This window comes from Martes martes, assembly GCF_963455335.1.
Source record: "Martes martes genome assembly, chromosome: 9".
NCBI classification, from domain to species: domain Eukaryota; kingdom Metazoa; phylum Chordata; class Mammalia; order Carnivora; family Mustelidae; genus Martes; species Martes martes.
This window is the reverse complement of record NC_137896.1, coordinates 3,117,933-3,261,679: the sequence shown is the minus strand read 5'-3', so window position 1 is coordinate 3,261,679 and position 143,747 is coordinate 3,117,933. Positions and strand designations below refer to the sequence as shown.

The window sequence follows — 143,747 nt, the reverse complement described above, 5'->3', positions numbered from 1 at the left end:
CGGTCAGAAAACACACATTTATTAAGTTCGCCGTCCCATCTGGGTGCGGTCATAGTGCCTCGAAACAATTACGATAATAACATCAAAGAACACTGATTACAGGTTACTAATATAACAATAATGAAAAACTTTGAAATATTATGAAAATTACGAAAATGTGGCAGAGACGTAAAGTCAGCAAATGCTGGTAGAAAAAGAGCACCGATCCACTTGCCCAACACAGGGCTGCCAAAAACCGTCAATTCATAAAAAATGCAGTATCTGGGGCACCTGGGTGGCTCAGTGGGTTAAAGCCTCCGCCTTCAGCCTAGGTCATGATTCCAGGGTCCTGGGATCGAGCCCTGAGTCAGGCTCTCTGCTCGGCAGCAAGCCTGCTTCCCTTCCTCTCTCTCTGCCTGCCTCTCTGCCTACTTGTGATCTCTGTCTGTCAAATAAATAAATAAAATCTTAAAAAAAAATGCAGTATCTGTGAAGGGCAATAAAGCATGGCATGCCTGTATCTAAATTAGACAAAGAACTGTTAATATTCAACAATAACAAAGAACCCAGTTAAAAAGTGAGCAAAAGATCTGAAGAGACAACTCACCAAAGAAGACATACAGATGGTAAATAAAAACATAGAAGGCTGCTCAAATGTGTATGTCATTAGGGAGCTGCAAATTAAAATGAGATACCACCAAGCACATATAACAGTAGCTAAGCTCCAAGACACTGACAACACCCAGTATTGGCAAGGATTAGATCAACAGGAATTTTCTCATCTGTTGCTCAGAATGCAAAAATGGTACAGACATTTTTTCCACTTTCAGAAGACAGGCGGTTTCTTATGAAACTAAACGCAGTCTGACCATATGATCCAGCAATCATGCTCCTTTCTATTTTCCCAAATGAGCTGGAAGCTTATGTCCACGTGAAACCTGCACAATGAACATTCACAGAAGTTTTATTCATAACTGTCAAACCATAGAAACCAGCTAAGACGTCCTTCCACAGGTGAACACCTAACCAATCCTGGTACATGCATATAAGAGAATATTATTCAGCAGTAAAAAGAAATGAGCTGTTAAGCCATGAAAACACATGGAGAAAACGTCATTGCTATTACTAAGTGAAAGAAGGCAGTCTGAAGACTATATACTATATGGTTCCAACTCTGACATTCTGGAAAAGGCAAAACTACGGAGACAGAAGATCAGTGACTGCCAGTACTATGAGGGAGTAGGGAGCACAAGGGAATTTTAGGGCACTAAACTATTATGTATGATAATACGTGTTGCTACACACCTGTCAAAACATATAGAATATACAACACAAAGGCTGTATTCTAACCTAAACTATAGGCTTTAGTTAATAGTAATGTATTGATACTGGTTCATAATTCGTAATCCATGTACCTACTGATGTAAGATGTTAATGATGGGGAAACTAGGGTGAGGGTAAAGGGGAAATGGGAAGTCTCGGTGTACTTGTACACCTGAAACTGCCTTAAGAAATACCATTGTTTTAAGGGCACCTGCCGGCTCAGTCAGTAGAGTATGCAACTCTTGATCTCGGGGGCATAAGTTTGAGCCCCATGTTGGGTGTACAGATTACTTTAAAAAAAGGTAAAAAATACTATAACTTTAAAAATGGAAGGACTACAATTATCATCTGCATAATTTTAGGTAATCTGGCTAAAATTCCCTATAATACTCAAAGATACGAGTTCTCCTGACTCTAATCACTAGTTTTATCTTTTTTTGGGAATCAGGCATTTTTTTTAAAAAGTATGGTAAAATATAATAGAAACAAAAATTTTATTTTTTTTTTTTTGCAGGCGAGCCAGAGTGAGAGGGGATTTCAGGCAGAGGGAGTGGGAGACAGAAAATCTCAAGCAGGCTCCACGCCCATCACAGAGCCCAGTGCCAGGCTTGATCTCACAACCCTGAGATCACGACCTGATTGGAAATCAAGAGTCGGATGCTTAACTGAGCCAACCAGGAAGTCTATTTCAATGATTTTTCAGTTTATGTTTTTATATGTAATATAGATCATAAGTTACTATTTACTATCTCTTCTTGAGATTACTGTACTTGGTTTGATAAAAATGTAGCAAAAATGAACCTCCCCCAGAATAGTGAGTGTATGGTTTAGGAACTTCCAGCATGACCGGAGCTGCCTTGGGAAACCTGGACCACCGAGCTGCAGAAGTTCTGTTTCTCTAGGTTAGTCCAGTGAACAGGAAGCGGGACCAGGTGACTACCTTAGAGGAGAGTCATCATGCCTGCGAGTGGCAGAAAGTCCTCTATCATAACACAGGGAGTAACATTATGAAAGACTGAAGAGAACTTCTGGAAACAGGAAGTTGGTTTTAAAAAATGAACGCACAGTTTTGATGATCAGTTTCTGTGGTCCCAGAAAACAAACAATGACTAACTCAGGGAAATTCTGTGGAATAATTCTAAACTCCAAGGGAAACATTTTAAAATAAAAACTGAGAACATTCAGCATTGAGACAAAAAGTACCTACTTCCCTTGCATCTGAAGAACTAAACAGCAGCTACAGACTAGAAAGAAGAATAGCATACTAAGAAACAAAAGAAAGTGACCCAAAAGGATTTTGTTAAAGAAGAAAGTAGCCAAATAAGGCACAGAAAGTGAATTGCAGATTAAAAACAAAATAAAAAGCCTGGTCCAGACAAATGAAATGATGTCTAATTATAAATAACAATAGCAAATTATCTATTAAGTATTTCATTTGCATATTGAGATGCTCCAATACATGGACATTTTATATCAACTCTAGAAATTTGGCTCTCCAGGCATTAATACCACTCTGGAAAATAAATGAAAATAGAAGCCTATAAAACCTGGCTCTTCTAGAGCTAAATGTGACAGGAATCTATCAAAATCCTTGAGGAGAACACAGGCAGCAACCTTTTGACCTCAGCTGCAGCAGCTTCTTTCTAGAAACATCGCCAAAGGCAAGGGAAGCAAGGGCAAAAATGAACTATTGGGACTTAATCAAGATAAAAAGCTTTTGCACAGCAAACGAAACAGTCAACAAAACTAAAAGACAACTGACAGAATGGGAGAAGATGTTTATAAATGACATATCTGATAAAGGGCTAGTATCCAAACTCTATAAAGAACTTATCAAACTCAACACCCAAAGAACAAATAATCCAGTCATGAAATGGGCAGAAAACATGAACAGACATTTCTCCAAAGAAAACATACAAATGGCCAAAAGACACATGAAAAAGTGCTCAACACCACTTGGCATCAGGGAAATCCAAATCAAAACTGCAGTGAGATACCACCTGACACCAGTCAGAATAGCTAAAATTAGCAAGTCAGGAAACAACAGGTATTGGCAAGGATGTGGAGAAAGGGGAACTTTCCTACACTGTTGGTGGGAATGCGAGCTGATGCAGCCACTCTGGAAAACAGAATGGAGATTCCTCAAAAAGCTGAAAATAGAGCTACCCTATGACCCAGCAATTGCACTACTGGGTATTTACTCCAAAGATACAAATGTAGTGATCCGAAGGGGCACGTGCACCCCAATGTTCATAGCAGCAATGTCCACAGTAGCCAAAGTATGGAAAGAGCCCAATGCCCATATGCCCATCAACAGATGAATGGATAAAGAAGATGTGGTACACACACACACACACACACACACACACACACACACACTGGAATATTATGCAGCCATCAAAAAAAAACCAAATGGAGTATTGTGCAGCCATCAAAACCCCCTTATATTTATATATGTGTTTATAATGGAATACTATGCAGCCATCAAAAACCCCCTGAAATCTTGCCATTTGCAACAATGTAGATAGAACTAGAGGGTATTATGTTAAGTGAAATAAGTCAATCAGAGAGGGACAGTTATTGTATGACCTCACTGACTTAGGAATTTGAGAGACAAGACAGAGGAACATAGGGGAAGGGAGGGGGAAAATGAAACTAGAAAAACCAGAGAATGAGACAAACCTTAAGAGACTTTTGGTCTCAGGAAACAAACTGAGGGTTGCTGGAATGGAGGGGGGGTGGGAGGGATGGGGTGGTGGGGTGATGGACACTGGGGAGTGCTATGAATTGTATAAGCCTGATGAATCACTGACCTGTATCCCTGAAACAAATAATACATTATATGTTAAAAACAAAAACAAAAAAAAAAACCCTGAATCTTCTAAAGAAGAGTGAAAAACAGATTCTATCCCTGGCGGTGGAATGTATTCTAATTAAAAAGTTTTCTGGGGCACCTGGGTGGCTCAGTCGGTTAAGTGTCCACCTTCGGCTCAGGTCATGATCCTGGAGTCCTGGGATTGAGCCCTGCATCCGGCTCCCTGCTCGGGAGGGAGTCTGCTTCTCTCTCTGGCCCTCACCCCACTCGTGCTCTATTACTCTCTCTCGCAAATAAATAAATAAAAAAAATCTTTAAAAAATTAAAAAAATACTTTTCTTTAAAAAAAAGTTCTTAATCTGCATCTTGATAGCAATGACAAAAGATATTTATGGTAACTACTACAAAAAGTAAACTTTTGATCTGAAGTATGGTGAAGATGCGCTTCAACTGTCCTAGAGCATCCCACAGATGATTAATCTGAAGGAGAAAGTAAAGACTCCAGTGGGGATGAGCAGCCGGACAGTGGAAGACAGTCTCCTACACTCCGCCGACATTTTTTCTTCTCATTTGACAAAACCTGTCAAACTCTAATGCAATAATCCAAGAAACGGTTTCAGATGCTACTATGTGCAACACTGAACGAGGCCATGCAAGAAAATAAATGACGAATAAAACATAGTCTTTACACTCTAATAGGTTAAAACAAGGAGAAAAATAGACACAAATAACCACTTATTAAAAGAAAGGTAAGCACCACAAGAGAGACATAGACAGTTCTATATACTCAAAGCATCTGCAGGACAGAGAGGAAGAAAACCATCAGGACGACACAAGGAGCTGCAGGGTGCCTTCATGCCACACCTATTTACACACCTGCCCTGTACCTGTGGGCACACCGGTTGGGAGGGGGGCCAGGGACACGGATGAGGAGAGGGAGTTCAGGAGGCGCTCACTCTTAGACTGGAGACTTAAAGATCACGGTCTTACAAATGTTAAATCTGCAGCAACCCATCAAGCTTCCTTCACCGTCTTATGTTATTAGCTAGGCATATTATAGGTGTACAGAAACCAAACACACTGAAAACTCACCATTTTTTTTGGTCTCAGATCCCAGGAATTAAGTTCCGACGTTAATCTTTTCCCTGATTTTCTATGACTTTTCACATTTTTTCTAGGAGAAGGGCTCTTATCACAAACAGCAGGATTCACATCTTTTGACAGTATGTATTTCTTCCTATAGATCAGAGATTCTTCGACTGTCTTATTTAGGAGAACGGACTTAAAAGTAGTTTCAGATTCAATATGCCAATCACTTTGCTTGGTATTTTCAGTATTTTTCTGCTCTGAATGTTTAGGATGATTTAGTCGTTGCTGAGTGTCTCTTTTGCAAACTCCTACTTCTGCTTTCTCCATTTTGTTATGCTGCATTGTTTTTTTCTTATATCGCACCTTTTCTGTTTCTTCAGAATTATCCTCAGATACGGAAGATGATGCTTTTTGTTTCCTAAGTTTTTTGTTGACAGTAACATCTAGTGGAAAAATAAAAAAAAACCCTTATTAAATTAATAAACTGGTAATACATAAATTTGTTAAAATAAAAGATATTAGACATTCCAAGAAATGAGTATTTCCCTGAGCTACTATTGTATACAGAGAAAATGCTGTTTCACCTTGACTGAATGTGTCTCCTGATGAAGTGCCTGGTCTTTGGTTGTTACACAGATTAATATTTGTTACAGGAGTCCAGCACGACCATTTGGAGGGCATTTTATTTCCACAGACGTTGCCCGAAACACCAGGTAACCTGGAAAATAAAATAACTTGCTTAATGTATTACAAAACATTAGCCTATGACTCTGACATGAGACTGCGATTTTTTGTTTAGTGAGTGTTTACTCACTAATAGCAATTAGTGATAGCAATTTATTAGTCAAGTATGAAAACATTTTGCTAAGTCATTACAAAATTTGAAACTTACTATGTAATTGATCAGATTAAAAACTATTAAAAAGTTCCATTATTGCTATTATTTGATATCTACTTAAAGATATCTCAAATATATCTCACATATCTTACATGTTCTACTGTGTATTTAAACTAGGTTAAATTTCTTCACATTCATACTTAATTATTTAAAAAATCTCATTCATTTTAAGTCTCTCAATTTGAGAAAGAGTTATGTTGGTGGCTATGAAAAAACACAGACTATTCACCATTGTGCAATCATAGTAACACTTGAGCTGATTAGGGCTAGAGCCAATACTACATTCTAAGAACATAAATGCCTTTTCTTTTAAATTTATTACATTTATGTAAAAACAACATTAATATATACTAATTTATTTCATGGTTTTCTTCATACTTACATAGGCTTATCTATTTTCTCCACTGCCTGGGAATCTGGACCAACATCCTGCAGGTCATCTAAATTTAACAAAACAAAAATTACGGCATTTTCAATTTTTTGTGCAGTTGGCAGGGTAAAATGGGAGTTGGTATAGAAGTTGATCAAAATTCACATATTAGGATACAGAGATCGATTTTCTTAGAAATAGAGACTGTATTATATTTCCTTGTAACCTCTAAGCTCCTTTCAAAAAGCCAAATGCATTCATTATAAATCTTCTTCAAATCAATGAAGCCAGTGGAGTTAAAGGGAAATATGAAATGATTACATTTTTTAAAAGAGAAAGTGAAGTTAAACCAAGAAAGTACTTACTAATATTTTGGTTTGGGAATTCAATGTTCTTATTTTCTGTCTTCCCTACAACTTTAGCAGTTTCGATGTGCTATAACACATAGAAGACACAGTAATGTAAATTTAAATCCAGGGATTACATGAAAACAACTCTTAAAAGTCAGAGTATCAAAGTTTAAAACATTTAAAATAATTTGTCTTGTTACTAAAAGTTGGATAGTATTTCTATGGTTTCATGAAGGTTATGCCCATTCCAGAATACTGTTTACCCTAAAACACAAGAAAATAATTTTCATTACAGACAAGGCAGAAGAGCCTACAAACTTTCTGATCTCATCCACAGCTAGTACAGTAATTCCATTCTCATCTGTAACTGACAATTTCTAGAATCACCATGGCACATCTACTGCAGGTGATCTCACAACCCGCATCTACTGTCTTTTCACTAACATACACACAAGGTTTGGCAATTCTAGAATATTAAAGGATTCTGTAAAGTTGTGGCCACTGAACAGGTAACTTCTTGTCTCCACCAAGCTTCCCTCTTTTCATAGCCACAGACCTGATAATAATCTGCCATCACAATCAGAAATACATGCCCTCCAGGCTAAGATGTGGTGCCTCATGCTGGCTGTCTTCCCTACTTGGTCTAGCGGGCACTTCTCCATCCCAGGACAGGAGCAGTAGGAGAGCATGCAGGTATGTGTCGGCTGTTCCAATGACAGAAGGGCTCCCCTGACTGGTACAAGCAAGCACAGGCCTTGGATGCCCACCATCCTACCACACTCAGGACCACGCCACAGCACTGAACAACAGCACCCTAATAATGGAACATTTAGCCAATTAATTTGAACAATTACTTCTGACTTTTTTCCCCGAGTATCTTCAACTCTTGCACCATTCATCCTTTGGGCACAGACCTTTTTTTTTTTTTAATCCACTACCTATTCTTTTTTACGGTGCTCCGTTGGAGAAAATGACACATATTTCTGGTCTGATGCCATGGTAAAATTCAGTCTTAAACTGAAAGGGCCTTCAACCTAACACCTTTACTTGTTCTTCATCATCCTTTACTCACCCTCCCCATTATCTCTTAGGAATGGCTTCAAGTCTTTACATGTCCCTGAGCCCACTACTTCAGCATACTGCCAAGACAAATCCACCGTGTTCATCTCACACTTCAGAGGAAATAAAACTATTAGGCATTTCTCAGCTACAAACTTACTTATCTGTATCTCCGACTACCTCCTTTATCTCTCCAAGAAATAACTTTCTGTTAGCTATTCTCTGTTTTGTCCTTTCCACTACCCGGAATGAATGCCCTTCTCCTTCATGTCCGCTTCACTAACCTTTATTGACCGTTCAAAAAGCAACTCACTCTCCATCTCCTTAAAGAGCATCTCCTGATCTTCCCCCTCCCCTCCAGCTCTGGAGTTAGGTGACTGCCCCTCCACTAGGTTCCTACCGCATCCTATGTGTACAACATGAGAACATTTACACAATATTATAATTATCTTATAAATTTGTCTGATTTCCACACTAGACTTTGAGATACTTAAGGACAGAGTCCACTTGTATCTTGTATTTCTAGCAGCCACTAACTTGTACAATAAACTAAAGAATGATGCCAAGTTCATTTCTCCTACTGAATACATTAATCAGAGTTATACTGAATGGATATTCCTCAATTTTACTGTTAGCCTAATAAGTAGATCCTGTCAGAAGGAACTGACTTTCAAGAACAATAAATCTCACACACACACACACACACACACACACACACATATACATGTATATACATATATCTGTATGTGTGTGTGCATATATATACACACAACGTGATGATGCTTTAAACAAAGTGAGGCACTCTCTGCTTGCAAAAGAAATTAGCTCAATATGTATTTCTACAATGACTTGATACATTTTTTAAAATGTTTTCAAAGTAAAATTACTTTGTCTGTATTAGCTCCAGTACTTCTTCCTTCAGGTGGTGTAGATACAAGAGATACAGCATTGTCCACGCCACTTTGTGAGGTTTTAGGTACATCGGGTTTTTCTGCAGAATCCATCACTTGCAGTGGTGGTTTAATTCTTCCTCTTCGAGGTGTTGCTAAAAAGGGGGACAAAGGACGGCTATATTTATAGGGCTTCTAAAATTACATATTGCTATTACTGAGGTACTTTTGGATGAGGAAGGTAAAAAAGGAAGGTGCTAGGATAGGTCCCAGGTTTCTGGTTTAGATGAGTGAATGGATACAGATGCCCTTTAACAAGGTAAGAAATAGACAAAAAACTTGGCAGGGAGGGTGGAAAGATGAATTATTGTGGAGCCTACTGGATATCAGATACCAGCCCAGTAGACAACTGGATTTTGGGAACAGAGGTCACTATTAAATTGTCATATAGATTAAAGAAGACTGTGATTTATAGAAGCTAGTATATAGTATTATTTTTTGATTTGTATTTAGTCCTTAACATGTAGCAGGCACTGTCTAAATGTTTCACAATATTTCTCGTTGAGTGAATGATTTTTATTTAGTCTTCTAAACAACCTGATAAGATAGACACTTTAGTTCCATTTTATAAAGAGAAAACTGGTTCTAAACTTACCTGGCGGACAATCTGTACAAAGCACACAACTGGGGGAAGGGAAATAAGCACAAGCATCCTGATTAATTCAATGTTTTGTCCACTATGTTCCAGCTGACTCCCACTTAAATAACAATAAATTATTAATGCTGGCTATTAATACATTAAATAATGTTTACATGATAATAATCAATATGCCTTTCCTAGAAATTTGAAATTTCTTGACAATTAGAAGACATTTGTGGTTCGTAATTTAACAATTTCTATATCCCCAACTTATCCTCTATGTAAATTACGCCCAGAATATCTCTGAATTTTAAAATGCCTGTTTTAAAAATATATTTATTAGAAGTCTTTTAAGACTATACAACTTACATGTGTTGATTAAAAGTACTGGACTTCTCACAGTGTATCTGTCCGCACCAGGAACAATCATTGATGCTTCAGACATTTTTCTTTTGCTAGGAGTAGTTATCTGAAATCACGAGAAGCAGCCACAGTAAAAACACCTTCTCTTTTGAAATTACTCTATGATTTTATCTGTAACATTTTTACCTTGACTACACACAAAAGATATATGGTACTTTTTTTTTTAAAGCTTTTATTTAACTTGACACACAGAGATCACAGGTAGGCAGAGAGGCAGGCAGAAAGAGAGGAAGGGAAGCAGGCTCCCTGCCGAGCAGAGAGCCCGACGCGGGACTCGATCCCAGGACCTGGGATCATGACCTGAGCTGAAGGCAGAGGTTTTAAGCCACTGAGCCACCCAGGCGCCCAGTATTTTTTTTTTCTTTCTAAGATTGTATTTACTTGTTTATTTGACAGAGAGAGAGAGAGCAATCACAAGTAGGCAGAGAGGCAGGCAGAGAGAGAGAGAAGGAAACAGGCTCCCTGCCGAGCAGAGAGCCCGATGTGGGACTTGATCCCAGGACCCTGAGATCATGACCTGAGCCAAAGGCAGAGGCTTTAACCCACTGAGCCACCCAGGCGCCCTATATGGTACTTTTAAAAAAGATTTTATTTATTCACTTCAGAGATAGATGGAGAGAGCCAGAGAGAAAGCAAGCAGGGGGAAGAGCAGAGAGGGAAGAATAAGGAGATTCTGTGCTGAGCACATGACCGAAACCAAGAGCTGGACACTTAACCGACTGCACCACCCAGGTTCCCCGATCTATGGTATTTTATAAACAACATGATATCCTTAAGTGTCTGTGTTTTAGGCTGACTTAGAAGGTTTTACCCTAATATTTGGTATTGAATAGGTAGCCAAAACAAGGAATGTTGTTTTAACAAGTATTTATAGAATATCCAGACATATGAAATTCGGCACCTTTATATGCTAGCTGAAAATATTTTATTGATACTGAATATATCTATAACCAATGGCTCAGTTTCTTATGCTATTTCAGTGTATGCTTGGATATGTATTTATGTAAATTTATGAAAATTTGCAAATGCTTTCATAATATTTAGCATTTTTCAAAACTTTTCACACGTTTTTAAAAACTGTATTAACATTCTGTGAGGACTAAAGTGACTTTGGAGTAAAAAGTTGCTATAAGAATTCAGAGACTCAGCAGCACAGTAGCTGGCGGTTCCAGTAAAGATGTTCATTTTCTAACTTCATCCTAGAGTCAATGAATGGAAGTGGAGAGGAGTCTCAGAGGACGCCATGGCAGGGAATAAACAGACAAACTATAAAGATGCAGAGGAGAGCTGTTTTTCAAAAGGCACCTGCCCCTAAGACTAAGAAAAAATATACTGCAGGAGTTTTTAACAGGTCTGTAAATGGGGTGTGGGGGAGCGGTAGAAAGGAGAGGAAAAGGGGGAATTCTATGATTAATCAGAAAACAAACTACTGAAACAATGCATTCCTCAAGAAAAGACAGTTCCTAGCGGCATAGTGAATGGGACCCGGGAAGTTACCTATTCATATAAATCCTTCAAACAGTCTCTGTTCAGGAAGCTGAGTCGAGCTTTCAGAGCAAATCTACACTTATGATGCAGGGAGAAAAAGTATCTCTGATGTAGTCACAGAAGCAGGAAGAAAACTAAAAGGCTAACAGAAATCAAAGAAGGAAAGGACATTAAGAAGGCGCTGTTCGCAATGTCAAGTGTCACAACGAGACAAGAAGGCTGAGAACTGGTTCGGCTGAATGTGGCCTAGAGGAGAGCCTCCACCAGCAGCAGGAGGAGGAAAAATAACTTAATACTTAGTTTTCTTTCCTTGTGCAAATAAAAAGACCATTACTTACAGATTTGTATTCTATGTAACAGCCAAAAGCAAATACAGACAGGATAAACGTAACAAGGGGTACTCTCTTACACATTTCTAACTTGGAATTTCCAAGTGTATAGTATACCTTGTCTTGACCCTCTTACCCTGCACATAAACACAATTGCTAAAACACTATCTTTTGTTTGCATGTGTAAAAGGCAAAGGAAATATTCTGAATGTTACTGATGAAGGCCATTAAGGTGGATTCTAGATGCTTCTTTCTATATTGTAGGTCACAATGATTTGACCTGTGCTGTTTTACAAGCAGCTATTTGAGACTATATTTACCTCAAGCTGACTATTCTTTCTGTCCCCTTGATTACTGTTTTTGATGTATTTTGAAGGTTTAGCAAATTCCTTTTGGGAGTTAGGTTTTTCTTTCAAAGCAATGAGTTCCTCTTCGATGGGCGAGGTTTGACTTTCTGGCACTAGAATCTGTTGGAGAATGTGGAGAGAAGTATTTCAAACTGCAAACCACAGGAAGTTCTCAAAAATCACTGGGTATCTTAATAAAGCATCCATTCGCCCCACACTTAGAAAAGTCAATTCTTCCTCTTTTCTATGTACTTAGTCCTACATAGTGTCCCAACAACAAGCACCCACATTTTCGAATGTCAACATACATAAAATAAGCTTTGGCATTAGTGGCAGGACATATATACCTAATTTTTAAAGTTACCAAAATAACTATCTTCTATTCTAAAATAAATGATCTTTAATAACATGTTTAAAAAATCATATACCTTATTGGGGCTCTATATGTTGAAACAATTTGTTTTTTAGATATTCACCCTCCAACGTCATACTGTGCAATTATTTAGGATTCAACGTAGCCCAATGGTAAGAACCAAGTAAGTCAGACACATACCTGTGATCCACTTGCATCGAAAAGTATATGCACAGATGTTTTGGCAATGGAAATACCTTGTTTTCTGGTAAATTCCTAAAATTAAATTAATTCACTGTGATGTTATTTTCTCCCAGTTCCTTCCACGTTAATATAATTGTTTCCTGTTTCCTTTCAAAACTCCCAAATCCTCTCAAATCTTTATTTTGTATGCATAAATACCCGTCTCCACACAGTCTCTTTTTCTCTTCACCATAATTCTTCTGCACTGCTATGAACTGAATGTGTCCCCCTAAATTCATATATTGAAACCTAATCCCCAAGGTGATGGTATTAGGAAGTGGGGCCTCTGGCGGGTGACTAGATCATCAGGGCAGCGCCCTTGTGAATGGGATCAATGTCCCTATAAAATGAGACCCCAAGAACTCCCTCACCCTTTCTGCCACATGAAGACACAGTGAACAGACAGCTACTGTGAACCAAGCAGTGGGCCCTCACCAGAAAATAAGTCTGCTGGTACCTTGATCTTGGACTTCTAGACTCTAGAACTATGAGAAATAAATGGAAATAAATGGGAAGGAAGGAAGGAGGGGGGAAAGAAAGGAAGGAAGGGGAGAAGAAAGGAAAGAAAGAAAAAAAAGGAAAGAAAAGAAAGTAGGTCCGTCATTTTAAGCCACCCAGTCTACAGTATTTTTGTTATAGCAGCCTGAACAGACTAAGCTTGTCAACAGAGTAGCTCCCTGAAACATAACATCAATTGTCACCTTACTGATTCATGATGTCTTCCACAGTCCTAGAACGCATCTTCTCTAAATTTCACCCATCAATTTCCAAGGCCATTTCAAGCCCTATCTGAATGAATAGCCTTTCCTTCAAATCTGAATCTTAATGAGCAATCTCTTTTCTCAACTTCTATACCCGCCCCTTATTTACTTCTTCTGAGGTAGATTCTGTAATTCTCGCAAAAAAAATGTTTAATATCTTAGAAATATGGTCTTGCCTCAATTCACTTTGTGAAACACCTAGCAGGAATTCATTAACTATTTTGAATACTGCAGCTTATTTTGTCTTCTGAGATTCTAACAGCTGTCTCAAGGATATGGCTAACAATCTGATGGCTATTCCACAATAAAAATTCAAAGAACTAAAAATCAGTATGTCATTTTAAGAATTCTAAGGGGAAAAAAATCAATGAAATTTATAGCCCCACATAACTGCAACTTTCCAGAGTCATGAAAATATTAAAAAGAATTTTATGAAAATAGATATTAAAAGGAATTTAAACACTTACCCTATATTTATTTGCACCAAAAATTTTTTGTGTCACATTAGTGATTTCTAATGATGCGTCAAAATACAAAAGCAATTCTTTTCCTTCTCTTTTACTAATTTTTACTATGTTTTTCAGAATTATGGTCAGCAGCTTCTTCGATTCTCTCACTGTGTACAAACAGATCACACTGATTAGTTTATATTCATTTCTATGATACCACTCTCTAGGTATACTATAAATAAGAAAGTCACATAGCGTATTAATTAAATTGAAGTGAAATAACATTAACTTTTAGAATTTAACAATCAATTCCAGTGCTAACTACTTGTGCAAACAAATCAATTTATTTTTCAGAATCTCAGTTTCCTGACCTATAAATTATAAGCTAATACAATAATTAATGAGCTAAAGCCCAAATATGTTCTGGACACTAACAGGTTCTTAATAAATATTCCTAGAACACATCTAAGAAAACTATTTGCTAAATTTAAAAGAGGCAAACAAAGAAAATAACTTTAGTTCCGTACATAACTATATTTCTAGGCATAAGCATCTATTCGAGCATTTCTCTTAAATCCAGCTGTTACAGACAAGTTGACAGTAAACAACTGTCAAAAACCTTGAGGGCCAGGAAACTGAAGAAGAGTCAGTGCAACTCCTCCATTAATTCGACTGATGCACTGAAAATACTGTAAGTGCCAGTTTTTAAGAGGTATTCACCACCCTTCCTCCCAGTATTCACCAAAGAATCACTTCGCATCCAATTAGCATGCCTGTATTGTGGACTAAAGGCCACTTGTGGCTCTGTCCTACTTCTGATGGTGTGTCTGTTGATGACTGTCAAGTCGCCACACCTGCCCCCAATGTGTGTTTTGGGGCAGGAGGAAAACATCCTGATGGAGATGGAGCATGCCAAGTAGAAAAGTTTGTCTCTACTTCAAGAAAAGTTCTACTGGCTACTTCAGGACCTAACCTACAGGACAAACGTCCCCACTGGCTATAAAATTCTGATTCCGGTGGCACCTGGGTGGCTCAGTGGGTTAAGCCTCTGCCTTCAGCTCAGGTCATGATCTCAGGGTCCTGGGATCGAGCCCCACATCGGGCTCTCTGCTCAGCAGGGAGCCTGCTTCCCCCTCTCTCTCTCTGCCTACTTGTGATCTCCCTCTCTCTGTCAAATAAATAAATAAAATATATTTTGAGGCTTACTCAAGCAGAATATGTGTTATATGTTTTTGCAACTATGTGGTCATGAAAAACTTCCGCAGTAATGTCCTTTGATGGCTTTCAGAATTACTAATTGCTTGAAGACAGTGGTGACAGTTTCTAACTCAAAGAGTGCTGGTGGTTTCATTTTGGAAAAAAAAAAAAGTCATGTGTTTCAACAGTAACAAGTTTTCAGGCTTTAGAGATGAAAGTTTGGGTGGCTTTGAAGACAATAATGTTTTGAATTCTGATGAATATTAGAAAACTTATAATCTTTATGGACATTTTGATTATTATTTTGTTCAGAAGATTTTTTTTCTGCAGCTTGCCATGAACTTGTAGGAAATACAATATTTGTTTCACTGCTTACCTAAACATGGTATTAGAATTACTTCAAATATTGCTGAATGTTTTGTACTATTTTGTACAAAGTATTCTCCACATGTACTGTGACAATCTATAAAGAATCTATTGATATTTGTTATATTTTATTGTGGGCTTTGTTGAAATTTTTGGTATCTCCTGTAAGTGCCTGGACTATACCATGGCTTGCTTTTAATTAGCAATATTACTGAGATACCAACCAATTTATTTTGCTGCTTGCTAAATAGCCAAGTATTTGGGGGCACCTGGGAGGCACACAGTCAATTGAGCATCTGACTCTTGGTTTTGGCTCAGGTCATGATCTCAGGGTTGTGAGATCGAGCCCTGTAATGGGTTCTGAGCTCAGCTCAGAGTCTGCTTGTGACTCTCTCTCCCTCTGCCTCTCCCCCCACTGCACATGGGCATGCACACGTGTGCTCTCACTCTCTCTCAAATAAATAAATCTTTAAATAAGTCTAAGTATTTATAGGTAAACATATTTATATGAGATTCAAATGCACTATACGAATATAATATTTTCTCCTACGAAGGCATTTAAAAAATTTTTAAGATTGCCCGTGGAGCCTTTATTTTATAAATTCTTAATTTTATGTATGAAAGGGTCTAACTGCCTGCAATCCATCATCGCTACTGCTTCCCCATCCCCTCAGTCTGCAGCTAATGAAATTCTTTTTCACTGTAAATATTGAGTTCCAGATTCTACTTTTTTTTTCTTACTTCCATGTGTGCCCTTCATGTAAAAATTCACATATTGTCCATTCCATATAGGTTACACCAGACTACCACTTTGCTACAAAGGACACTAAAGGATACACATGAACAGCTGGGTGAAGAGATACACAGTGTGAGGTCTGGAAGGGTCTGGAGCACAGGAGCACCTGTCCCCGAGAAGCTTAGGGCGCCCCGCCCTCCAGGCATGAAGCTTCATTCTTATTCACCAACCAGGAAGCTCCAAAAAACCCCTTTTAATCTATACATAAAGAACTTAATTTTTTATAAACATGTCCTCATAATTAGGAAGAGTTATATGTTGGAAAATGAATCTTAAAAATCAAGTTTTGCTATTAAAACAATGAAAATAACTTTTTTTTTGGCCCAATTATGTGCAACTATGTCTGGCAAGATGCAAAAGACAGAACTTTATTAGGAAGTGGTGGCAGTGATTAGCATGATAATAAAGGGGAGAAAAGAAATTCAAAAAATGTTAAGAGAAATAAATGAACATGAAAAATGATTAGTTGAGGGAGAAGAAACAATCAAGAATGCCTTCTTCTGGGGGACCTGGAAGGTTATCATACCTTTTGTCACAATAGGAAATAAAGGAGAAGTATATAGAGCTTAGCTGGGAAATTAGGAAAAAAGATTCAAAAATAAAAGTGTATTCAACAGTGTCAAATGTGGGGGAAGGGTCATTTTAAGGACTTAAAGTGTGCATACTGATATTAATAATAAAATTGGGGTGCATGGATGGCTCAGTGGGTTAAAGCCTCGCCTTCGGCTCAGGTCATGGTCCCAGGGTCCTGGGATCGAGCCCTGGATCGGACTCTCTGCTCCTCGGGGAGCCTGCTTCCCCTCCTCCCCCGCCTCTCTGCCTACTTGTGAGCTCTGTCAAATAAATAAATAAAATCTTTAAGAAAAAATTAACTATTATGTTGACATGTAAAATTTCAGTAGAGTGGGATGGAAAATAATGTAGTAACAGCAGGACTGAAAAGCAGGAGAAAAGAAGATTTGGTAAAAGCGATCTCTCAAAACTGACTATGAATGGAAAAAGAGTGAGCCAACTAGAGGAAGATGAAGATCCAAGTAGGTTTTTTTGTTTTAAAATGCAATAATGTAGGTACCACAAATAGAGAAGATGTTAAAGAAAAAAAAAAGATGTAAAAGTTAAAAAATAAGGGGCACCTGGCTTGGTCAATGGATCTTGATCTAGGAGTTTTGGGTTCAAGTCCCAAGGTGGGTGTAGAGATTAAATAAAAATCTTAAAAAAAAAAAGTATGGGAGAAAACATTATGCTAAATGAAAAATGTCAGTCATGAAAAGATATATACTGTATGATTCCACTTAAAATAGTCAAATTCACAGAAGAAAAATGTAGAATGGTGGTTACCAGAGGCTGAGAGGATGGGGGGGGGGAGGAAGTTATTTAACAGGTGTAGAGTTATAATTTGGCAAGATGACAAAAGTTCTGGAGATCTGTTGCACAACAATGTGAATATACTTAACACTACTGAACTATACACTTAAAAATAGTTAGGGTAGTAAATTTTATGTTGTGTTCTTTTTTTAAACCACAATTTAAAAAAATTGGAGAAACTGGGTGAGTGGGTACATGGAAACTTATTTATATTACATATACTAACATAAATATGCATATACATAGGTATTGTTGAAAGGAAGTACCCAGAAAAAAACTGCTAAATGCTGTAAGACTCTATTTAAAGGAATTGCAGAAAATGTAAACTTGTCCATGGTAGAGAAAACATCAGTGACCTCCTGGGGCTAGATCTTCCTGAATATAGATCAAAAAGAGCATAAAGAACACTTAGGGGTACTGGATATATTTATTACCTTGAATTGCGTAAGAGTTTCACATGTGTTTATACACATGAAGACTCACCAGCTTCCTGAATCTGATGGAAGGTCATCGACAAAAAACCTTCAGCTAACATCATGTTCGAGGCTCAAATACTCCATGTTCTTCCCAAAGCAAAGATCACGAAGAAGGCAAAGATGACCTCTTTTACCACTTCTATTCAATACTGTACTAGAAGTTCTGGCTATTGCAGTAAGGCAAAGGTAGGAATAAAGGAGTGGGGGAGAAAAAAGGGAGGGAAAAATGGAGGGAGGGAGGAGGGGTAGGGGACAGGGATAAAGGAAGGAAGTTCATTAAGGAAGGGCATACGGATCAGAAAGGAAGAAGTGAAACCATATCTCTTTGCAGATACCATGACGGACTGCCAAGAATATCCCCAGGAATCCACGCTACAACTACTAGAACATCCCCAGGAATCCACGCTACAACTACTAGAACTAGATAGTGACTTGGCAAGTTTGGAGGATATAAGGTAAGTATTTAGAAATCAATTGTATTTTTACATACCAGCAGAAAATATCTGGAAAATGAAATTAAAGATCAATTCTATTTATAATCATATAAGATTAAGATTAAAGATGTGGGAGTAAGTTCATCAAAGGATGTGTACGATTTCTACACTGAAAACTACAAGGCACTGTTAAGAGAAATTAAAGACCTGAATAAATATAAAGCTACACCATGCTTGTGGACTCAAATACTTAGCTATTGTCACAAGGTTGTTTCTTCCTGTATCAAACTACAGTTGCAATCATAAATCTAGCAGGTTTTTTATAGCAACTGATAAGTCAACTCTAAATGATATATGGAAATACAGAAGGTCTAGAATTTCTAAAATAGCCTGGAAAAAAACCACAATGTTGGAAGACTTACACTATCTGATTTTAAGACTAACTATAAATCTACAAAAATTAAAACAGTGTGATACTTCTGCATAAGGAACGGCAAGCAGATCCATGGGGTGGAGTCGAGCTTCAAGAAACAAGATGTGCACTTCCATCAGTCATTTGATTTTCAAATAGGGAACCAATGAAATCCAGTGGGGAAAGGAAAGCCTTTTCATCAAACAGTTCTGTAATAATTGCATGTCCATATGAAAAAATGAACCTCAACTCCTGTATCATACCATAACCAAATGTTAATTTGAGATGGATCAAAATCCCAAACATAAAAGCTAAAACCACAAAGTTTTTTATAGACAAACAAAAGAACATCTTTGTGACTTGGTAGTAGGCAAAAATGACTTAAGGCACACAAAGCAGTAAGTACCATGGGAAAACGTGATCAAGTGAACTTGAAACTTAAAGACTTCTGCTCATGAAAGATATCCCTAAGAAAATAAATAAGTAAGATGCAGATGGGGATAAAATACTATTACACAGAACATCTATCTATCAGAAGACTGGTACCTGCATATGTAACAACTCAAAAACTTAATTAAAAAAAGACAGCCCAGTATAAAAAGATGAAATATTTAAATGTATATATATCAATGGATATATATCAATGGATAAATATCAAATATTTATCAAATATTATCAAATATTTAAATGGATATATCAAATATTTGATATATCAAATATATCAAATATATTCAAATATTTAAATGGATATATATCAATGGTCACCAAGCGAATGTAAAATGACTAAAATATATCTTGATATCTGAACATGTAGTGGTACCACTGTGCAAGTTGTAGGACTTGGCCAGCAGTGTTATACAATTCCAGTTATATTCTTGTAGCAACTAGATGTTTGGATCCAATCAAACTAATAGGATGAAAGGCAAGAGCCTTGAACATATTGACAAGAAAGTGGTCATAGGTTTTAGACTAGATACAGAAAACAAGTTCAGGAAGGAGTTGAAAAATTGGGGTGGAGGAAATACAGGTTCAGGTAATACTGGTATCAAATTTATGAACGTGAATGTATGAAAATTTTGGCTTTGTCTTCATTAGTCTTTTTTTTTTCTGCAGAGAGCATGCAGCTGCTACCCCACGTGATCAGAGTCAAGAGCAGAGTTAGAGAAAACAAGTTTAATACCTTCAATGCTGTATATTTGTACTTTATCCTCGGGGACAGTCACTGCTTCCCACTGATGATCCTTAAATAAAAACAGGTTTGATTATAAATAAATAACTTACTTCTGCTTTAAATCTTCTTTAAATACCAATTTAAAAACACAGAAGTTATTCAAACAATAAAGTTATTTTTTATTAAGTATCACTAAGTAACACATTTCTTGCTACATCAATTGATTGTGTAATACATTATAAAGCATCACATTTAATCTATTTGCTCACTTTTAAAAGGAAATACTGGTATGATTTCATAGTACAATGGTATAATTTCTTGTTTTTGACCAAAAAAGCAATCATTACTATTAATATTTATTAGAGGATATCCTTTTTTTAAAATGTTACCAAATCCTGTCATTTATGCCTTTGAAAAGAATGTGAAATCCTATGCATTCCTCAATTCCCACTCACTGACTGATCAACCTTAGATTCAAACACCGAATGCACATGAATAATCACCATATTTGCCCCTCCTCCCCTTCCATACGCTTTCACTGAAAATTTGTATAACTTAATAAAATAATACTGAATTCACAAAAAAAGCTACAGGAAAAATTAGATATCATTCCTAAAAGATGATATCCTAAAACCTTCCACTAATCTTGTAAGGAAACTATATTCCCTTCTTTTGTTACTTAAGGACATTTTATAGAAATTCACCCTTTACCTTCAATCTCTTCACTAACTCCCTCCACTTCTTTTCCTTAATTGAAACGTGGCCATATGCTGAGGGCACCACCACCGTCATGGCATCTCCAGGTAAGGTGCTAATTCTCCCATACCTCAAAGCCTCAGGGTCGGGAGGAAAGTGTTGCTACCCTCTTCTCTGCCCCAAAGTTTTGAGCAACTGCTTATTTTCTATGTGTAAAAACACTTGCTCCTTTGAGGCACATGCCAGATGGTTGTTAACTTCAAAGTGATGCTTCCTGGTTTACTACCTCCCCTTCTAAGAAATTTTTATATTATGGAAATGTTCATGATTTTTATTTATTTTTATTTTTTAACTTAAATGCAATTAACAGTGTATCATTACTTTCAGAGGTAGAGTTCAGTGATTCATCAGTCTTACATAACACCCAGTGCTTGTTACATCACATGCCTTCCTTAATGCCCATCACCCTGGTACCCCGTCCCTCCATGCACCTCCCCTCTAGCAACCCTCAGTGTGTTTCCTATCATTGAGAGTCTCTTATGGTTTGTCTCCCTCTCTGATTTCATCTTGTTTTATTTTTCCCTCTCTTCCCCTATGATTGTCTGTTTTGTTTCTTAAATTCCACATATGTGTGGAGATCATATGATAGTTGTCCTCCTCGGATTGACTTATTTCGCTTAGCATAATACCCTCTAGTTCTATCTGCGTCCTTGTCAATGGCGAGATTTCATTTTTTGATGGTTGAGCAGTATTCCATTGTGTGTGTGTGTATATATATATACACACACGCAATGTGTGTATATATGTGTGTGTGTGTGTATACATATATATGTATATATACCTACATATATATACATGTGTATATATACATACATACATATATATGTATGCATATATATACATATATATGTATATACACACACACACATACATACACACACCCCACATATACCATGTGGGGTATATATATACATATATACGTACATACACACACACAACCCCAATGGAATATATACAATGGCATTGTATTTATACACATGTAATACAATTCCATTGTGTGTGTGTGTGTAATACAATTCCATTGTGTGTATATATAGATATAAATATTATATATCTATATATACATACCACATCTTCTTTATCCATTCATCTGTCGATGGATATCTGGGCTCTTTCCATAGTTTGGCTATTGTGGACATTGCTGCTATGAACATCGGGGTGCAGGGGCCCCCAAGAATCACTACCTTTCTATCTTTGGGGTATGTACCCAGTAGTGCAATTGCTGGGTCACAGGGTAGCTCTATTTTTAACTTTTTGAGGAACCTCCACACTGTTTTCCAGAGTGGCTGCACCAGCTTGCATTCCCACCCATAGTGTAAGAGGGTTCCCCTTTCTCCGCATCCTTGCCGGCATCAGTGGTTTCCTGACTTGTTAATTTTAGCTATTCTGACTAGTGTGAGGTGGTACCTCATTGTGGTTTTGATTTGTATTTCCCTGATGCCAAATGATGTGGAGCATTTTTTTTTTTCATGTGTCTGTTGGCCATTTGTAAGTTTTCTTTGGAGAAATGTCTGTTCATACCTTCTGCCCATTTCATGACTGGATTATCTGTTCTTTGGGTGTTCAATTTGATTAAGTCCTTTATAGATTTTGGATTCTAGCCCTTTTTCAGATAAGACATTTACAAAAATCTTCTCCCATTCCATAAGTTGTCTTTTGGTTCTGTCAACTTTTCCTTTGCTGTGCAAAAGCTTTTTATCCTTATGAAGTCCTAATAATTCATTTTTGCCTGTCTCCCTTGCCTTTGGAGACGTGTCTAGCAAGAAGTTGCTGTGGCCAAGGTCAAAGAGGTTGCTGCCTATGTTCTCCTCTAGGATTTTGATGGATTCCTGTCTCACATTGAGATCTTTCATCCATTTAAAGTTTATTTTTGTGTATGGTGTAGGAAATGATCCAGTTTCATTCTTTTGCATGTGGCTTTTCAATTTTCCCAACATCATTTGTTGAAGAGACTTTCTTTCCATTGGATATTTCTTTCCTGTTTTGTTGAAGATCAGTTGGCCATAGAGTTGAGGGTTCATTTCTGGGCTCTCTATTCTGTTCCACTGATCTATTTGTCTGTTTTTGTGCCAGTACCATACTGTCTTGATGATTACAGCTTTGTAATAGAGCTTAAAGTCCGGAATTGTGATGTCACCAGCTTTAGTTTTCTTTTTTCAAAATTCTTTTGGTTATTCAGGGTCTTTTCTGGTTCCATACAAATTTTAGGATTATTTGTTCCAGTTCTGTGAAAAGTGTTGATGGTATTTTCATAGGGATTGCATTGACTGTACAAACTGCTCCAGGTAGCAAAGACATTTTAACAATATTTGTTCTTCTAATCCATGAGCATGGAGTGTTTTCCATTTCTTTGTGTCTTCCTCAATTTATTTTATGAGTGTTCTATAGTTTTCAGAGTATAGATCCTTCCCCTCTTTGGTTAGGCTTATTCCTAGTATCCTACGGTTTTGGGTGCAATTGTAAATGGGATTGATTCCTTAATTTCTGTTTCTTCTGTTTCAGTATATAAAAATGCAACTGATATCTGTACATTGATTTTATATTCTGCCACTTTGCTGAATTCCTATATGAGTTCTAGCAATTCTGGGGTGGAGTCTTTTGGGTTTTCCACATAAAATATCATGTCATCTGTGAAGACTGAGAGTTTGACTTCTTTGCCAATTCAGATGCCTTTTATTTCCTTTTTTTGTCTGCTGAGGTGAGGACTTCTAGTACTACGTTGAATAACAGTGGTAAGAGTGGACATCCCTGTCCTGTTCCTTACCTTAGGGGGAAAGCTCTCCAGTTTCCCCCATGGGGAATGATATTCACAGTGGGCTTTTTGTAAATGGCTTTTATGATATCGAGGTATGTTCCCTCTATCCCTACACTGTGGAGACTTTTAATCAAGAAAGGATATTGTATTTTGTTAAATATTTTTTTCTGCATCTATTGAGGGGATCATATGGGTGGGAGGCAACTTTAAACATTAGACTGAGTTACCAGAGAGTATCTCTATAAAGAAGCAACACTTATACTGAAATCTAAATGGGAAGAAACTGAGATGCAAAGATCTGGAAGTTTCTGGGCAGAAGAACAAACAAGTAGAAAGATCTGAAATGGGCGCGATCTTTGTTAAAGAAAGAAAAAAAAATGAACGTGGCTGGAACGTAGTAAGCATAGAGAATGGTCTGAGATGTCAGAGAAATAGCCAAGGACCAGATCACAATGACCCTCATACACAATGTTAAAGAGACAGAAGGAGGATTTTAAGCAGCCACTACACGGAGAATGGCTTTTAGGAAAGTCAGAGAGAATACAGGGTGAATGTACTACTGCTAGAGAAATCCAAGAAAGAGAGAATTCTAAATATGCATTTTGGAGGACTCTCCCTGCCTTTCTAGGTTCGTTTCTGGCACATGGCAGGCATTTAACATTTATAAATGCATTTTATACTCTACCTACCGGATATCATACTATAATTGCTTATTTTCTTGTTGGAATCATCCATTAGACCACACTGAGTGCAGGCAGGGACTACATCGATCCTATTCCACCCTCTTCTCCCAAAACTGAAGTTCATTTCTAAAGATAAACTAGTTAAAAAATATTCCTACAAACCCTACTGGAATAAATACACCAATTAAAACTGTGAGTGGCCCTGAGAAGCTGTGCTAATATTTGGAACTCAATTTTAATTAAGTATTCTATGAAGATGCTCTAAAATAAAAAGAAATAACAGTATGTGGATAACCTCAGGGGCATTTGCTTAATGTCTATCTATAGTTTACCTGGAACAAAACGCAGGATTTTATAAGAGACAGAGTAAAAAGACTAATGCCTCATTAAAATTTAGCAACTGCAATTAGATTAGTAAATGCAGATCAACTCTTAGTTGGATTTTTATAAAGCAACTATATAGTCCAGACTAGAAGTATGCCCCTGGACTAAATATTAAGTGGTAGATATTTGTAAACAATGGCTCGAGAATTCTCTTCAGGTTAAAAAGAAGTCAGAAAATATAACATCTGGAAGGTTTAAATATAGCTACAATACAGCACGTAAAGAACTAAAGCATTTCCAAACACTACCATAAGAATCAATACCTTACTATTTTCAAATAGAAGATTTTATGAATGGATAAGATCACTTACCAGTATTTGTTAAAGTATTTTTAAGTGAGTGCCTCTACATTTGAGTAACTGGTATCTTTTCTAGATTCCAGTTCATATGTTCATACGAGTGTTAAATGTTAGATAATTAACATGTAATTTATTTCTGAAAAATCTTAGGTTAAAATACTAGTATTAAAATCTAGCATTAATTTTTCTGTTGCAATTAGACATCAGAAATAATCTTCATTACTAATTAATGGAATGGGCTACCATGCTAATCAGAACTATAGGGTTAATACTGAAATCTATTAAAATAGCCAGAAAAACAAATAAACAAAAATCCACATTCTTAAATTAAAACATTTTATAACATATATATACACACACACACACACACACACACACACACAAAGATAAAATGGTAGATGGAATAAAGCTTACATCATTATCTCCAGCAATGTAGAATGATAGAGTCTGGCTCCCAAGATTAAAATCTATCCAAAATTCCTCAAGTTTTTCATCTGAAGGTATTTGCAACTAATAAAAAAATAAACAATTATTATATACAATGATTTTAAAAATGACAGTAGAAAATGATGACTATGTTATATTCTTGGTTGAGGTTTTGTTTTTTTTTTTTTTTAAAGAAAAGAGGAAGGGCACCTGGGTGGCTCAGTGGGTTAAAGCCTCTGCCTTCGGCTCAGGTCATGATCCCAGGGTCCTGGGATCAAGCCCCGCTTTGGGCTCTCTGCTCAGCAAGGAGACTGCTTCCTCTCCTCTCTCTGCCTGCCTCTCTGCCCACTTGTGATCTCTGTCTGTCAAATAAATAAAATCTTTAAATAAAAATAAAGAGAGGACAGCCAGAAGGTGAGGTAAGAGAAAGAGCAGCCAAGCACAACATTTAATCAGAAACAATAAAAAGAAATGCTGCTTTAGTACCTTACACAGAAATTAACTAGCTCCAAAAAATCACAAATATTCCAAGTACAAATAAAGGTTGAAAATATTAGTTTGACTATATTATTGAATGCTAAATCAATAATGGGCTTGACTTAAAGGGAAAACAAGCAAATCTGAAGTACAGCCTTTATATTTCAGTTATCCTTGGCTATAAATACTTCACTTCATAAAATGGCTCTTAGATACAGAATACTAGACCAGCTGTATTTGTGATCAAGTTATGACTATTTTTAATATTCTTGTCAACCTGTAACCTATAATTCACTAGATCTGTATCAAAGTTCATCTAATACCTAAAACATGTTTCATTTATTCATTCATTCATTTATTCATTTTAACTCTTTTGGTACAGAAAGATACAGACAGAGAGCATGAGCAGGGAGAGAGACAGAAGGAGAAGGAGAAGCAGACTCCCCGCTGATCGGGGAGCCCAAAGTGGGGCTTGATCCCAGGACTCTGGGATCATGACCTGAGCTGAAGGCAGACGCTTAACCATCTGAGCCACCCAGGTACCCCAACATGTTAAATTTAAAACTTACCTCATATTTATCAAGAAATGCTGATAAACAAGGAAATGTAAAGACCCTGAAATAAAAAGCAGTTCATGTTAAAAAAATATTAATAAGCCTTCACACTGTAATCTTGACTAGCCATAGAAATCATGTCTAGGATCAAAAGGTAATCAGGCTGTGGTCCTAATGATTTAAATAAAATCGTATCTCCTTCTAAACTAAAATAAGAGTTTAGTGGAAATGTGTTTCTGAAGAAAAAGTATATTATTTTGAGGATACTACTCAACCTCCCCTTCTAACTACAGTGACTATACCAATTTACTTTTTATGCTATAGAGTATAAGGAGAAATTCCTAATTTTGCTTATACTATTAAGATAGTGGAAGCTCCCATAGGGTTTACACAGGAAAAGAAGAGTAGAAGTGACTAATACAGCTAATAAAAATGACTGAATTTGCCGAACACTTTCTTGGTCAGACATTTTTTATTATAAGCACTTAACATAATCATCTCATCTAATTTCTACAACAAACATATGAAGTAAGTATTACTGTATTCTCATTTTACATCTAAGGAAACTGAGGCAAGTAAGTTTAATAATTTGCCCACATTAGAATAGGAAGAGGGGAACCTATGATTCAAATCCAAAGAGCCTGAGTCCCTGTACTCAACCCTCACCCTGTCCTTGTTTCCTTAGTAAATGAAGTAAATGTTCAATAAAGGTGTCCTGAGCATCTATGATATGATGCCAGGGAATGAAATGCAAATACTGCTCTGTTACTATCAAAAGTGTTATTTACTTTTCATTTCATGCCCATTCCTGAGATGAAATAACCTCAGAAAGAGGTTAGTGTTACAGTGTGTTAATTATTAAAAAAAGATAATTTGTTTGCTATATATTTTTATTCCAGTATGTGGATGAAGGAGGCAATATTAATACTACGTTTTTATTATTCCTCAAACACTAAATTTATATAAGGTATATGCAATTCTAAATAAACCAATTTTTAAATACTAAATACAAATATACGTTTCCTCTAAAAAGTACAAAGTAAAATAAGACCCGCAGGAGATTATTTCAGTCGACCAGTGCAGTAACTTATACATGGCATTACAAAAAAATATTGTTTTAAATATCCCTGTGCATTTTACATCCCAAAGACCAAATACATTTTAAAGGTTCAACAACACTGTGTGCTGCCTCCTGGCCTGGGCTAGTTTTTGTGTTTTTTTATCAGTAAATGGTTGAATACTATATTAAGTTTACCTTCTCTTGTCTCCAAGCATGCCATTTACAAGGTTGAGAAATACTCTGCAATCCTAATTTTAAAAAAAGAGACTTTAAAAAAGCATAGTAATGAAAACCCCTATTGTTAATTTATTATTTTTATACTACTTACTGTTTCAAATTCAGAATCTTTAATTCCTTTAAATGCATTAGCAATAAAATCCATTGAAAACCACTGACATGCCAATTCTTGTCTTTGTTTTTCTGTAGTCATTCTACATAGTGCTTCTACGATACCTACTTGTAAGTCATAATCTTAAAAAAAATTGTTAATGTATTATTAGAAAGTATGAAAAATAAGTTTATAAAAGTCATTGGTTACAAGCAATTAGAACAAGCAAGAGAAAGAAGGAAAATACTGGTGTCATTCACTCATCTTTTGCTGTTTTGTTCATATGGATTAGACAGATCTCATCAGTACAGAAATGAATACAGCCCAAACAAGAAGTTTGGTGCAAATAACAAGTTTACTAATAGAAGAAAAGAGTAAAACTTTTTTAAAAAAAAAAAGAATATTTGAAAGAAACTCCTAAATATTCAAAGACTCTGCCATTCCATTATTAGAGTTGTGAACTGCAAAATAACTCACAGGATAGTCTACAAATCACAGAAGCTTTTACTTTTGTATGATGGTTACAGTCATTCCAAAGTACTTTAACCAGTGGTTGGTTTGATATGTAAACCACTACATCAAAATTTTCTCATACGAAACTTAGAAAAGATTGAGTTCTTTTAAAAAACTCATTGTTTAAAAACAAATCTTGAAGTACCCAAAATATTAATAATTTCACAAAACACCATTTGAGGAATTTCTTAGGAAAAGTAATTCAAATATGTTAGAAAATTAAATTGTTATTCATTAAGTCTACCATTAGGCACAATTTATATCTGAAGACTCCTACTGTCATGTTTAATTATTATTTTAGTCTCATAGATATAGATCATTTAATCACATATTAATAACTGAAAATTGCTTGATTGTACATAGTTTATAATTCCCTCACATAATCTCACTACATTACAATGTTAATATTATTTTGACTAAAGAGATATTATATTTTACTAATACATTTGGAATACTTCCAAATATGAACATTTTGAAAAAGCATACTTACCTCCAGCATCTAAAATCCTTTCTCCCATACTACTCCTGTAAATCAAAATAACAGATTACATAGCAAACTAGTATCAATTAAATAAAAAACCCACATATTTAGGGGGCAAAAACTTCACTAAAATTTACAATTGGCGAGTATCATAGACTTTTGCAGAAAATATAACCATAAATTATATTAGAAATCTACAGCAGTTTGTTTATCAGTTTTAATTATTAATGCAACTCATGGTTGTCTTACAGCCTTCTAAAATATCCTTTAAATTCTTAACCTGAACCACTAATTAAAGCAATATGGTACAAATTATTACATGAGAATTAACATTTCTTGGTTATAGAGTATTTTCCTGGCATCTTGAGGCATTTTGTCAAGCATAGCATTCATTTTTTTGAGAGTCTAGAAAAGAAAAAAAGATAATTCATTAACTTTATATATTCAGTGAAACATAAAGTATTTAGAGAAATATTCTAGGTATACAAACTTAGAAGCCTATTTTTTTTCCCTTTAGTACAGCATTTTAAGTAGGGAATGGAGAAGGGTCAAGAATATCAAGTATAAAACAGTGAATACAAAAAGCATGAAACAAAGGATATCAAGAATAAAATATACCATGATTCCAGTTATACTCTGCAATAAGACATATGTTTAATATTACTCTGTTATAAGAACTAAAGGAACAAAAACTATTACTTAATAGTTGTTCTTATGGTTATATATATGCACACACATACACATATTAACATAGGTTATTTTTAACATTTAAATACTGAGAACTCCTAATATCTAGATGCTATAATTTATTTTCATACAAGCTATATGCATATATAAACACAGATAGCTATGAATTTTCAATAAATATTTGGGTAACATATTTATTCATCATGTCAGACAATGAATTTAAGACAACAGAAATATACTACATAATTAATTCAGTACCAAGAAAAAACTACTCATTTTGATGAATTGCTACTAAATGTGCTTCACTTTCTCATTTTTAGTTTTTTAAAATAATCTAACAAATGGTTTTACCTCCTGCTGAATACAAATATTCACTCTTGAGTCAATAACCAGGACACAGATTCGAGGCACAAAACTTTCCACTACTTGCCTTTTACCTGAAAATTTTAAATCGTTAATAAACGTGTATTTTAAATTCTTTTAAGTGGCAATCTTTTCTTATATGAATTAATGAAAGAATGTACTAGTTCCGAAAAGGCCCACTGACAGTCTTGGGCAACAGGAAACATGAAATCCAGTCCTAGTTGTCCCACTAACTAGCTCTGTGGCTTTGAAAAAAACACCTCTCAACAGATTTGACTCATCTTGAGCTGGCAAAGGCATAACTTCAGATTCAGCTTCTCCTTTCAGATTTAAGGTAGTAGGGCTTTTTTCAGATGAAATAAATATAGTTCAAAAGTGAAATTTCTATCATGAAGTTCTTATGAAAACTGGCCTCATTAATTTAATCATATATCAAAAGCTCCATAATGGCCATAATCACTCCTTGATATAAAGATCTAAACATCTTGAGCTTTTTTTCTAAAGTTAACCCTAGTCTCAAAAGACAAGGTTTTATCAATACTAAATATATTCAGAGGAATTTGCCACATGCTATTTCATAATGCAAATTTAAAAAATAATTTTAAATAATGGCGATACTACAACAGAAAATACACAATTTTCCAGGTAACTACACTGAAGGTAAAAAAAAAAAAAAAGAATAAAAACACTTAGTTAGGTAAAAAGATATAATTATTTACTTAAAAAAACACATGGATTACTTCATATTCATTGATGCTTTAGGACTGTTTTCTTCCCTAAAAACTTAAAAGTTTAGGCTAGATTATATGTCAGCTGTAAAGCAATCAATGAAAAGGTAGCATTAACTATATCGAAGTAAATAGCAATTGAGCTTTTAAAAATTTTTGGCTTTGAAGGCAAACTGTCCTTTTATTTATAAATAATTCTCCAGCCTCAGTGACCAATCCTAGGTAATTCTTCTTCAACCAACAGAGATAAAATAATTTGCTGGACTGCTGCCCTGGCATAAAACAACGGTCATCTGCAAGTGAGAATGAGTTGTTATGTGTTCTACAGACTGAAAATTCTGTCCCATTAGGTCAAGAGTTAGCAAATTAGGGCCTACAAACCAAGTCCACCCTACTGCCCATTTCATATGGCTCTGTTATTCATCAGTAGGTACTCAACGGAAATATCTGCATCACTGAACCAGCAGTATCGCACTGAGTTTCATTCTCCTCTCAGGAATTTAGCCAGTAACTGAACAGCTTTAGTAATTAGCATGGGCTATAGAGTTTATATTTATTAATGAATTCAACCCAAAGTTATAAGGCAAAAATCATTCTTATATGAGAAACTTATACTTCACTAAAGTCATTTCAATGAAAGGAAGGTTATCTGAATCACAATAATGCTGAACTGTTTTATCCATTTCCCAGGTTGTCAAAAATTAAAACAAGGAGCGAGATCTCCATTCCCACACACATTTACAGGAGTACATTTTTTTCTAAGTTTCAATTACAGGTCCAGCATCATTTCTGAACACTGATGAAGTACAAAGGAAATTTCCATATTTCAAAATCCATTTAAACGTTCGGCTGAGGAGTTTCTACCAGCCTTCCGTTGAAAGTGATTCATCCATGATGCAATGACATTCTAAAAGGCAAATACTAAGAATCTAATATAATTCCATAAATGCTTTCCAAGTGATGAACATGCTCAATTAAAAATCATGCTCATGAACTGATACCAGTATTTGGCATTATCTACATGGAAAGACATTTTCTAATGCAATTTACATAAAATCTCATTATAGATAAGCATAAAAAATGAACATTTGCAATCAATTCTGATAAGAGCAAACACTAACTCTGAGCCTTAATTAAGTGAAATGTCATCGCCTCAAAAGAGCGCTAGTCTCATTAGTTGACCTATATTACAAAAACACTGTACTCAATTATTGTATCTTGAATTGTACCAAGATCTCTGTGGAAATCTGTTTTCTTTCTTGTTATACAAGTAACTATATAGTATCATTGATTTCTTTTGCTTGGTCCTAATACAAAGCTTAAAATGTTTACTATCTGGCCCTTTACAGGAAAAGGTTGTTGATCACTAAATTAAATAGTTAGATTCCTAATATCAGGACAATACTCTGAGGACTGCAAAATTATACTAAAACCCTAAAAGCAAATTATTGTTTTAAAAGAAAGAAAATGTTTATTATACCTTCATCACTGATGTCATGTATGACCTGAAAAAAAAGAATATTTAATTTGTAATTTATCATCTTGTATTATAAACCATTATAGTGTATTGATACAGTAGTAAATATTAAAAACAGTATTAAAGTAACAGATCCCATTTGAATTCACCATGTAATTATTTAACTTATTAACTATTTACTGTGTTTATCAGGATAAATGCTTTATATAATCTGAGCAGACTAATCCACTCAAGTCACTAACCAATCTGTTGGTGACTTTTCAGCTCTGGACATATAGAACACAAACTGTATTTTAAATAAACACATGCTTGTAAGATTGGTTAATCAATGTGATTTTTACCATCAAAAGATCAAATAAGTCTTCTATCATATTTATAACTGCCTCATCTTTTGAATTTCCTCGGCTGAGAATAATCTCCTTTGATTTTTCAAACCAGGCAACCATGTAAAAAGAGAAATGTATACATTAGTTACTTTGAATTCAATTTTAATAACTTTAAGAATGTACTTATCTTGCATAACAGTAAACTTAGGAATAAAGAAACATTAAAAATAAAAATTCCAGTATTATACTAAAAGAAGTTTCATGTTTGAAAACATCTTTGTTGTTTTCATTTTTTGGTAACTCACTGTATTTTACCATTGTTTAGGTGGGAATGGCTGAACTAATCCTAATTCTAGGCAGAAGACCTTGATTTCCCCTTTCAAATTCCTAGTTCAGGTACATTCATTAATAGATGAAAATAAATCATCATAAATTAAGTTCTTTTGGCATTATTACTATTTGAGAAGTTTTGGTGTTATTTTACTTTAATTAATTCATATATTCGAGAATATACTACATGTTAGGTACTATTCTCAGTGCTAGGTATACAGAAATGAATAAAACAAATAAAATCAATATTCTACATTTTAGCATGGGAAATAGATAATAAGAAATATAAAAAGAAAAACAAAGTTAGACAGTAAATAGATAAGAGAAAATAAAGCAAGTAAAGGCCTCAGGGAGTCTTGTGACCTTAAATTCACATGATCCTCAAGGAGCCTGGTGTAGAGGGTGTCTTTCTGATCTTTATCTTTGTAACATATAGCTCAGGTTACAAAAATATTTTACCTAAAGTTTTAAGTAAACTCCCCAAATTTATTTTTCAACTGTTTGAACATTTATTTTATTAGAAAACACATCTTGAATCTTATTTCCCTTCACATAAATATTACACATTCTATACTTATCTTTTGGACCAGTCCTTGCTTTATCATAGTTGTAAGTCCGGCATGCCCCAATATAGTGATATTTTTGCCACATCGTCCAAAAGAAACCAAAATGGTTGAAACTGCTTGGATATCCTTTTTATTAAGCTCCTAAAACAAAAAATATATATTTAAACATCTGTAAATACAAAATAGTGTGGAACTGGCACTGTGTAATCCTCACATATCCTGAAAGTCAGCTACTACCATCATCTCCATACTGCCAGATACAGAAGTGTGGTTTAGAGAAGCAAAGCTTAAAGCCACCCAGCCTGTGAATGAGAAACCCAGCACAAAAATGCAGATTTGTATAAGTTCAAGAAACTTTAGACTATGGTACAATGAATCAGTTACCTTTAATTCCAAAAAGCTCTATGTATTTAGCCAATCAAAATAAATTTTTATTCAATCTTTTAGATTCATAACAAATCTCAGATACTGGGGTACTGTCAATAATCACCTTTTCTCTGGTATAAAAAATGTCTTACATATAATAAATCAAGTCCAGGATTTCGGATAATTTTTGTTTATTTGTTTTTATCTTTCAAAGCACCAAGCACTGTCCCCATTACATGAACAATATGCTGATAGATTTTTAAAGTTTTTCAAACTTCAAATAGGTAAACTATTTTTCCTCAGTTTAGGTAACATTTAATAGTGGCAACACAATGTAAACATAACTTTTTATATACTGTATTTAGAAAATAGTAGTCTAATATGTTATTTGGGACTCCGGATTTTTTTTTAAAATGAGCACTTATTTATATAACTGTTAACAAGCTTGCCAAAGCCTTTTTACTCATTTCTTCCAATGGAGTGTTTCTTCCTAGAAAGAGTGCTATCCAATAATTTTAACAATCATTCAACAAAAAGGAGTATTTACCCTGCATATAAGGTCATCCAACTTGTGGAAAAACTGCTTGCTGCATTTAATCTTCACCTCTTCACAAATATCAATTTGTAAAAGTGTTTTCAAAGGTTTGAAATCATTTTTCCTTAAAGCATCATCAATGCATTTTTCCAACTGCTAGAGAAATATAGTTAATGGCACAGAGATTGAATCAAAACCAAAATTAGTCACCATATACAATCCAGTAATTTAAGAACTGTTGTCACATGAAAATTCTCAGAAGAGCTTATATTAATTCACTCATTTTTTTTAAAGCTGTCCACTATTAAATTTGGAGTAACAGAGATAGAGATCAAGCTTCTTCCATAATACCAGGATTCTACATAAAACATATATATATATGTGTATATATATATATATATTCATTCTACTAATATATATATACTACTAATATATATATATTACTAATTTTCCACTTCATATCCTTTATTGTAAAGTCATCATTATGTTCAGCTCAAAAAAGAAACCTATTAATGAAAGAAACAAAATAAACTCTATAGTAATTAATACTTAACACCATGGATAAAACCCTAACACATCCGAATATCAGTTTCTTAATGAGGTTTAAATAGTTTTTAAAAAATGCATAAGGACAGATAAAAGCACTGTTTGGCAACTGTATCAATATAATTTAAGAATTAAATATATAATTTGTGTTATACATTTATAACCTTTACAAAATCTACCATCCTTACTACCAAGGTATAACATCACTAATAAGGAATATTTATACTATAATCTGATCACCACATTGGGTGGTAAATTGCATACATCTTAAATAGATACATTAAGTCTTTTTACCAAAATCCCAGTATCTTAGTTTTAGACCCTGACATAAAAATATCCAGACATAAATTATACATGAATCACTGCATAATTTTCAATATAAAAGGCATACGTAAATAATCAGCATCTTTCATACCTCATAAATAAGATTTTGAAAACAAATCTACTAAAAAAATGAAAGAGTAACATTTTAAATTATTCCACTCTTGACCATTTCATAAAAACAAGTAAGCTTCCTTTTTCCTAAAAATACAGCACTTAACACCTATAAACAAACAAAAGTGATTTTAGGAATTAAAATACTTCCTTCTTTTTGGTCTAAGACTACCTACCTGGAGATCCGGTCTTATGGGCATTTTGACTTAATTTTAAAACAGCAAGACAAAACAAACACCTGTAAAAACAAAACATATGCTTTTAGTATCTTATAATCTATTCTGTATGTTCATCGTTCAAAATCTTAATACACATAAATAAGCACTGGTGCTTATACTCAAGGCAATAAATAATTTCAAGCTCCTCACTATTTATGAAATTACACAGGTGCATCTGGTCAAGGAAGTTTCTGGAGGAAAGTCTGAAGATCATTTATTCAAGCCTTCTCTTCTTATAGATTACTTAAGTAAATGTCACAAGTCTTGCCAAAAGGTCACAAAACTAGTTAGTGAAAAAATACAAACCTGGATCTCTCTCATTAGGGATTCCTGCTATACTTGTTCCAACTTTAGGAACAAGAAGAAAATAATCTTGAATTAATCTGTAAATGAAATTCGGTCTAGTAACATAATATTTAAGAAGGGGAGAGTATTCTCATATACAATATATGAGAACAAATGTTCAGTGAAAGGAGGAAAAGAAACCCCAAGTACACCGTCTCTTCAAAGAGGATTGAAATGGGAATCAACAGGGTTACACATAGCAACACCTACCATGTTTCTTTTTTTAAGATTTTATTTATTTATATGAGAAAGAAAGAGAGGAAGAGGAGAGGCAGGGAGCAGGGAGCCCAATGTGGGGCTTGATCCCAAGACCCTGAAATTAGGACTTGAGCCAAAGGCAGATGCTTAACTGACTGAGCCCCCAGGCACCCCTGCATCACCTACCATCTTGACAAAAGCATCTAACATTTTTAAATGTGATTTGGCCATTCTATCTATAAAGGAAAAGAAATACCATCTTTTCAAGATATTATAACTGGAGCAATTAAAATATAATCTGTACTATGAAAAGCTTCATAATAGAAACACCAGGAAATCCAACATAGAGAGACAATTAATTAATTAGCCCAAGATGAATACAGGACTACGTAGTTATAAGGACAAGTGGTGTTAGTCACAGTCTACTTTCTTGCAGATGTGCTAATAGAGAAATTAAGTGCCAATGAGGGCATACATATCAGGCGGACAAAAGGCATGAATAAAAAAATCTCTTGTATTTTCAAATTAACTCCGGGAGGGGGGGAATCGATCCCCAAAGAAACATTTGTTCCATGTGCATAAGGAGCTAAGTCTAAAGATGCTTTTGTAGCACTGTTTAGAGTGGCAAAAATTCAAAAGTACCTAGAAAGGAGTTAGGAATGGGAGGGAAGGCGAAGAATGAATAAAACGTGGTATATGATAATCAATTTCGTAAACATAACAGATGAACCAGAATTTGAGATATTTGCAGTCAATTTTAAATTAAAAACATGTTGCCAAATGATACTGTGTAATGGCATTTATGTGAAAAAAAAAAGAAACATTGTCTTACCACTATATCTCTAGGAGTAAGTATACACATCCTTGCACGTGTGTGTGTAGTTGTGCGTGTGGTGAGGGGAGAGAGGGAGAGGAAGACTCTGTTGGGAGGGTCTGTCAGCTCCCTGGGGAGGAAGAATAGTGAGTTACACAAGACTGTAACTTGCTATTTGTCAAAGGCAAGCTTTATTTTAATTTACGCTTATATGCCTTCTTAAAAGTACAATAAAGTCTTGCCGAACTTCAGGTAAGTGGGATCCAAAACATGGGATCAGTACCATGGAGGCTGGGCTATTGCGAAGGGATGAAAATGACCAAGGCCAGCCTCCAGGGTTGAGCGGCTGCGAAGTCCAGCTACTCCATCCAAACCTAGTCAGGGCTTGGCTGTGATTATGCCCCATCTGGTTGTGCTTGTCTGCTCTGGCCGATACACGAATGGGGCAGTTCTAGATCCATGGCTAGCTGGGAATTCCAGTATACCAACAATGATTCCAAGATCTCTAAACAGCTAGGAGTCATTTTGTCATTTTGCCTCACTCAGAGAACTCTGATCCTGAAAATATTGGAAACTCAGGGACCCACTCTTTGCTTCCCCAATTCCAAAGAAGAGGTTTGCCTATATTTTACTTGGCTTCACTCTTTCCTTAATTCCCTCCAGGCCATCACAGAAAATAGAAATTTAGCCTGGTTCTATTTGAGAATGTCGTATCACACACTGTTAAAAGATTTTAACACACACACACACAGGCTTGCTTCATAGATAGAAAATGGGGTGGGGGAGGATATGAAAAGTATTATCTCAAATACAGCGGTAAGAAATATGTACTGGAGGTCAACAACCACAAGGGTGATTACTGAGAAATGACCTAGCCTAGAACTTTAAGCATCCACTACAGGCACTATTGTCATAAGCCTGAAGCTTAAGAGGGTAGCTGTCTGCAGGAGCAACTCTTCGTTGGGTGATACAATACAGAATATCACAAAGGAATGAAATGACAAAATGCATACAAGAAAAAGCTGAGATATGAAGGAGAGATGCAGACATTCCAATATCTACCCAATAAGAATTCCAAAAATTAAAAAAAAAAAAAGTGAGGTAGCAACAGTCGAATAACAGCCAAGAATTTTCCCAAAATAAAAACAGACATCCACAAATTTAAAGAGTCCACTAAATACCAAAGAAGACAAATTTACAAACAGTGAAGTTATTTCTGAATAATAAAAAAGAAAATCTTAACCCACAAAAGCAAAAACAAAGCATGCAAAAGAATAACATAATAGATACCCTGTCCTCACAATAAATTTAGAAATCAGCTACAAAGACAGCTTCAAACTTTCCCTATACTTGCAAACTAAAATATGTCCCTTTGCAGGATATAAAAAGATGGAAATGACTAAATATTTAAGTGAATATGTATAAATACAAAACTCTGTAAGATGAAACCAAAGCAATACTTAAAGTATAATTCATAGACTTGGACGCATCTATGAACACATGAGGAATAGGAATAGCAGAGGTAGCCCAGAGTAACAGGGTCATAGGACCTCCAGATGGTAAAATTATCAAATACTTTAAAGTAACTGTAAATACTGTGTACATAAAGATTATTCAGAAAGACTGAGAACTTTGACAGAAAACTAGAAACTAGGGTGGGGAGTAAGGAAGGCCACAGAGAATCTGAAAAAGAATTGATAATTCTAGAAACAAAAATAGCCAATAACAAATTTATTAAGAATAAAATGGAAAGACACACAGGTGAAAATTATAGAAATAGAAGCTACATCAGAAAAAAATATCCAGAAAGAAACAAAGGTAAACAAAAATATGAGAAGAGAAACTAGAAGACAAAACAACACAGGGGATAAGTTATAAAGTCCTATGTATCCGTCACTGAAATCCTTGGAGACAGTGAATGGGGCAAAAATAATCCTAAAGAAATGATGAGAAAGAATTTCCCCAAACCAATAAAAGATGTCAAACTATAGATTCAAAAAGTCGTAAGAACCCCCGACCGAAAAAGAAAACTATATCCAGGTGCACCACAGAAACTGCTGACAATCAAACAAAAACATTAAAAGCTGCCAGAGAGTTAAAAAAAAAAATTACTTTTAAGTAGCATCAATAAAACGGATAGCTGACCAACAAAAACTATGAAAGCAGAAGACTTAGAACAGTGTCTTTTTTTAAGTGCCTTAAGATTGGACTTACCCTACATGTTAGACCAGACAGACCTGACAGACACCTACAGAACATTCCATCCAACAGCAGCAGGATACACATTCTTCTCAAGCACACATGGAAGATTCTTCAACATAAACCATATTTCAGGCCACAAAACAAGTCTTAATAAATTTAAAAAACTGAAATCATATCAAGCATCTTTTCTGACCACAAGGATATGAAACTAAAAATCAATCACAAGAAGAAAACCAAAAATTCTACAATTATATGAAGATAAAACAACATCCTTCTGAACAACCAACAAATCAAAGTAGAAATTTAAAAAAAAATACCTTGAGACAAATGATATGGAAAAGCAACATAGCAAAAAAACTGTGGAATATAGCAAAAGCAGTTTTAAAAGATAAGGTTATGGTGAAAAATGCTTACAGTAAAAGAAAAAAGAAAGATCTCAAACAACCTACCTTTGCACTTCAAGGAACCAGAAAAAGAAGAAAAAAGTAAGGCCAAAATTAGTGGAAGGAAGGAAATAACAAAGATATGAGTGGAAATAAATGACAGACAGAAAAGACAACACATCAGTGAAAATAAGTGTTGGATTTTTAAAAAGAAAAGTAAAATAGACAAATCTTTCGCTGAGTTAACAAAAAAAAAGGATTCAAATAAAATCATAAAGAAACATTACAATTCAAATTATAAAGATATAAAGGATCGCAAGAGACAATGAACAATTACACATCAATGAAATGGGCAACCTAGAAGAAATGAAACCCAGAAGAAACATATAAGCTAGAGAAATATAAGACTGAATCCTGAAGAAATAGAAAACTTGAACAGATCAGTCACAAGTATAGAGACTGAATCAGTAATCAAAAACCTCCCAGCAAAGGAAAGTCCAGGACCAGATGGCTTCACTGGTAAATTCTTCCAAACACTAAAACCAATGTTGCTCAAGCTCTTCCCCAAAACAGAAGAGTTGGGATACTTCCAGTCTCACTACATGAGTGAGCATTATCCTGATACCAAAGCCAGACAAGGACACTATAAGAAATCACAAAGTGCTAAGAAGAAAGTCAATTATCATCCGGTTTCTCTTACTTGTGGAACATAAGGAATAACATGGAGGACATTAGGAGAAGGAAAGGAAAAGTGAAGGGGGGATGGATCAGAGGGAGATATGAACCATGAGAGACTGTGGACTCTGAGAAAAAAACTGAGGGTTTTAGAGGGGAGGGGGTTGGGGGGGATGGGTGAGCCTGGTGGTGGGTATTAAGGAGGGCATGTATTGCATGGAGCACTGGGTGGGGTGCATAAACAACGAATCTTGGAACACTACATCAAAAACTAATGATGCACTGTATGGTCACTGACATAACACAATAAAAAAAAAGCAAATTAAAAAAACAAAAAACAAAACAAACCAGAAAGGGAAGGAAGGGTGGGAAGGGGAGGAAAGAAGGAAGGAGAAAGAGAAAAAAGAGAGGAAGGAAGAAATTACAAAGTGATGATAGAAAAAACTACAAATTTAATTCTATAGCCAGCAAAAATACCATTCAAAAATAAAGTGAAGAGTTTTAGAGGAAACATATTTCCACATAATAAAGGCCATATATGAAAAATGCACAGCTAACATCATACTCAGTGGTGAAAAACTGAGAGCTTTCCCCCTAAGATCAGGAACAAGTCTAGGATGTCCACTCTCACCACTTTTATTCAACACAGTACTAGAAGTCCTAGCCACAGCAATCAGTAAAGAAAAAAAAAATTAAAGGAATTCAACTTGGTAAGGAAGAAATAAAACTCTCATTATTTACAGATAAGCTACCATACATAGAAAACCCTAAAGACTCCACTAAAATACTACCAGAACTGATAAATGTATTCAGTAAGGTCACAGGATACAAAATCAACATACAGAAATCTGATGCATTATACACTAATAATGAAGTGGCAGAAAGAGAAATTAAGAAAACAATTCCATTTAAAATTGCACCAAAAGTAATAAAATCCCTAGGAATAAACTTAACCAAGGAAGTGGAAGACCTGCACTCTGAAAACTATAAAACACTGATGAAAAAAACTAAAGATGACACAAATAAATGGAATGCTATTAGGGCTGGGAGAAAAAATATTGTTAAAATGTCCATACTACCCAAGCCATCTACAGATTTAATACAATACTTGTCAAAATACCAAAATCACTCTTCACAGAACTAGAATAATCCTAAAACTTGATTGAACCACAAAGACCCCAAATAGCCAAATCAATCTTGAAAAAGAACAAAACTGGAAGTATCACAGTCCCAGATTTCAAGATATATTACAAAGCTGTAGTAATCAAAACTGTATGGTACTTGCAAAAAAACAGACACATAGATCAACAGAACAGAAAGTGCAGAAATAAATCCATGATTAATTATATGGTCAATTAATCTATGACAAAAGAGACAAGAATATAAAATGGGAGAATGCCAGTGTCTTCAACAAATGGTGCTGGGAAAACTGGACAGCCACAATGCAAAACAATGAAACTGACCATTTTCTTACACCATACACAAAAATAAATTCGAAAGGGATTAAAGAACTGAATGTGAAACCTGAAACCATAAAAATTCAAAAGAGAGCACAGGCAGTAATTTCTCTGACATCAGCCATAACAACCCTTTTCTGGATAGGTCTCCTAAGGCATGGAAAACAAAATAAAAAATAAACTATTGGGATGACATTAAAATAAAAAGTCTGCACAGCAAAGAAAACAATCAACAAAACAAAAAGACAACCTACCAAATGGTGGAAAATATTTGCAAATGGCATATCTTATAAGGGTTGTGTTCAAAATACATAAATAACATATAACTCAACAACAACAAAATCCAATTAAAAAAATGAACAAAAGACAAAAACAGCCATTTCTCCAAAGAAGACATAAAGATGGCCAACGGACACATGAAATGATGCTCGCAATCACGTGTCAGGGAAATACAAATCGAAATAACAATGAGATATCACTTCACACTTATCTGAATGGTGAAAATCAACAACACAAGAAACAACTGTTGGTAAGGATGTGGAGAAAAAGGAACCTCTGTGCACTGCTGGTGGGAATGCAAAGTGGTGTAGCCACTCTGGAAAACAGTACAGATGTTCCTCAAAAAAGTAAAACTAGAACTACCATATGATCCAGTAATTCTACTGCTGGTTATCTACCCAAATACAAAACACAAATTTCAAAAGATATATGCATCCCTATAGTTTCCTGCAGCATTATTTACAGTAGCCAATTTACGGAAACAGCCCAAGTATCCATCAATAAATGAATGACACAGAAGATGTGGTATATATACATAATGGAATATTACTCAGCCATAAAAAAGAATGGAATCTTGGCATTTGTAACAATATGGATAGACCTATAGAGTATAATGCTAACTGAAATAAGTCAAAGAATGACAAATACCACATGATTTCAATCATATGTGGAATTAAAGAAATAAAGAAAAAAAGAAATAAACAAAAACAGACTCTTAAATATAGAGAACTGTTGCTTAGCAGAGGGAAGGAGAGTAGGGGGATGGGTGAAATAGGTGAAAGGAATTAAGATACTCTTATTGTGATGAGCACTGTGTAACGTATAGAACTGCTGAATCCCCATATTGTATACCCCAAACTAATAAAACACTGTACAGTAATTATACTGGAATTTAATTTTTTAAAATAAAATAAAGTAAAAAATGGAAGAATAATCCTATTTGATATTTAAAAATATTACGAGGACACAATTACTAAAAAAAAGTGTTAGTAGGAAATAAATGGATTAATAAAACAGAAGAGAGTCCAAATGTATACCCAAACACATAAGTTCATGCATATATAAGGCTTTATAAATCAGAGGGGAAAAGGTAAACTAGTTGATAAATGGTATTAGGAAAACTGACTCACCATATGAAAAAAAAATTCAGACCTCTATTTCCCACATTCACAAAAATAAACTACAGATTCATTAATTACCCAGTGTAATACGTAAATGTTTAAAAATTACTAGAAGGGAAAACAGAAGGATATCTCCATGACTTTGTAATACAGAAGGATTTAAGACATGGAAAGCACAAAGCACAAAAATAGTAACGTTTTGTACATCATTGTCCCTGTCCTACACACACACACACACACACACACACACACACAGTTTTATTAAGGAGCACACAAGAATCATCTGTTCACTTAGAATTCACCCCTGGCCAGCAACTCCTATAACCATGAACACAGACACTCATTCCTGTAACTCAAACCTTCAGGCCCCAGAGAAACCTCTTTCTTGCTTATGCTTTTGAAAGAAGGGGATTTCAGTTAATTATACTACTCTGTTTATTTTGTATATGTTAGAAAACGTCTGTTTAAAAAATAGTTATGGTGCCCGTGTGGTGTAGTCAGTTGGGCATCTGGCTCCTGGTTTCAGCTTAGGTTGTGATCTCCTGGGTCACGTTACTGAGCCCCTCTTAGGGTTCTCCATGCTTAGCAGGGAGGTGGCTTTGAGATTCCCTCCCTCTGTCGGTGCCTCTCCCCCTTAGAACTCGCTCGCTCTGTCTCTCTCTCTCTCTCTGGAATAAATAAATCTTTTAAAAAAATTTTTAAGTGGGAGGAGGAGGCCAAAACAAGGCCAATACGACCTGAGAAGGCTGTAGATTGTGCCAATACTGACATTCGTCTCTATGCTTTAGAATGGAAGTAGAATTTCAGAAACGGAAGTGGTCAGGTATGAGAAAAGACATTAATTCACTGCCAGATCCTTCCCCGAGTAGAGCAAAAATAAAGTTTCTCCTTGCATAATGACGATCTGCTTCCTAATAGTGTCAAATGTCCACTTTCTTGTTCTTTTCATTCCAACTTGTGGCTCTGGAAATACTAGCAACTTAGTACACAGTATTTGCAACAGTTGCACATGGCGACTGAGGAACATTTTGCAGCTCTGAGCGATTCGCTCTGTTCTTTAACGGACACACATGTAAGTCTGGACATAAACTGCGGGAAAGCAACATGGATTCTACAGTGGAGGAGGACAAGTAAACATTAGGATGGTGACTAAATATTTTCATAAAAACATTTAATAAGTTTAATTATTAAAAACAGTTTCAGTATTAAGTAATTTTAAGATTAATGTTCATTACTAATCCATATTCTATCCTAATCTTAATAGAATTTTAATATTTCAAAAATTTTTAAAGGAAAGAAAAATTTTCAAGTAGGCTCCGCATCCACCGTGGAGCCCAATCTCACGGTCCCGAGATAAAGACCTGCGCTGAGATCAAGGACACTTAACCACCCAGACACCCCCAAAGGAAACACAGTTTTATACTACGTCGTTTCTGGTGAGCGCGTTCCGAATGCAGTCACAGCGTACTCAGGGTGAGGGCACGGGTGCGCACGCACGCGGGCAGATACAGGCCCAGGGCTTCGAGAACCGCCCGACCACCCGACAGGAGGCGACACTTGCCCCCAAAGCCCCGCGGGTCAGTACAAGGCGCGCGCAGCAGCCCGCACCGAACCCAGGCCAACCAGGACCGGGGACAGGGACCGGGGACGGGGACCGGGCAGGAGCAGCGCCCTCGCCCCTCCCTAGAAGGGACCCGCCGGCGGGCTCGGCGAACACCCGCGACCTCGCGGCGGAGTCCCGCGCAAGCACCCGTCTCATTAGCCCCGCGGAGCGCCGCGCGCGCAGACAGCCGGGCCTCCGCAGGTGGGAGCCTGCGCCCCGCAGGCCCCGCCCCGCAGGCCCCGCCCCATCCCGCAGGCCCCGCCCCGCCGGCCCCGCCCCATCCCGCAGGCCCCGCCCCATCCCGCAGCCCCAGCCAACCCAGGAAGCAGGGGGCGGGGCCTGGACGCGCCTCACCTGAGGCGGCCGCCCGGGTCCGCCCCGCGCGTCCGCCCCGCGCTGCCCACAGCCCACCGCCCGCCGCTCGCGCCCGCCGCCCGGCGCGCAGTGCGGACCCGGCCCCTGCCTGCCCCGCGATCGGCGCGAGGCCCGCCCTGCCCGGCCGGCCGGAGTCGTCCCCTCAGCCGCGCCGCCGCGCCGCCGCGCCGCCCCGGCCGTTTCCACAACGGATTCGCCTCAACCGTCGGGAGGCCGGCCGTCCCCCCGCTCGCCCACCCGCCGCTGCCGGAGACCGGCCCGGCGCCGCGGCCCCCCGCCACGCAGCCCCACCGTCAGGGAGGCCCGGCCCGGCGCCCGGCTCTACCTGCGGCTGGAAGAAGCTCCCCCGTCCGGCCCGGGGAGCCGCCGCCACGGCCGCCGCCTCGCGTCGCGTCTCCGGCCTCTGCTCCTCAGGCGGCCGACGGAGGGCGGGAAACATCCGACCAATCAGCGCCGCGTGCGTTCGGAAGCGCGTCCAATCAGCGCAGCGCGCAGTCCAGGCTCCGCCCCTAGCACCCGACGGCGACGTAGGGGCGCCTCGGTGGGCGGGGCAGGGTAAGTGGACTGCGCGCGGCGGCCGCTGCCCCGGCCCGGGCCGCAGAGGACGCGCCGGCGGCCCTGCCCGGCCGGCACTGCCCTCTCCCGGTGCGGACGCCCGGTGGCCCCACTCGCGGCCGTGGGCGGCCCCAGGAGACCTCTGGGATGCCCACAAGCCCCCTGGACGGCGACGGCGGGACAGGGTCGCGGGGACCCGGACACACCTGCGAACCCTGCAAGCGGGCAAGGGCCTGACTCCCCCGAGGGAGCCCACGTGCCACCGGGCCCACGCCCACCCGGGGGCCACGCCCACCGGGGCCACGCCTCCTCCGGGTTCCTAGGAGCAGGTGGTGCCAGGGTTTGCCGCCCTCACTAGCCAAACCCCAGACTCCTGGGGGACCTTAGGTTGAGGCCCTGAAGGCGTGGTACTGAGCACAATCATCAACTGTATCCCCAGGCTTTTTGGAGCATTTCCCCTTAAGTTATCAGTTTAAATGATACGATCAGTGGATGCTTGTTGTGCAAAATAGGAAGCAATTCCGAATCAGACCCAGCAGACAGGCACTTCGGAAGTTAAAGTCCTGATCTCTGGTCTTACCACTTTTTAGTAGAGAAGGAAAATAAGAATGCTTTTGTTGTTTCAAGGACCGGGCAAGCATGGGGGTTTAGTACACTACCACGTGGAAGATAAAAGCGATCACCTTAATTGAATTGTTCTTAAGTAGGGTTTTAGACTATGGTGTTAGATGGAAAACCTTATCAATCAATCATAACTGGATTTCCAATTAAATTTCACAAGCACCTCCTGTTACCCGGCAGAGCAGGTGGACTTTGGTCTAGGTTTGAATGCTGACCGTGAGGCTTACCAGCTGGGGGGCTTCAGAAGAATGGCTGAAACCCCTCTGAGCTTCATTCTCGTCAGCTAAGAAAGCAGGGGCATTATCTATCAGGTAATTTTCAGAGTTCAACGAAATCATCTGCATGCAGTACCTATCACTGGGGGCAAGCCAGTAAGAATGAGTGCACAGTAAATGTTAGTTTCTTTCCCCTAAGTGCAAGGCTTTGTGCTGGGTGAGGGACACAACGGGGGGGGGGGGGGCCGGAGCAGATAGACACTCATTACTCCACACAGAACTCAGTAAGCATTGAATGAATCGTTTTCCAACACCCTACACTCCCTTAGAACTTGCGTCAGAGGTTAACACTGACCCGACCTAAAAGACCGCATTTGTTTCTCAAGGACATACACAACTGTGTTCCTGAGGCTGAGGGGCAGTCCTACAATTTTCCCTTTTTTGGCAAGGCACTAAATCTGATAGTGTTTTAGGAAGAGTAAGAGTAAGAGTACATATGAAATGACTTAAACAAGAAGTTTCTGAAGTCTTGTTTCTATAATTCTTGACAAGAAAAACACACCTCAGATAACAATTTATGCACATACTTTAATATTGAGGCTTGAGTGAAATAATCTTAAATGACCTTCAAATGTTTGGGGAGACAGCCCCACAATTGCACAATCCACTGCAAAATTTTAAAATTTAAGCAATATAACTATTTTAGGATCTGAAAGTTCTTAAGCTAAACTTTATCAACTTCTTTATCAAATAGGCAGGTATATTTAAGTTTTTACATTTTTAAATGTTGATTTTTTTAAAGGCACGTTGAGGTTCTCTTAGTATCGAAGATAAAACATTTACTGTATATTCCATGAGCAGAACCTTTTTGACAAGTGACTTTCACGTGGATAAGATTCTTTACATGCCTTTACACAACAATACATTTGGCAGCTCTAACTCTTATACCTGAATGCTCTGGACAGTTGTCTTGCACTCTGGGGCTGGGGCCAAGGACACAACAGCCAAGGCTCTCAGAGGCTTGCTGACCTAATTGGACAGTTAATTAAACAGCAGGAAATGGAAACAGGCTTCCGTCCCTCTTGCATGTCAATGTAGTGCACAGTGCTAGTAGCCAAAGGTTGTTCAATTGAATTACAACACTTTAAATCAAAATTCAGTGTTCTTATTATCAAAAGGTACCAAAGAAAGCGATCCCTCTTCTTAGAATTTTAGAAACACGTAAGTTGCAATTATAAAAACAAATTGGTTAAAAGGCAAAACACACCGTTTACATAGTGATTTGACAGATGTCAATAAGTATTCAAAAATTTAGAGTTAATTCATTGGTGACAGCTATCACAAATTAATGACACTGGTTTCAACTGTATTAGAACCAAACTTCACAAGTTGGAGGCCTTGCTCATCTTGGCTGGGTTTCCACACTTCAGTGTTAGCACCTGCTCTCAGAGAGACCACCGCTCAGCACCAAAAGAAATCATCAGCAGCTCACTGGGAGTTGTAAGTCATCCTGGCATTCAGCAGGGCACAAAGGCTTTGACTTCTTGGTTGGAGATAAACAACAAAGAAGGAAAAGCATTTAACGTTTTAAAAATGGGGAGGTGGGGAAAGTCCAGACAATGTTAGAAACTCTCCTGTCTGAAGGCACAAAGAATAAAGTTGGCAGGTAGCTGATAAAACTGGGAAAATATAAATACAATTTAAAATGATTAAAAGTATAAATACTGATGATTTTTCCTGCAGGGCTCCGGCCGGTTCCGCTTGATAACCTGACTTCGGAAGGATGACCGCTGGAATTTTCTGACACTCAAGCAGACATTAAAGGAGTCACCTTAGTCATCAAAAAGGTAATTGCAAAGGGCATTGTTGCCTGAAATTTTTCTATAGAATTGCCTGAAAATTGAAATAACTTAAGGCAGAATTTCTTAAAATGTTTAGGTCGTCTCAAACCTAAACAGAATGGCCTGATAACCTGCAGATACATAATTACCAAAGACGAAGAGGGGGAAACACAGGAAGTGAGAGGAGAGACTGCAAGAGAAGGGACTGTTTTGCTAGTTTTGAAAGTCAAGCTTTTCCCCCTTCCTTGGCTGTTGATGTAGAAGACACATGGCCTAACCAGGGCAGCCTGAACTCCCAGGAATGGCTGTATGATGACTGATGAGGCATAAATTTCTGGCCTATTAATAGTTTCCCACTGTTAGAAGTCTACAGACATTGGCAAGCGACCTAGTCTCAGGTTTTCCTTGTCCCATGGCAGAAACGCCTCAAGGGACCATGATGGGAGTCACACCGTACATTCTGTTTGCAATGGGCACAGACACACAGGACTTATTGTTTAGCTTGTTAAATCCAAAATGTTCCTGAGAAGGCATCCAATAAGGGTAAAATGTTCCAACATCACAATGATAATAAATAACAGCTACGTTTACAGAGACCCAGTCAGAACACATGCAAAAGCCACAGGCTTTCCTTGCGGGAGGATGCAGGCCTTTCCAAAAAACCAACCAACCAGCCCACCCCTCCCTCCCACCCCGCCGGGGCTCTCTCCAGAAGGGCTGACCCAGCCGTGCATCCGCCCACCCAGCACCCTCCCCCAGCGCGTTATGCGACTCGGCCTTCCGGCCACCTGAGGCTACTTTTTAGACCTAGTGACACAGATGTTTCAAGTAGAAGATGGGAAGGGCCACCGCCCAGGGACCTTGCAGCGGGAAGTGAAGTGAGAAGACTCGGGCTGGCGGTGGGGTGTGAGGAAGAGTAACCGCAGGGACGGGAGAGCCGGGCTAGGGAACCGCTGCCGCTGGGCTGGGCCGGGCCGGGCCGGGCCGGGCCACCCTCAGATGAAGTGGATCCAGCTCTCCTCGCACTCCCCGCGGGGCATGTGCAGCGCGTGGTTGCGGCACGTGAGGCTGTAGTCGCGGCCATGGTTGTTGTCCCAGTACTCGGCCCCGGCCACTCGGTAGCGCAGCGCGAAGTGCACGCGCGAGCCCAGCGCCAGCAGGAAGGGCGGCACCGGGAAGCCGAAGGCGAACACATCCTCCGTGCCCTCGGCGCCCGCGGGCCCGCGCCACCGGGCCACCGCCTCATGCGCGCTCTTCCAGTCTGAGAAGGTGTAGCGCACCGCCACCTGCTTCTCGAAGGCCACGTTGCGCACACGCACCGTGCCGCTGATGCCCAGGTCGGAGCAGGTGACGCGCTCCAAACAGACGAGCTGCCGCCCCAGGCGCTCGCTGAAGTCAGTGGCCTCGATGGGCGGCAGGAAGTCGGGCACCAGGCACTGCAGGGTGAACTCCAGGTCCTGGCTGCTGCAGCACAGGTCCGAGTTGATGGCGAGGCGCGACAGCACGTGCAGCGGCACCGACGGGTCGTCGCCCGCGTTGAACACCTTGACCTGCGCCAGCTCCAGGCCCAGCGCGTCGGCGAAGCGCACGCGGAGCTGCCGGCTGCAGCCCGGCCGGCACGCGGCTCCCGGCGCGCCCCCCGCCTTCTGGCGGCGCTCGGGGGAGCTGGGCAGCGAGCGCGCCCGCCGCAGGATGATGGGCCGGAGGCGGGGGTCGCAGCCGGACGGCTCCGGCGGTGGAGGCGGCGCGCGGCCCGGGCTCCCGGGGGGCCTGCAGGGCCGCGGCTCCCGGGCGGCGCTGCCGTCCAGGTCTGAGAGGCAGCTGAGGCTCCGCGGGGCGGGCTTCCGGGACCCCGGGGCGGGGGGCAGGGCCGCCGAGCCCCAGCCTCCGGACATGGCCCGGCCAGCCGTCGGGCGACAGGAAGCCGGAACCGAGGGGCAGCCTCCGGACGCGGAGCTCGCTACCTCGGGGTCCCCGTCGGGCACAGAATTCCCTAGTGTCCGCCGAAAACCGCCGCCCGCAGGGAGCCTCTGGGGCTGGCCGTGCGCTCCCCCCGTCCGCCGCCGCGCCCCCCGAGTCCCGGCGCACGTCTTCCGCTTCTTGCAGCGAGAAAGGAGATCGTCAGCCTAGAGATGAGTGCTTTCTCCGGGGGGAGGCTTTTCCGCGCCCCCCCGCCCCCGGGAGCGCAGGGTGGCGCCTCCCTTCGGCTTCCTCCGGGGTTCTCGAGGGCGACGCGGGCGGCGCCGCCCCTCCCACCTTCCCGGCCGCGGCGTTACTTACATGGCTGCAACTTGTCGGGGCGCAACTTCCCGGCGAGCCTGCGCCCCGCCCCTCGTGACGCCGCCGCGCGCCGGCCCCGCCGGCCCCGCGCAGCCGGGGAGCCCTGCGCGCCGCCGCCTCCCCTGGCCTGCCGCAGCGCGCCGCAGTCCGGCCTCCCCGCCCGGCGCCGGGAAGGCTGCCTGGCGGCCTCGTCACGTGCCCTCGGCGATCGCCGAACAGGTCTGATCAATTTCTGTCTGCATCGGCCGGGTCCCTGCGCCTATCGATCGCAGACCTGCGTCTGCACCAGCGAGGACGAGAAAAATGCATGCTGCGGGCCCTTGGACTTCTGGGTTACCAGGTTGGGGGGTGCACATAAATCGGCCTTTCCAGAAGCGGGCCCCCCGGCTAATTGGAGCCTGTAGGCTAGCCAGCTCCTTGGACGTCTGCCCTGCACCCTGGAGCCCCGGCCAGACCCGGGGAGCCTCTCTGCGCAAGGGGCTGGCGTCCCACCACACGTCACCCACAATGCCTTGCCGCCCGGACCGCCAGCCAGTTCCCTGGAGGGTGGGGAGGGGGCGGTGCTGCCCTGTCCTGGCGCCGGGCCCGAAGATGTGGGAACCGGAGTTAATGCCCTGTGATGAATGACGCCGCTGCCCTTAATCGGCCGCTGGCGCTGGGAAAGCCTTTCTGTAGCCGGAGTCTCAGACCTTCAGCTTGGTTGCGCTGCGGGCGCGAGCCACCAGGGAAACCGCGAGCTCGCTTTCCGCCTCTTAGGATGCAGGCCCCCTCCAAGTATTTTCTCCTATTTCACTCTGCAACGGCCCGAAAACGCCGCCGCTTACCTGTAGAGCCTGCCAGGTGAAATGCACTGGGGAAGGTGCAAACGCGCCCTCCAGACAGCAGTGCGGGGCCAGGCATCGCAGAGGGTTCCTTCTTACCGTCCCGGGGGACTAAGCAGAAGGAAAACCAAACGACTGAAGGAGGGTTGGCCCAGTAAAGAACCTTCTCTACATCTAACATAAATCAAGCCTGCTGATGGTGTGAGTCACTAATTGTGAGAGCCTGCGTGCCCTGGCTGAAAGGCACAGGTGCTGATGAAAAGTAATACAGCAGAATTTCCGGAAGAAAAAAGTCTTCTATTGCATTTCTTGTCTATTTTACAGAGGCGCCGGGTGTCTTGGAAGAAAGTATTCGCTTTCAAATCAGGGCCCTTTTAGTAGGCCACCCACTCATGATCAGGGAAAGCAGCATTCTTGATACGAGTCAATGGAATTTCACAGAGATAACATTATACGATCTGTATTACTATACTGATGATCTTTTAATGGACTGATGTGATCCTGAAGGCAGGAGAATTAAAGGGGAGCTTCCCCAATAGAGTGGTCCTTCCATGACAGCTGGGATGTGTGCCTAATCCTGGCCCTTTTCAAGGCTCTCCTGTAATTACTTGTTGAATGAATGAATGAATGAATGGACATGGGAGATTGGAGTAATACCCGATCTTAATCCTTAATTAGCCCCACACATTTCAGAGGAGACTCGTGTGTTTGTGTGTGTGTGTGTGTGTGTGTGTATAAGGAGAGAGGGAAGGATTCCATAGGCAACATTTATAGCTGTGTGATTTTGTATCTAATATCCACTGTGAAAAACAAACAAGCAAAAAAGATGAAACTGTACACAGAAGGCACTACCCCCCCCCCACCATTTCAATACTATGCAAATATTTCAAAACAAACCAGTGCAAGCCAGCCCAGTACTGGGGGCGGGACCCTTTGCAATCCATACTTACCCACAGGGTTCTGTTGCTTCCAGTTCCGGTGGTGAGCCGTCCTTTCCAAATATAAGAGGAATAAAGAAGTCACTTCCCCAGCTGTCATCATCTGCCAACACATTGAGCAAGAATATTTCAAGCACTACAGAAAAGGTGATGTAAATTTTGAGGGAAAACCTTATTAGATTTGTTCTGCTGTTGTGTTATGTGTGTTGTCATGGTATTTGTTATCTTATCTAAATTATTAAATTTATTATCTTATCTAAATTATTATTTTAAAAAGCATGTTTGTTTTTTAGACAGTCCATCAAACCCTAGAAGATGATCAGCCATCTGATTTTTTCAAGAAAGGGAATAGGGTGACGAAGTCTCATCAGAAAAGCAGGTAAATGATTTTAATTGCTTTATTTTGCAAAAGGCACATTATATCAGTTCTCCAGGCCGAATATGTGTGGCTGGAAAAAAAAAAATAATGTCTGTGGGGAAGAAATCTGTATTTACATTTTTTATCCAACAGAAATGAGTTGGCAAAGTGGTTTTAAACATTACGAGTTAGTAAGAATTCCAAAGGTCATAATTCTGCCACCGTTAGCAGAACCTATCATTTTGGGTAAGCCCCTTAATTACCCTTCTATAACTGTTTCCTTTTTTATAAAAAGGATCCTGATAATTGCTTTTATTGATGTACACTGACAGAGTCAACAAGACTTATAACGGGATTGGTTATGAGTTCCAAATGAGTTCCATTTCATCAACATATACTGAGCACATGTTAGTTTATTGGCCATGATTCAACACCTTTCATATTTATTAAGAAATCACGTATTTTCAAATGATTGCTTACTGTGGTAGAAACCACAGGACCAGTGAACCTCTGAGGTTTCCAGAAAGCATATTAACACTCAGTTGCTTTTACCCTACCTGACTTGGGTTCCTGAGAGGTATTGTGAATCCTAGTGAGATGCCGTGTTTTAGGTAAATACACAGAAAAGAAAGTATTTTCAACTCTGATAGGAGATCTTCCCTCAGAGTAAATCGCCTGGGCGGGGGGGTGGGGGGGCAGTTGCTCTGCTAGTCATCATTCCCTTTTCTGCACAATTCACAAGACAGCAGTAATCCTGTTTTCATTCATGCTCTGCTTTATGGCACCCTGTGACATTTTTTTCTCTCTCCTTTTAAAGTTTTCCTGAATGTGTTTCCTATTTGAGAATACTTTAGTAAGCTTTTGATTAAAGGTACAGGTTGTCTGTGCTATACTCTCTTCATATTAAGATTAGATTAGATTAGATTCAAGGGCTCAGAATCACCACTGATCAGTGATTAAGTTGTAGAAAACTTGCATTTTACACCTTGTTTACTTTTCATGGAAAGTAGCCTTGAGAAAGAAAACCATGGCTTTTACTCACTAGGGTCATTACACACTGTTCACCAATAGCAGAACAGATGGAGCGTTTAGGACAGATTTTCTCCAAACTGGTGTTGGTGTTGTTTTTTTAAAGTATACCTGACTGGTCTAAAATTATAAGCACTTTAAGAAACGTCAGTGTTTTTCCGAAGTGATACTATTTGATATCAGACCGAATCCGTGCCTCTTTTTGGCCCTTGTGCCCTGCAGTGTTTCTTGACTAGAGCCCAGGTGGCCCACTGCCCCTCCCAGGGACAGCACTGGCCACAGCCAGGGAGCCTGCTTGTTTAATCACAGCCAGACCTCTTTGCGTCCTATGAACTAAGAATTACAGTTTTCTTTCTCACAGCAATATGAATGCTGGCCCGTCTTGGAATAAAGTACAACGTTCAAAAAACCCTTCAGGAAAGAGGCAGAGTCAATTCCAAGTGCCCCGCGTGTCCTCCCAGCCTCCTGCGGACGGACTCCAGGACAGCAGGTCCCCAGAAGGAAACCCCAAAAGGAGCCCACCGGGCCCCCAGCGGCGGGGCGCCTCGGGGAAGGAGCTGTTTTTGGACCTGCAGTGCATGAAAATCCTGAAGGAGGGTGTGGGCGAGGATGAGGACAGCGCCAGCGACCTGTCGGACTCGGAGCGGGTGCCCCTGCTGCCCTCGGTGTGCGCGCCCCCGGAGCTGCACCTGCGCGCGGAGGAGATCCACGCTGCGGACCCAGGCCTGGAGCCAGACGCAGAAGCTGAAGCCCGGGGCGGCGCGCAACCCACCTACCAGTATGCAGACTTCCTGCCCGCCCCATTCAGCTCCTGGGACCTCCGCGACCTGGCCGGGCCGCCCGGCACCGAGCCCAGGCCCGCAGCTCGCTGCGGTGCCGCAGGGCCACTCGCCAGGTACATCGACAGGCTGGTCCAGCTCGAGTGGCTGCAGATGCAGACCGTCCAAGGTGAGAAGGGGAAGGGCGCCAAAGCCAAGCCTCCCACCGTTCCCGGCATGTCCACGGGGGCTCTGAAAAGCCCGGGCAGAAGCAAGCTGGTGGCCAGTGCTCTGGCCAGGCCTCCCCAGGAGGGGGCTTGTAAGCCGGGCGCTCCCGGCGCTTCCCGGAGGAAGGAGCTGCGCTCAGAAGGCCAGCCGTCCTATTTCGCGTTTGACACCGCCAAAGGCCTCCGTGCGCCTCGGGCCGGCAGGCCGAGTTCTCAGAAGCCAGCCCTTGACGTGAGGACGGAGGAGCAGAGAAAGAAAGCCAGTAAGAGCCCCAGACTCCAGCGCTGGGACCCGCCCTGCAGTGACGGCGGCGGCCCCGGGGCTCCCGCGCAGGGGGCCACCACCGGGGACTCTGCTGCCCCCCGCGGGGCGGCCAGAACGCAGGCACACGCGGGCCTGAAGAAGAAGGGTGGAGCGAGCAGCTGCGCCCCCGCCGCCATCTCCAGCGAGAAGAAACCCAAAACCAATGGAGGAAAGTCAAGCACGTACAAATTCAAGTAAGAACCGAAATGATGCGTTGCAAAGCCCCGCAGAGCGCTAAACGTCGGAGCTCGTCCGAAGGTTGGCACACTGAGAGTCCGAGGACGTTTTCTGGTGACCCACAGGCGAGTCGTCGGGTGGTCCTGGGGTGCAGCCAGCTGGGGCTTATTTGCAAGGAAAGGTGGCTTTCAATGAGCCCTTCTTCGTGCCGGCAATCTTAAGCACCTGAGAGCCCTTTAGCTACATGAACCCAGGTCTGCGCCATATAACGACATATAATGACAGGGAGAGACCGGTCCGAACTGGACGCCGCCGCCAGCCGCACACCCCCGCGGCGGCGCTGTCCAGCTCCCCCAGCTCCCCCGGCATCCCCCGGCTCCCCCAGCTCCCCCAGCTCCCCCAGCTCCCCCGGCGCCGCGCGCCTGCCGGTAGAAAGTCGTGCGTACCGTGTTCAACTGTGCGGAGTCTGAGACGTTTGGAAGAGGGTTCGCCGTGCCCTTCTCCTAAACTGTCCAGACAGAAATCCTGTCTACTTCAGGCCCAGGAGGGGCCACGGCCCTTCCTCTCCTTTGGGAGCCTCTTCTGGAACACTGAGCGGCTTGTTTTTTCCAGACAGTGGAATCTAATATTTTTATAGTTTTTTGTTTTGTTTTTTAAGGCATTTGAAACTCAGAGGTGGTGGTGAAATCCACCTTTGTGTTCTCTACGCAGAGGTGAAAGCAGTGCCCAGTGGGTCTCAGCAGAACCCTTCCTGCCTGGTGAGAGCCCAGAGTGGAGCACTTGGCACCCGAGCGACTCTGGCACATGTGTGGCTTCTGGAAGAGGTACGCAGTAAAGCCAAGGTCTGTGGAGTCTGCACGGAAGGCCTGCCATGAACCACAGATACATGAGAGCACTGTGACTGTCACGGGCATCCCGTTACTGATTCGGGACCTGGGTCCTGCTGTAGGAAGCCGACATGACATGATCTGTTTTACTTTGCAAAAGCAGGATTTTATCACCTTGCTTCAGGGCAGAGGGGTGGGGATGCGTTTCCAGATTGGGGGGGGGTGTCTTCTTACAACCAGTGGGTCCTGTGGCTCCCCGACTCTTCTAGAAGCTTCTTGTTTAACCACCACTAAGCCGGGTCTACGTGGGCTTCCAGTCGCACTGTGAGGCCTCTGTTGATAATGTAAAAATCCTTTTAACCTTTGGTTGACCACTGGATATACAGTATGTTTTAATCATGGAAGCCGATTTATCTCTTGAAATGATTATTTGCTTTCATCCATACATGTTTCTATTTTTTTCACCTTTAGGCCAAATGTTTTCCAAGGCCCTTCAGTTAATAGGATAAGGACAAGAGACATTCGTAAATGAAATAATGCGCACAAGTTAAATGTTAAGATCCCCTTTTACAATCAAACTTTACTAATACGAAACAACATATACAGATATTTAGGGCCATTTTCTTTTGTCCCACGACTCGACTTCTAGATTTTCAGTTTCTGTCTTACATTCTTTACCTTCTACACCAGCCTGCTGGAGAGATTGTGTTTTTTCATGAAGATCTTGTACCTTTTTATACGGACAAAGACGCGCATCTAGTGGGCCTCATTTCCCTGGTTCTCAGTTATGCTGCGACGTTTCCACTCGCTGTACGCACTGCGGGTTGAAACCCTAGCGCTGCTAGGGTCGCCTTCCTGTGGTTGTTGCCTGGCGTCCCCCGTGCCCTTCACCCGCGCTGCTCCTTGTGGGTGCGGGGGGACTCGTCCTTTGTACCCAGCCCACGCCGCCCCTCATTCGTGATGCCTTCTCGGCTGTGATGTTCACCGGCTCTTTAGAACACTCTAGGGCTGATGAGTCTCTGTAAGCACATCATGTACGTACATGTACTCCTGTTATTAATACTAAGGGGCCTCCGGCGAGCTGCTGCCTTCTCCTGGAGTGCTGTGGGGGGTCCTCCGGGAGGCTCTCCAGGGCGAAGGCTCCGTGTTCACTTCGCCTTGTGGACATTGAGCCCAAGACCATCCTGGTTCAGAAACTGGGAGGCGGCGCCTCGGATGTCACGTTTGTTCCTTGCGCTCTGAACTGAAGTCAGTTTCCTAATTTGGGGAACAGTTATAATGTCACACGTTATGACAGTTTGAAAAGCCTGAAAGAGTGACTTTGCTTACGCACATTTTTGCCTCAGGTTGACGGTTTATTTTACGCAGGATTCTTGTTGCTGGATCAGAGCCCCTGATGACCAGCAGGGCCTCACTACAGAAAATAAGCACAATTTCCTTCCCATGATTTCTTAGCCCCTCCCGACACAGCCTCCTGTCCTAATGCTGCAGACCCTAATCCTGTTGCTCCCGCAGACCGCGCCCCAGAGCGGAGTCCTGGCCTCCTGAGGGTGGTCCCGTCTGAGCCACCCAGGGTCCCGCTAGTCTGGGTACCTGTCATTGTCTCCAGAGAAGTGCCTCTCACTTCTGGGAGTTGTTGACATACGTGTTGTGTTTAAACCAACTAAAATAATCCAAGGTTTAAATAAAAAAGCATAGAGAAAATTAAGAACTATTGAGGGTTTAGAATCAGTTGTGAAAGTGTACAAAAGCTTATGAAACAAACTGCAAAAACCTATCAGTGTCAGCTGCAGTTCTTTGGGGCGAGACTCGTTCTCAACTCCTCAAGGCCCAGGCCGGCTGAAGGATTGTAACTGACTGGCAGGGCGGCAGGGGGAGCCTGTGTGGACCAGATCAGAGCACCGCGGGTCTCCTGGCAGCTGCAGGCTGGAAGGACGGAGGCTTGTCCCCGTTCTTACGCCAGTAGGCTAGTTTCCAGAAAGACGGAACAATCTCTACCTTTCATGATTTAAATACTGTCTATTTCCTCTTTACCCTCACTTACTCAAGTAGTTAAAAATAGAAAACTCTAGGTTGTATTGTGTTTCAAGGTAACAGAGAAGCAGTACTTACGATTTCTTCATGTCTGTGTCCAGGGGTCGATTTCAAACGGCCTGTTTTTTTCAACGTCGAGCATGTTTGTTATTTGGTGTTAAATTATTGTATGCTTGGTTTTGTACACAATAAAACGAAAACACATCTTATGTTTTCGTGAAGCTGGATTTTTCCTTCCTTGAGGTCGGTTAAACAGTAGGAGATGTTGTCTGGGTTTTTCGGGTATGGGTCCATTGTGCTTTTCGTGCAGCTCTCTTCCTGAGTTTGTCTCATGTCTGCCGGGTCATCTCACAGAACCGCTCGGAGGAGACCACGCCACGTCCTTTCTTAACACTCAGCAGCGTATTTGCCAACAGGACTGGGGGCGTCTGAGAAGCACGGCTGGGTTTTCCTGAGTCCCTGCTCCTCTTCTTAAGCCCAGAAGGTTGTCCGATGGTTAGGGACCCCGGACGGAAATTCAGTAACAGTAGAGCGACATGATAGGAGCTCACGCGAGATTGTGCGCCTCCTGGACGGGGTGCCGGCTCTCCCCGGGAATGCGCCTGGAGCTGCAAACATTCTCAAAGACCACCCGCTCCTTCTTCTAAGCTCACTTCTGAGAAGGAGGTTCATTCTTTTGAGTCTACCAAATAGTGGCAGTTTAAAAAATAATTCCGGGGGCATTAAAAAGCAAAATTCCACCAGGAAAATTTTATAGATGTTATTGGCTTTATTTAGTGATGTGTGCATCGGGGAGCCTCCACCCAGCAGGTAGAAAGGAGCTCCACGTGTGCACGGAAGGACGGACTTCTATAGGCAGAAGGGAGCAGGCACGAGGAAGTTGTGCTAGATAAGAAAGTGGCTGGGTCATTGCAAGCTCACTTTCCTTTTTTGGGGTGGCCGGGGTCTTATCAGGAGAATGGCCTCCCCAGTGCGGATCAGGTGACAGCTGACGGCCTAGTTTAAGATCCTGCTCTGAGCCCAAACTCCGAATAAGGCTGGGTTCCGTGGCCAGCTGGGCAAAGTCATGCCGTAAGGGCCTGTGGTCTTTTTATCAGGGGGTTTAAAAACGGTTTTCTGATAGTTGGAAAATCAACCATGTTGGAAGTTTTAAATCACAAATTTGTACATAAAATGGTGGGTTATTCTTGGATGTTGCTGTTTTATTATCCACGAGGCAGCAACAAAACCTCTCGACCTAACCCTAAATCCACCTCAGTCCAATGGTCTCCTTGTTTGATTAACATCATAAAACAATGTTATCAGAATAATGATCAGTGGAGGAACACAGATCATGAATTTGTAAAAATCTCCCTAGAGACCCTATACAAATCTTCCCTGTCCTCAACCACTTGCCGTTGAAAGGAATTAACTGTGCTACCACTGGGAAATCATACATGGAATTTTAAAAAATGAGGTAGTCACGAATAGAACTGTCCCAGCTCAAAGGATATTTTAGAGAAAGTCAGTGTCCATCTCTCTTGCAATCCCAGTCGGCCAGCACGGTCCCGTGGCCCTGCTCCTCCCGTGGCCAGCCCCCTCTCGCACCTGCTGCAGGGGGAGGAGGTCCCAACACGCCGTCTGGAAATACGCCGCCGGGGCACACGGCCTACGTCAAGTGAAAGACACTTGAAAAACAGCAAGTCGAACAAAGACACACTTACCTTCCTTCTTTTTCTTCAGAGCAGGAGATGAAATTCCTGTGGGAGACACGTCCTCCCAGTGCCAGAAAGAAAGAATCATTCTTACCATCAGGGACGAGAAGCGGAGACCGAGAATTCTGCGCAGGTTTTGTTAAAAGGCTCTTGTCTTCCTCAGTCTCCCCGCACAGCCGAGGACGTTTTCTACAACTGCCTCTCCTTACTCAACCCATCAACAAAGCTCACGGCTCCCACCGCTTCTCTGGGGGTTCATTCCTTCTCAAGGCCCCGCATTTTGCAGAACGGGACTCCACAATTGGTCTTTTTTCTCCTGTCGATCTTACTTCGACTTAACTCTCAGCACCAGCCAAAAGGGACCCCAAGAGGAAGCAGGAGAGCGGAGTTTGCTGCCCCAAAATATTTCGAAGGGACAGCACAGCCACGGGAAAGGCTCCAAAAGGCGAGCCTAAGGGTCCCACCGGGGAGATCCCCATGTGTTGGGGTGTGTCTCCCTCTCTGTACAGGGAAGAGGAAAAGGACCCTAGAAATGCTTATTGACTCGTACCTCATTGTGGCCTGGACTGAAATCTGTGAACAGCCACACCCATTTATTGAGCTTTTCCCGGTAACCTCACGGGGTAGAATTTAGTGATTCGTCATTTGCTCGTAACACCCGGTGCTCGTTCCATCCCCTGCCCTCCTTTGTGCCCACCCTCCAGTGGCCTCATGCCCCCAACCCCCACCCCCCCGCCGCCTACCTCCCCTCCAGCGACTCTGTGCCCTGGAACTCGGCATCCCTTCTGGTTTGCCTCCCTCTCAGTTTTCATCTCATTTTATTTTTCCTTCCCTTCCCCTATGTGGGATTTAAGAAACAAATGAACACCTTTCGTCTTTAGGGGCAGGTAGTATTTAAGGAGGCGGCGTGCGTCATTTCAGGGAGTTCCTCGGGCTTCCTGGGGTGTCTCCCACGCGTGCAGGAGGCATGCGTGTTGTTAAACTTGTGTTTGTTTTTCTCCCGTGAACCTGCCTTTTCTTATGGGGTCTCAGTCAGGAACCTAAAAGGGTAGAAGTCCGATTATGTTCTATGGGGGTAAAGGTCAAATTTTATCTCCCCTGTAGAATAAAAGTCTGCGACCGGGCAAGATCCTCGGCCATTCACGTTTGAGAAACCTGCCTTGTTGGCGGCACCTAGAAGCTGCCAGTCTGATGCTGCCGCTGCGACCGCGTGTCCAGGCTGGCCTCGTCCCTGTGGCGGCCACACTAGCGAGATCTCCTGCTCGCCTGTGTCTGCTTCTCCAGGGCTTACGGGCCCTCGGCGAGCTCTCGGCTCAAGGACAGACCCTCAGCGGCCTCGTTTGTAGCCTCTGCTCCTCTGTGGGGCAGGTGAGCGCCGAGTTGCTCAGGTTTCTTAGGACAGGCCCACCCTGAGCCCCTGCTCTCCAGTAGACGCTACAGCTGCAGGGCTCAGGGGTGACACTCTCGCCCTGTCCTCAGCTGGCCCTTCGCCCCCTCCATCACGCTGGCCACGTCGAGGAGGATCGCCACTGCCCGCCACGAGCTTTTCCTCCAAACCCCCGTCTCCCCGGACACCGCCCTCCTACCGTGCGGAGAGGGACGGGCTGTGCCGTGGTCCCGAGTGGCTCACTTTCCTGACACTGGAGTGAAATGCTTTCTCCCTGTAAGTCTGACACAGTAATGAGGAGGACGCTCCACCGGGTTCCGCTGAAGATGCTCAGACTAAAGGTGCGTGTTCTTCCCCGCTCGGGACAGTTTTGACATGACAGGACATACTAAGTAGCCTCAGATTTCTCTCTTCCTCTCCTTATCTCCCTGCTTCCCTGAAAAAGCATCAAAACATTCGCATACACAAATAACCGAAAAAAGAGCTCAGTGCTTCCACTGCCAACGTAATTAGTATAAAATACACCTGCAGAAAGCGAGAAACCCTCCAGTCGGTTATGCTTGGCCGTGTCACCCCCCCATTTGCTCACCTACATCTACCTCGTGGGTAAGTAGGGCCAAGAGGCTAAAGTCTCTCCAAGGGAATGTTCTGGGCAGCCTCGGAGGCTGACAAAATACTAAAACACAAGGACCACACTTTCTCCTCGGCCCGCGTGGCTGCCCCAACAGCAACAAGGGGCAGACACATTGGTCCCTTAAAGCAAATCAGGAAAGACGAGTGAGGAGCGGTTTTGTTGTCCCGGGAGACCCACCCTTCAGCCCTCACACATGTCAGGTGTTGGGGTACGGGGCTTAGAGACACGCCAGGAGACATGAGGCTCAGGGTACACTTCATAATAACTTGGGTTTTTCAGTGCTGCAGATTCACTTTCTGACTTTTCTCCGTCAACATCATGTTATAAAAATTTTCAAACACCCAGAGAAGCTGGAAGACTTGTACAGCGAATGCCTATGCGCTCGCTGTGTAGACGCTCGCTGTGTAGACGCTCACCACTGGTTCTCTGCCTCGCCCCCCACCTGCCCGCCTCCGGCTCCGGCACCTGCTCCGGCACCTGCTCCCTCCCGTCCCCACCTGCCTTTGCTCCCTCTCCAGCTGTCCTGAGGCCTTGTCCCGCCTTTCCTCAGGGGCGCGGTGGTTATTCTGTCTGGCAGGGCTGGGCCGGGGAACCAGGACGGAAGACACAGCCCTGCCCTGGGGCTTCTGTTCTGTTTTGCTCCTGAACTCTGCTTGAGACTATTCTGAGAAATTAAACTTTTCTTGTGACTTTGAAGAAACAGGACCTTGAATTCAGAATCCCTTGGGGGGAAGGTACATTTTATCGGAGTGGGCAGACACGGACAAGTCTAACCGGGGGGAGGCCCGACCGGGAGCGTTTAGTTTTTCTGGCATTGAGTTTCCAAGCATGCCGTTTGAATCCCTCCCTTCCCTCGTGGGCACTTTCCCCGAGGTCCCTCGGCTACGGAAGCCGGTCCCGATTACAGTGGCTCCTGGGTGAGCAGTGGGGGGCTTGGCCTCTCACCTTCTGCCCTAGCACAGAGACGAGGCCGCCTCCACTCCTCCCTCCCCTGGGCGCTCCTTCCTCCAGCTCCGACAGAGGAGAGGGAGGACCTGTGTCTCCCATCTCACAGGCTGCCGTCCACACTTTCACCGAGGTTGGTGCACCCTTGTGCAGAAGGTGTCCAGGTGTCATACCTGGGTCTGCCCCCACCTCCCCGCGCAGGGAGGCGGGAAGAGGGGTCACACCACCACACCCCTTTGACATGTACTTGACCAGCATGGGAAGCTCTGTCTCCCGGCCTGCCGGATGGAGGCAGCGTTGGGCACTTTTCCTGCACCCTCTCCAGGCCCTGCTGTCCGCTCTGGCGCCCATCGACTTGTGTGGACCGCTCAGCCAGACCACTGTCCAGGCAGAGCCAGAATGAGGCTCCAGGCGCCCAGCCTGGCAGTCACTCCCACTCATTACCCTAGAAAAATCCAACCCACTGACTTCCCGAAATGGAAAGAAAGTTGCCCATCCTTCCCAAGTGTGTGTGTGGGGGGGCAGGGCAGCTCCTACAAGTCAGGGGAACAGAAAGCAGCCGACCCCCAGCCCCAGGACCCCTCACGTCCACGGTCGCGGTGGCAGAGGGCAGGCTGGGGGAGGGGTGACGGGACCCGTTCCACCATGGCACCGAAGCATCCGGTCTTAATTGTTGGGATCTCTTCTTAGAGCGTCGTGCATGTGATGCTTCCTCGTCTTCAGTTAAGGTCCTACTCACCGATCCCCGGGCCGGCAGGAACCTTCTGTGCCGAGATGGAGGGAGCTGCCTTCACGCTGAAAATCGACCCTGAGCGGGTGCCTGGTGTGGGCGGGAACCTGCCCTGTCCTGGATGATGCCTGACAAAATCAATCCTCGGCAGCACTCCCGGTGTGCTCGTCGTGATAGGGAATCCCGAGAGGGGGAGGCGGTGGGGCCAGGTGAGGCTGTGAGTCCCAGTCGGTCGTTAGCCTCCTTCCCTCCCTTTCCAGGACCTGCACCTGCATTCCGTCCGCAGGTCCCGAGCGTCTGGGAGCTGCCACCTTGTGGCTGCGAGGTATCAGTGCGTGTCACTAGAGTCCGCAGTCACAGAGGCCCAGGACCCAAGCCTTCTGGTTCACCCTCCCCTGAGCCGCGCCCCACGGCAGGTGAAGCCCCGCGGCAGGTGAAGCCCCGCGCCACTCCGCCCCAGCCAGAGAAGGGCGGCCTTAGGGGAAGCCGACATCTTGCTCGGTTGCTTTTCAGCGTTTGAGGATGTTGAAAATGGGGCTGTTTCTACTCATGAAAAGACCAAGTTCTTTCAGCTGCAAGAAATGTAGAAGCAGAGCCTTCCACTCGCACCCCGGCCCCTTCCAGTCTCCGGAGGCGGCACCCTGTCCTCCGCAGCACGACTCCCCGGGTCGGCTGCCCACCCTGCATCTTCCTTTTCCTCCACAACCTTCCACAGGGGTGAGCTCATCTGATCTGTAAAGCCCGGATTAACCATTCTAACTTAATCAAACTTTCCGTAGACTGCCACGGAATAAAAATACCCAGTTTGAAAACAGGCATGAAGTTGTCCATTAGATCATTATTATTCCGCTTCTATTTGGGCACGCAAAATAGAGACCTTGAAATTACATTTGTTACTCTTTCCAATAATAAGCTACTGATTCGGATTACGATAATGAACTCCTCAAATGACAACACCCAGCGGCATCTCACAGAGCTGTGAACGCCCAGGAAGGAAGGATTCCTTCTCCACTTGCCCAAGAATTCTCCGCTGTTTGAAACAAGGTCGTGTGGTGACGGGTTACGATGTCCAGGTGGTCGGATTAACGGGCCTCGATTTTGTATTAAACTCAATCACTGCCACCTTAAGTGTCTGTTGCGTAGACTCCTTTTTCCTGGTATTCTAGTGCAAAGACCCCCAGTTTGGCAGAGAGGCCCCCGCCCGTAGGGTGTCTCTCCCCATCTCTCCATCCTCCTTTAATCCCAAAGTCACAAGGACAGAGTCAGCTAAGCTGGGCAGAGATTTGGCCCTGAGCCCAACCGTTATCCCATGGTTGAGATAAAGGTCGCTGGCGTTTCGGAAAGTGAAAATGTTTGGGTTTCTTTCCTTGATCAAGTCCCTTTTTCTTGGAGTCCTTTTCCACTGCTCTCCTTTCAAAGCGTAGGGGTTATAAGAAAGCCATTAAAATATCCTACTTTAGACAGAGATTATGGGGCCTTGGGAGCTGGAATGAAAGACAAACAAAGCAAGGACACGTGCCGGTGTCACATTCCACAGGCTGGGGTGACCCGCCGGGGTCGGGTTCCAGCCCGCCTGTGTGCATGAGAGGTGGGTCAGGCTTCGTTCCTCTCCACACCCTTCCTGGGAAGTCGACAGTAACCGTAAGTTTAAAACTGAAGCCTCAGCCCAGCCCAGCCCGCTCTGATAAACACAAGTGCGGCTGGGCACAGAGGGCGGGAGAGAGGAGACCAGGGTGTCAGGGACAGGAGTGCCCCCAGAGCACCAGGAGACCTGGGCTGGGAAGGAAGTGACCGGTGATTAGAAGCCTGGCTGTGGGGGACACCGGCCGTGGTGGGGGGCTTGTGGCCCTCTGTGCACATCCCCACGTGAACATGGGTTCCAGGGGCCACAGCTCGCTGTCGCTGGTCCAGGGCTGCTGCTGCTGCTGGAGGTGAGCTGGGGCAGGTGCCCGGACCCGGGCTGGGGCCCCCAGGCAGGATGGTCCATGACTAAATGCACAGCTCCTATTGGCTGTGCCCCTGCTGGGGTGACGGCCCGAGGGAGGGACCGAGGAGGGTGCCCTGGCCATGCCCCGCGAGGTGGGCAGGTGTCTGGGGGAGCCCGGCGTCCCCACACTGGTAGTGGGCCATTGGCAGCGGGGCTCCAACGTTTACGAAGGAGAGGTCTGGGATCACAACCTGTTTGGGGCTGCGCGGGGATGGGCTAAGGGGACTCGTCTTCCACTGGTTCATACAGCACACGCCATTTTTATCCAGATTTGTGTTGACCCAAACTTCTGAGGGTACTCCTGTGCACACCTCACATAAGACTGAGACGATCTGAGCAAACTGAGGGTCGGGGGACTGACCCCTTGCCCTTGCCCTTGGCCAGGGCTCAGACAGAAGGATTAATGGGGGAATCAAGGTCAGGACACGGGTGGGCTTGCTGCATTTGGGCGCACATGGGGACTTCCCGTGGCCTGCACTTGACGGGCTGCCAGTGCCACAGCTTTCAAGGGATGGGAGGGGTGGGCTCGAGGTTACTGTGTCCAGTTCTCCCGAAGTGGCTGGCCCAGGGCCAGCTGTCGGTCTGGGCCGGGCCGCTTAGCATCTGAACCCGGCCAGTCCACCCCCGCTGGCGGTCTGGGCTGACCATGACCTTGGTTCTCACGTTGGCTTGACGTGGACTCTTCTTGGGAGCTGTCGCACTCCGGAGGCCTGGCCACCTCCCCCAGAGGTTCAGACAGAGCTGATCTGCAGGGTGGCTCTGGCCTTACTGCTTTAACTCGTTAAGCCTCACTTGTTAAACCTTATTTCCTTTGCCGGGACGTGGAGCTAATATTTGCTCTCCCTGTCCTGGTGAAGGAAGTGGGGGGGACTTGGCCGGTGTGTCCGTGTGTCGGTGTCCTTCTGGTTTGGCGACATGCCTCTGGTGCCCATGCTGCGACTGTTTACGGCTCTGGGTCGGATGCAGGGAATGGGACCGTAAACAAAGTTGGGGGCACCCTGTGTGTGACCCACATGCTCCAGTGGGGTTCTGCTTCTGACGCGAGCGCCGTGTTCGGCAGTCTGGCTTGGCATTGGGAGAATTCTCTCAGTCCCCTTTGGCATTTCCAGTTGCGAATGTCCTCAATCAGACAATACTCTCACCTTCTCTCCCAGCCTAGTCAAGTCCTGTCAATAGCTCGTTCTAATCGTCAAAGTCTGTCCCCCTGTTTCTCTTGCTCCTGCCCTAACTGGTGCTCGTCAGAAAACGCAGGTAGTTTCCTCTTCCCTGTTGTATTAGCAGAGCCCAGCCGGGCGGACTCATGTCTGAGGGTGTGCTGAGGGGGGCCCGCAGGGGGAGTGGACCGGGGGTGGTAATTTCAGCGTTTGGTGAAAGCCGCTTTAGACCGATTCCAGGGAATCGAGACAGAGGACAAGAGCTCTGGAGTCGGGAATCAGGTGTTTCCAGCAATCCCCGTCCTGGACCCTCAACAGGACAAAGCGCTCTCTGCCCAAGTGGTGCTTGGTCTCTTGCTGAAATGGCTCTAAAGAACCCACTCCTTCCCGCTCCTTTCGTTGGCCACAGAGCTGGCTTACAACCGCCTGTGACATCCAGAACAGGTGCCCACTGGCCCTCCTCTGAGCTCCACATTTAGCCCCGGGCCCCACCCTGCTGGCGAGCTCTTCTGTCTTCAACAGTTTTGCTCTGAGACCCCACCTCTTTGCCGTCCGGGGGACATAGAGCAAGTGACAAAGTTGTGGCTTCCCTGCAGGTTTTCATCTTGGGTCCAGACTCAGTGGTAGGCCGTGGAAGGGGAATCCTGCCCTGCTCGTAGGGCAATTCCTGGTCCTGAGGCTTCGAGTCCTCTGCTCTGGGCTGTGGCAGGCTTCCAAGATCGAGAGGATGGAGGGTTGAGACAATGAAATCGGACAGTTATGTTGTCGTTGCTATTTTTTAACCTGGGAAATTCTAAATCAACTTATTTTTTAAAAGCCGTCAGCACCGATGTTCTGCCCGGTTAATTTACGAAGCGCCCATCCAAGAACAACAGTTAGTGGGTTGCAGAAGGTGAGAGATGGTGTGGCCGGGGGGTGGGGGGGGCGTGGAGCCAGGCACTCGGCAGGGACGGAGCAGGCTGGCTCTGTCCTGAGAGCCCTAGGGACCCAGAGACATGATGAGGTCCACACTTTTAAAGATCACCTGAACTTCTGTATAGAGAACATACCTGGGCAATAGATTAACCTCCTAGGGCTGCCGTGGCCGAGAGCCACACATTGGATAGCTTCGAACACCGGAAATGCACAGCGTGGCGTCATCGTTTGTCGTACCCCACTGCATACTTGGACGTTGCTAAGAGAATAGATCTTTAAAGTTTTCATCACGAGAAAACTAATTCTGTAACTCTATGTGTTGACAGATGTTAAGTAGACTTATTGTGGTTGATCATTTTGCAAGTCACGATGTTGCACACCTTAAAGCGAATACGATGGCAAATGCCAATGACAACTCCATTTCAAAAAATCCTCTTTGAATGCAAATTTGCAATAAAAAATGAAATATTTTCAGGAAAGAATTATTTCCATGCAAGTTTTGTAGTTCCTTAGCATCCTCTGCAGACACAAAGCCCTCCTGGACCTGGGTTATTTCCCTGCAATGACGTCTTGGCTACTTGACTACGGCAGCCTGGACAGTCCTGGTCCCATGTCCCCACGCCTAGCACCGCCTGTCAGATGATGTGTGTGTGACCCTTGCAACCAGATGCCCGCCTGGCCTGTAACATCAGGGGGACACTGCAGTCAGAGACGTCCAGCTGCGAGGAAGTTTTCTCCCCTCACGTTACAGAAACCTTACATACACCGTTTGGATGGCATCCTCTTTGGACCAACTACCTAAACTTAGCAGGGATGGGAAATATAATAAGCATACTTACAAAGTCATTTCAGCCTATATAACCTTTTTCTGGTCTTCTTGCAACAGCCAGACGAGATCGCATCATTTGCAAGGCGTGCGTGGAGGGGGGAACGTGGGACACACAGAGCGTCCTGTGTGCAAAGCTCGGAACCCGCACTCTCACGTGGCTGTTGGCTGAGCTGTTCAGGTGCTGGCAGAGTGAAGGCACAGAAGCTTGTGCGTGGAAAGGGCCCTTGAAGGCTTCATTTACAGAAGGGGAAACTGAGGCCAGCAATGAGGAGAAACCTTGATATATTCCTTGTTAGTGGCCTGGGCTCATCTGGGGGAATAGATCTGTGTTGGAAACGGAATGAATTTCTTCATTCTTTTGCAAAAACTGCAATTTTCTCCATCTTAAAATCATATACCTGTTAGGCCCTTTATTTAAAACCACTGACACGAATCAAAAAGCATTCAATGTCTGAATAAATCAACGTTTGAGATTTTGGAACTCCAAGACTTTAAAAATTCTTTTCCTTTAAGTGAATAGAAATGTAGCCTGTAGCAGGAAACAAATACCGTCACGGTCCTTGACGTTAATGAAATGGGACAAGCCGGTGATGTCCGCCCCCCACCAGGAGGGTGACGGGCCACAAGGGAAGGACGCACGAGGTATGTGTGTTCTTTTCTGGGAAACCGCTAACACCCAGTCCATCGGGCACCATGTGCCCTGCAGCAAGGACGGAGCTTACGGGTGCAAAATGCCCAGGACCAAGGGGGCTCACTCACCTTGTCCCGGAGACTGAGGCTTAAGTCCTAGAGCAGCAGGGGTCCGACCGTTTGCTCTCAGGATGCCTTCACACACGTCACATCACGGAGAGCCCAGAGACCTCCTGCTGGCGTGGGATATATTTACTACGAGTCACCAGAAATTAAGACTGGGTCGTTGTAAGTTTTCCTCAGTTCGTTAAAGAGAATACTAAACCCAGTACGTGTGAGTGTAGGTCACGTGCTTTTATGAGAAATGTTTTTAAAGAAATTCTGTTTAGCGTGAAGAGTGGCACTGTTTTATATTCCTGCAAATCTCTTGTTCTAAAAGAGAAAGGCCGGATTCTGCTCTCCGAGTCTGCTCTCAGTCCTTTGTAAATGTTGTCTAGTTAAAGGACATGAAGAAATTCTGGCCTCACACATACATGCATACAGAAAGGGAGGAATATTTGAATGGCCTTGAGCAGATAACTGTGGAAATCCTTCTTTGATATTAAATCAAAGCTTGACAAGTGGCGTTTTTGAACAATCACTTGCCATGGAGAATCTGAACACATCTTCATAAACCTTCCGTGCTCTGTTAACTCAAAACCACCGGCCTGTCTGTCTCGCGTTTTGGATGATCCTTCCCCGTGCATGACTTCGGAACATTGTGTGTTAATCAGTAGGAAACTCTCGGCTCACGGAGTTGCGCAGATCTTCCAAGTGTTGACAGATTTCATTCCACAAAATCAGAAAATCACACTCATTAATATCTCCACTGATATCACCAGAAACATCTGGAAGTTCTGGGAAGCAGTCAAGCCCATGGTAGCAGACATAAGTTTTCCAACATTCTAAATTTTGGCTTGAGCGCTTCCCTTTTGTCATTGGCAACATGACTCCCCCCACGGTTCCTCTTGAAGTGATAGGCTCACTCACTTACCGTCGAAGTACTATCCGCCAGGTGCCCAATCCTGAGCGACAGTCTTTCAAGGAAAACGCTGTCCCATAAAAACGTGGACCGTTCAGCTGGCGACTCCAGCCAGCACCCACCTGCTTCCTCTGAGACTCTGCCCCGCTGGGTCGCCTGGGGTTTCGCGTATACGTCTCACTAGTCACGCAGAGTCCCACAGACGCGCATCCCAGCAGCACAAGACAGTCACGCTCGTGGCCTTTACTGCTTCATCGGTTCTCAGGGGACGTCAGCCATCGAGTCAGGTCACCCATGACTTCATTCCTAAACGCAACAGGCTTTTCCTTTCCTTTTTCCTGCACATGCGTGGGGATGAGGACACAGGGATGCCGGCGGCTCTGGTGCTGCTGCCTTCCTCGGGGCTGAGGCCCCAGTGATCTGTCCCATCGGTGCAGACGTCATAGAGGAAAATCAGCGCAGGATGCCCTGGTGTGAGGAGGCAAGCGAGTGGCCTTGCAGACTCTGGTAGCGTCAGACACCCCGGCGGACCCCACTCAGAAAGCTGCTGCTCCCCAGAAATTTCCTCTCCGCGTGGGGATGTTTGTGACCACGGCATTTCTGTTTAAGCGAAAACAAACAACGGGTAATCCAGATAACCAGCCCCGGGAGAATGAATCAAGGAACTGTCCCCTGTCCGTGGGCTGAAAGGCTACCCCGTAGTGAAAATGGGCAGACTAGAGCCGCAGGCATCAACACACCCGCACAAGCTTGTTGCGTGTCACTGTGACACACTCTGCACTGCCTGTCTCTATTCCCACAGTGTCACCGTGCACGTGTGGCTGTCCTGGGGCATGTTGAGATGTAAATAATAAATGATTCTCGATGTAGATCACCATATAAGTGAAAAGTACTGAGTTTTATTGCTTTATTGATTACGATAAGATAAAATCTAAAATAAGGAAAAAATAAAAGAGGAAACAGGAAAAAAAAAAAAAAGCCCAATTGCTTCTCTCCACCAGTTAATGTCCGGTGCTATTCTGCACTTGCCGTAAACACACCGTGCTCACCCCCAGCAGACAGTCTGCTCTCCCCCAGTGCTGCGTACAGTCGAGGCTGTGCGCTACGGTGTTAAGTGTCCCTGATGTCGGCCGGACTCGGTGAGAATTCCTTTGGTTAGTTCTCCTACAGATGCTCAGGAAAAGCAGTAAATGTGACCTGAGATGTCAAGAACAAGAAATTATATTTATCCATTAAGGTTCTTTTTTCCCCCTCTTTTCTCATTCGAGAAGATTTGTAGGTCTTCAGGGAGTTTCTACCTGAGTCTGATAAGTGTATCCCCTACTAATTCACATCATTTGTAGTTTTAAGGTCAACAGCGTCAACAGCTTCCAACAGGAAGAGGATGATCTTACTGATCGAACAAAGGTGGGGTTTGGAAGTCACCATCTTCATAAACTAAGTGAGATCACACTTGACTCAGAGATTTGATCGCAGTTTCAAGGTTTTTAGTTCCTGGTCGATGTTCAGTTTGCAGAAAATAAATTAGTAGCCAGATGTGGCCTTTTGGAACCTTCAGGGGCTGCTAGGCAGTTGTAGAGGATGCTTTTATGTCTCCTAGAATATGAAGAATCTGCAAACATCAGACACCAGCCGCACGGCACTGGCCCAGAGCTTCCTCGCACTGTGTTCCTCTTTACGGAGTTAAAATATATGGGATTGACATCATCCAGTGTGTGGACTTTGGACAGCCCGGGGGGCAGCCATGTTTGTTAGGAGCTCAGGCCACCTTACGAATACTTCCTTCCCATGGTTCTTATCAGCAACTCATTTTCTAATTAAGTACAGTTGACCTTTGAACAACATGGGTTTGAAGTGCATGGTCCACTCATATGCTGATTTATTACAGGATAGTGCTAGTGCGTGAATGTATTTTCTATCCTTATGACTTTCTTAATGACGTTGTCTTTTCTATAGCCGACGTCATACTAAGAATACGGTATATAATACACAAACGTACAGAGCGTGTGCTAATCGACCGCTCGTGTTACCAATAAGGCTTCAGGTCAACAGTAAGCTGTTAGTTAAGTTTGGGGAGAGTCAAAGTTTCTACGATGATTTTCGGGTACCCCTGGGGGCAGTGCCCCAGCCCCGCATTGTTTCAAGAGTCAACTATAATTTTTGAAAAGGCTCACATGTTTGTAGATAAAAATTAATATGTAGATTAAAATTTAATTTTAAATTAAAATTAAAGCAACTTTGCTTGCATTAAGTAGTCGGTTAAACCCTGTGGTCCCTCACCTGACAGTCTCTGAACCCAACGTCTGAGTCTGAGCCTCTCCCTGTTGAAAGGGAGAGTAGTAGATGAAGAGACGTTGAAGACCCATCACCCCTGACTGGAGACGTTCCCAGTGACGATTTCAGAAAGACAGAGGGCAACAGGAGGGAGGACCTTGCTCGTCCGCTCAGCGGCTGAGGGAGTGCTGGCACATAGTAGGCAATGATTTTAAAGGTGATCTCTAATACGATCTCAGGATCCGTGTAAAATCAGTGGGTGGCCCACAGTCTAGAGACGCCTCCACGGTTGTCAAGAGAACTGGCATTTTAAATTTCTAAGCGTTGGAGGCGGCTGTGAGGACGCCCGTCTGTGCTTGTCACATCACATTGCCGTCATCCTCAGGGTCGTCACTGTAATGTTAGGGGGAGCCACCGGCCCCTACGGCGATCCAAGAGGAGAGGGGTTATTACCACCCTGGAGCTGGAGGAGGAAGGTCAAGGGCCTTCCCCAAACTTGCTGGGGAGGTGAGGAAGGCCCCCGCCCCCCTCTCTAGGCACGCCTCCCCTTGTCAGGAGGAACGAGTGTTGAAGGGCTACGTGCTCAGGAGGCCGGGGAGTGCAGTGGGCAGAGGAACGCCGCACTGGCTTCTAGAACCCGCTCTACCTCCACCAGGCCGGGGGGCTTCGGGCAGGTCCCTGCATGTGAGCGCGCGCTGACAGCATCAGTCCCGTGGGACGAGGGCTGCTTCCCTCCAGCCCGCTGGGCTGCTTTCTTTAGCCCACGCCAATGTATTATTTAAAAATAAGGAGCCTGCAGTTACCAGAGACTGGGAGGTGGTGGGAAAAGGGAGATTTGGAAAACAACTAAAGAGAAAGCAAAAAGCCGTGACGGCCAGGGCTGGCGGGGAGGAGGTCACGGGGGTTTCCTGTGTGAGGGGGACAGAGCGTCCGTTTGGTAAGATGACGAGAGCTCTGGACACGGATGGTGGTGGTGGCCACGCAACAGCATGAATGCGCTTGGTCCCGCCCGACCGCACGCTTCAAGATGACAAAGGTAGAAAATGTCATGTTGTGTGTATTTTACCACAATGAAATGGAGCTGATAGGAAGATTGTACTAGAAATTCTGTAGTTGTAGAGCCTTTCTGACAGTCAGAAGGTCTGCCCACAGGGAGCCGGCGTTCCCACATGGCAACCACTGGATGGGGCTTGAGTTTCCCACAGTCCCCCCCACTCCCTGTTGTCTCCCTCCCTCTGAGGTCGAAGCCATCACGTGACCATGTTGGGATGCCAGTATATTTGCACGTGGCCCGTGTCATTCTTGCCATGACATGCCTGACCCTATGGACCTGTGAATTACACGCTGAGTGACTCGGTCCCGACAGCATCGACATCCTACGATTTCTGGAGAAAGAAATTAAAATAACTCACATTTTTGCAGTGTTTATAAAAATAGTAGACGCCTGCTATAAAAGGAAAAAAAAAAAACGAATGTTTTCAAGACTCAATGGTTCAGACTCTCCACTCCCAAGAGTCCAGGGGACGCGGTGGGCTCATACCGCAGGCGCCCCACACCCCGGCTGCGGGAGCCCTGCCTCCTCGCTCTTTCCCAGCGAGCAGTGCCATCAACGGGAGGACCTACCGTGTGGGGCTGTTTTAAGGATTAAACAGGCGAGGGCACGAAAGGCATGGAGTCCCCTGGCTCATTCTCAGCCCTTTCTCCATGTTAGCCGCACGAGGGCTCCCCTCTCCCTGAAGGGATCACTCGTGTTAACCCCTTCCAGAGAGTTCTCTAGAGTCTCACCGAGGGGAGTCCTCCTTGACAAGACGGGATCGCGCTACGCATATCGTTCTGCAACTTGTCTCTCTGGTGTACCCGTGAGACGCAGCCCCCTTTCTGGGGCAGAGTGTGTTAAGTCCTGACGGCTGGGGGCCCTGCCCCGTGGAGGGGGTACTGCGCTAGGATTCTTGCCTAGGGAGGGACCCGTGCGTTCTTGCCACTGGCTCACTGTGACAAACCTCACGCCCGCCTCTTTGCAAGTCTCTCTGTTTCCTTCAGATAAACCCTCAGTGAGCGATTTCGAGGCGTGGGGCTTACCAGGTGCCTGAGTCCCGGCCTTGGTATTTGGTGGGCCTTATGGTTTACTCTCATCCTCTTTTCTCCCATTATTTTTTCCCCTGCAGCTGTTCAACGCTATGTCATACAACATGTCATTAACATATTTAATCAGTGGACCTGGCGTGGACGTGTACCCGGAGATGGGTTTGTTCTCTAGAGAAGATCACAGGAACGGAAGAGTGGACGTTCACCGCCCTGTCGACCGGGAGACCACGCCGTCTTTCAAGGTACCTGACATCTGATACATCCTCAGCTCGGGTTTATGGTAAAGCTGTGGCAGGGCCAGTATATCCGGCCTTAGGAAGCCGCCCGTGTGCCATGTCACGGGAGCCCGCCCATGACAGCACGCGTGGGCCGACAGGCTAATTGGGCAACGTTGTTTTCAAGCTCTAGACGCTGGGATGAAGTATGGGAACTGACACAGATCTTCCTTCTAATGACTGGATTCCCAGCACGATCAGGATACCCAAAAGCATTTGGGGTTAAGGCTATAGAGTGTTCATGAAAGTGGGCTAATTTGGCTTTTGATGAGTCACAGCTGAAATGTGTGGACAGAGGTCATGAGCAGACCCCACAGTTGCCTGACGGACAAGCGATCCCACAGCTGGTGTCGGCTGGTCTCGTGACTCCCCGGGTTCGTTAGGATCTCATAACCCCAAGACCGTGGTCTCCTCTGAATCTGAAATCCAGGTTCAAAACCAGGAAAGGAATCGATTAAGTAAGATGCCTAAACCACGCGGTGGTGTATCAGGCAAGCAGCCTCCCCGAGAGGGGACGCTCAGGATGCCGGGCTTTGCTGTGCTTTGACTTCTGCTGGAGGCTGAGCTCGGTTCTCGGACCCGCTTGCCGGTGCATTAACTCCTTCAGGGTGGGAAGGAACACCTCAAAGAAGGAATTTTATACCTTTTCTCCAACGGCCTCAAAATATTTATATGCATAATAAAATAGATGCCCTTAACTCATTGATAGGCACTGAATCTCCAGTCTTTAGGCAGGGAGAAATTCTCCCCGAACTCCAGAAGTCAGAGACGACTCTGCCGGCCGTCACTGCATTCAGATAAACCCTACCCTCATCTGCGGAACGTGCTGATTCTGTTAGAAGGAACCTAGAGTGGGTCCCAGGGGGACCTGGGCAGCCCTGCTAAATCTTGAGTGAGCAAACAGATCACCAAGGGATCTTGTAAAAATGCGGATTACGTTTCCGTAAGTCAGAGTGAAGCCGGAGCCTCTGCCTCTCCAGCCGGCTCCCAGGAGCGGGGGCTGCCGCTGCCTCACGGCTGCCGCGTGCCCAGTGCAGAGGGGCCGTCAGCTTCACTGACGTTTCCAGGGTTGGCTTTCATGAGGTTTAATACGGGACTTTTTGCTGGAAGCTGGTGATGCCTCAGCCAAGTCCACGGGAGTGTTTTCTGACATGTGAGGCCCAAATGGAAAAGCTCCGCATGTCCCACAGAGGTCCCAGGGAATAGTCAGAGCAAGCGGGAAAAATGTGGGGACATGAGGGATGTCTGCATGTGTCCCCCTCCGCCAGGATTTCCAAACCTGTGCTCGGACCTGCTGGGTGAGCTCACACCTGCGATCCGATGGCCCCAACTGGGATTGAACCAACTTGGTTCTCTAATGGGTGGTCCATCTCCCCACCGGCACACATTTCCCTGAGTCGGGAATAGGGCTCTGCACACAATAGGTCTTCAGTCCATTATGTTGGATGAATGAATGAGCCCAGCAGAATGTAGTGTCTGCCTCCAAGTGTTGTGGGTTGAATTGTGTCTTCTAAAAAGATGGGTTCAAGTCCTACCCCTGGCATGGGGTCATATGGAATATGACAACATCGGGATATAGGGTCTTTGCAGACATCATCAAATTAAGGTGAGGTCATACTGGATTAGGGTGGGTCTGAATCCAGGGACTGGCATCCTTCTAAAAGGAGGGGGGTTTGGACCCAGAGGACAGAGGCGAGAACGCCGGAGACAGCGACGGGGTGACACATCCGTAGGCAGAGGACACTGGGATTGCTGGCCATCCCCAGAAGCTGGGGGAGAGGCTCAGACCAGAGGGAACCCAGCCTGCTGACCCGGATTGCGGGTCCTGTCCCCAGAAGCATGGGACAACACGTTTTGTTGTAAGGCACCTGGTTGTCACAGCAGGGAGAGGAAACCAGCAAGCAGAGGTTAACAGACTCGCGAGGAAGACAGAAACGGGTTGATGAGCAGGACTGCCAGCTGTGAAGAGTGGGCTAAGCCGGGGTCACAGCGACACCGCCCGGGCCGGGCCTTCTAGCTCAGCCACGTGCCTCTGCGGGAGGACGCTCGCCGTCGGCTCTCGGCCGCGCGTAAAGCCGGGGTGTATTAGAGGCGGAGTCAGCCCAAGGGTGGGCAAAAGGGCCTTCCCAGTAGCACTGCTGTGCTCCTGGGGCACCAGAATGAGCCAAAACATTAAAAGCTTGTGTTTGGGAGGTGGGGGTGGGGCGGGGTGGGGCGGGGAGGGGCTCACTTGATAATTCCGTGCGCGTGTGAGAACGCTGCGGCCGCTGAGTACTGCTGCAAGATTCGACGCGGCCCGAAGGGGGACGAGTCTGAACCGCTGGGCAGGATCTCACCCGTTTGTAGCAGAATATGCTCAGTGTCATCGGGTACAAACGCACGCGGGAAAGTCGTTCTTCGATATTCCTCGAGGTCCCTGGCGGTCTTCAGGCCGACGCACTCCTCGCCGCCTCCTTGCACCCACGCGCACGAGGGGCCTCGTCTAGTGTGTGTGCATTTTCTCCCATGTGCTCGTCCGTGACAAAGAGCACCCGACCCGCCCTGTCATTTCGGTGGTCGTACGCCCCCCATAACGCCACCACACTGCGGTGTGTCATCCCAGGATGTAGATCTTAAGTCCGTAACAAAAGGCTGAAAACCCTTTCCACGCACAGACGACATCCACGACCTCTCCTTTCCCCGCCGCACTGAGTCCCCGGAAACTCCGAGCGTCTTGCCAAAGAATAAACAGCACTTGGGCCTCCCAGGAGTCCCAGAGAACTGACGGTCTCCGATGTGGCTTTTAGGGTCATAAATGGAATATAAGATAATAAACACAAAACAAACAGGCGGCGCTTATTTTTAAGTGGAAGCCTTGCAGTTGGCGCCGTGTCAGAGCCAGAAGTCCGTGTGATTCGGGAGCCGAGTTGCCGGCGCGGCCATAAAGTATACAGGAGCCTGCGGAGATGGTGTGTGAGAAGCCAATTTGCTTGCACAGAAATTTAAAAATGTATGTTGCATTCCCTGGAACAGACCAGTTCAGAGGTCTTGAGGGAGCAGGAGACGGCTGACCCCGGAGAGCCTGGGGCCCCGGCCACTGTTGCAGGACAGCTGTGGGGACCACCACGGTGGAGGCCGATGAGGGGAAGCCGACAAGTCCAAAGCTGCCCAGGGAGGTCGGTGCGGCAGAGACCCCGTGGGCTCTGGGGAAAGGGGCAGGCTGCTGCCTGAGGCTGGCGGGGCCCGAGACCCCCGGCAGCTAAAGCCGCCTGCTCCGGGCTCTGGGTGGCTGTGGACTTGGTGCAGCCAAGTCCACACCTACTTGGACTTGAATCTGGGCTGCGCTGAGTGTGGACAGCCATGGAACCTCTCCGTGGCGCACAGTGGGGCGCCAACAGTGCCTCCCTCCGGGGCTTCTGCAGGGAAGGGAGGAGGGGGTCCACGGAGGAGCTCGGTGCTGGGCCTCACCGAAGCCGCTTCCCCCGGAAAAAAACCCGTGCTTGCTCCGTGTCCCCCAGCAGACAGCCCTCGAGGAAGCGCCGTTCCCAGAGCGGACCATCCTGCGCCTGCAGAGCAACTCCGCGCGACGTCCCTCCTGTTCACTCCTTTTTCTGGGACTCTGAACTCCGGCCTCAGCACTGACTCTCCACAGTCTTTTCACCTTTCTACAAATAAAACCACTGTTCATCCTAGAGCAGCAGAGACTCAGCAGCAGGTCACATCAGATTTACTTTAACATGTATACCACATGTACTATGTATGTTCTATAACATATCACCTATGTTATGCATATATTATTATGTATGTATATTATATTATGTATATGTATTATATATGATATGCATAACACATGGAATATATTATATAATATACATAATATATGTAATATATAATACATACATTGGGGTGACAACATATAACAATTACTGAGGGTCCCAATATATAATACATAACATATGTTATATATACCGGGTGGCTCAGTCGGTTAAGAGTCTGACTCTTGATTTCGGCTCAGGTCGTGATCTCAGGGTCCTGGGATCGAGCCCGACAGCGGGCTCCGCGCTCAGTGGGGCGTCTGCTTGAGACTTTTCTCCCTCTCCCTTTGCCTCTCCCCGCCTGGCTCTCTCTCTCTCAGATAAATAGATAAATCATTTTTTGAAAATATATATATGGCGCTCACTTCGGTAGCATGTAGACTAGAACTGGAACGATCCAGAGAAGATTAGCATCGCCCCTTGGAATGACGGCAGGCAAATTTGTGAGGTGTTCCTTATTTAGAAAAACAAAAATACAGGTAAATTGAATATTTACTCAAAAATAAATCACAATATAATCAACAATACAAATTGAAAAAAAAAGAAAAACAAAAATAAATCGTAGATACGGTTGCCCACTTTTTATTTTATAAGCAGGGACTTTTTAAAATTAATACTTTCTTTTTAGAGCTGTTTTAGGTTGATGAGAGAGGAGAGTGGATAGTACAGAGCACCTGCTCCCCCTCTGTCCTACCCCTCATGTCCCCTTCTCACTCACGTACAGCATCGCTGCTGTACGTTTACGACAACGTTTGAGCCAATACGATATGCTCCCATTAGGGATCACTTCCGGTGCTGCCCACTCTATGCGTTTGGACAAATTGTATATGACACGTATACACCCTTACAGTACAACGCAGAGTATTTTCACTGCCCTAAAATTTCCCCCAGCCTCTCCATTATCCATCCATCCCTCTTTCCTGAGCCCTCGGCAACCCTGATCCTTTGGCTGTCTCCCTATTTTGCCTTGTCCAGGATGTCACGTGGTTGGAATCATACGGTGTGTATTCAGCTGCTCAGACCGGCTTCCCTCACTTAGCAGGGTGCACTGCAGAGTCCCGTAGGTCCTGTTAGTGAGGAATGATGCTCCACCATCTGGACACACTGTAGCTTGTCCATTCACCAAGTGAAAGACATCTCGGTTGCCTCCGTGTTTGATGATTATGCATAAAGCCCCTTTAGACATCCGTGTGCGGGTTTTCGTGTGGTCGTAAGTTTTCAACGCTTCTGCATAAATATCAAGGAACATGATTGCTGGTTTGCACGGTTAGAGGATGTTTTGTTTTGTAAGAAATCGCCAGTGGAATGAGGAATTATTTGCCATCTGTATATCGTTGGAGGAAAAGATATTTGTTCAAATCCTTTGCCCATTTTTAACATTTGAAAATCAATTTTAGCAAGGTCCCAGGAAATAAAGTTAATATATAAAAATCAATTGTATTTGTGTATACCAGTGACAAATAATTGGAAGTCAATGTTTTAAAACCAGTATCATTTATAATATCACCAAAACAAATGAAGTGCTTAGACATAAATCTAAAATCTGTGTAGGATCTGTTTACTCAAAGCTATAAAACACAAATGAAAAGAAACCAAGGAAGACCAAGTTGAATGAAAAAACAGACTGTATTTATGGATTGAAAGATTGAGTATTATTTAAAACATTCTTTTTTTTTAAGATTTTATTTATTTGATAGAGATCACAAGTAGACGGAGAGGCAGGCAGAGAGAGAGAGAGGAGGAAGCAGGCTCCCCGCTGAGCAGAGAGCCCAACACGGGGCTCGATCCCAGGACCCTGGGATCATGACCCGAGCCGAAGGCAGAGGCTTTAACCCCCTGAGCCACCCAGGCGCCCCAGAAAGATTGACTATTAAAGGCATAATTCTTCCCAAATTTATCTCTAAGTTTTCTAGACCAATTGAAAGACTAGTAGACCTTTGCATCGATCTCAACAAGCTGATACCAAACTGTATATGGGAAGGCAACCAGCTTTTGGGTGTATTGACTTTGTTTTGCTATTCTGAATCTTACTGATATCTTGTGTTTATCTTTATTATTTCATTCTTTCTGTTTGAGTCTAATTTGCTCCTTTTAAAAAGATTTATCTATTTATTTTAGAGAGAGAGACAAAGAGACAGAGAGACAGGAGGGGCATAGAGAGAATCCCAAGCAGACTCCCAGCTGTGCACAGAGACCCACACAGGGCTGGGTCCCTTGACCCTGAGATCGTGACCCAAGCCGAAATCAAGAGTCTGATGCCTAACCGACTGAGCCACTTAAGCGTCCCAATTTGCTCCTTTTTTTTTTTTTTTTAAAGTTCTTAAGAAACCGCAGTGAGAAGCCCATAGTATAGCTTTGAGATCTTTTGAGAGGAAAGACTTCTCATGGCATGAGAAGTGGAGACGAGTGGACCCTCCTTCTACAAGCACAGAAGTGACATCACTAACCACTCCAGAACCCACAATATGTCAACAGCTGGGCTGGTTACTTTCAGTTCCCTTGTCCCAGAAGTTCTAATGTCTGCTCTCCACGGCGTCTCCGCAGTATTGGTCAGTGTCTGTATTTCTCATGACGGCACCAACAGCAGAAACTGAGGCTCCTGAACAAGGTGGCTGTGTTTACCCGGGTAGAAAGACTGAGATTAGAACCCGATCATAACTAGTATTTACTGAGTGCCTCGTCCGTGCCAGCACTGTGCTCAGTCCCTGGGGTCATGTGGTGAAGGACAGCAAGGAGGTCTCTGCCCCCAGAAACTTTGCAGCTCCTGCGGGAGAGGGCGCAGAACATGCGAGGACATTGACGTGTATCGTGCCGTCGAGTAAATGATCCCACAACATCAACTCCGCTCTCTGCTTCCCAGGTTTACTTTGACGCCGTGGATCGCTTTACAAGAAAGCTCTCGGATAATTCCTTGGTTTTCAACATTAGGATCCATGATGTGAACGATCATGCACCCCAGTTTCCTGAGAAGGAATTCAACAACAGTGTTAAGGAGAACCACATGGCAGGTGAGCGAGACCGGGGCGCAAGGGCTTCCTCTCCCCGCGGGTCCTCTCTGGTCCCCCTGCTTCGATGCTGGTGTGGTGCCCGATCCTCCTTGTCCTTAGGAAGAAATGTTACTGTTCACAGACCGAGGGTGGCAGGCTCTGGTTTTGAGCAGAATGCTTGGAGGTCTGTAGGTGTCATTTTGTATTGGCAATAAAATGAGATGGAAATTGTGTCTGTTGCAAGAGCTGCTATGTGAAGGCCAGTCTCAAATAAGTCAGATGCACTGAGGGAGAAAGGCAGAGTGGAACGGTGCTTTCCTGGATAGCTCTGTAAACTTCTCTCCTGGAAAATGGCAATGAGATGACATCTCAAGTTTCTGAGCTGCAGAGTCTGTGAGTCTTTAAACCCAAACCAGTCTCACTAGAATGTGCATCTACTTTCATAACAGAAAAGCATTATTTATTTCACAAAATAGGCTTCAGAAAATTTGGAAAAATTCCAAGAAATTAAGACAGAACTAGAAAGTATATTTAAACTTCCAATTAGAGGTAAGTACCATCCACGTCTTAGTTTATATTCTTTCAGTATTTTTCTTTGAATTTTATATGTGTGTGCGTGTACACACACTATGTATTTATCTATGTGTATATATTCTCCAATTTTAGATATAATTACATATGCATTTTTCATCTTTATCAGAGTACAAAATGTATATGAGTATATATGAAATATTTACAAATGTGCAGGTGTTTTTTCATACTTGTATCGTTATGAAGTTTCTTTTCTAAACGGGCAAATTTACTGTTTGTAACCTAACCGTGTACCCCCTCAGCATCCGATTATGTAATATTTTATTTCATGGATGTGCTTAAGGTTTTTTAACTAATCTCCTATTGTTAGACATTTATGCGCTATTTCCACTTTTTGTTATCTTCACGGAATATGCTTCAGTGAACATCTTTGAGCTAAATCTGTGTCCACTGAAGCATTACTCACTGGTCATAATTTAGAAGAGTAGAGTGGCTGGTTCTGACTGCGCGCACAGTTGAAGGGTTCCGTTTTCCTCACCCACCGGCAACATCTGAGGGCACCTGGCGCAGGGCTCGTCTTTGATCATTAAATGCTCGCACGTTTGTCCACTTCTGTGTATCGAACAGATACATGGTTCCTTTCTTTGTCCATTTCTGTTTGTGTGCTTCTCATTTTTCTTCTTGATTTTAACCTCATTCGGTATTAAAAATGTTTATGTCTGCCATATATATTTTAAATATGTTTTCCTGGTTTATCATTTCTTTCTAAATTTCGTCTACATAGTTCTTTTTGGCACACACTTAAAAATCTGTGTGCTCTGTCAGTGCTCTCCTTTACGTCTTCTGCATTTGCAATCATGATTAGAAAGTTCTCGTGACTACTTAGGGGCGCCTGGGTGGCTCAGTCGGTTAAGCATCTGTCTTTGGCTCGGGTCATGATCCCAGGGTCCTGCGTCTGAGTCCCATGTTGGGCTTTCTGCTCAGCAGGGGTCTGCTTCTCCCCCTCCCGCGCGCTCTCTCTCAAGTAAATAAATAAAATCTTAAAAAAAAGAGAAAGTTCTTTTGACTCTTCGAATATCCCTCTTTATTTTTTTTATAGCATGTCCACAGTTTGATTTTATATTTAAATATTTAATCCATTCTGGTGGATGTCTCAATGCCATTTAGCAAAGAATCATCATTCCATTGGTTTGTCAGGCTGCTTTTGGTCGATAGTAAACGTTAAAACAATTCTTTCCAGGTCAACCTATCTTCAAGATGTTAACAGTTGATTTGGATGAAGAAAATACTCCAAACTCTCAAGTCCTTGACTTCCTTATCTCTCAAACGCCATCACCGAAAGAAAGCGGCTTCCAGACTGACCCTATTGGCGGAGAAATGCAGCTGTCAGGATGCTTAGATTATGAGGTTATGTGGAATTTATTATTTTGAAAAAATGAGGTGTGTTCTTGATCTCGGAGCCCAGACTTAAGATTTATGTTTGTAGCGGGAAACCCCCTGTGGCTGGCCTTGCTATTGAATTTGCGATAATACATTATTACTTTATTAATACCTCCCTTTGCTGTGTGGAGGGCTTGACCGTCTTGTCCTTCCCACCTAGACTGCTCCGCGGTTTACGCTGCTCGTTGGAGCGAAGGATCTGGGAGAACCTCCGTTGACATCCACGGCCACGGTGCATGTGAACGTGCAAGAAGGCAACAACCACCGGCCACGTCCACCCCGGAGAACGTAAGGCACCTGGGCGGCCTGACACCCTGACCCCGAGTCCCCGGCTCAGCTCCGCTGAGGGAATCCTCCGTAGCCCCCAGGATACACGTCGCTCTCCAGGATCACTCACACTAGAGGGAGGCGTCCCCCGTCCTGATGGAGAGTCATTGAGTGACAGACTTGCGAGCTCACGTGTCCTTTTACTGTTTTGAGCCGAGTACTGTGCTCGGATCGCTCACGTGCGCGCCTTCGTCTGGCATTGCTGGGACTCGCACGTGATGTGGGTCTTACAGACGGGGACGCCGGGCACCGGGGAGAGAGGGACTCCGGGCTCGCGCGGCAGGGAGGTCTCTCAGGTCCGCACTACTGCCCAGGGACGGGGAGTTCGTTGTCGCTGGGTCAGGGTCTGCTGCCCGGTGCTCTGCAGGATGTTGGGCAGCAGCCCTGACCTCTGCCCACTAGATGCCAGGGGCACCTCCCAGTCATGAGAGCCCCAAATGTCTGCTGCCATTGCCCAGCATCCCCTGGAGGGCAGGCTCGCCGCTGGGGTGAGAAGCTAGACCTGAGCTTTTCATACAACATCTGGAGTTCTGGAATAGGGAAGATGTTTATATAGGGCTCCACGCGGGATTTCCCACGCTGCCAGTCCCCGTGCTTGAAAGCACTGGAACCCATCGCTGCGGATCATTTGGAAATGCCGCATCCCTTCAGGTCGGCAAGATTGCTAAAAACGCTCAGGACTGGTTTCCTAGTTCATGTTTTTTGCTCTTTCATTTGCATTTTTTAAAAGAAAAATATCCATTTTACTTCTTTCTCCTGACCTCTCTCAGTGAGACCTTTCCCAACAACCGAGTTCAATCCCCAACACAACACCCCACCTACAGTCCCTACCCAACGCGCACGCACACGCACACACACACACACACACACACACACACTCATCTGCTCCCTGGGGATGGCGTTTTGTGGATCCCGCTCCCACACCTAAGATAGAATCTGGCACGTTGGAGCCTTTGTTGAATATTGATAAATGCTACGAACAATTATTTTCAAAAAGTGTCACTTGAAGAAAAAAATTTTAAATCTGTATACCCACGGGGTGCCTCGGTGGCTCAGTCGGTTAAGTGTCCAACTCATAATCTCAGCTCACATCTTGATCTCGGGGTCGTGAGTTCGAGCCTCACACTGGGCTCCATTCTGGGTGTGGAGCTTACTTTAAAAAAAAAAATCTTAAAAAAATTATACAGAAGAGCTGAAATGTTTTCAAATGAAAACACTTTGCCAAACAGTACAGAATAACTAGAACATATTGAACCTTGTTTTGAAATCCTTCTCTGGCTTAGTAAAAAGCTCCACCCTCAAGACCAAGGGTTGGGAAAATAAGCCTGTTTCCACGTACGTGTCGACGAGAAATTATCTCGTCACCGAGAGCACTAACAAACTACAGATCTACATATGTTAGAAAAACGATTGTCCTCATCTGAGCCACCATAGGAGTTCTATTCGAGAAGAGCTAGGTTTTTTAGCAGCATAAACTTGGACGTCCGTTATGATGTTAAAGATTCTTGGGAAAACAGCGCATCGAGTTGGAGTTCAGAGGAGTTTGAAAGCTGCTCAGCTGTAGACACGAGTCACCGGGAGAAGGAAGAGAGGCTCGTGGGGTGGGTGGGATCAGGTCGAGCTTGCGATCGCTCGAGGTCAAGTTCCAGAGCAAGGGAAGTAACATTTCCACGTTCCTGGGCGGAGGGCTTACGTTCTCTTTCCTGCTTTCTTTTTCAACTGTGTGTCTCTGCCTCCACGGCACGGGCACGACGGTCGCCTCCCCCAGCACAGGATTCACATTTCCGAAGGCCGCACAAGCCCGAGTGTGTCACGTCTCCCGTCCGAGATGGGGACTTGCCCTGTACGTCAGCCTGGAGAGTAAGATTTCACATACTGAATGGCAACGAAGAGGGACATTTTAACATTCTGACGGACCCCGAGACCAATGAAGGGATTTTAAATGTGATCAAGGTAAGGCCGTCGGGGCTGGGGCCGGTGCCGGGGCTCTCTTCGCAGGAGTCCCGGGAGCGAGGTGGGAGCTGGCGCTGGGGGCCGCCTGCTGGGTGCCAAGCACGTGAGCTGGGGTGTGTTGTGTATCCAGTGGCGCCCAGTGAGGAGGGCAGGCTGGGTCAGGACCGCCAGCTGCCCCAGGCCCTTGGCCCTTCTGCCTTCGTGGCTCCTCCCACAAAAATAATACCAATACTGAAAATTACTTTTACATGGTGCCAAGTTCTTCAACATTTAATTTTTTTCTGTTTGAGGAAAAATGGATTTATATATAGAATTATGTAGGCAAAATAGATTTATGTAGATTAAAGTAAAAATTTTTAAGACATTTTCTCTCATCCTGAGAGTTCATGTTTTTCCTTCGGAGTCTAAAAGCCATTCCAAGGTGTACATGGGCCCCTACAAGTCCTGTGGGCTCCTGGCACTTCACCTGGTGTGCCTAAGGACAAATTGGCCCTACAGAAAAGTAGTATTTTCTCCTTTCATCGACAAGGAACCAAAGCCCAGAGAGGTTGGGTTGTTTTCACGAAGTCACACAGCTGGAGGAGGGGTTCTGACCAAGGTCGTCACTCCACTGCTCTCAGCTAGACCCTGGAGTGACCGGTGCTCCTGGGTCGGGTGGGCGAGTCAACCCGGGGATCAGGTTCAAAGACAGGCCTGGGTCAGAGGGTCAAGGGTGGGGCCTGGGCTCCTGCCTGTCGCAGGAACAGGGTGCTGGGCGACGCCTGTGGGCCCCAGCCGTGCTGTGAACAGCCAGGCTCTGGGGAGCTCCGTGCCAGATGCCGGGACGGAATATCTCACATATTCCTAGCTGTTCAGTCCTTTTAAGCCACTGTCCACTTTGCACCCTGAGCAACTGTGATCATTAATTTCTGTATTTCCTTAAGCTCCTGTGGTTTTTTTTTCTTTTTTTGCAGCTGAGTTGCCACATTAATGTTTCATTAGGTTATGGTTTTTGTTGCATTTTTCATTACTCTCTGATGGATGGTGGCTCTTTTCAACCCAGAGAGGGGGAGGAAAATAAAAACCCAAAAAACAGAACTCTGTAAGTGATTTGAAATTGGGCCGGCAACTGCCTTTTGATCATTACCAAAGACAGCGTCAATAATACATGAAATGCAAAGCCACACGCTGGGGTGCGCGCGCGGCCCCATGCGGAGCGTCCTCCCCAGGGAAGCAGCAGGTGCTCCCGAAACCCTGTCTCTGGGTCCCACAGCCCTTGGATTATGAAACGCGCCCTGCATGAAGCCTCGTCATCGCCGTGGAGAACGAGGAGCTGCTCTTCCCCTGCGAGGGGGGCCGAGTCCGGGGGCCCGGGGGGGTGGCGGCCAGCGCCACTGTGAGCGTGCAGGTGACGGACGCCAACGGCCCGCCAGCCTTTCACCCCCGGAGCGTCAGCGTCAGCGAGGTCGACGGCGCCGGGCCTGGAATTCAGCTGGGAGTTTTCAGGGCTACAGATCCAGACAGGGCGGCCGCCCGATAAGGTGAGAAGAGAGGAACGGGGAGGGGGTCGTTTAAACAGAACCAGCCAGGTACCTGCGGGAGTTCCTGTTGGACGCCTGCCCTGTGGCGGGCGGGTGAGGTTGACGCCACCAGTTATGAAAACAGCAGAAGCCACCAGGAGGAGGCCCGCTGGCCCACGTGCAGAGCCTCCTTCCCCCTGCAGCTGCCTCGGATCACTCCCCCCCCCCCCCCCGGCCCACAGAGGAGTGCACGCATTCATGTCCCCTCGCACTTAGCACACATCGCTTTTATACGGTTTCCTTCTACTAAAATAATTTATGTGTTTCTAGGTCCCTTTTTACCAAAGGGCAGCCCTCTGGCTTCTGGGCAACAGAAATTTTGTTTTCTTTCTTTTTTTTTTTTAAATTTAATTGTGGTAAAATATATTTAACACAAAGTTTACCATTCTAGCCATTTTTAAGTGTATAGTTCAGGGGCATTAAGCACATTCATGTTGTGCAATCATCCCCACCATCTGTCTTCAGAACTTCTTGGTATTATAAAACTGAAACTGTCCTCCGCATTAAACAAGACCCCCCTCCTCATTTCTCTTCCCCAGACATAAGTAACCACCATGCTCGTTTCTGTCTTTGTGGATCTGATTACTCGAAGTGCTTTGCAGAAGTGAATCGTACCGTATTTGTCTTTCTGTGATCGCGTATTTCACTGAGCATGGCGTCCTCCAGGCTCGTCCACGTGGTCGTGTGCTGCAGATGCAGACCTTCTTTCCTTTTCAAGACTGAATAATATTCTGTGGTCTGCACAGCCCGTACTGTGCTCACCTGCTCACCTGAGGGCACACACTTAGGTTGCTCAGTGTTTTGCCATAGACTTGCCATAATCCCTAGGAAGATGGTGGAGTGGGAAGCACCAGGACTGTCTCTCCACCCAGACCACTGCACCAGAAGAATCTGTCTCACGTACCTAGTTTGGAACTCTGGAGTCTGTTGAAAGCTTGCAGCTGTCAGAGAAACGCTTGGGTGGTAAATTGCAGTTAATTTTGGTCAATTATGGTTCTGAGCACAATAGCAGTGATGTATCCCTACCCTCAGCTGGTGGCCGGCAGCTGTGCACCTGTTCCTGGAATGGCCCAACGTAGTTTGCAGGAGCCAGAGTGGGCAAAAACCCTCTGTCCCCGAAATACCAGGGATCTGTGCACTGCTTGCTGTCTGCTGCAAAGAGGAAGGCAGCCATGGGCTTCGCCCCTCCCCCAACGTGGCAGACCCCCTCCCCCACCAGCTGAAGTGGCTCCAGGGGATTGGATGGACAGATGCCATCATTCTCCCCTCTTCCTTGCTTGCTTTTTCCTATTTCAGGGGCCAGACATTGAAGTCTTGGACATTCCACAACAACCACATGTATGAGGAAAATCAGAGAGTGGCCAGTGTGCCCAGGAAAGGGTCAGGAAAGGCCTGAGAGGACATTAAGTTGAGAGGCTGATCCTCAGCACAGAGACATCCTGTGATGGTCCAATGAACAAACAAAAATAAAATAAATAAAAACAATAAGGAAAAACAAAAAACCCTGGGAAGGGGGAGAATCTGATCCCCAGAGGTCCCACGTTAGAGCCAAATGCCTAGTGTTCAAGGAAAAAAAAAAACACAAGGCACACAATGAAACAGGAAAGTGAGGCCCATTCAAAGGAAAAACAATAGATCGTCAGAAACCGTCCCTGAAAAATACCTGATGGCAGATCGGTTAGACGGAGGCTTTCAAACAACAGCCTTAAAAATGCTCAAAGACCTAAAGGAGGACACGGAGAAAGCCCCGAAATGGTGTGTGAACGAAATGGAAATGCCAGTAAGGAGACAGAACACCTAACAAGAAAGGAGAAGAGTGATGAACGGCTCACTGCCAGAATTACTTCATACGTAAATGGATTAAACTCTTTAATCAAAAGACAGAGACTGGCAGAACTTTATACATTCCAGTCCATGACTTCTGCTAGAGATTCACTTGAAGATCCAAATACACAAACAGGTCACCTGACACCATATGCAAATATGAACTCAAAATGGATCCAACAGTAAGACCAAAAACATTAAACCATTTGAAGGAAGCACAGGGCAATGGCGTCATGACACTGGGCTTGGCAATGAGTTCTTGGATGTGGCACCAAAGACAGACAACAAAGGACAAAAATGTCAAATTGGACCTCATGAAAATCAAAACATTTTGTGCATGAAAAGGCACTATTATGGAGTACAAAGGCAACGCACAGGATGGGAGAATATATTTGCAAGTCCTATAAGTGAGAAGGGGCTAATTCCAGAAGGTATTGAGAACTCCTGAAACGCAACACCAGAGGAGCACCAGCAACCTGATCTAAAAGCGGACACAGGACTTGAACAGATGCTTCTCCAACCAGCACATGAGAGATGCGCAACATCACTAGGCAGCAGGGAAATGCAAATCAAAGTCCAGCTCACACCCATTTAGGATGGTGACTACCAAAAAACCGGAAATCAAGTGTGGGCAAGGATGTGGAGAGGCTGGAACCATTGTGCATGGTTGGCAGGGATATAAGTTGGTGCAGCCACTGTGGGAAACAGTACAGTAGTTCCTCAAAAAAATTCAAGGTAGGACACCCTAAGATCCATCGTGTCCACTGCTGGGTATGGACACGCCCAAAGAAGTGAAAGCAGAGGCTCAGAGAGATAGTTGTACGCCCCTGTTCTAGCTGCATTATTCACGATAGCTAAAATGCCAAAGCCACCCAAGCGTCCACCAAAGGATGAACAGATAAGCCCAGCGTGGTATATACGTGTGACAGAATGTTATTCAGCCCTGAAAAGCGAGGACGGTCTTCGGTACACCACAGCGGGGATGAACCTGCAGGCATTGTGCTAAGTGAAATCAGCCGGTCGCAAAAGACAAATTCTGTACGAGTCCACTTACGATTTCCCATTTTAGTTGTGATAGGATCTGTGTCTGCTGTGATACATTTCGATTTGCCTTTTGATGTCACTTTTAATTTTAAAAGTTGCATGTGTTTCCTTCTATAAGGTACAAACTGGCTTACGACCCGGCCAGTTGGGTGACCGTTGATGAGCTCTCAGGAACAGTTACCACCACGCAGCAAATCGACCGAGAATCCCCTTACGTAAATGACAGCTTTTACACAATCATCGTACAGGCTGTTGACGATGGTAAGTGATTATCCAAAATTAGGGAAGGGGGGACGTGTGTTTCCTTGCTTCCTGAGGGGAAATAACACTAGTGAGAGGCTCTCCGCACAACTAGGAAAAATAAATAAAATACTTTTTAGCACCATGCATCCATCCTGGCAACTACTCTTCGTGATAATTTTTGAAATGGCAAACCAAGGACCAGTGCCGTGGGGAGGGGGGCGGGATGCATTCAGAAGAGACGATTTAGCCAGCGAGGAAGCCGCCAGCAGACCCGATGTCTGTTTCATCCCTCCATAAAACAACTCTGTAGCTCTTCCTCAAAGCTGGTGTGTGTGGTAAATGTTTAGCACAGTTTCCCTGTACTTGGAATGGCTTATCGGCTCTGGTAAATGTGACTGCGTGGGACAAATTTGTCATAAACCAGGGTGTGCAGCGCTCTGAGCGGGTTACAACAGTTTTCTCTATGATCTCCTAAGGCTGGACTTTGAAACCTGCCCAAGGACAGAGTTGAATAAACAGCAACTCTCAAATAACTTTAATAATTGTGTTTAAGGAAGTCTCTGAGTTCAAGCCCAGGTGTTAAGGGAAATGTAGGTGTATGTCCCATTTGTATGAGGTTGTAGATGATGTGTGTAGATGTTGTACGTAGATGTATGTAGATGATATTGCAGATGTTGCATGATGTCGTAGCAGAATGTTGGTTAGGAAGATGTTAAGTCTGTGTTCCTAATCAGTCTGAGGTGGGGAGACAGCAAGGTGGGGGGGTCCATCTTCCAGGGAGCTGAAGGAACAACGTGGTGGGTCCAGAGTACCCACTGCCCAGTGTTCCCTAATGGTTAACACATTGCAAGACTGTCGTGTCTGGTGACAACCGGGACTCGGATAGGGACACAGCCAAAGGCCGAACATCTCCATCATCATGTCACACCCATTTCACTCCTGCCCCACTCCCTTCTTTACATCTGGCATGACTCACTGGGAAAAACGAATGATTCCATTTTCTACCTGGTTCTACAAATGATCTGAGGTGGCAAGTGTTTTGCTAATGTACCCTTCCCAGGTACTCTGAATTTTCAGAAAAGCAGGAGAACAGAGCAAGCACCTAGAGGAGCGTCTATGACCTTGAAAGGGAAGTGGTTTCAGTGCAATGACTCCTTTCCTGGGAGGATGACACTGCCCATTCTCCGGGGGTATGTGCACATCCAGAGGTCTCTGTAAATTAACAAGCAACCCCTCCTGGAACTCCGTGTCCAGGCCTCCCGCCACAGACCGGGACGGGGACCCTGCGGCTTTTCCTGTCTGACGCCAACGACAACGCCCCCGCTCTCCATCCCCGTTCTCGATACGTGGAGGTCTGTGAGTCTGCACTGAATGAGATCCTCCTTCTCCAGGCCGAGGATGCCGACCCGGAGCCCTATGCCGACCCCTTTACGTTTGAATTGGACAATTCGTGGGAAAGTGCAAGAGACACATGGAAACTGGGGGAAAATCGGGGTGAGTATTTGTATTGGTTGGGGATAAAGCACTGAAAATAACCTGACTCTAACCAACCCAGGAAAGTAATAATAATAATAAAAAGTTGGCTTTTGTAACTGAGGAAGATGCCAGCTAAGCCAAGCCTGTGTTCTAGCACAGCCGGGTCTGTGCTCGAGGGACGTTCCTGGAAGATGTTTGTTCTGTGGCTCTGCCTTTCCCTGGGTCCCTTCATTCCCAGGCAGGCTCTCCTCTGGGTGGCAGGTGGCTGCTGGGAGTCCCCGGGACTCACCCGAGTGCTTGGCAAGGGTATTTATATCACTGTGTGGCTTCGGTCAGCTGCCCCACCAGTAATTGTGGGCTGGGGTTGGGAAGGCAGATATGCTGATTGGCTGGTTCTTGTTGGGCTCTGGGCTTCGCATCTCCTGACCTGCATGGGCTGAGAGGTCAGGAACTAGGGGCTCTCCCAAAGAAGACCTGGGGTGCTGTTTCCAGGAGCAGCCACGGGTATCTGCTGTCAACATTCTCCTTGGAGCCTCTATCAGTGTGTCCGTAGAATGTACCCTATTTTGTAGATGAAACTGTGAGCTCATGTTTACAGTTCCCAGACCCGGAGTGTGTAGTAAACCATTGAACTTTGCCCCAAATGAGCTCTGGCCTTTGCCCTCGGCTTCTGGAAGATGAGCTCTAGGCCTTTGGGATGTCTTGCCTGAAAGGAATGCCTTTGTTTACTTTGGGCTTGTGCCCATCAGATACAGACGTGATTTAGGGTGGGGGCTCTGGGTCACGTGGGCCTCCGCTGATCTCCAGCAACACTGGGGACCGAGGTCAGCCGTTGGATGGCCAAGCAGAGTCACACGACCGAGTCTGGTTGAAGACCCTGCACACACGGCTCAGGGGAGCTTCCCGGGCTGGCAGTGCTCCACGCATGTGGTCACTTACTGACGTGGGAGGTGCCCCGTCCCGACTCTGCCGGAGAACGGAGAGCTCGGAGTCTGGTGCTTCTCTGGATTCTGCCCCACGTGCTTCTTCCCTTGGCCAGTTTTAATCCATATCCTGTTGCTGTGTTGGATCATAACTGGGACTGCACAGCCTTCAGTGAGTCCTACGGTCCTTCTAGAGCACTTCCAAACCTGAGCACGGTCTTGAGAACCCCTGGACGGGGAGCTGGTCTCAGGCAGCAGTGAGGGTGGTGGTGGCACCTTGTCCCTCCAACTTTGAACTCAGCGAACTTCTGTACAGAGCCGCGGCGCACGGGAGGGACTTAGTCGATCTCTGTTGTGTAGATATAAGCAAAGGAGCAGCGTCCACTTCCCTTCTGCAGGTCGGTCCGTCGAACTGTTAATGCTGAGAAGCCTCCCGCCCGGTAATTACTCAGTGCCACTGTTCATCAGAGACAAACAGGGACGTTCCCAGAAGCAGACTGTCCACGTAAGGGTCTGTTCCTGTCCCCGCAGAGGCACGTGTGTGGAACCCTCAGTTGTGGTCACAGGAACCGGGCTCCTCATGGGCGCCCTGGCCCCAGCCTGTGCCTCGCTCGTCATGCTGGCAGGTCAGTGGTCTGCAGGGCCTGTCCTGGGGAGGCGGCTCTTCTCCCCAGCCTCCCAGCAGTGCACAGTCCTCTGGGGCAGGGAGCAAAACATGGCAGAGATCAGTGGGATACCTTGAGAATGACCCCTCGGCTCACCAGAGTCTCAGACTCAGATCAGACGTCCCCAACCTGGTCGGACACGCTGCCTGCCTGGCGAAAGCAGCTTCTAGGAATTTAGTAGGCAGCAGTTTACTGAAAGAATGAATGAACGAACCGACCCAGGAAAATAATAACAATAATAATAATAAACTGGCTTTTGTAACTGAGGGAGATGCCAGCTAAGCCTGTGTTCTAGCAGAGCTGGGTCTGGGTGCGCAAGGGACGTCCCTTGAATGAGCCCCACGAATGAACACTGTGGTTCGCAGAAATGGGGGGGGGGCAGCGATGGGCTTGGAGGCCACGAATGAGGAAGCTCGGTTCTCAAATAAACGATAGGATTTTATTGGTCACGTGGTATTGATCAATTCAACCAATAGTTACCCGGCACTGACGTGTGCCCCAACCCTCACTATCACATAGCTACGGAGATGACCACCACCCAGTTGACCTTGTCTGTTCATGGCTGAGCTCCGAGTCATCAGAACGAGGTCCTGTTCCAACCTCTATTGAGCACGAGGTGCCCGGCTCATTTTCCCGCTCCGTCCCATTGTAGCCGCTCTGCTGTGCCTGCCGCGATGCTGTTTTGTGTCCGAAGTCAGGCCCAGAGGCTCCAAGGAAGGCCAGCAGACTCTGATCACGTATAATGACGAGAACAAACCCATTTCAGCGCAGGTAGTGGGAACTAGCGTGTCGTGTTTCCGGACGGTGATGTCCGTCATCCCCAGGCGTGTTTTCCCACCTGCCGAGCCCCCGTCACTTCCTCACACTCACTCATATTCAAGTAGCAAATGGGAAAAAGATTCCCATGAAAACTGTCCAACTCAGCTAAATTGAATTATTATTTTAGGTCATAATGAGGGGGTGATTCTGCCCCCGCCCAGGGGATGTTTGGCAACGTCTAGAGACTGTTTTGGTGGTGGCTTGGTTGGGGTGGGAAGACATGGCTTTGGCTTCTAGTGGAAGCAGAGAGGCCCAGGGAGCTGCCGAGCGCCCCCCTGTGCCCAGGACGGCCTCACCACAGAGAAGGGTCTGGCCCAATGTGCCCAGAGTGCTACGGTGGGGAAGCCTTGCTTAGGAGGAGATGGGGTCCGCCAGCGGACTGGCTCTAGATGGAAGCATGTCAGGCTCACTAAGGAAACGCGGAGCCCACCCTACCTCCCTTGCCCGGCGGAGGCTGGGCACAGAGCTCGCTGGTCTGGCGGGGACGAGACCCGGACTCCGCTGCCCATTAGCTGCAGCTCGTTGAGGGAGACCCTCACCGCCACATCCTCCCCTGCCACCCAGAGAGGATAAAACTCAACCGACAGATGGGCTGTGCACCAAAGACCACGCGCCCGGGAAAGCTCCCGCCCTCCCCCGGACACAAGGTGGTCAGCGGGTAACTGATGGCTTTCAAGCCGCTCCTGCGGACGCTGACCCTGCCGCGTGTCCTCACGGCAGCCCTGGGCTGGGGTCAGCCGGGCAGCCAGGGGAGGGCACCGTGAGCCGGAACCAAGCGTAGCTGGTCTAACACTGAAAGCCAAAGAAATGTCCAAAGGGAGCACCGTCTTTCCTGCGCGGAGGATGCAGGGGCTCACCTTGCTGCTGCCTTAGATCGCCAGCCACGATTTTCTCCCGGAAGGACGAGACATGTTCTAAGATGCCTTTGAGAAGAGACAGTGCAGTTGACTTTGGCGTTGGGCCGGAGTAGGCAGACAGGGAGATATTCTAGAGAGCGCCTGCAGTTGGGAGGAGCCGGGCTGCACCGAGACCCTCAGGTCCTTCTTGCGTTTTCTCTTTCTTCCTGGCGTGACGGAAGGGAAGGGACAGCCTTGGGACACGGTAGGGGCGTGCGTGCCTGTGCGCCCACGCAGGCCTGCGTGGAGCCCTTCCCGGTGTGGGGTCGAGGAGGCAGGAGGTACGCTCCAAACTCTCCAAACTGCTGGACCCCCAGAAGAATCCCCACCCCCGCAGCGACAGCCGCACTTCACTGTTCTGATTTGTTTGTGTCGTTCTGAGGAGACCGTCTGGACAGACCGTCTGGACAAACAGCCGCGCTCCGCGAGCCCTGGGAAGCTTCACTCTGCTCGGGTGCTCAGTCATCCAGGGACAGGGACAAGGCTCCCGGGCCCGGGCTGAGCTCAGCCTCCCGTGTGGGGCCGTGGCTGAGGCAGCCGAGCTTGGAGCAGTCCGGTGGGGACGTGGCCTCCCCGAGCAGCGTCCGTGGGCACAGCTGCAGCAGAAGAGGTGGTGATGATGCCCGGAGCTGTTCTCGTCAGCCAGGCGCCCACTGGCCGTGTCCTGGGGCGGAGGAAGCTGCTAGAAAAGCAGAGGGTGTGGAAGGGAAGCCTGGTCCTTGCAGGGCGGGGGACAGGCAGGCTGGGGGGCCTCTGGCGGCAAGATGGTGCTGGTCAAGGACCAGCTGTGAGGGGATGAGAGAGACTTCCCGTGTCCCCTCCTTGTCCCAAGATGTTGTCCCTTTGTCTCCTACTCGCAGCTCAGAATGTGTCCCTGCTTCTACCATCATATCTTTGGGGTGCTGAGGCCTGGGATCCAGCAAACCTGGGTTTGGACTCCAAAACTGTGGCTTATCAGACACAGAAGCTAATGAACCCTTGGTTTTCACATGTAAAGAGGTTAATATCGCGCGTGCTCTCTCTCTCAGGTTTATTGGACAATTTAATCAATTAATATGAAAACTTTAGCACAGGCGAGGGCATTGCCAGGCACTCAGTGAAAGTGGCTGCCGATATTAGTGTTATTAATGGTACTTACTAGTTTATGTCTTCGCAGCCACTGGTAGGTGAGGCCATTTCAAAGTGTACACGCCTCTGCAGTCATCCATCTCACGTGAACACTCCACGCACACACGCACGCTCAGGGGCGTTCTGCGCTTGTGGTAGGACTCACCTCCTCCAAGATGCTGTTGCTGATCCCACCACTTTGTCGTGTCCGCAAGACCGCATAGACGCCCCCTCCGAGAAGAGGAACCCAGCCCCAGCAACGCTTGGGTCCTTGGGGATGTGTGTCGACTGAAGAATGAACAAGACAGTGTACAGCACCGCCCGACCCTGGGGACTGTGAGAGCGTCGCCCCAGCCTCGGGAGATGATGAGCCGTAGATTCTGAGACCCTCTCAAGACCGGGGTCTTTTCCCCATCACGGGCCACGAGACACGGAACAAGAAACTCCACCTCCTGACCAGCAATTCCAAAGGAGTCCAGATTCTGGGCAGAATGGGTGTATTTTCCCGGGTCTGGACGTTCTCTGTGATGGTGGGGAGACGTGTTTGGGATGTCATTTCTTGGTCTCTGCTTTCATTCCTGCTCTGTGATTTCAATGTTGTCATATTTCTTTCCGTGTGTGTCCCACAGGGAAGGCCAGATGTCAGGGACCAGGTGCCAGTCCTGGTGCTCAACGCAGCTGAGGCCGGGGCCAAGCTGGGCACTAAGGTGAGCACGGCCTGTTTGCTAGACGGAGATATGGCTTTGCGGGGCGTTCCCACGGCAGCGAACAGCGACCTCCCAATATGCACGAGGTCCTTGGGCAAGGCTGCTCCGTGCCTGCCTGCACCCAGCCTCACCTGCAAAGCCCCGTGACTCCATGCACCCCAAAAGGTCAACAGCATCGGATGCCCCCGTGCCCCAATTTCAGTCTGGCTGGTCACTGTCGTGACTTTCTGCCTCGTGCTATGCCACCGTGCTAGTGTACTTTTTACCGTATTTCTTTCTCAAAATCAACCTTGGTCCAAATAAAGTACATTTCTTTAAATAAGGCATTCTGTATTTCAACAGCAAACAAACAAACAAACAAAAAAACAGTTTCGGGGCACCTGGGTGGCTCAGTGGGTTAAAGCCTCTGCCTTCGGCTCAGGTCATGATCCCGGGGTCCTGGGATTGAGCCCCGCATCGGGCTTTCTGCTCAGCGGGGATCCTGCTTCCCCCTCTCTCTCTGCCTGCCTCTCTGCCTGCTTGTCATCTCTGTCTGTCAAATAAATAAATAAAATCTTGAAAAAAAAAGAAAAAGTTTCACTGGTATGAAGAGCAGAGAGGGAAGAGAAAAATGGACACGAGAGAAATAAAGCCCAGTAACTCTGGGTGGAGGAAGCCGCCTGCTGCAGGCTCAGGGTCCCGGAGGGAGGCAGAGATAGGAAAGCCGTGCTGGTTCCCACACCCCCGGCCCCGCATGCCACCAGCCTGTGGATGAGGAGTCAGAAGGGGAGTCATTTTCTCACCATGCAATTTAATGTCATTTAAGCCTGTGTTCTCAAACTGGTTAAGCCTTCCCTTCTCTACGGGGTAGATGAGCCCACTGCGGAAAACAGCGACGTAATCCAGGGCTGCCATAAATTACCGAGCAGCTGCCTGGCTGGGGGTGAGCAGGGGCAGGTCCGGCAGGCATTCCGCCCAACAATCCGTGCTCCCGGGGGAGGACTGCCCTTTCTTTCCCGCGCTCGGACACTGTGCGCTGGGCTGGCGGTGCTCCCTCCAGAGGCCTCCAGAGGCCAGAGCAGTAGCTCCCTGTAAGCCTGAGGACAGCTCTGCTTTACGGAGTGTGCCCTGGGGGTGTGCACCCTGCAAGGACCATCCCGCGGACACTTCGCCAGAGCCCCTGGGGGAGGGCAGTCGGCTTTCTCCATCTGCATCTGCGGGGGACGAGACCAGGGCCTCTGGTTCCCGTCTCTCCGTGTGTCTGCTCCCTTCGCCGCGTCCCGCAGGCAGAAACTGCCCCCGTGGTTCCCGGGCACCGGCGCCGCCACGCGCACACCTCCCGAAGTGAAGGCGGCCGTGCCTCGTCGGGTAACCCGTTTTAAAACCTGCTCAAAGCCTGAAGTCTCTTCCGCCGCGGTTACGATCCCCTGTCTGCTTTATTCTCTTTGAAATTCTGCTTCGTTATCCAAAGGCCTCATAAACTAGGACGCCCAAAGCAGAAATGGCCAACAGCCCCCGCCTTCATTTGTCTGCGCCACTGGCCTGGTCTCACGCACGCGCTCCCCCGTGCTCAGGCTTCGACAGTATCGCGGGGGGACGCTGGAGTCCCCTCCTACGGTCACCGCTGGCCACGCGCTTTGTTTCAAGAGTCTCCTCGTGCATCTCCCCGCCTCCCCTCTTCCCCTCGCATTCTCCCTCTGGTCATAGCACCAGCGTCTATGGGCAGAGGAGCGTAGAGCAAGGGAGAGGGGAGGAAGGACGCACACGCGTTATCTTCTGAGTAAGCGAGCATCTCCCCCGGGATCTACAGGACACGCTACCACCGGCAGCGAGAGCACTGGACCAGGAGTACTTGGTCTCAGGGACCCCAGCACATTACGGACGTTCACTTCCTCTTGCCGTAAGCCCCCTAATGATTGACAGTTGGTTCCCTCGAGGGGTGGCCCTTCTAGAAGATTCTGTGATACCAGTGGAACAAATACCAGTCAATGGAAACCTCATTTCTCTAACTAGCTAAGGTTATTGTTGGTGGTTAAAATGTTATTTGACAGTCCTGATCACATATGATGCTTTTTAGAACGCCCACAAATAAATACATGTTTTCCGTGTCCAGCTGAGGGTGTCTGGGTCATCTGTAAGGTTATAAGCACGCCGCTTTGGCTCCGCATTCCAGTCCCGTCTTTGGTTGCGAAAGCCCAGGAGGTCCACTTGGTGCCGTGGGCGACCCTGAGCCCCGACACCCTCCTGCATCATGTCTTCATACACTCTTTGCACGAATTCTAGAACTATCGCTATGCTATGAAAGATGATTTTTCTGGGGGATGCCTGGCTGACTCTGCCGGGAATGCCTGTGACTCTTGATCTCAGGACCGTGTTCAGTCCCTACGTTGGCTGTGGGTCCTACTTTAAAACGTAAAATAAAACAAAATCTTTAAAAAGTAAAATGATTTTTTTCTGAAATAATTCGGCTTGTAAGAAGTTGTAAAAACAGGTCAGACTCCCTGTGTACCCTTCCCGCAGCTTCCCCCGAGGATAACGTAACCGTAACACTCGATCAAAACCAGAAAACCCACCTTGGCCTAACACAATTAAGAGAGGTTTCAAATAGAGACCTTATCTGGACCGCCCCAGTATAAGTAGGTAGGACTTTAGCAAAAAATGTACTTTTTTGGGACGATTACTAAAAGAGATATTCAAGGTTCAAAAAAAGCTACAATGTTTGTGATGAAACCTCTAAAAAAGAATTCAAGATCTCTATAATTTCATTACCTTTCCTCGGGCTGTGTTTGAGCTAAGATAAAAATGTGGTGTTCTCTTTTGCACAAAGATGATGTCATGAACCCACCTTTGAAAGGGTTTGTGCATTCATAAATGTATCCCTTTGGCCCTGGTAGGGCTGCCATTGTGGGCACAGATGGACCCAGGCCGTCACATGGGGCCCTGTGCTGGTTTAAAGCTCTGTGTTCACCATCTTGAAAGTCTTAATATTTGGACAAGTGGTCCCACATGTTTAAATTTTGCACTGGGGTCCTGCAAATTATGTCGCTGGTTTTGGGTCCTAGGGATCATGAATGTACCTCATTCACAAATGTTGAGGTTGTGCCCAGGGCACCAAGTGGGCCTTGCTGGACTTTTGGGACCAAAGATGGGACTTGAAAATCTCCTATTTTCAAACTCCATCCCCATCAAGCAACCGAAAAGCTTTCCCATGGATTTTTGCTACGGATGGCTATGCTCACTAGAATTATGATTCCTTTAGTGCAGAAATTAAAAGCACTATGACGGCAAGAATTTCTAGTCATATGTCTGCATCCTTGGGTGATTTATATAAAACCAGTACCATTCCTATCCTTATTACTTTGTTTTATTTATTTATGTATTTTTCATCCTCTTTAAATTAAAGGGTTGTGACATGCTTTTTGAGCCAAGAGGAGTGAGAAACAAGTATTCTACTCTTGTAAGTACAGATGAAGGTGTTACTATGGAAAGGGTTGCCTTACCCTGCTAACGACTGTGGGAAGCCCTGAAAATTAGAAATTTGAAAAAATATGCCCAACATAAAAATAAAGTAAAAGGAGGCGTCAGTGTGGAAAAATGAATTATAAGTCATTAAAAAACACACATCGAGACTTGGAAGCATAGGGTTTTCAGTCCCTGGCAAATTCCTTTTGTTGCTGAGTCACTACGAACTTGACCAAGGCCTGAACAGTCCTCTGTGTTCTTCGCAAGCTTACAGGAGTTTGGAGCTAAAGGGGCCCCAGAGACCCTCTGGTCCATTTTGTTCCTCAACCTTTTTAAGCAGCCGGATTCTTCTGCTCACATGAGATCCTGGGAAGAGCGCCATTATAAGTAAAACAGGTAAGAGCTGCTTCTTATTAGTATCGTGTTGAGCACAGAGACGTAATATACACCCACCCCCAAAGCCATCAGTAGAATCAGGGGTTCTGCTGGAAATAAAACAGAAGTCGGGTGTTGTGGATGTAGTTCGCAAAATCATGTTAGCTTAGCATCGAATCCACTGCCACGCATTGTTGTAAATCGGTTGTTAAAATACCAAGAAAATTTGGATTTCTGCCAAGGAACAGTTTCCAATGTGAAGTTTTTAGGTGGCTCCACTTATAATACCAAGATTTCGATTTAGCAAACAGGAGATGGAAAACCCCTTGAACTCATTTCATAAAAGCAAATTATGAAGTTTCTGCTTTTATTAACAAGTTGGGGGGGGCTCAATTAAAAAGATGTAAACCATTTTCCACTATATTAAAAGCCTGCTGGCTGGTTCCACTCGGCCCCCCTTCACCCCCAAAAGCCACGGCAATGGAAGGTCTGGCGATGACACCTGCGGGGCCTCCGCTCCCTCCCTCCCAACACACACACAGGAGAGGTGTGCATGCTGTCCTTGGCCTGACTCCTCCCCTGGGACGGCCCTGTCCACAGCAGCAGAGGGTACCGACCTGGGGAGCCAGAAGGGGGCTCCTCAGTGGTGCTGGGACTTGGCTTACTTGCTTCGCAGGTTTTCCAGGACACTGTGGTGCCCAGAGGATGCCTGGACGCGAGGGCACGGACGGTGACAGAAACCCTGAGTCAGGTGGGAAGGGCATCCCTCTGCCCCTGCATCAGCTGTGGGTTCTGCTCCTGCCTCTGACTTGAGGCCCAGGGCCCTGTTTTGTGAGGTCGGGTGATGCTTCTGCTGGCCCCTCCCCTTGGCTGTTAGAATGATGCCCCATGTGACACCGTGGCCCCAGGAACGTGAGCCTGGCCCTCTGCAGTCACAGCCTGCGGCCTCCCCCGTGTCAGGCCCCAGAGTGGGGGCTGTAGGTCTCCGGAAGGCCTGAGGCCGCAGGGAGTCTGGTCGCTCCCCAGCCCTACAGACAAGAGTACAGACACTCTCCAAGTCTAGAGGCAAAACCACACTGTCCAGCCTCTTCTGGGAAGGGGCCCCGCACCCTACAGCGTGTGGCCCGAGAGCAGCGTCTGCCCGCGTCTCCCTAAGCTGACGCAGCCCCTGTGAGGGCAAGGTCGTGTCACAAGACTGCGCGGCACGTGGTGGCGGAAGACCGGACGCCAGAGCAGGAAACGTGGGCCCAGGGACGTTGCTCCAGGTGGTCAAGCGACAAGGACGCAGAACCAAGGCCGGGCTTGGCAGGCTCATGGCAGACCCCGGCCCCTCGAACGACCACCCCCATCTCGGAAGGACATGTAGACCCCCCAACCCCCCATCGGTGAAGGAGTTCTCAGCGCGCTGCCCGCCGGGGATGCCGCTGGGCACCGACGCATCGAGCAGCCGCACAGACACGGCTGACCCGCGCTCACACGGGGCTGCGCCGCGTGGACTGTGTGGACGCGGACGAAGGTCCACACCCAGCGGGGAGGCCCCGTCCCCCTCCACCCGCCTGAGGAGAAAAGCGCAGAGGAAAGGCTGGGCTCTTTGCCCTCGAGACTTCCAGCGTCGGGGCGGGGGCCCGTGCTGGACCCCGACCTCCCGCCTCCGGAATCGCTGACCCTGTCGTCGGCCTCAGGGGTCTGCAGCCGAGCCTACAGCCCCAGCTCCAGCACATTCCCCCCAGCTCCACGCGCCCCGGGTCCCTCGTGGATCACGGACTCGGCTGGGGCGGAGGCCCCTGTGGGTCCCGCAGGGCCGCGGCCAGAGCCCGCGTCCTCTCCTCCCGCCCGCACCCCTGCGTCCCCGCCACGCGGTGAGCGCAGCTCCGGAGCGAGCAGACGCCCGCGGGGGCCTACCCGTGGACACGCAGGGCCCAACGCCGAGTTTCGGAGGGGCTCCTGGGGTCCGAGGGCGCTGGGGGCAGCGGGCTGGGAGCTCGGGGACCCGGGTGCTCCCCAGGGCTCTTCCTCTTTGGCCTTTGGCCGACTTTCCGCCCTCTCCCTCCTGGCGCTCTGGGCCCTCGGGTTCTGCCCGTCCTCGGGCCCTCGGTGAGCTCAGCCCCTCGGGACGGCCGGTGGGCGACAGCCGGGAACGCTCTGGCCCCGCCGCCCCGCCTGGGCCGCCGGCCGGTTCCCACCGCACCGCCTCCCGGTGTCGCAGAGTGAGCAGGTGAAGACCGTTAACCTGGCCGGTCCGTCCCACAAGCGCTTCCTGGGTCCCTCAGACCAGAGAAAGCCGGAAAGTCCTCGCGGAGGAATGACCTGGGTCCTGAAGGGTGAGCGGGAGTTTGCTCAGCGGAGGCCGGCCGGTGCGGGGGTCGTTCGAGGGGAAGGGACAGCGGGTGCGAGTGCCCGGAGGGGACACGTCAGGGCAGGGTGATGGAGGGGCCACCCACGAGCACCGCAGGCGGGAGCGGGTGGGGGCAGGGCGAGGTGGCCGTCGCTCCCTCCCCGGAAGCAGCTGCGAGGTCGGGGCTGTCTCCCCTCCGCGGGGCGCCCTTCGCTCCTGAGCCGGTGGAAACGTCTGTGACCGCGGGGGACGGAGAACGGCCGCCGTACCGCGCATCGGGGTCGCACCAGTGGGGCCTCGAGAGGACGGGTCGGTGCGGAAGGACCCAGCACTTACCTCCCCTTTCCCTGGCTTTTCTTCAGGAGCTCCGCGGCCTGGACGCGCTCGCAGGTGACCCTGGGGACCCGCAGGTGACCCTGGGGACCCGACGACGCACGTGTCTGCGGAGGAGGGAGAGCGTGAAGGAGCAGGAAGCCTCCGCGCTCTTGCCCTCTCAGAGCCCGACCCGGACCCCTGGGCTTCACACGCTGCTGCGCGAGGAAACGCGTTCTGAGTCGGGTGGTCCTTCCTAAACAAGCGGGTTTTGGGGGAGTGGACTGATTCGTGGAAGGACTTTCCTCTCCCCCACCCTCCTCTTCCTCCTTCTTAAATCCCTCCTCGCCCTAACACGAGGGCTTGGATTAAATGCCCTGATATTTTCAGAGCAGACGTCTTGAATCAAAGCAAAACAGAAGGTCATGATTGTGTGTGTGTGTGAATTTGTAGAGAAATCTTAATTTAATTGTGTAATACTTTGTTTCTATGAGCAGCCCTGCTCTGAGGGGAATAAAATGATAACTTAGAGACTACACAGCAATTTGGTAACAACAGGTAATACTGGGGAAAATGAAAATGGATTGCTCTTAGTAATTACATACATTTCTGTAATTATGATTCTGCTTCAGTTTAAGTAAGAAAATAGATGCATAGGGAAATGTCTTTTGTAATATTTGTGATCAGTTTTTTAGTAGTTGTCAAGAAATAAATATTGATTCCTTTTCACTTTTGAGTAAATAAATATGTTATAAGACAAATTATAATGTGTAACACTTTATATTTTTAAAATTTATTTTATTTTATTTATTTATTTGACCGAGAGAGAGAGAGAGATCACATTTAGGCAGAGCAGCAGGCAGAGAGAGAGGGGGAAGCAGGCTCCCTGATGAGCAGAGAGCCCAATGTGGGTCTCGATTCCGGGACTCCAAGATCATGGCCCAAGCTGAAGGCAGAGGCCCAACCCGCTGAGCCACCCAGGCGCCCAATGTGTAACACTTTAAAAGTAGTACATGCTGTAATACACAAATGGACACAATGTAACTCGCATTTATTATGGACATGAAAGAATTTAGTAACCATTGAATGAATAAATTCCAATTAGATTTTATCTTTAAACAAAACCCAAACTTTAACCAGGTTTTTACTTACCCACTTACTGCTAGTTTAAGTGTGTGTGTGGTGGGGAGAGGAGCTTTTTTGAAAAAAAATTTTTTTAGGGCGCCTGGGTGGGTCAGTTGTTATGCGTCTGCCTTCGGTTCAGGTCATGATCCAAGAGTTCTGGGATCGAGGCCGACATCTGGCTCCCTGCTCAGCGGAAGCCTGCTTCTCCCTCTCTCACTCCCCCTGCTTGTGTTTCCTCTCTCTCTGTGTCTCTCTGTCAAATAAATAAATAAAAAATCTTAAAGAAAAATAAATTTTCAAAAAAATTTAAATAGTGGGACATATACTCTATAAATAGTTTTCCTGTCTGAGTAAAAGATGCATGACGCAGGACAAGAGGGATACAGGTTCCTGCTACCATGAGTCTCTGCGGGTCAGATCCCCTAACCACCTTATCTTGGACTCAAGATCAGAGAGGTTTAAGTACATCTTGTTTAAGCCACTGCTCTTTTGCATTTTTTGCCCCCCATGGGCAAATCTAATCTTAACTGATCTGAAAGAAAGGACCACGAGGAGCAGGTCACAAGTAGCAGGATAGTAATAGTGACACAATGACAATGATGGCAATAGATAGTAATAAAAACAGAGTTTTCTTGTCTGAGTAATTTTACTTAGTAAGTGGCTAAGCAAAATTGTAAATGCTGTCAGGACACTTGAATAAATACGTTGGATATCTAAAAGTCTAGGCCAAATTCTAAAAATTTATATAATGGATGGGCATCATCTTTGGTGAGAGCCTTCTCACACCCCAGGATCGATCAGGAGGAAAACACCTTTGCTGTCTGATCGGTGAAGTATTACATCAAGTCGTTTTAGCTGACTCAGAGCGACAACTTGCCCTTCTTCCCGAAGAAGCTGTGCAGATACTCACTTTAAAGAAATCTCACATGTTTGTACATCACTCGTCACTGAGTGCTCTGGGGAACTGAAAAGGAAGAAAAACCATCTCCGAAGCACTGGGACATCAACCTGACACGTGAGGGTGGAGAACAGCTGTGCAAATGCTGGGGCATTTTCTGGGTAATTTGGGATAAAAGTCAATTTTTAGAGAACTATACTTTTTGAGACTGAATTGTTCACGGGGATCAGTAGGTGGTCCTTAGACCTTCCTGGGTCTGAAGCAATGGTCAGAAAACACAGCAGTGCAGCCAGCAGGTACGGCCTGTAGGGGCCTACTTAGCCAGAGTGACTCCATCTCGGTTAAACAGGCATTTTGTTGTTTATGCAGTAAAACTTAAACTGACCCTGCTCCCCCCCACCACCCCCAGGGGAACTTACTTAAAAGCAAGTCTGGGAAACCAGTAAAATATGGTCGACCAGTCCCTGATAACAGAGCCCAAATACAAGGGCGGGTCAGGTCAGGTAGAGATAACAGCGCCCAGAATGCAAAGACGAGTCAGGCCAGGTGGAGACATCCGATCAGTAAAGCACACATACTATCTCCCTAACCACCAAAGAATGTAAACCCCACCTTTTGGGCGCCAAACTAGGGTGCCAGTTCTGAACAGAGTGATAGGCTAGTTCAAACAGCTACTATAGGGTAAATTGTAATTCAATTGGCCACCGTGTGTGACCTAGCATGACTATGCAACTTTCTCTGTGTGTTACAATCTCATTGGCCAGGCTCAAGCACATGGCCTTTGCTCTATAGAAGCTGGTCTGTGAGGCTGGGGGTCGTTGCTCTCTCCGTAAGAGACAGACCCAGCCGGTAGGTTTGATTCTCGGTGCTGGCGCGAAATAAAGCTTTGCGTGACCTTCGCTTTGTATCAGTCTCGCTCCTTTGATCACGGACCCCATCATGGCCCACTGTCTGTTTTTGTAAATAAAGTTTTATTGGCACATAGCTATGCTCTTATGTTGTCTACATGCCATCAGTGACTGCTTTTGTGCTGTCACAGCAGAGCCATAGGGCCCACCCCACAAAGCCAAATATATATATATATATATGTGTGTGTATATATATATATATATATATAATTACTTTCAGACCTTTAACAGAAAAAAAGTGTGCCAATCCCTTGTTTAAGGCTTTTTTTTTTTTTTTGAACTCCATATTGCATCAAATGTTAAAGAAATGTATCTATAACCTGGGTTAAAAACAGACACCTGGCCATACAAATTTTGCAGGGTTTTTAAGCAAGCTTGCTTTCAGCGATGGGCAGCTTGTTTCATTGACTACCGGTTATGAAATCTTGGCCGTTGTGAATATTTGTGAATTCTCGCATCATGAGATGCTCTGCAACTAATTGTTTTCAAAAGTAATAAAATACTGATGAAAAATTCATGAACACCGAATTTAACAATTAACAAGGAGAACAAAGTATTATATTTTGTAGATACTTAATTAGACATTTATTAATTTTAATTTTGTTGTTCCCTTAGTGAATTTTGAAGACCATCTATATGTCTATAGATATAAATATATGGATATATAGATTTCAGAACTTCACCATTTTCATAGGTCTCAAGCTTTGGGGTTATAGTGTCCAGTGGAAAAAAAGGCCCCATTAGCATGTGTATGAACACACCTGGTGCATAGACTTTCCCTTTAGGATGTCGGTCTGTAGTATATATCATCCCTTTCCCCAACCGACGTCTACAGGGAAAGTTCATGGATGTTCTCCCCACAAGTTCGTTCTCAAGTCTATGTGCATGCTTTAAAAAGTTTCCATTAGAAACATCAGCCTCAGGAGGTTTTGGTGAAAATGTTGCCTCTAGTGGATTTACATACATTTGTGAACTAAATCAAGTCTCATTAATGGCAATGAAGTAGGCAATAAAACAGAAATAGTAAATATTTTCAGGGAAAATGTGATTTTATTAAGAACATTAGCCTCCGAATTACTTAGCAGCCCAAAGATAGCTGCCGTCTGGGAAGTTAAATATTTATTTTGCATTTCATCAATTTTGGTTTCCCATTTGCATTAACAATCTCATTGGTTTTATGGTGCTTTTCATCGGAGATGTTTGTTTTGCTTACTTTTATGATTTACTGAACACGGAAGCTCTCTCGGTCTTTAAAACCTCCTCAAGTAAAACACTAGCCTGAGAACCCTCCCTTCATGTCCCCGTGAGAGAGGTGTAGCAACAGCCCCGTCCTCAAGGAAGGCTTGGGTGGAAGACTGCACACCTTGTCTGGTCATTGTCTCCCCAGAAACGCGCATGTCATAGGCCGAATAACTCTGCCATAGTTAAGGAGGATAGAGAACCCCAAAGCTAGGGGAACAGGAGAGACACTCCCGTGTCTCTTGAAATATCTGTCACCTCTCCTTCCTCAACAAAAGAATCTTGACCTTTCTGCCCTCCAGAATGGGACTGATCTTGCCATCTTCCACTGAGCCAGGTCTGGCCATGTGGCTAAGTTCTGGCCAATCGAAGGTAACTTCCAGGAAGTGTCCTTGATGAGTGGAGATGTGCCTGTCTCTTCCCCGCCTTCTTCTTCTACTGGTTGGGGCGAGGATATGATGGCTGGTGCGGAGGCAGCCACCTGGGACATTGCCATTAGAGCTGGTCTACGGTACAACGACAGGATAGGACACACGTGGGTCCCTGCTGCCACGGAGCCCCACTGGACCCCTCCATGGACTATCTTCCTCTGGGCTCAAAAGGAGGGAGGATTAAATGTCTTGTTTAAGCCACTGCTCCTTTGGGTTTTCCGTATCTGTCACTCGTGGGCGAATCTGGTCTTAACTGCTAACAAAACGAAGGACCCAGAGCATTGAGCGGCAAGCGGCAGAGCTGAAGCATCTGGCACTGGCTCGCTGGCCACGGTTAGGTGGCAGGGACTCGGGTATCATGGGCTGCAGGCCTGGCGATGGTGACTGCGGAGAAATGGAGCACTTCAGAGCAGCTGGTCGCTACTGGTTTTTGAAAAGCAGCCCATGTTCTGAACTAGGATTGAGGTAGGAAAGGACAGGAGAAACCCGTCACGTAGAAGTGTGGTAGCAGCTTCTCACTGCTGTTAGCAAAGCTTTACAAGAGAGACGTTGGCCGCGGCTCCTGGCGGCTGGAGGAGTGGAACGAGCGGGACGCAGCCGTGCTAATGGCGACGCGCTCTGCCTGCAGTCTGCAATCGAAGTTCACCGAGAGCTTGGTAATTTGGAGCCTTGCAGGGTTGAAAAAGCAACTGCTGTGTCTCTCAGACGACATCAGTAACAGGGATGGTTTTCTGCCAACCAGCACACTCAGCGGAAAATAAAACCAGGGCCCCGTCCTACCAATTTGCAAAGATCGCAGCCAAAGCCCATTGCTTCGGAGGCTCAGGGTGGGCAGGACACTGTGCGGGGACAGGAGGGGCCGGCCCAGGCCAGCAAGAAAAGGCCGGACCCTTCAGGGTTAGAAACTGCCTTGATAGAGCTGAATGGAAACAAATACATCAAAAGAGCCTATATGTTTTCGAATAAATGCTCTGCCGCAGGAAGCACAGCCTGGTGTGGGAGAGTTTGCGATTGTCCAACCCCAATGCAGTTCTTGGAACCACCGACCTGAAGACCAAGAAGCAAAGTGTGGCAACTGTGCACGGGTATGTAGGCGGCCAAAGGGTGGGCGGTAGCTGAGACTACTCCCTGAGCCCTGTCCCTTCTTTCCTTCCTCCTAAGGAATCAAGTCTGTGAGGTTCACCTACAGCAGGACTCCTCCAGATGAAAACTGTCCCCAGCCCCTCCTTGAACGAGACGTGACCAGGTGACCAAGTTCTGGGGTGCAGAAGTAAAAGTGGACTTTTGGGGAGACACAGGGACACAGGATGCTTTGCACAGTGCAGCACGCGTACGGAGGAGTCTGGACCCTCGCCCCGGCAGGCCTCCGGAGCCTGGATCGGCGCGCTTTAACAGGAGAGAAAAACAAACACGAGTCACTGTTACTTGGGGGGCAGTGTCTGTCATTTACAGCCAAACCGAATATTAAACAACCCAGACTAGATGACGTAACAAACAAACCCATGTATAGAAAACACCCTGGCATACTAATGCGTGTGATGTGTCAGGGTAGTTACCTTGGTTCATTTCTTCAATTCACAGCACATATATATTTTTTTTCATTGTGTTCAAATTTTTGTACATTGACTGTTTTGTATTTATAATGTGCTGCATTTTTGCTTAATATGTTTTTGAAGTTCTTTTTACAAATGTCACTGTCCGGTGGCAGAGCCTTTAAAATACTGTTTTCTCTGGCTACGCTGTATATTTTGACATTGGATTTGGTTTCTGACTGCCAAAAGTAAGTCAGGACACTTTTGGGTAGGCAGGTGATTTTGTTTTGAACTGGGAGTAGGTGTGAAGGTGGCCGGATCAGGCAGACCTGTCAGATGCTGGAGCCATGGACATCCCTGGGCAGTGGCTCAGGGTGGACTGACCATGCTCGCCTGTCCTCTGAGTTCTCGCTCTGCCTGTGTTAAGGCCGCTGGCTTCATTCTGCACTTGTCGCTTGTGATGCTTACAGTCAGGTCCCCCGCCGGCTCCCGAGGCTGAGGGAGCACGAGCACCTGCGGAGCGAATGTTTCCTCTGCTTTAACCAACAGGAAATTTCCCGAGGATGCTACATCCTGCGGGTGGAGACATAAAAAGCCACACATGAATGTGAGCCCAGGAAGGAGCCCTGTTTGGGGAAAGGTCGGTGAGCAGGTCCCAGGTCTTTGGAACCACATCACCGAGGCCACTGTTGCCGTTTCCAGACCCTGCAGGGTCCATTTTAACCTCTGGCTGAGGGAAAAGAGAGAAGAATGATTTTTGTTGCTCTGCTCATTCATGTTGCCTTAGCGCGTGCCCCTCCGACAGCTCAGATACACTCTACACCTGCCAGTGTCTGGGGAGAAGCCTGGTTTGGAGAAGGTTAGGGTCGGCCTCTGCTGAGAGCTCTGGGGGATGCTCCGTAGGTCCGTGGTTCCAGCCGGGGTGACCGTGCCTCGAGGGACATGGGGACATGTCTGCAGACACTTCTGTTGTCATGACGTGGGGTGGGGGGGGGGGAGGGTGCCCTGGTACTGAGCGGGTGGAGGCAGGCGTGGGGCTGAGCATCCCACCGTGCACAAGGATGTGAGTAGTGCTGGGGTGGAGAGACCCTGCCACCGACCCACACAGAGCCCCTGCGAAATACGGTTCGGAGGGCAAGAAGCTGATGATCGCAGCTGAAAACATAACAAAACAAACTTGCTCTCCCGGACGAGCTGGAGCCGGACTACGAAGCCTCGGAGTGAAACGCTCATCCGGAGCGTTAACTCCGGGCGGGTCTGCCACTCCCCAGTGCCGGCCGGACAGCCACCTCCCTGTCCCTGAATGGAAGCAGTCCTGAGCTCAGCGGGGGCTGAAAGTCGAACAAAGATAATCGGACAGGAGCCGCCTGTCCCGGTCCAAACCAAGCCGGAGCCGCTGGGACACCGGGTCCGCCGCGCCCGCCGGCAGGACGAGCTACCGCTCAGCACCACGGTCAGCGGACAGAGCCCGGCGCGCGCACTGGGCCGCGAGGGGACGCGAGGCCCACGGGAGGGCCCAGCTCGCGGCTGGGTGGGGCTCGGCCACCCTCTGCCGGGACTTCCCAGGTGGGGGCCTCGGCGTTTGGGCGCACGACTGAGTGGCCCGTTCACGGGTTCGGCAGCCTCGGTTTCCCGCGGCGGCGTCCGCGCCGGTGTCCATCGCGGCGGAGCTCGGGTGCGCGGACCGCGAGCCGCCCGCGTCCGCACCTGCCGCTCCTCACTTCTGAGAAAGCCCGGGGGCCCGGGTGTAGGATCCTGAGGGCTGAAGCGCTTAGCCGCCCCCTCGGCCACCGTGCCTGGCTCGGGGAGGACTCTGTCACCCGAGCCCAGCCAGTGAGGGTCAGGCCCGGGAGCTCGGCTCAACCTTCTCCCCGCTGGGGGCCGCTTCCGGGACCGCCGGCCGAGGGGGCGGGGGCCGCGGCTGAGCGTCCCCGAGTCAGCGGTGGGGTCGCGGCCACATGGCGGGGGGCTGGAAACTCCCGCTGCTGGCCGAGTCGCCCCTTTGGACAAGTGTCTTGATGACCAGGAAGGTTTGCGTCTGTATGGGAGCGGGCACCGGGTTTCGCCTCCTCACAGATTCCAGCGCCTGAAATTCAACTTGGGGGTTAATTGAATTAAATTATTTGTAACAACTTCTTCAGGCTGTTTAGATGAAAGGAGTGTCATATTCATGAAAGTCTGTCTGCAATTTCCAGCCGTTGATACTATTCTGCTGCATTTTTTGAACTGCTTTAAGAGGCACAGAAGGTTTTTTGTAAGAAAGGTGGGCAGAGCGGGAAGGGGCCCGGGAGAGAGGGTGGCTTACGGCCCCTTACTCTGGGCTTTTGCTGGGTATTTATCCGGAGCTGGCTGGTGACCGAGGTCTTTGTTTTTCCACTTTCTGGATTTGATTTCTGAAGCTTTTGTCTCCCTACTTTGGAAGCATATTGACTTAATCTACCTTGTGATTTGTAGCTCGGGACCCCAACAGGAGCCGTCTGCTTCTCTTAGCTTCAGTAGCCTTGGTGATGTTCCGTGTTAAGACCTGCCTCTTCCCGAAAGTCGGTTTTTAATATGGGGCAAGACTGAGTTCTTCCTCCAGAACCAAAGAGTCTGGGACTAATAAGAAAAGAAATAATAATATACACGGTATCATAATTCAATCCCCATAATTATTAAAATGCCACCGTAAAGCTCCGAGCTTTGCAATGGATGGCAGAATTTGGAGAAATAAACCCTGAAATGAATCTGTCAGTCAGGGGAGCTCACGTGGGTTAGCTCGATCAGATACACCTGCAAGTTCTCTTAACCAGTGCAGGCCTATTTCTTATGAAGGCAAGGACCAGTCACTGAGCAAAGTGGACCCCCAAGTTCACGGTGACAGAGAAGAGACGGAGGAGGCACAGTGGCTCTCGGATTCTGTTGGCCAGTTCTGGCCGCACGGCCACAATCTGTCTTCGTGGGGGCCGGTGGGCGGGGGAGGGCACGTCCGTAGTAAAGCCCTTCACCGCCCCTGATGGATTTTTGCTCTGTGCTCCTTAGTCAGAAAATAAAGTCAAGATCTTGATTTAGACAGTGGGATTAAGGAAACTTGAATGTGGCCCTAACCTGGAGTCACACCTCCGGCCCCAGGGACCCGCAGACCATGAGAACGCAGCGTGCGAAGATACACGTTGGTGTCTGGAACACCAGCTTTGCTTTGGGAGGGAGCCAGGACTTACGTCTCCACCACTTTCCTCCTGTGCCTGGCCCTCCACCTTGAGCCTCTGTTGCTTTGTCTGTGAAGCGAGGACAACAGTAATGCCTCTCTTATGGGTTTTCTGAGAAATCATCAGCATTTCCGTCCTCCTCCCATTGCCATCATCACCAGGGTCACCGGCAGCAGCAACGATGTCAACACACCTGGCTTTTCAGCGTCCTGAATAGAGTAGCCACATTCCTGCGGCCTGGTCTCCAAGAGCTAACTGCCCCCTCCTATTGGCCTGGTGTCAGGAGAAGCTGGCTCTGCGTTCGCACAGCGCTGCCTAAGTCGTGAGGTCGGGGGATTAGGTGACTTTGTGTCTGTGCAGCCGTCGGCCGGTTCTCAGGGGCCATTCAGCGGCCGAGCACTGTCCCTGTGGCAGTTCCCGCACAGTCCCGTGGAGAACCTGCGTGAGTACAGATGCGGGCCTGACGTGGAGAGTCGGGCTGGCGTCGGAAGACCATGTTTTTAGTAGATTTTCAGCTGCTCTTCAGCAAGTTGTGCATTATTGCGTAAGCTCCGTCTTGTATGCAGATGGTGTTCATTCATGCACACAGTGACTGTTTATCGAGCCCTTACGGAGTGCCGGGCCATGTCAAGTCTCTTGCCTCTGTATCCAATTCTCATGTTCTGTCATCACCCCGTTCTGTGGAGGAGGACGGTGGAACTTGGGGAAAGCGCACGCGTGAGCTGTCCAAGGTCACAGCTGGCAGGAGGGCCCAGAGCTCGCACTCCGAATACCTCTTTGCAAAGAAAGTCTCTTCAGGAGCTGACGGAGGACAGCAGGCAGGCGACCACAATGGTGGGGCTGTGTCAGGGCTATGGCCGAGGTGGGGGGATGGGGTAGGGAGCAAGTGCTTGTTCTTAGAGGCTCGACGGTTAGGGCCTGGGAAGGTTCTCTCTGGAGGTTAGGTCAGTCATCCAGGGGGACAAAGGGTGTGTGTGTGAGAGAGAGAGAGAGAGAGAGAGAGAGAGAGAGAATGTGGCAGAAGGCATGACACATGCATCGGCCCGGCAGTTCCCAGCTCCTCTGCCATCTGGGACGGGCCATGGACCGACACACCTCAGTTGTGACGTCCTCTCGGCTGGTTTCATCTCGGTTTATCAAAGGCACACTTCAGAGTTTCTTTCCCTCCTCCTTTCTTCTGCAAATTTTAATAGAACTTTCTCTGAGCCGTACCAGAAAAGGAGGGAGCGCTGTGTCAAGCTCACCGGGCACCGCACGGCATTCACCGTTCAGACGCAGCCGCCGTGAGCCGCGGGCCGAGGGAGTGAATCCGCGCGCACGACATCGCAGAGCACAAGAGGCGCTGCGAGCCTGGTGAGGGCCGCAAGCCCGGGGGAGCCGCGGATCCGGGGCCCCTGGGCCAGAGCGCGGGTCTCCCTGCTCAGCCCAGAAGCTCCCCTCTCCACGCCTGCGTGTGAGCGGCTCCGTCTGTCCAAAGAGTCGCCCGTTCCAAGCGGGGGTAATGGCGTCCCTCTGCTGCCGGGCAAAGTCACATGCTGCAGATTAGCCCCCGCAGGCCCCATTCTGTCCCGGGACTGCTCAGGAAGAGCTGTGCCCTCTGGGGGAAGGGTCAGGAGGGAAGCCATGCAAGTTCTAAATTAGCCACGGGAACTGGCCCAGCCCCGAGCAGCGACCGGTGACTCAAGAATGTTCTCTGGCCCTGGCCTGGAAGTCCCTGCCTCGGAGCAGCGGCCACCCCAGAGAGTGGCTAAAAATACCCTGGTGATGGGCCTACAAGATCACATTTAGCAAATTGCTTTCCAGAGGCAGCCTCGGGCAAGCGCTGGCCGTAACTTGGGCTCCAGGCGGGCCGCCCGGCTGCAAAGGTCAGCCAGGCCCTGGGGCCTGCAGATCTGAGCCCCTCTAGGCCGGTCTTCGTGCTCAGGCTCCCATGAAACGCCACCTGCAGCTCCTTTACTTCTGAGATTTTCAGAGCCAACGGCAGCCAAAGACCTCCCTGTGTTCTGTCTTCACAGCAAGTCTGTGTGGGCACGGCGGGGAGTGACAAGGACGGGCTCTAACCCGAGGGCGCCTCCGAAATGCTCGTGCAGCCCCTCGGGGCTGACTCTGCTTCCGACCGCTGCCAGCCACAAGACAGACTCAGGGCCTGGGGGTGGCCTCAGGCTCTCCTGTCTGGGCTTCCGGGGAGGGACAGACACGGGTAGGAGCTGACTCACTTCTCGGTGGGAGGCTGTGGGCAGATTCTGTCCTGCTTCCTTCTCATCGGCCCAGAGGTGGGGGGCGATGAATGCCTCGGCCACGAGCAAGGAAGGCTCCGGACTCTGGGAAACCACACCGACACGCACAGCGGCCCCGTGACTAGCCCGCCCGCAAGTGCTGTCTCTTCGAGGGACAGTAAGTCACGAGGGGCAGAACTGAGCCAAGTATCCCTTGAACGGGACTCCTCAAGGCAGCTCCCCTGACTGAGCACTCGGCTGTGCTGGGCACGGTCTGGTTTCGTCCTTACGAAAGGACTCACAAAAGCAAGTGCCCCGGGCAGGGTCACCACCATCTCTGCTCTGCCCGCATGGACGCTGGAGCTGGGGGCCATGGTGGGCTGCCTAGGCTAACCCGGCTGGTCGGGGGACAGTGGGCATTTGGCCCCTACTCCTGGGACACTCCACGCACCGGCCTGGGCTCATCCTCCCAGGGCTGAGCACGCACGTAGGCCTTGCCCAGTGGACTCAGTGTTCGTGGCACCAGCTCTCCGGGCCAGGATCCTGGAAGCGGTTATTTTTGAGTAGGATTTGGCCAGGATCCTGGGGCTGAAACAGAAGCCACACTTTTGATCCCCTTGGGGAGTTATCCAGGGCTCCTGGTGACCTTTGTCCTAGAACAGAAACCGCACTCACCCACTGGAGCAGCAGTTCTCAAAGTGGGTGCCCTGGACAGCAACATTGGCCTCGTCCGGGAGCTTGTTGGAATGCACATTCCCGGGCTCAGCCCCAGCGCTGCGAATCGGAAACTGGGTGGAGACCAGCGTGCCGTCTCAGGAAGCCGTCCTGAGGGTCTGGATGCTCGGGAAAGCTGAGAACCGTGGCCCAGGGAGACGACAGGTCCCCCTTGTGTCCTCTTCCACGCCCCTGAGAACAGCTGCACTGACAGTCAGGGTTGAGGTGGACCAGCGAGGGGCTCCCGGTGGCGAGGCATTCCTCGAGGGAAGGGAGGGGCCGGGTGCTGGGGTCAGGGGCCGGGCGTGCGACGAAGCCACGTGCCAGGCGGTGGCCCTTGAGAAAGCTACTCAGGTAGCTCCGTTGGAGACAACCAGGGGTTTTCCCTTCCCTGGAGCAGGCTGTCTTTTTCTGACCCCAACAGTGCTGAGAGATGGGGCTCCTGAAGCTCTCAACACGTGGCTGGCGGTCCCGCTCGTAGAGGAATGAGGTAGGCAGCGAGGTTTGAGAACGATAGACAGCTTCCTTCTACCCTCTACAGTTCTCTCCGGCAGGACCCCAGTGCCCGAAATCCTGCCTTTATTCGTTACAGTGTCGCGTCCTTGTGGAAGTCATTTACACTTTAGTGTGAAATAGACTTTCAACAGCATTTCTAAATCATGGCCGCTGAGAGTAAAGTTACTCCGCTGAGAGTAAACAGGATTAGAAGTCGTATGGAGGGCTGATGGAGGCCCTAAGCACCAGCAGGGAAGGGGATGCCCATGACGAAGAGGAGGTGTGATACGGGCATGATCAAACTTGAATGGTCTGAAAGAACAAACTGTAAAGAGGCTGTTCCTTTCCCCTGCAAGAGTCCAGTCCCTTGGTCCTCCTTCCCAGAGTGGTTATGATTCGTTGTATCTTCTGGATAGGTCTGTGTATCAATTCTTTAATTTTAGTAGGTTCGTGCAAACTGTCCCAAACCCTTATTTGTTCACCTAACCCTCCGCCTCAAGGATTGCACCTTATCAACACACACATTGTTGTCTAACTTTCTAGAGATGGGTTTCATAGCACTCTCTTGTATGATTATATTGTGATTTACATAAGCTCTTCCCTGCTAAGATTATTCTGATGATGTCCAGCCTTCTGCTGCAACAAACAATACTGCTGACAGCATTCTTCTTTTTTTTTTTTTTTTAAGATTTTATTTATTTGATAAAGAGAGATCACAAGTAGGCAGAGAGGCAGACAGAGAGACAGGGGGAAGCAGGCTCCCTGCTGAGCAGAAAACCGATTGCGGGGCTCGATCCCAGGACCCTGGGATCATGACCCGAGCCGAAGGCAGAGGCTCAACCTTTCTTACTCACTTTCTTACTCATTCTTACCACATTTCTCTATACTCATGTGAAGGTATATTGTTCAGGTAAAACCCCCGAAGTGAAATTCCTAAATCAATGAGATGTACAGATTAAATTTTAATACCTATTGGCAAATTGTCCTCCAACACTCCCACCAGTAGTGTTTACCATTAATTTTTAATCTTTACTAGTCTAAGTAAAAATTTTAAAAAGTATTTGTAATTGTACTTTTAATGTTCATGTCTTTCATTATAACTGAAATGAGCTGAGCATATGAAAATATTTATGAGCCATGGATTTTCCTATGAACTTCCTCGTTTTTTTCTTTGCCCATTTTTCTAATGAGTTGGTGGTCCTTTTGATTTAGTTATAAGAGCTCTTTATATATGAGGATATTAACTCTGTCACTCATACGTGTTACAAATATTTTCCCAGTGTGTCATGCGTTGGTATTTTTTTCCATATGGAAATTTGAAGCATCTTGAAAGAAGTTTCTGTGGCCGATGTCAAAGAGGTTACTGCCTGTGTTCTCCTCTAGGATTTTGATCGATTCCTGTCTCACATTGAGATCTTTCATCCATTTGAGTCTATCTTTGTGTCTGGTGTGAGAGAATGGTCGAGTTCATTCTTCTGCATGTGACTGTCCAATTTTCTGAGCACCGTTTATTGAAGAGACTGTCTATTTTCCATTGGATATTTTTTCCTGACTTGTCAAAGACTAGTTGACCATAGAGTTGAGGGTCCATTTCTGGAGACTCTATTTTGTTCCTCTGATCTACGTGTCTGTTTTTGTGCCGGTGCCATACTGTCTCGGTGATCACAGCTTTGCAATAGAGCTGGAAGTCAGGCAACGTGACGCTGCCAGCTTTGTTTTTCTTTTTCAACCTTCCCCTGGTGATTCAGGATCTTTTCTGGTTCCATACAAACTTTAGGATTGTTTGCTCCAGCTCTTTGAAAAATGCCAATGGTATTTTAATAGGGACGGCACTGAAAGTGTAGATTGCTCTGGGAAGCACAGACATTTTAACAATGTTTATTATTCTGATCCATGAGCACGGAATGTTTTTCCATCTTTTTGTGCCTTCCTCAATTTCTTTCATGACTGTTCTGTAGTTCCTAGAGTATAGATCCTTTACCTCTTTTGTTGGGTTTATTCCTAGGTATCTTAAGGTCTTTGGTGCAGTTAGAATGACAAAATTAACAAGTCAGGAAATGACAGGTGTTGGCAAGGATCCAGAGAATGGGGAATCCTCCTGCACTGCTGGTGGGAATGCCAGCTGGTGCCGCCACTCTGGAAAACAGCATGGAGGTCCTTCAAGATGTTGACTATAGAGATACCCTATGACCCAGTAATTGCACTACTGGGTATTTGCCCCAAAGATACAGATGTAGTGAAAAGAAGGGGCACGTGCACCCCAATGTTCATAGCAGCAATGGCCACAAGAGCCAAACTGTGAAGGGGCCAAGATGTCGTTCAGCAGGTGAATGGATAAAGAAGATGTGGTCTGTACACACAATGGAATATTCCTCAGCCACCATTTACATCAACATGGATGGGACTGGAGGGGATCACACTGAGTGAAATAAGTCAAGCAGAGAAAGACAATTATCATATGGTTTCAGTCACATGTGGACCATAAGGAATGGCATGGAGGACATCAGGAGAAGGAAGGGACAACTGGAGGGGGGGGGGTTCTGAGGAGGAGACGGACCGTGAGAGACTGTGGACTCCGGGAAAAGATCTGAGGGTTTCAGAGGGGAGGAAGGATGGGAGATAGGGTAGCAAGGTGCTGGGTATCAAGGAGGGCACATGTGGTGTTCTATGCAACTAATGAATCATTGAACATTACATCAAAAACTAATGATGTACAGTATGGTGGCCACCTTAACATAATAAATAAATAAATACAATTTAAAGCATCATGTAGCCAAATCACCAGTGGTTCTTGGTAACCCACTGAAACCCCAACACCAGGTACTTGGGACGTCAAAGGGAATCGAAACAATGATCTCTGTTCTAGTGCAGTGGAGTGACTTGGAATGACAAGAATTAATCACACACACACACCCCTGTGGCTGCGGTCCTTGCTGCAGAAGGGAGGGTGTGATGACAGGGTGTTTGACCTCATCTGGGAGGTGTGACAGCCCCAGTAGGTCCTCCTGAGCCAAGCAGTGACCAGGAGGGAGGCGGTGCCCCAGGCTGCAAGGGCAGCATGGCTGGAGGGGCCGTGAGGCTGGGAGTGGGCTGCGGCAGTCCACAGCAATCCTGCTTCCCTTTGACCTTGCCTTTCAGAGGATTTGAGGCTGAACCAGACTCCCTGTGAGGGGAAAAGGGGGAGGATGTCCCCCAGTGTAGCAGGTGGCAAAATGAACAGTGTTTCCCTTTGGAGCAAACATAATTTGTTTTCAAGCAAATGTACCAAGGACGCGGCAGCCGGGTTCCGCAGGAGGGTGAGTGGCGATGCCGAGGCTGGGCTCGTGTTTCAGGACAGCTCCCGCGTGCAGGGTGACTGGGCTGTAGTCTCTAAGGTACGCTTCCTTCCGCCGAGAAGGTGAATCCGCACGGGGAGGCTATGCCACAGGGCAAGGCCGTCTGCGGGGGAGCCCTCCAGACACGCGTGAGCTCGAACATTTGGGGACCCTACCGTACCTTGGGTTCTGTCTTTCCAACATGCGCAGTGCACAGAAAGAGCTGAGATCATGGCTAAATGTTAGCCTCTGCCCTGGATTTTGTCTGCACCGTGAAGACAGACGGTCGAAATAACGCACATTTCAGCTTCGGATGAGACACCCGGCAGCTCAGATCTGCGTTTGTTCACGAAGTTTACTTGATCGGTGAATCACTCCTTTGCAGTGATGTCGTGAACTAATAATTCAAGGCTGTAACCTTCAATCCACTGCGACTGAAGACTTTCTGCTGAACGGCGGAGGAGAGAGCAGTTTCCCGAATGCCAGCAGCAAAACCCGCTTACACCATCCCTCTCTACTTTGATAAACTGCCTTTGACTCGTAATTCCCGATGGCAGTTGTTGAAGTCGAGCACGGGGCTGGCAGAGTCAGGGCGAGCTCTCAATCGTTGGAAAGGCTCTTTTACTGCCAACTGTCTTCAGATGGGCGCTATTCATTTAGGTTCTGGGGGGGTTACCCCAAATCTCCCCAGGGCAGCTAACACCGTATCCATGGAGTGTGGGCAGCTCCCACCTGCCGCAGACCTCACGTGCTGTGCTCCCGGCCGGAATCGCAGATCCTGGCCACACTGGGCTGTTCCTGGCTGTGCCCTTCTCGGCCTGCAGGTGCTGGTGGGGATGGTCTCAGCCAACATCCCGGGCCAACTTCGCCTCTGACCCACAGCTCCTCATGCCAGCCCCTCGCGTGGCACTGGGGACATAAGCCTCTTTCTGGCTCGTCTGGTCTCCCCTCTCTGCTGTAGGCAAGGCCTCTCGGGACACGTGCTGTGTCTTACCCTCGTGCGTGGCTTCCCCACATAACACGGCACCTGGTAGGAGGTGGGCGCTTCCTCAGCGTGGGCTGAAGTACAGACGAGTGAACCAAGCCCCTTGCTGGTTCACACCACGAAGGAAGGCGGAGAGATAGACAGTAGCGACAGACGGAACCTAAGCTCCCGTGCGCCACAATGTCCTGGGCCGTGTGTTAAAATGCAGATGCCAGGGTCGAAGCAGGAGGCCTGGTTCTCCACGTAACACGCCCGCTGGAACTCCAGAACCTGTCCTTCCCCTTCTTCTTTGCCTCGGAAAGCCCTGGCTGTGGCCTTTGAGCGACAGGCTCATTTCTAACTAGACCGTGTTGAGTGTACAGGTGACTTGGGTCATGGTCCTTGCACACTCCCCAGCAAGCAGTGGGAAGGACAATGGGGAGCCCTAGAAGGTCCAGATGGCCAAGGGAGACCAGCTGAAGATGACGTGCTGTGAAAACTGCACATTCGTTCACCCACTCAGCACGTGTGTCGGGCGGGTGAGGTGCTGGGGGGAAGGGGTGAGTGGGGACGGCCAGTCACGGTCTGGTGGAAGGTGAAGAAGGTGAAGCCCTTGACCCCCCCGTCCTGGGTGGTGGGGAGTGGAGGTCACACGGCAAGCTCTCTGTCTGAACTTGCTTGCGGCCCAGGGCAGGCGAGCATCAACGCTGCAGCCTCTGGGCCGCCCGTGGCCACTGGCAAGGCCTGGTCGGCCCAAGCGGGTGAGCGTTCTGGAAGCGTCACAGCCCCGCCGTGCCCGCTGCAGCCTTTCTCACGGTGGCTTTGTGCATGGTTGGCCTGGGAACTCACGGGCCAACTTGCTGACACCCCTTCAGACTCAGGGTCTGTCACAATGGGTGCAACTTTGGGCAAACTCCTGCCCGTTAGAATCAAGAGAAACTGTGGACAATTCCCGCGGGGCCCGTGAGCACTCTGACACCTGGCTCCTCAAAACGTGTCCCTGCCCGGCAGCACGGGCAGCTTGGAGCTTGTTAGAAACAGAGTCTCTAACTTTGCAGGAGAAACGAGAATTTTGGTATTTCAGGTCAAATTCCCTTTTCCACGTTTTAGGAATAAATCTCTTATTTGAGAGCTGGTAACCAAACAGAACGCTTTCGCAGGTCAGAGATTTCCCTCTCCGACCAGGCTGCTATCCCTCGTTTCTCGGCTGCGGGAACTGCGGCTCAGCGAGGGGAGGTGAGTTCCTGAGGCGTGGGGCAGCCGGTTGGAGCGAGCTGGGGCCTCCAGTGGGGAGCCCAGCCTCCCCTGCCTTCTCGAGGAGCTGCACAGGGTGTACCCCAGGCTAGAGGGTGCAGAAGAGGTTGGAGAGTGCTTGTCACACCCACCACCCTTAGGAATTCCTGCTGATCCTATCAAATCCCTGGTTGTCATTTGGCAGGTTGGGATGGGATTCCGAGACTCTGGGGATTCCGAGACTCCCAGGTGGTGGGGACCGATGCGGGATCTGGGGCAGGGGCTGAGCTGCAGTCTTTCCATGCGGGCAGTCCGGCAGGGGACCGGGAGTCCCTGCAGGGTGGAGCCGGACACTAGGAGCACCCGGAGAGGTTTAAATCCTGCTCCTCGTCCAGGCTGCACACAGACCCTGGACATTAGACCACCTCGCGGTGGAGATCCCAGTGTCAGGATGTTTTAGAGTTTCTCAGCAACGCCGGTGTGAGCCAGCACGGGATTAGAGAAAGCGGGGACACACTTCTGTGCTGGAGGAAAGTGGTTCAAGGTAGCAGGGGGCAGGGAGGGAAGCTTCTGAGTTTTCAAAGGGAAGGCTCTGGCACTGCAGAGTGGGAGCCGCTAGATCCCACTAGATGGTCACCGAGCCCCTGAAATGTGAGGGACGGCATTGGGTCTGCCGCTGTGTCACTTACACACTTGATCTTGAGGACTTGGAATAAGCAAAAGACAGGAAAGGACTTCATCGGTCACTCGTATACCGGTCATATGCTGAAATGATACGTACGGGACGTGTTGTTGGATGTACTGGGATAAAATAAGTTTTAAAAAAACTAATCTCCCTATTAACCTTTCCTTTTTAAAATGTGGCTCTTATAATTTTTTAATTGTAGTAAAATGTGCAGCTATTAGAAAATTTAAAATTACAGATAAAAACCATATGATCATCTTAACAGATGCAGAAAAAGCATTTGACAAAGTACAATATCCATTTAGGATAAAAACTCTCGACAGAGTAGGTTTAGAGGGAACAGTAAGGGTCAGATATGAAAAACCCACAGCTGACATCATCCTCGGGGGGGAAACTGAGAGCTTTCCCCCTCGCATCAGGAACAAGACAAGGCTGTCCACTCTCGCCACTCGAGTTCAACACGGCACCGGAAGCCTTGCCCAGAGCAATCAGACTGGAGAAAGGAATAAGGCTTCCAAACTGGAAAGGAAAGTAAAACTTTCACTATTTGCAGACGACATGATACCTATAGAGGAAACCCTAAAGACTCCGCCAAAAGTTCTGCCTGAACTGAGAAATGAGGCCAGTGATGTCACAGGGCTCCCGTCACGTCTCTCCCGGATGGCTCTTCCCGGAACCTTCACGGTTCACGAGTCCCACCTGGCAACCCGCATGTATTCGAAAGTCGGAGAACCACGGAGCTTCTTTAGAACCGTGCACACAGCTGGCTGTCTATGGCCCCGGGACGGCAGCGTCAGCATCACCCGGGAAACTGCTGGAAATGCAAATTCTCAGGCCCCATCCCCAGACCCCGTGCATGGGGAATTCTGGGAGTGGGGCCCAGCGATCAGTATTTCAACAAGCTCACCGGCTGGTTCCAGCATGTTCAAAGCATTCAAAACTGGGAGGCACTGGTTTACCCCAGTCAAGGGGCCTGGCAGGTTTCCCCGACGCGTCCCAGAGGGAGGAGCGCAGTTCCAGGAAGACGTGTTTTGACAGCAGCGGGCCCAGCACCTGCCACCCAGCACCCGGCATGGTAGGGGAGCTTCGATGGACTTAAGGAAAGGGAATGCTTAAGAGGAGGCGGATGGCATTTTCAGAAGCAAAGCGCATTGGCAGGAATTGCTGAGAGGGACTGAAATGCAAACCCTATCGATCGGTTACTCGTGGAAAAGGGTGTGGGCAGCACAGTACCAGCTGCGGGGAAACAAAACGGTTGTATTTTTGCAACTAAGTGTGAGAAGAGCCCTCAGCGACCGGAGCTCCCTCCCGCCCCCTCCCCCTTCTCTTCCTTCTTTCCCCTCAAGTGCAAGGCCTGTGGCCTCCGGACGTTTGCAGGGAGATGAGGCTGTGACCTTGACTCTGGGAAACCTGTGCTCCTCCACGTCAAGGGCAGAGCTGGGCTCACCATGCTGAATCCTGAGAATTCCTGTCTTCTGGGCCTCCTCTTCCTGCAGCGGCGGCGATCCGGCGGCTCCTGGGGCTACGGCCCCCCAGCCACACCTCTGAGTCAAGTGTGATACGCACGTGAGGCTCATCTCTGCTTCAGGGACAGACTTCAAAGCTGGGTTTGGAGAGCAGGTGAGTCAGGAAACAAACTCGCCCTGCTGATAGCTGAAGAGGCCCTACAACCCCACAAGATGCTGACACCAAAGGGAAGCGGTCTTACAATTTAGCACATTTTGAACATCTGCCAAGAAGGACAATCTGGTGGACGACGGATTTGTGACCAAGATCGAGGGGATTAGCGGCTTCTCGGGCAGCCTCCCAGAAGCAAGGCCGGTCCGAGGCCATCTGAACCGCTCCCAGCGGGGAAGTGGACAGCCACAGCCGTCTGCTCTGAAAGCGAGCGTAGCAGGACCGGGAGAAGTCCCGTGCGAGAGGACACATAACCCACACACTAGGTCGCAGTAGGAAGTGGAATGAAAATTCGTCGCCTGCTCCGAGGGCTGTTCCGCCTCCGAGAACACTTCGTGAGGCCTGTTTGTCATGGCGGGCAGAGGACAAGGCGTCGCCGGGAATGGGGACATCCTGGCAAAGAAAGTCACATTTGTCTGAGTAATGAGATAAGTGTGAGTCCTCCGTGTCCCGATGAGAAACGGTTCTGAGTCTGGGATGGACACAGTCCCCACTGCAATGTCCGCTTCCCGCTCCCCGAGCAGTGGCTCCTGAATTCGATTCGTCTGGGAGGCCCCAGAGATCAGAGGTTTGAAGCAGGCCGTGGGGCGCCGGGGAAGCGGGAGAACAGGGTCCTGTGTGGGTGTGAGGGGCAGAGCAGGTGGGGGCCGTGGAGAGGGCAGTTGGAGGCTCCCGTGCGGGGCGGCGTGGAGCTGCTGTGCTCTGCGGCTGGTGTCTTGATGCCTGGTTTTGTTTTCAGCTCTGGGCTGGAATATGCTTTCTTCATACCCCCCCCCCACTCCCAAACATCATGCTATTTTATACCCGCTACCTTCACGGACCCTTAGTAGGACGGTGGACTGGGGAAAGAGGAGGTCATGTTCCCGTGTGAGGAAAAATGGAATTGTGCATGGACCGCAGCCACAGCAAAGACAGGATATTAGCGGTCACGGAGAAAAGCAGGATGGGAGGACAGGCCACTGTTGGAAAATATGTGCCCTCCCCCCGCTTCCCTTTTTTCATAGAATCCTCAGAAATATTCTGGAGAGGACTCAATGCACCAGGGAAATGTGTGATGTGCCGGCGTGCGTTGTTTTGTCTGGGCCCCGAAGGACTGCGTGGGCCCAGGGGCTGGAGGACTGGAGGGGAGGCCGGAGCTGCAGCTGCAGCTCAGTCAGGGTCACAACTGCAGTTTTCCCAGCAGTGAATCGAATAACCGTGGGGGAACATGGGAATTCAATCACTTGAATGTGTATCCTGGTTTCTCACTGTGAAGTTAAAAGCAATTTAGAGCAAAAAAACTTGTACACACAGCCCTCCCCCCATCGTGAAAGGACACGAGAAGAACAGATACTTGAGTGTCCATTTTAAAGGTGGGAATCTTCAGTTTTTGAAGAGGAACTTAGGCGTCAGAGACGGCACGATGATAAAGGTCTGACCCAGATCAACCAGCGGGTCAGAATGCTTGAGACGGCACAGAGAAAGGAAATAAGAAATCACAGAATTTGAAGGTTGAAAGTATCCTTGAAAGTAAAAAACAAAACAAAACAAAACAAATCCCCCAAACAAACAAACAAACAAAAACCCCAACTATGATGACAGAAACAGAAATAGTGGTGATATTGGTGGTCATGGTGATGATGGAGGTCATGGTGGTGATGGAGGTCATGATGGTGATGGAGGTCATGGTGGTGATGGAGGTTGTGTTGAAGATGGAAGTCATGGTGACAATGGAGTTTGTCATGAGGACAGAGGTCATGGTGATGATGCAGGCCATCGTGAGGATGGAGGTTGTGGGGATGATGGAGGTCATGATGGTGATGGAAGTCGTGGTAAGGTTGAAGGTCACGGTGACGATGGAGGTCATGGTGAGGACAGAGGTTGCAGTGAGAATGGTGATAGTGGTGGGACGGTGTCGTGATAATAAGGGTGATGGTAGCACCACATATGTTGAATGTATCTAATAGTTCTCACGTGGATTATTTGTCTGGATAGTCCACAAACCAATTTCCATCTGACCAGAGTTTTTCAACCTTGGCATTATCAACATTCGGGGCAGAATGATTCTTTTTTTTTTTTTTTTTTTTAAGGAAAAATGGCCTATTTTGATTCAGCATGTGATTCATTGTTTTGGCCAGACAAATACAATCATCCTTAATTGTCCAGTGACTACTCTTAGCGCATACCTATACACAAGTACAAATCTACGAAGCTGGTTTCTCTCACTGATTGCGTGTTACCCAACTGTGCATTCAACATTTCCACAAACACTTGGTCATCTTACATCTTTCTGATTTTACTGAGATATTATTGGCATATGACGTTGTGTAAGTTCAAGGTATCCAGAATAATTCCGCCATGCGCTGTAGGGTGTCCCCCACATCCCTGGCTTCTACCTGCTAAATGCCCCCTAGCCCCTGCCTGCGGCAACCGCAGATGCCTGTCAAGATCCCTGCAGGACCCCCGAGTCGTCTCGATCCACCTACGAGATCTCCCTCGCGCGGTGAGAACCTTCACTACTTCCAGTACTTGTTCCCGAGCTGCCAGGTCAGCTGTGAAGCTGTTGGAGTCGTTATGTCACTCACGTCGATCACAATGACCCTGAACCATCAAGGAGGCTTCAACAGTGAGCAGCAGACGAGTCCCGAAGTGTGTGCACCGCCAGGAAGAGATTTTCCCCCGGTGCAGGCCAAAGCTATGGCAGGGAGCACGCCCTCCGCCCCAGCCCTATTGGGTTCTTAAGGAGGTAAGGTCCCAGCTATCCAGAGTGGTCTGACTTCCTGGATTAGCCAAATTCATGGCGGTTCCTCACAGCTGAGGCTTTCCCAGGCTTGCCTCTCTAGAATATTTTTACAAATTTTTGTGTCCAACTTTCCGCATGGCCTGTCTTTCCCCAAGGACCCGGCTGCCTCGGCTCATCGCATGTCCCCAGTGCGGGGCACAGGGCATCCCGTATGGTAGGGCTCAGAAGGGATTGTTCCCCTGAGCGAAGACAGGGGTGGATGGCAGCTTGGGAATGAAGCCTGTGAAGATTCCGAGGGCTCCACTCGACCTTGGGTTTTGCCTGACCCGCGGGGCCAGACAGGGGCGGGGTGTGACGGGTCTCATGAAGGGGCCTGTTCCTGGACGGTGGGCTGGGGGCAGGGCTCCGGGACCCGTCCACACCGTCCCATCTCAGTTCCTGACATATCTGCATGACTGAAAGTGGAGAGGTTGGATGTTGCCTTAATTTTCTCATCATTAAAATGGGGATAAAAATGCCTACGTGGAGGGATTAAGCCGAGGATGAACTTGGTGAAAAGAATATTTCCAAGTACCTATTGTTCGTTTTCGGAACTTCCCGCTCTTCTGTCCATGTTTCTGGGGGGGCTGTGAGTCAGACTGGCCCCAACCTGGCCAGAGTTACCCCTACTGTTCTCCGACCCCATGCTTGGTGGGCCCGTGACCCAAGCGAGCCAGTGGGAGCCTTTTGAGATGGTTGACAGGGATGCTGTCCCTCCCCTCCCCGGGGTCCTGCGCTGCAGGGTGAGGGGCCGACCCGGGGGGTGGGAGGAGCAAGGCTGGCCACGGGGCCACTGGAGACGCCCACGGCAACCACGGGACACGGGGAGAAGCTGGGTGCTGACCACACGGCTCAGACTCCTGCATCCAGCTTTGCCTGAAGCCTACACATACCTTCCGATTTTCCCATTTCACGAGTCAAGACTCCTGTAATTCTTTTTTTTTTTTTAAAGATTTTATTTATTTATTTGTCAGAGAGAGAGCGAGAGTGAGCACAGGCAGACAGAGTGGCAGAGGGAGAAGCAGGCTCCCTGAGGAGCAAGGAGCCCGATGTGGGACTCGATCCCAGGACGCTGGGATCATGACCTGAGCCGAAGGCAGCCGCTTAACCCACTGAGCCACCTGGGCGTCCCATGACTCCTGTAATTCTTGTTAGCGCGGATCATTTTGGCTGTTGCCGCTTGCAAAACGCTCTTGACTAAAACATTGCTTATCTCCTTCCTTACTGCTCTCCTTCTTCCTCGTCTGACTCCCTTTCTTCTCCCGCTCCCCTGTTTCCTTCCCTCCCCGTGGAGTCCCCGCGTCCCTCACTTCCTCGCCTGGATCCCATGTTTGTCCCCGTCCTCCCATCCGTTCACTGCTCTGGTGGTGTCCTCCTACGGCTGGTTACTCCCGACACTTCAAGTCACAATCAGAAGCCCCTTCCAGGACGCCCAGGTGCACGGCTCTCTTAGGGGAATGCTGGGCAGCACCGTGGACCGTGGGGTCACGAGGCCGATATGCCTGAGCTCCAGCCCAGACACCCTCCACTTCACCGGCTTCCGCCTCATTTTTGGTTCCATGTAAGTGAAACCATCTTGTTCTCACGAGGACCAGCCTGTGCAGATTTCCCGATCCAGGTGTGTTTTGAATGTCGTCTCCAGCTCCTGCTCGTGGCCAATGTGGCTGAGGGCTGCGGGGCTTCCCCGGCCGGGGGGCAGCCTGTCCGGTGAAGAGTGCCACCGTGGGCACAGGGCTGAGCATGAGTGCAGCCTGCTGGCCCGTCGCTGGGCCTGGCACCCCAGGGCTCCACTGCACAATCACCGGCAAAGGATGTTGAGAGCGTCCTGGGGTCTCCTGAGCAGTGGGTGGGCTCACCGGCCATGGGCAGTTTGTGCACACCGGCAGGGCGGAAGTATCGTTCCTCAGAGGAGCGAGGACGAACCAGTCCCTTAACTTTCCCGTGGTCTCCGACACGAGGAGCATCTGCGTGAGGCAGAAGGGGCACTTTTCGTGGTTGGAGGGAAGACCCCAGTCAAGGGGCTTGATTACGCCCATCAGTAGGGCGGCTCGCAAGCCCCGGGGAGAGCAGGCGGTCAGTCACCAGGCACGGTGGCCTGGGTCTCCTGGGCCATTATCCCCACTGCCCTCTGACAAGCTCTCTTCCAAAGGGTGGGGCAGGAAGTGGGTCAGCACAGTGGCCTCGGCTCGCCCGGGACGGCTCACCGGCCTCATGGTCCGGACGGCAAGAGCTCTGGCTCCGAGCGCATTCACCGCGCTCCTGCCCGGCTGCCCCCGCTGCCTCCGGCCTCCACAGTGTCTCGGGGTCAAGGACCACCGTCAAGGTCTCCACCACGTCCCTGCGGCACGGTTTGTCCTTTCTTTCCTTAAAAAAAAAAAAAAAAGAACTAATTTTTTTCCCTTGGAAAATAAACCTCCCAAATCTCTTCTGCGTGGGAACTGGAGCGCTTGCTACGAACGGGAGGAGACGGTGAGAAATAAGACGCGAGCCGTGCGGGCGCCCGTGGTCTCCGGCCCGGCTCACAGGCAGCGGGAAGACGCGCTCCAGCCTAGCAAGCACGACGCGGAGCAAACTGGAAAATCAGTGGCTCTTCTCAGATCCGTCAGAGAAGTGGCCTTCCAGGGCCAACGCCTGCCCCCAACTGGAGACCCCGACCGGCAGCCCCGGGAAGAGGAGCTTCTTCCCCAAGCTGAAGGCCACCGGAGCCGGTGGGGGCAGCGGGGACTGTCACCGAGAAACTGCTGGAGGTTCCGTGTGGAAAAGTCTGAGAGAGAAAAGCTCCGGGATGACCCAGTCATCAGGGCCCAAAATACTTTTGTGAATTTTACCTACAGGGGCTTGACCAGGTTTTCACAGTGAATATCAGAAATATCCCCTTGGTTCCGGCAAGGGAAGAGGAAGAAGAACCTTCCGAGATGCATCAAAGTGTTCTGTTCCCAACAAGCTCTGCCCTTGGGAGAAACGGGTGAACCGGAGCCAAGCCTGCCGGGCTCCATCGGAACCTACCTGACCTGCGGGGATGGAAATACGCAACGGCGGCCCCTGGGCGCCATCCTGCCCTCCCAAAGGAAGAGGAAAAACCCGAGGAAAACTTGAGAAGCTCACGGTCCAGAGGCACGGGTTCACCAAATGACTGAGACCTAATCGCGGGCTCCAGAACGCTTCCCTTCCCCCCACCTGACCGCAGCACGGCGGACGCCCTGGCCATGCAGCGCCTTTCCTGCGGTACGCCACGGAAAACCCGTGAGACGTGTTTGAAGGCAAAAAGAAAAAACCAACAACAAAAACAAAACAACCCCAGGCCTCCCCACCCCCCCAACACACAGTTAGAAAAGACAGAGAAAGTATCAGAACAAGACTCAGACACGGCAGGGATGTTGGAATTCTGAAACCAGGAATTTAAAACAACTACAGTTAACGTGCTAAGAGCGCTAAAGGGTAGAGCAGACGGGCGGTGTGAGCAGGGGTGGGAACCCTGACAAAGAACCGCAGAGAAATGCTGGAGATAAACACGCTGGAGCAGAAACGGTGAGTGCTCCGATGGGTCACGAGGAGAGTGGACCTCAGGGAAAGCGAAGGAAAGACCCTCTGAGCTGAAGGACGTCTCCGCAGAAGCAGCCCAACGTAAAAGCAAAGCAAAAAATAAAAAAATAAAAATAAAAAAAAGACTACTCAAAGACTAAGGGACCACTACAAAAGGCATAACCTACACAAAGTGGAAATTCCAGCAGAGGAGAGAAAGGAATAGAAGAATTATCTGAAACGATAATGACTCAGAATGTCCCCCAAATTCGTGCCAAGTACGGAACCACAGATCTAGGGAGCTCGAAGAACACCGAGCACGACGAGCTGCCCGACAGACAAGCCAGCAAAAACCACACTACGTAGGCATGTCACTTTCCAATCACAGAGAATCAAAAGTAAAGAAAAAAGAAGTCAAGGCGAAAAACGCGGAGTCCACAGGGAAGCGAAGACCGGGATTGCCGTCCCGCTTCTCGAGATCTCCGCCGGCAGGAGAGGGCGGCCCTGGGAGTGTGCGGGGAGAAAAGACACAGCCCCAGGGTGGAATTCTGGACCCTGTGAAAACACCTTTCAAAAGTGAAGGTCGGACAAAAACCGAGGGGATCTGTTGCCGGCAGCCCTGCCTCCCGGTCTTTAGAGGGAGGGACGTAACGCAGGTCGGACACTCGGACGTGCGCGAAGGAAGGAAGAGCATCAAAGAAGGCACGAGCGGAGATTAAATAAAAACCTTCACGCTTCTTGTGCTTCACTGACCGAACGGGTAATAGTCTCTTCAAAAGCAACAGCCGCGCCGTGTTCAATCACGTGTTCACACGCACCGAGGCCTGTGAGAATGACGGGAACAACAGTGTGACCCGAGGGGAGCCCGGGGGGCGTGAGGTGCTCCCGCGGCTGCGAGGTGCAGCACGGCCCGTGGGAAGCGGACTTGCGGTGGTTGTGGCCCGCGCTGCAGATTCCGGGCGGCGACTGAAAAGGCACAACGAGGAGGTGTGACTGGCGGGTTCACGGGATCACGTGGCGTGTTCAGCTCAAACCACAAAGGGAGAAAGAGGAGAAGACAAAGCCGGCGCCACGAGCGAGGGCGACAGAGAGAAAAGTAACAAACACGACCGACGTTCCTCCACCCGTATCAGTGACACTTCAAGTATCAACGGTCTAGTGACAGCAATTATAAGACAGAGACGGTCAGGGTGGGTCAGCAAACACGACGCAACTACATGTCGTCGGCGGGACAGCAGCGCACAGCTCTGGGACGGGCCAAAACCTGGAGCGCCGTCCACACCAGACGCCGGCGAGGACGCGGGCCGCCGGGAGCCCCTCCGTGCTGCGGGGAGTGCAAAATGGCGCAGACACTTGGGAAGGCAATTTGGCAGTTTCTTTCAAAACTCGACATATTCCTACCATATGATCCAACAGCCACTTTCCTTGGTCTTGATCCAAAGGAGTCGAATACTTCAGTTCACACAAAAACCTGTGTGTGGTGCGTATTGTAGCTCGGTTCATAATCGCCCAAACTTGGAAACAATCAAGATGTCCTCCCGCGGTGATGGCTAAACCGTGGTCCATCCGGTCGATGGACTACGATTCAGGGCTAAGAAGAAATGAGCTTTCACACCACGGGAAGACGTGCAGGAATCTTGGATGCGAATTACTCTGTGAAAGGAGTGAAAGAAGCCAGTCAGAAGAGTCTACACATCGTAAGACGGTGTGCGCGACAACCATGCGACTTCCAGAAAAGGCAAAACTATGGGCACGGCAAAGAGATCGGTGGTTGCCAGAAATCAGGGGCGGGGAGGGGTGAATGGTGGCGCGCAGAGGAATTTTAGGGCGGCGACACTACTCTGTAGGACACTGTAATTGTAGATACATGTCACCCTATATTTGTCCAAGCCCACAGGATGTTAATGTGTGACGTGACCCTCACGTGAACTATGGCCTTTGGGGACTGAGGACAAGTTCCTGTAGGTTCATCAGTCCTAACGAGTGGACTGGAGGTGGGGATGTGGATCGTGGGGGGCTGTGCGTGTATGATGATGATAACGGGCAGGCAGCAGGTATGCGGGAAATCTGTTCAGTCCTACCTTCCACTCAATTTTGCTGTGAACTTAAAACTGTTCTAAAAAATAAAGCCTACTTAAAAAATTTACCTGGAGCGCCTGAATGGCTCAGTTGGTGAAGCGTCCGACTCTTGATTTCAGCTCAGGTCATGATCTCAGGGTCCTGAGATCGAGCCCCACATAAGGCTCCCTCCTGAGTGGGGGTCTGCTTCTCACTCTCCCTCTGCCTCTCCCCTCCATGTGCACGCTCTCTCAGATAAATAAATCATATATGTATATGATCTACCATCATTCATTTTAACATGTTATAATGTTTTATATTATATATTATATTATATTATTATATATAATAAACATATTACATATAAATATAATATATTATATTATTTATTATATAAATATATTATTTATTATATAAATATATTACATTACATATTATATAAATATATTACATATAAATATAATATATTATATTATATTATTTATTATATTATATATAATGTTATAATGTTTTATATTATATTATTTATTATATAATGTTTTATATTATTATAAATAATATAATTATATTATTATATATAATGTTTTATATTATATTATTTATTATATTATATATAATATATATAATATATATAATATAAGACATTATAACATGTTATAATGAATGATGGTTGATAGTGAGCAGAGCCGGGAGCTCTCTTTATTACAAGGACACTCAGCAAGTGCTGGGGACAGGTTCACGATGCAGGTGTGATGTTAAAGCTGTGAGACCTGATGACTGGTGTCACCAGAAGTACAGAAGAGGGCCTCAGAGTAAGAAACTTAGCTTTTACCATGTCGCTGCTGCTGCGCCTCACAAAATCACCTCCAGGGCCCAGACCCAGGGTTCTCGTTTGTCTCACTTTCTTCCTGTCTAACCCCCGAGTTTGGCACTGGGCCATTTCAGACTTGAAGAAACGCACCTCAAAAAGGTTGCCCGGCAGGAACGTTCGGAGTGCAGACCTGGTCCTGGAGTGCTGCGGGCTGATGCCACTCGGAGGCGGGATGCCGAGGCCCACTGGGTCGGAGACTTGCCCAGGCTCACCAGCCGGGAGCACCAGCAGGGCTCCCGGCGGAGGGCCTGGTCTCCTCCCACGCACACTCACGGGCCACTCAGACATCATCCGTCCCGTGCTTCAGCAGTCGGTCGCGCAGCCTTTGCGTGGCTGGGGTCTTGGAGTGGCGAGCAGCAGGCGCGACTCTGACTAGCGCAGCAGAAAGAGAGTTTCCTGGAGGGGCCTGCCCAGGGCCCAGGTCCAGACTGGGGGCTGGAGAAATGCACCTAAAGAACCAGAACACAGGAGCTCCGGGCATCCGGGAGGCCTCAGAGCATGGCTGCTGGAATGAATGGGCACCTGGCCCTTTCTTCATCCTGGGGTCTGTCTGCTCAAGGGTGGGGGCCTGGACCTAGAGGGTCTGATGGGCTTGCTCAGGGCCCAGGCCCACCCCCTGGGCATGGTGGGCTCTCGGTTGGGATGGCCCCAGTAGGACCTCCCTTAACAGAGGAGGGGCTGTTCCCTAACAGGACATCAGGGTGCTGTCATCCAGGACAGGGAGGCCCACGCTGGCCGAGGTTACCTGTAGCACCTACTATGTGCCCACTCCAGGCCAGCCTTCCATCCCCCACCCGCAGCCACAAGTCCTAGCCTGAGGAGGGCATTGGGGGCTCGTCCTCGCTCTCTCTCTGCCACCAGCTCCAGGAGCGAGATCCTGGGTTGGGCTTATCATCTCTGGGGGGCGGGGGTGAGCGTGTCTCAGAGAGATTTAGCCCAGCTTCCTGGGCCCTGTATCCAGGGTGGTCTTGGAACCCCTCCAGGTCTGACACCCACAGACCTGCTCGCCTCCTACGCCCCCAGAGCCCAACGCAGCCTCCACACTGCTGTGCCCCTTGGCAATTTCTCTTTGGGGATCGCCCCTCACGGGTGCCCCTTTCCAGGGCCACCCTGATTGAAAACACTGTCATGCAACAGCACCTCATCCCCGCTGTTAAGGAACGGGTCATCGCGGTGTAACTTTCCAACATTCGTTTTCATGAAATTAAACCCACAGCACACACATCCGCTGGGAATAGCAGGTAGGTTCAGCATGGCAGAAATGTGCTGGAATTTCCTCAGAAATCAGCCCGTTGGTGTGTGAGGACCGGCTGGTGGTCACAGGCATAGGCTACGGAGTTAGGCTGCAGGGGTTAAATCCAGGCTCTGGCCCCTGTGGCTGTGTGACTTTGAGCAAGAGGCATCACCTCCCTGGGCCTCAGCCTCCCCGTCTGCATAACGCAGGTCATAGCGAGTCCTACCTACCTGCCGGCCTGTAAGGGTTAAATAAATACCTAAGGTTCAGCAAGGCGAGCTACAGGCATGTGCACAGGGACCCAGCAGGAAGCTTGCTGCCTGAGGTCAGACTGTCATGTGCGTGCAGAGGACGAGGCTGGAGGGGGAAACCTGTCATAGGGAAGCTGGCAACGGCTTTAAGACTAAGAGTGGGAATGAGCTGCCCTAGGCGTCCTCCTCTCTCCTTGCTTTGTTGGCCAAACAGAGTCTCCTTTGCTCTCTATTTCCTATTCGAGTAAATTCCGTGATCCTAAATGGAAACACGCCGAGCCAGCACAGACGAGCATTTGCTTCCGGCACTCGCTGCTAAAAGAGCAGGAGGAACGAGGGGTCACCTGGTGAGAGACGCAAATGCTCCAGGACGCAGAGCAGGATTCGGCCAAAAGGCCCTGCAAGGTCAGTCCGTTTGTTCCTTCTGTGTCAGACTGTTCGTGGGTTCCTCCCTCCTTCCTTGGTGTGGGAGGCAGGGACCTGCGTGCAGGGGAGACAGGACAGACAGGAACCATGCAGTTGCCAACTACGGGGGACCCTGGGAGGCAGCAGAAGGAAGGCCCGCATTCCCCTGGGAGGCAGGTACACGTAAAGAAGTGAGAAGAAGGAGGAGATGTCAGCCCCACAACAAGCTAAGGGGTGTGCACAAAAGGTCGGTAACAGCCTGGAGTCAGAGAAGCCACAGGAACTGCATGGGATTGAAAGACTCGTCTCTCCAAGGCTGAAAACCCATTATCTGGGCATAACATGTCCCTGGGAAATCTCTGCTCTGTCCAGCTCCCCAGGCCCGTCTAAAGGTAGGTGTCCCATAGCACCCACTGTCCCCAACCCCAGCTCACCTCCTCTGTGTCTTAATTTCCATTGCACCTGTTGTCAGACCACTTGGATATATCCTCGGCCTGGCTCTCCTTCCACGACGAGTTTCTGCTCTCCACCTGGGAAGCTGGTATCTCAAGGGCGGGGCTCTATGCTGTTCCTTCTCCACACCCCCCTCTGCATGACTGAGCTCAGAGTAGGTCCAACAAATGAGCGGCTGATGTCCAAGTTCTTTGTGCATTAGAGACATCAGACCAGAAGCCTTGCCAATGTCTGCACTGTGGCTTGTGATCCAGAATTCAGGAGATGTTCTCACACCAGTTTCCCTTAACGTGAAGTGTGCCGACCCTCGTGTCTATTTGTCCTTTCTCCATTCCATCTGTTCTAGTCCGGCCGTGCTGTAGGAACACAGTAGCCATAAATCACAATCGCTTAACACAACGCTTGTTTCTAGGTCGTGGAATGAGCACAGCACATGTATGCATGTACGCAGGGAGGCTCTGCTTCATAGTCAGCTGGAGACACAGTCTGATGGAGGAGCCGCCATCGTGTAGCTGCACCACCTGGGACAAGAGGTCCCTCTAGTTGCTGTGACAAAGGACAAGAGACCTGGAGCATCATTTCCCATCCTGACTCATCCCTGTCTTGGCTCCATCAATTCTGCTTGCAGCCCACTGGCCAGAACAAACCTTATGGTGCTAACCAAAATGGAGGCAAATGGATATCTGGTGTACGTAAGTGTCTTGGCCACAGCGTCTCATTCCTCTTTGCTCACTCTCTGAGACTCCCAAGATACATGTGGTTTTGTTTTTCTTTCGTCTTTTCTACAACCATTCCATCCACTTTTGGTATCAGGCCATGGCTCGGTGGTTGGGTCCCCATCTATGATCCTGGATTGGGGGATGGCAATCAGGGTGCTTGGAGGCTGCTATGCCAAGAAGTGGGTGATTGATCCTGTCAGCAAGATATTGGTTTGACCTTCACCTTTGAAGGATACTTTGGCTGGGTATGGAATTCCGGGTTGGCATTTGTCTCCTTTGAGAAGGTATTTTTCTACTGTCTTCTGGCTTCCCTTCCCTCTTTGAGTTCATCTATACTTTCGCTGTTGCTCCTCTGAAGGTAATAGGACTGTTCCTCTGGCTGCTTTGAAGATTTACTCTTTTTTTTTTTAAGATTTTATTTATTTATCTGACAGACAGAGATCACAAGTAGGCAGAGAGGCAGGCAGAGAGAGAGGAGGAAGCAGGCTCCCTGCAGAGCAGAGAGCCCTATGCAGGACTCCATCCCAGGACCCTGGGATCATGACCTGAGCCGAAGGCAGAGGCTTTAACCCACTGAGCCACCCAGGCACCCCTGAAGATTTACTCTTGGGCTTTGGCTCTGAACAGTATTACCGGGACATGTCTCAGTTTTGTTTTCATTGAATTTGTCTTGTATGAGATTCAAACTGACTGTTGGAATTATGGTTTGATGTATTTCATCAATTATAAAAATCTCAGGTTTTATCTCTTCAAATATTGCTTCTGCCTTTTCCCTCATTCCACCAGAACTTCAATTACATTTACATTACTTTTCTAACATGGCCCATATATCACTTATGATTTTTATTTTCTACTTCCCTTTCCTTTGATTCTTCAGTCTAGATGACTCTTCTGATTCATATCCCAATTTACTAAGTCTCTCTTTGGTCGTTAAACTCATCTCACACTCTTTTAAACTTACTTATACTATTTTTCAGTTCCGTGATTTCCTTTTGCTTCCTTTTTTATAGGTTCCAGTTCTATGCCAAAATGATTGACCTTGTATTTTAATTCTTTCAAGATATTGATCATTCTATTTAAAAAAAATCTCCATTATCTGGACCTGAGGACCTGATTTTTTGTCTGTATTTCCCCTTTATTTTTGGTCACAAAACCTATCAAATGCCTGGTTATTTTTGATTGAGTGTTGGACATTGTTTTTTGCTTTTAAGATTGATTGATTGATTGATTGATTTGAGAAAGAGAGCAGGAGGGAGAGGGAGAGAGAATCTGAGGCAGACTCCATGCTGAGCGCAGAGACTGTTGTGGGGCTTGATTCCACAACTGTGAGATCATGACATGAGCCGAAACCAAGAATCAGATGCTCAAGCAACTGAGCCACCAAGTGTCGGACATTGTTAAATAAAAAATTCTTGAGTTCACATGCAGTTTTTCTGAAAGATGTTATCTTCCTTCAGAAAGGCATTAACTTTATTTTTGGCAAGCAGCCATCCCAGAGGAACACATTTTACATGATTATGGTTTGATGTGACTTGAAGCTGACTTTAGTTTCTCCTGGGCAGGACTGTTTTCCAGACAACCCTTCCCTTAAGGCAGAGCCTGTCCAAATCCCAGTCCTGAACTCAGGACTACTTCCCAGGTCTCTCCTCCTCAGCAGTCCTTGAATTCTAACACTTGTCCCCCAGCCTTATGAGAGTGTTGTAAACTCTATTTAACTTCTCAGTGTTTCGATCATTGCTTTTGGGATTGGCAATGACTTCTAGGGGAAATGAGATACCAGATGCTCAGTTCTCACATCATGGGTTCCTTTCTCTCCCAGATTTGGCCCCACACTGTCTCACTGTTTCATTAACTCATTGATGCCTTCAAACAGGTATTTTAAAAATTTTGTCCCAATCTTCTTATATTTTAAGTAAATGGATTGGTTCAAAGACCTTAGCCTGCTGGAAGGAGAATTCCACTGTTCCAAATTATATACATGAAAAATTGGAAGCGACTTAACCCCAAGAAAAGATTCATTATAGTATATCCATGAGAATGGAATAATACACTATCATTAAATGTTAAAATTTTGTTGTTTAAAATTGTGTCATTAAAATGTTTAACATTTTATTGTTATGATAGAACACTAATAATGATATTTGAAGGAAAATCAGAATATACTTCTTAAACATTATCCCAGTTCTGTGAAAACAACAAAGTATCTGTATGAGCACAGATAAATGACTAGCGATAAATAGAGTAAAATGTGTCCTGAGGATATATTATCTCTAAGCCAAAAGGTTAGGAAAAATATTTAAATTTGCTCCAGGCTTGCAGAATTTGTTAGATTATTTCTTCAGAACACCCCCCACAGTCCATCCCCCATGTCCCAGCAGCAGCTATGTCCTCAGGGAGTCCAATGCTACTTGGCAAGTGTTGTGTCCTTGGTCATTTCATACCAATAAGCTTTGTTTCCCTGATTATCTGTCTGAACTTGGGGTGGGAGGGGGCTGGCTTTATCTCCTGGATGCTTCATTTGTAGCCTAGGTGTCTTATCCCACTTCTGTCTCGTCAGGACATCTTGATGAACATTTATTGATGAGCTATTGGATGCTTATCGCCACACTCATTGACTGGATTATGAGGTGCCCACGCTGGCAGGGAGCTTGGAGATCCTTTAGCTAAGTTAAACATTATGCAGAACACACACACACGCACACACACACTCAGCTGGGCTGCTCTTCCTGAAGAGTGTGTGTGTGTGGGGGGGAATTTCCAGCCACACTTGTGGTCTTTGATCTGCCTCAGCACGCGGCTGCCGGGGCAGGTTTGGGGACCCTACTGTTATGTATACAACACAGATGCTTGCAGGCCCCTTGCTGTGTGAGTAGGACCCTCTGCCCCTGACCAGCCAGGCGAGGCACCTGCATTGTCTCCTCCACGTGGCACACTTGTGTTCTGACGCGTCTCACCAGGGGCGTCCGTGACTTACCTGTTCAGGTTTTGCACTTCCCAGGGGAGTGTAAGCAGCATCGGGGCAGGGACCCTGTTCACCTGCTCACTCCAGTTCCCCGGGGCCACGCCCTCCCTGTGTGAGGCTGGCAGGTTCCTAGCCTCTCTGTGTCTGTTTCCTCACTTGTATAGCGAGGGTGCCTTAACAGCCACACGTCATAGGGGTCTCGGGAGAAGGAAAGAGTCACCCTATGCAAATGCTTAGAGTGGCAGCCGGTGTGCGGTAAGCGCTCCCCACCGGTCACCTGGTGGGGCTGTTACTGTCACTGTTAAGGGCAGGGTTTCTTGTCTTCTGCAGCCAGGCCTGTCACTTCTGCCAAAAGCCCTGGTGTGAGTCCAAGCCCTTCGATCTCTGACAAGGACAGGCACTCCCTCCCTGCAGCGAGTCCCAGCTCCCCTCCTTTCCTCAGCGGGCAGTGGGCTGGAGGCAGACCCAGCCTCCGATGCTGACTCACTTCCCCTCCTCGCCCCTGCTCACTGTCAGCGAGGCTGGTCACTGGGTTTCCCCATCAGTTTCCGGGGTGTTGGTGCAGCAGGAAAGCAGGGTTTCCTGTTCGCTTCCTGGTGCGCCCGGGGCCTTGTGAAACCCCAGCGGACAGCACTGCCCAGCAACGCAGGGTGTGCCCAGAAGTCCAGTGTCCAAGTCGCCTGCCCTGGGAATGACACACTGAGAGAAAGCATCGCCCCAGTGGGCCAAGCCATCCCAGGTGCTATTGTGGGGCCTGGGGCTGGAGAGCCTGAGCCTGCTCGGCTGGAGGTGAACTTTCACAATGCAGTGCAAAAGCCATTTAGCACCTTTAAAGAAATTAGAAATGGGGTTTTCACGTGTGGCAGTGCTGAAAATTGCGAATAATGATAGAATTATTAAGAACAGCCTTCCTGGCCTTACACTCTTAATTGCCTCTGGTCTGTAAAGCTGACAAATGTGAAACGGTCTTGGGAGCCTGGGAGAATGGCTCCTGGTTCTTTTGTTGTTCGGGTGGAGAGATGCTGGGGGAACGAGAGCGGCGAGCGGGGAGCCGCGGGCCTGGGTTCCCACCTGGTCGTGCTCTCTGGGGCCTGAGGCTCTCATCCCGCGAAGGAAGCAGACGGGACTGAGGAGGGCAAACAGGGTCTGTGGAGGGACCAAGCTGCACCCAGCTTGGGTGCAGGCTCAGCTAAGCCGAGCAGGCGTCTTGCTGCGGGACTCCCCAGAGCCGTCGATGGAGTTGTAAGGACAGGTAACATTTAGTAAGCACTCGCCCTGAGCCACCCCGGGGCTGGAGGCTTTGCATGCGACCCCACTTGTCCCCATCAGCAGGTACACGGGAGCAGCTGGGGCGAAGAGAGCACAGACGACTGTCCTGTCGTTCACAGGGCTTGTGAGCAGAAGCGCCAGTCGTCCCCTCAGACGTTCCCACTCTGTGCTGCCTCCCTGTCCTGCCCAGAACAACTCGAGTGCCACCTTGAAACCACGCCGTCCAGTGCTCCCATTTTCCAGGTCAGAAGATGGAGGTTTCTCTAGTCCTGTGAGTGGCTGGGGGCAGGATTCCTCCCCTCGGTGCTCCACTCCCCACAGCCCTCCCTCCCGCGTGCTGCGGGTGCGCTCACCCAACCGGGCCACCTGGGCTGTTTGCACAGTCGTTGCTGCAGAATGTGCCCTCAAGGGTCTCGCTGCTGGGGTTCACACCTCGGCTACGCCACCTGGCTGTGTCACTTTGGGCTTTTACGTAACCTCGTTGAGCCTTAACAGCCTCCGCTGTAAATGGTGCCCTTTACTCAACAGGTCTGACATTTTAATAGGGTTAATCGATGTAAATTGCAGAAAAGTCATGGGACCAGGAGCAGGGGATTTCCCCCACCCACCTGAAGCCCAGAGTCCGCGCTACTCAAGGGTTGGGTCAGCCAGGCTCCTGGCTCTTGCCCGGGGAGAAATAACGTTGCCAATGAATTCTTCCAGGAAGGCCCCCAAAGCGCCCGGGAGCTCCTGCTGCACTTCCCGGAGAGGCCAGCAGATGACAGGAGCGAGCCGGGGACGGGAGCCCGCGCCCCACCCGCGGGCGGGCAGCGGCGCCCGGTCCACTCCCGCGGCGCTGGGCTGTTGCACGGAGAGATCTCGGGGGCGGGAGCCTCCTTCATTCTGAGCGGGACTCTGAGCAGACGGCACCGGCCTGCGGCTGGCACCCGGGGAGGACCCGGCGGGCACGATGCCTCTGGGTCCCACGCGGCAGCCTCTTGCCGAGAGGACCGGCCTGGACACCGGTCCAGGACTGGCTGGCGCACCCCGGCCGGGCTGTGCAGTGCGCACGCGGGTCCGTGTCCTTACACTGGGCCCGTCCACCAGTCCCGGTGCGCGTGGCTCGGTCGTTTCCCGGGTCTCCGGGGCAGCCACGGTGCGCCCGGCCCTCGGGAAGGACGCGTCAGGCCCGCGGCTGGCGGGGGGCTCGCGCTCCCGCGGGAGGGACGGGGCACCCGGGGAGGGAGCTGCGCGGGCTGGCACTGAGCCGGTGGACGAGGGCCGACCGCACGGGGGACGAGCCCGGGCGGCCGAGGGCCGAGGTTGCGGAGGGCGGGCAGGGGGGCCTGGAAAGGAGCGTCCGGCGGAGGGAGCGTCCGGGCAGCCCCTGCGTGGCGGGGTGGGCTCCAGACCCGGGAAGGAGGCCGCTGCGGCTGAGCTGAACACGCCCGGGGGCTGGGCGGGCGGCAGGGCGGGGGTCTGGCCGCCGGGAGGGCAGGGGTCGGGCCGGGGTCGGGATTCTGCGCCGTCACGGGCCAGGCGCGGCGACTTCACAGGGCTCGACCTGACCGCTTGGGGTCGGGGCTTGGGTTCGCGGACGCTGGGATTCCGGCAGCCCCTGCGGGGGGCTCGAGCTGCCCCCGGGGAAGCTGCGAACGGCCTCACGCCCCCGCCTCCCGTCCTGCGGACACCGTCCCTCCCGGCGCCCCGGCTCCCGCGCGCGGCCGCCCGCCTCTCCGGCGGCTCCCGCTCCCGCCCGGCGCCCCAGGCGACCGCCCCTCGCTCTGTCCCGGGGCCTTTGCGGGACGCTCAGGCCGGCGGGAGCCTGCGACGAGCCTCCCGCCCCCGCGGGTCGCCGCGCCGCCCCCACCCCGCGCCCTGGGAAGCCCAGACGTGCTCCTCACACCCGAGAAAACAGTAAAAACCGGCGATTCAGGTTCAAGTCCTCACGGAGCTGTTAGGCGTCCCGTCCTCCCGGGGCTCCTTCGGCCAGCGCCTTCCCCCGCCGGCCCTTCGCTCCCTGCCCCTCTGTGTCACCCGACGCCATGGGGACGAGAGCCGCAGAGAGCGAGAGCGGCCCCCGGCGATGCCACTGCACAGGCCCCAGTCCTGGAGGACGAGGTGGCCGTGACGCGTGCTCAGCTGGGACAACTGGCCGCGCACGGCGAGGACAGGGGGCGAGGAGCCCCGGGAGGCGCGGGGGCCCAGGCGGCCGGCCGCTGTCCCGCGCTCGGGGTGGCTCTCGGCCCCCTCCGAGTCTGGAGAAGGGGGTCCCCCAGCCGCTCCTCCAGGACCCCTAAAACGTGAGGCTGCCGCACAGGAAGTCGGTTTGCTCTTGGCTCCTGCCGGGCGCCGAGGGCTCCCGCCCTGGTCCCACTCCGGTCCTGCTGGAAGCTCTTCGCAGGGCCGCGCCCCCGGGTGCAGCGGGGGGCCTCGGGGAAGGTCACCACGCGCACCCCGTCGGGGGTTCCTGCGGTGTCACCCACACAAACGCCCTCAGCGCGTCGCTCTTCCGTGGCTCAGGGTTTAGCGTTGCTTGGAACCCGGGCCTGGGGGTGCGCAGGGCCAGCGAACCCGCTCGCTTTCCTTCCCCTTTCACATGCTGGGGGAATGAACTTCTGGTGCCTGCAAATTTGCTCTCCAAAGTGTTTCCAGGAATTGATGATGTGAGCTGCCTGTTCCTTGCTGGCTTTCACCGGCTGGGCGTCATTGTCACGGGAGTGGGCCAGGCCAACCCCGGAGAAGCGGGTGTCGCTGAATCCCGCCTTCTTTCGTCATTCACCAGAAAAACACAAACCAGAAATGCCCCCAAAGAACTCTGCTGCTTGTGGCTGATGGAAACCCTCTCTTAGGGGTCTGCCTGAGAGGCGTCGGGCAGCAGACCCAGGAAGGCTGGGGAAGGGCAGAGCTCTGCCCCTCCCGGTGCCCGCCATGGGGTGATGTCGTGGCCACAGCCGATTGATCTCCTTGAGGCTGGCCTCTCTCCAGGCACCCGGAGGCCCCATGGTCCCGCTGTGCCGTGCGGCTGCCTGGGTTGCCTGGGAGCCGGCTGCAGCCTTTCCTTCTGCGACCTGATGCCCGCCTCGGCCCCGCCTTGTCCACCACGCCGTGGGCCATGCCTGCCTGTGGTGCCTGGCCACCGAAACACCCCCGGCTTCTGCAGAATGTGCTCATGGCCTGAAAGCTCATTTTGTGGTCGATCCGCCCTGAGATGCAGCTTCTGCGCCAGCAGGGTTCATGCTCAGCTCCTTCCTCCTCGGGCCTGCATCACCACTGTCTGCCGAGGACAGCCCGTCGGTGAGACTGTTCGTTAAAACCACGGCACTTGGGGGCAGGAAAGAAGTTAAAAACTCGGAAGTCACTTTCCCTTATCTTGTTTGGGAAGTGATCACAGAGGCCAGGCCGACCAGGAAAACCTGCGCATCTCAGATGAGCTCAAACAGGTTTCCTGGCGGTACTCAGCCGGATGCCTGGAGGCAGGACAGAGACAGGGCCCTGCCATTGGCAACAGATCGGGAGGGTGGGGGGCACCCTCACCTGTAGCCCCAGATTCAGTCCTGGGGCAGGCAGATGG

General features: G+C 47.5%; 4 protein-coding genes across 4 annotated transcripts in view; 2 read left to right on the top strand and 2 right to left on the bottom strand.

Annotated features, from left to right (window-relative positions):
• SYCP2 (synaptonemal complex protein 2) overlaps positions 1-35,297 on the bottom strand; it is a gene marked incomplete at its 5' end in the record, with an annotated part of 59,837 nt that extends 24,540 nt beyond the window's left edge. The window contains 22 exons of the mRNA XM_080814210.1: positions 5,210-5,649; positions 5,791-5,924; positions 6,487-6,544; positions 6,840-6,909; positions 8,771-8,928; positions 9,783-9,882; positions 11,974-12,120; positions 12,554-12,628; positions 13,824-13,972; positions 20,032-20,092; positions 25,314-25,409; positions 26,372-26,417; positions 27,612-27,664; positions 27,745-27,887; positions 28,748-28,782; positions 29,058-29,143; positions 29,777-29,862; positions 31,997-32,021; positions 32,335-32,439; positions 33,228-33,356; positions 34,129-34,272; positions 35,274-35,297. Of these exons, the coding sequence (XP_080670336.1) occupies positions 5,210-5,649; positions 5,791-5,924; positions 6,487-6,544; positions 6,840-6,909; positions 8,771-8,928; positions 9,783-9,882; positions 11,974-12,120; positions 12,554-12,628; positions 13,824-13,972; positions 20,032-20,092; positions 25,314-25,409; positions 26,372-26,417; positions 27,612-27,664; positions 27,745-27,887; positions 28,748-28,782; positions 29,058-29,143; positions 29,777-29,862; positions 31,997-32,021; positions 32,335-32,439; positions 33,228-33,356; positions 34,129-34,272; positions 35,274-35,297 (2,364 nt within the window). The remainder of the gene's footprint in view (positions 1-5,209; positions 5,650-5,790; positions 5,925-6,486; positions 6,545-6,839; positions 6,910-8,770; positions 8,929-9,782; positions 9,883-11,973; positions 12,121-12,553; positions 12,629-13,823; positions 13,973-20,031; positions 20,093-25,313; positions 25,410-26,371; positions 26,418-27,611; positions 27,665-27,744; positions 27,888-28,747; positions 28,783-29,057; positions 29,144-29,776; positions 29,863-31,996; positions 32,022-32,334; positions 32,440-33,227; positions 33,357-34,128; positions 34,273-35,273) is intronic.
• Positions 35,298-48,994: 13,697 nt separating this feature from the next.
• PPP1R3D (protein phosphatase 1 regulatory subunit 3D) lies at positions 48,995-49,894 on the bottom strand (the record flags this gene model as incomplete). Its single annotated transcript, XM_080814006.1, has 1 exon — positions 48,995-49,894. One exon carries the CDS (start codon positions 49,892-49,894, stop codon positions 48,995-48,997), a length of 900 nt encoding a protein of 299 aa, XP_080670132.1.
• A 2,512-nt stretch (positions 49,895-52,406) lies between these two features.
• Positions 52,407-54,912, top strand: FAM217B (family with sequence similarity 217 member B; the record flags this gene model as incomplete). Its single annotated transcript, XM_080813968.1, has 2 exons — positions 52,407-52,417; positions 53,772-54,912. Exon 2 carries the CDS (start codon positions 53,791-53,793, stop codon positions 54,910-54,912), a length of 1,122 nt encoding a protein of 373 aa, XP_080670094.1. The 5' UTR covers positions 52,407-52,417; positions 53,772-53,790.
• Positions 54,913-63,186: 8,274 nt separating this feature from the next.
• CDH26 (cadherin 26) lies at positions 63,187-102,521 on the top strand (the record flags this gene model as incomplete). The annotated part of the gene is given in 22 exon segments (XM_080814720.1): positions 63,187-63,235; positions 63,429-63,467; positions 65,054-65,073; positions 72,338-72,437; positions 72,440-72,459; positions 74,118-74,279; positions 80,967-81,114; positions 82,865-83,031; positions 83,225-83,336; positions 83,339-83,352; positions 85,160-85,208; positions 85,211-85,344; positions 86,597-86,623; positions 86,627-86,855; positions 86,858-86,864; positions 89,890-90,032; positions 91,269-91,508; positions 92,812-93,039; positions 93,731-93,849; positions 96,530-96,607; positions 97,873-97,954; positions 102,034-102,521. Coding segments are annotated over 22 exon segments (2,655 nt in total).
• Positions 102,522-143,747: the final 41,226 nt, after the last annotated feature.